At 42.5% G+C, this 144179-nt stretch overlaps 1 protein-coding gene across 1 annotated transcript; it reads right to left on the bottom strand.

The window, feature by feature from the left end:
• Nucleotides 1-36504: 36504 nt before the first annotated feature.
• LOC147684905 (17-beta-hydroxysteroid dehydrogenase type 6-like) lies at nucleotides 36505-128842 on the bottom strand. The gene is made up of 5 exons (XM_086940795.1): nucleotides 128657-128842; nucleotides 108180-108512; nucleotides 89779-90037; nucleotides 63254-63417; nucleotides 36505-37208 (listed from the first exon to the last, which is right to left on the bottom strand). Exons 2-5 carry the CDS (start codon nucleotides 108490-108492, stop codon nucleotides 37015-37017), a joined length of 930 nt encoding a protein of 309 aa, XP_086796921.1. The 5' UTR covers nucleotides 108493-108512; nucleotides 128657-128842; the 3' UTR covers nucleotides 36505-37014.
• Between the last annotated feature and the right edge of the window lie 15337 nt (nucleotides 128843-144179).

Below are 144179 nucleotides of genomic sequence, written 5' to 3'. Positions count from 1 at the left end.
TACCTTGACGACCTGCTACCGCAGGCCGTCCCTGATGAGACCAGAACCACCCTAGAAGCCCCGCTTACGGCTGAGGAACTCGGGGAAGCCCTTGGTCAATTAAATACTGGTAAGGCGCCCGGCCCGAGTGGCTACCCAAGTGAATTCTATAAAAAGTTTCACGTCCAGCTGGGACCCCACTATCGCCGCGCTCTGGAGGCGGCACGGGCTCAGGGAGAGCTGCCACCAGACTGGCGTCATGCCGAAATCGTGGTCTTCTTGAAGCCGGGCAGGGCGCCGGACAGGCACGACTCTTACAGGTCGATTTCCCTTCTCAACATCGAGGCCAAGATTCTGGCTAAGGCCTTAGCGAACCGCCTCTTGCCTCACATTGCTGACCTGGTCCACCCCGACCAGGCCGGATTCATGCCTCACAGGGCCACCCGGCATAATATCCGACGGGCGCAGGCAGCGGTAGATGCCATGGGTGCTAGAGATGAGCAGGCGGCACTCCTCCTGGCGGACATGGACCGAGCCTTTGATTCGGTGAGTTGGGCATATCTGTTCACCCTGTTAGCCCGCCTCAACCTAGGGCCGGTTTTCTTGTCGTACATTCGTCTCCTCTACACTAACGTTACAGCCTCGGTCCGTGTGGCCGGTGCTACCTCTGGGCGCTTCCGCATAGGTCGCGGTACTCGGCAGGGTTGCCCGTTGTCCCCGTACCTGTTTGCCCTTGCCATGGAACCCCTGGCGTCGCGGATACGAATAGATGCCCGGTTGCGTGGCTTCGTCTGGAATGAGGACCTGGTGGATAGGATTGCATTATATGCGGATGACGTCCTCCTATTCCTCACTGATCTACGGCAATCGGGTCCCCGAGTTCTGGAGATCATGCAGGCGTTTGGCGAGGACTCGGGTCTTCATCTTAACCTGAACAAATCGACCCTGTGGGTGCTGGGTGGCGGAGTGGTTGCCGACCCCTGGGCCGCCGAGTTGTGAGTGGCGACTGATGGCCTAAAATATCTGGGCGTTTTCCTTTCGGAATCACGGGCCGTGGCCTGGGCGCATGGAGTCTTGCCGGTGTGGGAACGGGTCCAGGCTGATGTTAAGACTTGGTCCAGAATGCCACTCACTATCTTTGGGAGATCGGCCATCTTCAAGATGGTGGCGCTTCCGAGGCTCCTATACCAAATTCAGAATTTCCCGCACCCCATTGGCCTGGAGTGGTTCCGTCAGGTTAATTCTGTGCTGGGCCGCTTCTTGTGGGATGGCGGTGCGGCCAGGGTGGCCTTGAGGACGTGCTTTCTGTCCACGTACTGTGGTGGCCTGGCCACCTCGGACCTCCTCTCCTACTACCAAGCTTCCCAACTACTTGTCCTCAATGAATGGTGGTATAGTGACAGGGGTGATCCGGCTTATGCCCTGGAACGATTGCTCATGGGGGATCGCACGCTCCACACCATCCTTTATTCGGCTCGCCTACGCCGTGGGTTGCCATCGGTCACCAGAGTGGTTTTTGCGGTGTGGCTGCAGTCCCTACGCCGCATGGGATGGTGGGGCAAATTGACGGCTGAGACGCCGCTCTGGCATAATGGTCTGCTCCCGGAACTGGCGGCCCTGACCGGGTTTGAGGGCTGGGAGGCCATTGGGGTTACACAACTGGGCCAGGTCATGTCCGGCACCACCCTCAAATCCTTCGAGGAGCTCCGCACAGAGTTCCAGATGCCTCAGTCCCAGTTCTTCCGCTACCTCCAGCTGCGGCATGCCCTCGCCCCGAGCATCGCCTGCCTCGACTCCCTGCCGGAGTTTAGCCCGGTTGAGGCCAAAGTGTTTATGGGGGACCTGGGGGACAGGAAGGTCTCTAGGATCTATCAGACACTTGTTATCCATTGCTCCTCCACCCTACACTCCCTTCGGGAGGCGTGGGAGGTGGACATGGGCCCCCTCGATGAGGACGATTGGAGGGAGGCGCTAGAATCCCCACGCGGAACCGCCATTGCAGTCCGGCTCCGGCTGATTCAATTTAAATACTTGCACCGCGCTTATTATACGCGTGAACGTTTGTGGAAGGCTGGTTTGATTGCATCCCCGGAATGCCTGCGTTGTGGGGTGGTGCCTGGCTCCCTGATGCACACGGTGTGGTCGTGTGGCCGACAGACTGGGTTCTGGAGGGGTGTGTGGAGTTGCCTGGCTGAGGTCCTGGGTTGGGACCTTCCTCGTACCCACCGGCTGGGCCTACTGCATATTATGGAAGGGGTTGGGGGCAACATATATAAGCGTCACCTGTTGCTCATGGGGCTGGTGGTGGCTAAGCGGGACCTGGCCCGGGCATGGAAGTCAGTGAGGGCCCCCCCCCTGTCTGCATGGAAGGCTGGGCTGGATTATTTTATGGGTCTGGAGAGGCCGATCTTTGAGGCGAGGGGTTGCCCGCGCAAACACTACAAGATCTGGAAGCGTTGGGCCGACTACCGTGGCCTGTCCTTGGACCCCCCGGCGGAGCAGGAGGAGGACATCTGATCACAGTGACAATTTTGGCCTGAAACGGCAAAGCCCTGGTGGCATTACACCTGCTTATTCTTTTTACATTTCCTTTTCTGTTGCTTCTATACACGTGTGGTAGGGGGGGTTGGGGGGGTGTTTGGAGCGGGGGGGCAGAGTTGTGGGTTAGGGTTGGTTGCTGGGGAGTTTTTATACTGAGCCTATTTCGAGTCTACTCCATCCTTTGCTGCCTATGTAATTGCTACATTGATATTGTTGTGGTGATCTTGGTGTGTGGAGATACCACATTCTTGATGCTCATTTGCTCAATAAAATTGGTTGTGAAAAAAAAAAAGAGGTTCTTTGCTGAATTGAGGGTCCAGTTCTTTCAGTAAATGCCAATTTTGATGGATGGTCTTTTTTAGCCAGTTTGATGAGGGACAGTAGGTGGAAACACAGACAATTCTAGACTGTTTTTCACGTTCTCTCTTTTTCAGCAATTCTTCCCGTGGTGTCCACCAGGCCCTTTTCTGTGCTTGTTTCAAAAGTTTAGAAGGGTATCCTCTTTGAAGTAGTCTTTCTCTCAGTATGTTGGCGTGCTCTATATATTCTTCTTTGAATGTACAATTTCTCCTTATCCGGAGGAATTGACCCACCGGTAGATTTTGTTTAAGGCTTCTCGGGTGGTTACTTGAGAAGTGGAGCGCTTTATTTCTATCAGATTTTTTCCGGTATAAAGTTGTCACCAGTTCGCCATTTGTACAGTAAACTTCTACATCCAGGAAGGTAAGTCTGGTTTTTGAGGACTGAATGCTGAATTGAATGTCTCTAGTTCTATTATTTAACCATCCGTGGAAGTTTCCGAGTTGCTCGTCATTTCCTGTCCAGGTCAAAAAGATGTCATCTATGAACCGGATCCATCCTCCGATCCATTCTTTGTAAGGGTTGTTGTTGTATACGAAAGTCTCTTCGTACTGGCTCATAAATAGTACGGCTAACTCAGGGGCGAAAGGGCAGCCCATCGCCACTCCCTTGATTTGGAAGAAGAAATCTTCTTTGAACTTGAAGTAATTCCTAGTGAGTGCCATTTTTGCAAGCTCTAAGATGAATTGAGTTGGGATCTTAGTTGGTCTGTCCCTCTGATCTAGGTATACTTCCAAGACCTCTAAGGCCTGATCTTGAGGGATTTGTGTGTATAGCGACACAATGTCCATGCTGACAAGTAGGTCATGATTTTCAGTGAATGGTAAGCTGCTCAATTTATAGATAAAGTCTGTTGTGTCTCGTAAATATGATTTGACTTGTGGCATGAATGGTTTTAAGAAAAAATCTATGAATTTAGAAACTGGTTCGAAGAGTGACTCACAGCCGGAAATGATCGGTCTCCCTGGTGGCGATCTTTCATCTTTATGTACTTTGGGTAGTACATAGAACAATGGTATACGAGGGTGTCTATTTTGTAGATATTCAAATTCATTTTTACCAAGAAACCCCTCTGCAAACCCTTTATTTAAAATAGAGAATAATTCTTTTTGAAGTTCTTGAGTTGGATCATAGTCAATTTTGCGATAGCATTCCTGGTCTGTCAATTGGCGGGTTGCCTCCGCTATGTATTCATTCGTCCCCCAAACGACAATAGATCCGCCTTTATCGGCTTGTTTTATTATAATATTGTCGTCGTTTTTTAAGTTGCATAGCGCCTCTTTTTGAGCTTTTGAGAGGTTGGGTTTGTTGTAATTCCGCTTCTTTTTTTCTTCGAATGAAATGGCAGAGAGTACTGTTTTTTCAAAGATAGTTACTTCTTTTGGAACCTTGTATGCAGGTGGACAGAAATTAGATTTTTTCCTTAATCCTGTTGTTTCTGAACTTGAAGTTAAGTCCTTTCCAGAAAAGAAGGTGGTTAGTCTAATTTTCCTGCAGAATTCGATGAATTCTGTTTTTAATCTAACAAAGTCCATGGTTTTTGTGGGCACGAATGTTAATCCTTTTTCCAGTACGCTTCTTTCAGTGTCTGTAAGAGACCTAGAGGAAAGGTTATAAATTGAGGATTCTTTTAGTTTTTGTAGTTTTGTCTCCTCGTCGACATTTCCCATGGCTGTTGATATCTTGTTTTGCCTCTGGGCTTTGTTTGGCCCCGTGATAAAAAAAGGCTGTTGTTGTTGATGTTGTTGTTGGGGAATGTTCTGTTGATAATTTGGTTGAAAGTTCTGTGGGTAATTTGATTGATAACCACCACGTCGTGAAAAAGGTTGTCGGTAATTGCCACTATCAGATTCACTGCCACCTGAAGAAGATGTATCTGAGAAAGTTAAGTATTTGTTCCGCGATCTGCCTTGGTTATCCGAGAGAAATTTTTTGGCTTCCGGTCGCGAATAGAAATCCGGTTGGAGGTATGGGTATGCTTTATCTATTGCAAAATTTTTCTTGTCTCTCTCAAAATTGTTTTCTTTTTGAGTCACAGTGTAGTCTTTGAAGTCCAATATTTCCTTATCTATTTTTTCTAGCAAGGATTTTGAATCAGTAATTAGTTGGTTATTATTTATAGCTGCTTCCAATAATTCAATCTCTTTCAGTTGTTCTTTGGAAAGTCGTTGGGCAGTTTTAATGGTTAAAACCATGAGATCGCGGCTACATTTGGTTTCTATAAAGCTGTAGCCCTTTTTGTAAATTGCGTCCTCTGTAAAAATGACTGGTATGTTTTTAACTATTAAACCATTTGGGATGGTGCCTGCCCTTAGGTGCTGAATCAAATAATGGCCATGAAGATCAGTCTGTATTTGTTTTCTTTAGACAAGTTAATTTGTCTGCTTCGTTGTTGGTTTGTGCGGTACTACTGAGTGTGGCTGAGCCAAATAAAGGAGGGTCGCTTAGTAATTTCTTTATATGATCTTCGCTATATGCGAAGGTTTATTCTTCACTCATCCTACACACAACAAAAATGTAAGACTATTATACACCCCGCAATTACTCATCCAATATCTAGGTCAAAAGGCAATTGCTCCCATTCATACAAACTGAAAATAAACACATGTGAAGAGTAGAGAAGAAATAGAAGAAAAAGATTTTAAGGAGAAAGACTCACAGGCAATGTATTCAATACCGTGAGCAACCAAAGTCTTGGTCTGCCCACTACCAGGTGAATCCACGCACTTAAGCGTGTGGTACAAACCTCGCAAACCACTGTCCGCTATCTAAAGCCGGAGAACAAAGACGGGTTTGGCTTAAGCGCAGTAAGGCTACGCCACATCTATATGAAACAAAACAGTTGCCAGTACTGCTCTAACAATTTAATCATAGACTCAAGAGGTTGAGTTAATAATTCTCAACTTAGAATGACCACTCTTTCAGTCAAATGTATCACAAAAGGAATTTTTTGTATAAATTTATTTTCATTTCTACTCGCAATTTTTTTATTTTTGGAGTTGTTTTCTTATTTCTATGTGTCAATTAATCGGAGATTGGGCGTCTCCGTATATGCCACTGAGTAGTTTGCCGGAGATATTCACAATTTCTTCCTAAGTTTCATTCCTTTTTTAGTGCAACTTTAAACCTCAATTGTGAATGTCTTTTGTTGACACACAGAAATAAGAAAACAACTCCAAAAATAAAAAAGTGCGAGTAGAAATGAAAATAAATTTATACAAAAAATTCCAAACACTTTTCCAAGCCCTCCCCCCAACACTTGTACGTGTTTGTTACTGTCTAGAATACTTGTGGGATGAGTGAAGTGCAGTGAGTTTGAAGAGAGAGCGCTTGAAATATATGTACCATATTTTCCGGCGTATAAGACGACTTTTTAACCCCTTAAAATGTTCTTGAAAGTCGGGGGTCGTCTTATATGCCGGGTGCCAAATTTGACGGTAGGTTTTCATGCGTTTTTTACATAGCACGGACTACACCCAAATGTGTCAGACTGCTTCTGCATTATAAAACACTGCGCGAGCACGCAATCAGAGCACGTGTTTTTTTGGCAATAGGTATAAAATATGAATTTTGTATGCAATCTCCAGACTTGAACTTTGTATGCAATCTCCAGACTTGAAAAAGCAAAAGCACAGGTTACGTTACCACGTGAATCGAAGCTAATTTGGCTGATGTGGTTGTTTTTCAACAGAAATCCTCCTGTAACATAAATTGCTCAAGCAGTGAAAATACTAAGGCGTATTGGCCGCACTGGCTGGCGAGGGGCTGGCGAGGGGCTGATCTTGTGTTGTTTGAGTTCCCTAAGCTGCACCATTTCCCGCCAACGCTTCGGACCCAGCCAGGGGCTCTAATCCGCCGTCCGTGCCCAGTGCCGGAGCTTCCCCTCCCCTCACACCGCGGGGGCTGTGGGGGATATTGGTACGTCACTAGCGCAGGCGTCAATCATGCACTAAAAGGTTTATTTTATATAGCGCAGACTTTACCCGAAGGTGTCAGAGCGCTTTACTGTAGGAACAGTATTGATACAAGAGGAACAATTACAAATGAACAAATTACAAAAGCAAACGTTAAGTTACATGGATCAAAAGTGGCAATAGTGAGAAACCAAAATACATGAGGTAGCAATCGGTACATTCCTGGAGAAAAAAGTGATAAGTGTGCAGGTTACAAAAGCGTACAAAGTACGAGCCAAAATAAAATAAAATACATTCTCAAAATGGCTATGCAGGGCTGCGTTGGACTGCGCTGGAAGTGGGGGTAGTCTTATACGGCGAGTATAGCACAAAACCTACATTTTATCACGCAAAGTAGGGTGTCGTCTTATACGCCGGGTCGTCTTATACGCCGGAAAATACGGTAGTTGGTCTTCCCTGTTTTGCCTACACAACCCCCTGACACACCTAATTGTACATATTCACAATTTCTTCCTAAGTTTCATTCCTTTTTTAGTGCAACTTTAAACCTCAATTGTGAATGTCTTTTGTTGACACATAGAAATAAGAAAACAACTCCAAAAATAAAAAAATTGCGAGTAGAAATGAAAATAAATGTATACAAAAAATTCCTTTTGTGATACATTTGACTGAAAGAGTGGTCATTCTAAGTTGAGAATTATTAACTCAACCTCTTGAGTCTATGAATAAATTGTTAGAGCAGTACTGGCAACTGTTTTGTTTCATATATATGTTCTACATGTAAGGCACCCTTAAGGTAGACCCGAGGTAGCCCCATGGGCAGAGTATCTATAAGGTAGGACATGCACTGGTGTGTTTAACATGTGCTGATAGTGAAATACTGCCCATTTAAATTTTCACAATTGCAAGGACTATCTGTCCCATGTGTTATCATTGCCTTGTAACATCTTACAAGTGTAACTTTCAATTGGGAAGAGATAGAGATTTGGAGTTTGGGTTACCGGAACTCCAAATTTAAAAATAAATCTTTTAGTGAAGTTGGTTTTTAAATTGTGTGTTAAAAATCCCACTTTTAGAAAGTGAAAGAGAAAACTAGGACAAGTGTCCTAGACACATGATGCACTGCTGGTATTCACTAAGGTAGTGTAAACCATTTAAATTGGATTGGTGACCATCGACTGAATCCAGAGGCAACAATCACAATGCAAAAAATTCCATCATACTATCATCACTGCAGTGCTGAAAGTTGCTCAATAGTTTTTATTGTGCGAATACAAGCCCATCAATGAATGAAATCAAGAATGAGAATAAGCTGTTCTGCATGGACTGAATGATGTTTTAACACTTCCCACGATGGTTAAACAATTCCCAGTGCATTTCGAGCATTTACATTTGCCCTTCGTCAGGGGCATCCCCGAAGGGCACGAGCGGATGACAACTGGTCTGCTATCAGTAGAAGAGGTCTCCAAAAACGTGAAATCGTAACAATCTGTCCAAACTGGCAGAAAAACAAGGTAGTCAGAGCCTCCTGCACAGCCACGGTTGTGATCGGAAACAAGAGCCCTTGTGTTACTGAGCTCCAACGTTGATTGGGGTTTGGGGCTTTGCATGCTTGAGTGAGCAGGACAGTGCTCGTGAGCCCTAGCACCAACAAGAACAAAACTTAACGAAACAAAAGAACATTGAGCCCTGTTGCCGCTTGGAGCTCTGTTCTGTAGTGCAAGTGCTGAGATGTGATTTGGAACACAAGTGAATGGAGACAGCGCAGAGGAGTGGAGGAGCATGCAAGTGAGTGAGCCCCCCCACACCCGGGCTTCTACATCTCAGAGATGGACAGAGAGACCACTGATTCGACCCCTACGTGTTACGAACCTTTGAGAGCAGAGGTTTTAGGAAGTGCAGCCACCATTAGCACGTGGCCCCTAAGAGTGTGACCCTGCAGCCTGCGGAGGCGGTCCGACTAGGATCGGGTGTGGCCTATAGGTGTACAGCGTTGTCTCCGTTTGCCTACCTGCTACCCCCCCACTTGGAGAGATCATCGAGGCTCATATTTTATAACTTTTGTCTACAGCTTCTGCCTACCAGCAGAAAGTACAAGCATGGAGGGGGGCTGAATGGGAGCTGTAAAAGCAAGGTCAAGAGAGAAATGGCGGAGATACCAGTGGGTGCAACACTCTGTATATCACCCCCGCCTTTCCAGACCTTTTTAGACCACCACTGCATCATTGTACAGCTTACCAATTTTCCTTCATTTTCCCTGGGGGTTACGAAAGTGCCTGCATGGGGCTTTTACTGCAAGTGCGGCTACCATCAAGGTTTGACTAAGAAATGACCGCAAAGAAATTACGCTCTGAAAGATTGATATATATATATATAAGAGCGTGCAAAGAAACTAAAGCTAATCCTTTAAGGAATATTTCAGTAGAAATAAGCTCTTTGAAAAGTTTTAACGCTATCTCCCCCTTCTTCCCTAAAAAAAGAGATAAGCTCAAAAACAACGATGCTGGAGTCTAAATCTAAAGCTCCTGGAGAGGTTAAAGTGGACCCTTTCTCCTAAAATTGTAGCTGGATATGTATGGCCCTAAATCTAGGATGGTAGACTCTTTGTGGCAAATCTCACCATCCACTCCCTTCTTAATGGTGTTACCCAACCTCAAGGTGGACTTCGTCGAAACACAAAAGAGGGAGACCATATACTGGAAGACTTTACGCTCCCAGACCTTAATATTAATATAAATTTGACTCCAACATTTTGCCAAGCACCTATTTTGGAGTCATTCAGGATTCTCAAACGTGACAGCTCGCTTTCCTCAAATTCACGGGATTTCCCTTGGGATCTCCCTATTAAGATGCAGTTGTTTAGTAGCACACCCAGTGGAACTAGTACATTAAATGTAAGAGGGTCAGGTGCTCCTAATTAATCTTCAAGTTGTCATCCTTTAATTAATAATCCAGAGTCAAAAATGTTGATGTCTGAATCCTTACTCTGTCTGGAAAGAGTTATGTCTTCTATCTTATTCTTAATGGAGAAATGAGTAAGTAATTTTAATTACCAATTCTAATTCTGATTATATCCTGGATTCACTTCTGGCTTTGACTAAGTTCATAGCCTTGGAACGAAGACCCTCGCATGGTAAAGCAGACCTACTTCCTTCTCGTGAGCCCAATCCCGGTAAGGGGACCCATTCTCCCCTATCCTTGGAGGATAATTCCAATAAAATCAAACCTACTCAAACATGTTCTCTCTATTACGCTAAAGGGCGAGATATGGGTGGTCAGGCTGGTAAGCCCTCTCTTAGTAGAGAAAATAAAAATACATTGAAAGATAAAGAAAATGTAGATATATTCAACGAATTACAGCTTTCTTCCCTACATCAGCTTTTCGAATCGGAGGACTCCGTTCCAGTAACTGATCTTCACCCTGTCAGCAACCAAAGAAGGAACTATCAAATTCAATACAAAAAGTCTTTCCTATTTTCCTAAAAACTGGTGTAAAAATTACTGAGCATCCCATAGTGGGGGAATTATAAACTGGCTGCTCCCCCTCTAAAGAAAAATGAATTAAGAACAAAAATAACATTGTTGGCAAGAAGGAGAGGAAAATAAAAAGAGGGCAAAATGGCTACGCTTTGACCCTATTTAATTTCAAATTTATCATTGAACTCTGATTCAAACACTACAAAAAAGGAAGACTGAATAGCAGAAATTAATTTATTGTTACCTCATTCACCTTTATTGAATCCTTGGGCCCCACTTCAATCCGCTCACAATGTAACCATATCAGATCCAAGTGTTCCTTCTATAGTACAGAGCAACCTGAATCCCAATGCTACGTTATTTGCTTCCTCCTTAGGTACTAATGTTATTTATAATTCTAATGAAATTGTTCCTGAGGTAATTTGTCAAGTTCATTACTTACCTTTTGTACCTTATATTTTAGATTTTCTTTCATTTTTGATCATGAGCCATATAAGAACAGGTCTTTTTTTTGTTGCTTTGCCGAAGTTCCTGACCTCCAAATGATTCAGTGTAATGACCTTGCCCTGGTTCAGGTTTCAAAAATATAATAATCCTAGGGGAACAAGAGTAACGTTTGCATCTAAAGTTGCGTCTCATCTGATAATGTTAAACAGTCATCAATTACGATGCTTTGGCATTGATGTTCTGGTACCTGAAGAGGAATCAGCCTTTAAAAAAGTGTTTCATAATCAGCAGTTTAATACCCTTCCAGATATCCCCATAAGGCATTTGCCCCACCTGGAGAGAGAGAGAGTGCATTACAGGTTTCCTTTGGCAAAGGGGGAAGGAGAGTTTCGCTTCTCACAAAATAAAAGAACCACTATGTCCCATCTCAAGATGAGGAAGATAAGAAGTGCAGTTGGGCAGCAGGGGTCCTAAATACAAATTGATCCTCAGGCTTAAAATATGGGAACTCTTCCTAGCAAGAGTCACAAATTGATTTCTTGGACGCAGCCAACTTAAGCACCAATAAAATAAACTCTTATTTTTTGAAAAAGCAGAGTGCTGACATAATATGTCTACAAGAGGCTTGAGAGCATATTATCAAGAACAGCTTTAAAATTGTCACAGGTTTAGTGGCAGAAAACTGCATCTAAAGCGGTGACAATGGGCTTGATAATATGCCCTGGAGAATTGCAATAGAAGCCCATGTTCACACTAGAACATGAACTTCTATTGGAATTCTTAAGGGCATAATATCAATCCCATTATCGCCATTTTAGCGGTGGTTTTCTGCCACTAAACCGGCGATAATTTTTAACGCTGTTCTTCATAATATGCCCCTTGTATCTCAAAGAACTGGTCAATTGAAGACTATGTATTGCGGAGCCGTCCTGCGCTCTCAGTGAATAGAGGACATGCTAAAGGAGGTATTGCTATATTACTAAGTACAAGTCTTAGATGGTCATATAAAGTATTCTTTCGTGCCTCTAATTTAATTCAGCCAATTAAGCGAGTTTTTAAGGGTGATTAAGACCATCCAGATACTCTACTGATTGTAAATGCATATTTACCTCCTGATGCATCTTACTCTTACTTATTAAAAGATCTGTTTGTTTTTATTTCCATTACTTTGGAAAGTGAAGATTGCAGGTTTTTAATGTTGTTTGGAGATTTGAATTCTAAAGTTTCCTCCCATAGCATAAGGCTATTTGCTAACGCCTCAAAAAAGAAAGCCTTAAACATTCCCCCTGCTCATTTCCCGAACAATAGCCGGACCGAGAAAAAAGGAGCTATATTACGGGAAAGTCTGAGAAGTTTGGATTTTATAATTGTCAATGGGAGGCTAAAAAACGATATACCAGCAAAATATGCACATAAGGCGCCTACTGGGAGAACGATTATAGATCATCTTATTGTTTCTGCATATTTCTTTTGTAAGCTTATAAGTATGGAAGTTTTAGGAAATTATTTTAGCAATCATATGTTGATTTGTTCTAAATTTGAGTCTACTTGTGCTAAGGTAGATTCCTGGAATTTTAAAGATAGCACAGTAGCCTTTAATGCAACAAATGGTAAAATCCATTGAAATATCTTAGCTACCTCTAAATGAAAGGAGAATTTAACAAACCTGATAGAAGATCAGGTGCATTTAATAATTACTAAATGTTATTCTCCTCAATTCAATTTATGTGAAGCCTTTTGTCGCAATATAAGTACTTTGGCTACAACATGTAACTCCTTGTACGTTCCAGCTCAACGAAGACCACATTCTAACCTAATAGTGTCTTTAAATAGGGATATAAATACATTACTGAGGGCTCAGTTTCTGAATTTCTCTCTCGCATGTAGTAAATAATAAATCTTCTAAAGAGGAAAATACAGAGGAAAAAAACGTTACTTAAAGCAAATAAAGGAAGATTGCGATTGGGTACAGTTAAAAGAAGCGGCCTCAAAAAATAACTCTAAAAGCTTTTGGGAAATAATTGCTGATAGCTGCGTTACAAGAGTAAAATCACTCCCTATTCCTATTAATGAAGAGGAATGGAAATCCCATCTGGTAGAACTTTACTCTGCGAATCCTAATCATATCAGCCTTGCCTCTGCCGTACCGTATTCATTTAATATTCCTGAGTAAAGTGGAAGGATTTATTTAAAACATTAGAGCCTTAGGAGCAACGTGTCCTGATGAAATTCCCATGACAGTAATTAAAAAAGCAACCTATGTTGTGGGCTACTTATCTAACTCCACTGTTTGATTTTTGCTACTTGCAGGGGAAGACGCCTCCATCTAGGTCTGGAAGTATTCTAATCCCTCTGTACAGAAAGGGCCATAGACATCATCCGGTAAACCACAAGAAAATAGCTCTTACAGATGCGGTGGGAAAAATATTTGCTTGTAGTATTCTTGATCACCTCACTGAATGGGTGGTGAAAAAGAAGGTCCTCCCTATATTTCGAAAAAATCACTCCACCCTGGATACCATCTCCATGTTGAAGTTAATTGAAGAGAAATACACAATTTTTCATAGGTCAAATGTATATACGGCCTTTATAAACTTTTCAACAGCCTTTGATAAGGTAGAACGGCCACTATTTTGGAGAAAATTATATAAAATGGGAGTGCCTACTCCTTTGTTATCTTTAATTATTGCCCTACACTTTAAAACATGGTGCCAGGTATTAATGGGGAGGAAATCAAGGCTTATCATCTGTAATATGTACAGAAAATGGTCTGAAACAAGGCTGTCTATTAGCTCCGCTGCTTTTTTCCTTGTATGTAGCAGACCTTCCTGAATGCTTTTCTCATTTAGAGGGAGATGCACCGAAGATAGGCAGCCGTTCCTGTGCATGCTTCTTCTATGCAGATGACATAGCAGTGATGGATCTAACCCCTAATGGGCTGAATAAAAAGCTGATGTTATTACAGAAATATACGATGGCACACTTCTTGAAGATTAATGTTTCTAAAAGTAAAGTTTTAATTATGAAATGCAGCAGAAGCATAAAATTATGTAATTTTAAGTGGAAAATTGGCCCTGAACAGCTGGAGGGGGTAGATTCCTTCCTCTATTTAGGGAAAGTAATGGCGGGCAATATGAAGAATAAAGCCCATATCGAACACAGTTTTTGTAAAGCGGCATCTCATGCAAATGTCCTGTGTATTTTCTATAGTGCAAAGGGTCGAAGACACTTTTTACATCTGCTTACTGTCTATAATGCGAAAATTCCTCTGACTTTGCTTTATGGTATTGAATCCATTCCAGTGAAGGACTGGAGTTTTTTAGATAAGACTGAAGGCCAGATCCTACAGAAGTTATGTAATTTTAACACTCTTGTCCCAATAGCAGCTATTAGACTGGAATTTTGACAAGCTCCTTAATTTAAGGGTTAGCCAAGATTCTCCATTGGGGATATCAGTTAAAAAATAGTGAGTTACGCACACTAAGAGGTTTCACCTGTCAAGAAATTTTTGGAGGTATTATAGGTAAATTTTCTTTTTCTCGCGACTTCTCTCTGGCACTAAAAGTTATTGGTGCACAGGAAGAGTCAGTGATTACCCTCCCGCCTCTGGATTTTAAATCCTTTTTAAAAACTACAAGTTGTAAGATTAGTTATGATAAAGATTTTAAATTTTGCAATTCAAAAGAAAGGCTAAAGATAATAGCCACGTCAAATACACCAAGAATTCCTCAGAAATACCTATCTTGAAACCTAGAAGATAGCATTCCCTATGTTGCATGAACCTTTTACCGCTAAATGGCAAAACAGCAAATTGGCATCACTGCATAAAAAATGGAAACATTTGTAATTTATGTAATTCGGGCATTCAGAACCTAAATCATGTTTGGTTTGTTTTTCCAGCATTGGTTATGTGTCTTTGTTGTTGGCTTCGCCCGATGTTTCTAGAAACCTATATCAGAATTGTAACATCAGCCTGTGAATTTCTCTTTTGTCCAAAGAATGAAGCAGCTTGTGTAAAATTATTTAACTTTTTTAAGGAGTTTATGAATATATTTTAACCTGCATTTTATTCTTTTAATAGATTTTCCTTTAAGATACACGGCTCTTCCTCCAATTATGTTGTTAATTGTAAGGCACTGGTGTCTTTAAGGTTCCCATGAGGCACAGGGTCAAGGCTGATTTGCATATGGCCATGTTTGAACTGGGATGGTGTGGAGCGCAAAAAAACGATGGATTTAGGCCCAGATCTCTGTACTGGGGTGAATGTATGACATTGTTCTGCATTCTGTCCATCAATTGTTGTTTTTGCATTTGTCACCCCGAGTGGGATGGGTATGCTCAGACATGAGTCCCATGCTCTCCACACCACTGGAGTCAAGCTATCCTGGCTGAAGACCGCTGATAGCCAGAAACCGGTCCTAGGATGATTGATTCCAGTCCAGGGAAAGACAAGGCTTGGCAGTACGGGCTGGACTGTTCCCATGAGGCACAGGGTCAAGGCTGATTTGCATATGGCCATGTCTGAACTGGGGTGGTGTGGAGTGCAAAGAAACGATGGATTTAGGCCCAGATCTCTGTACTGGGGTGAATGTATGACATTGTTCTGCATTCTGTCCATCAATTGTTGTTTTTACTATTATTTTTATGCCTGGGCTTATTTTCTGTCCCAGTCCGACTCTGTATTTATATAGTGCACATCACACACTAAGTGAGTGGAAGTGTGTCTTGGCTTGCTCATGGCAACATTGCGAAACAGTATGAGACTAGAGGGGGATTCAATATTTTTTTTTATTGCAATTTTTATTTTGACGTGATGAATCGAAACATTTATAAAAGTTAAAGAATTAAACGAACCGAAGTTTAAAGAATCGTCAAAGGTGAACTGGATTCAGTCGCGGGGAGGGGGGTCTGTATGTGTTTGTATATATATATATTCCTTGCTCATGGGGTGGAGATCCTTTGGTCTTCTGAGTATGGATGAGTTGAAATATCTTAAGAATAATCATCCAGTCATGCCAGTCCTTTACCTAATCCCAAAAATCCACAAAAATCCTAACAAGCCCCCGGGAAGACCAATAATTGCAGCATGTGGGGGCTTGTTAGAGAAGACCACTATCTATGTGGATTCTTTCTTACAGGAATTTGTACAGGAGTTACCATCATATGTACAGGATTCCAATGACTTTGTAAGAAAGATACAGGGAATAGAGTGGGGTAGGAACATGTGGCTCATCACACTAGACGTCACGTCTTTGTATACCAGCATCAATCACCAAGACGGACTTAGAGCCATAGAATTCTACCTAGGGAGACCCATCATCATGGCTGATCACAACCGCATGTTACTGTCTATGATTTCATTTTGTCTACACCACAATTTTTTCTTGTTTAACAATAGATATTACCAACAGGTCAGGGGCGTAGCTATGGGGGCCTGCTTCTCTCCCAGTTATGCCTGTCTTCACATGGGCTACTGGGAGAGGCAGGTTCTCCATGGCACGCACGCCGACATTTCCAGTCAATCTATTGTTAGGTGGTATCGTTATATTGACGACGTGTTCCTTGTCTGGAAGGGCACTCGTCAGGAGGCTGAACACTTTGTTGACACCATCAATGAGAATGACTATAATCTGCATTTTACCTCTAATATCAGCAGGGATCAGGTGCACTTTTTGGACATGACAATCACACCAGGAGCTACTAGTCTTGAAACTAGGCTATACCGTAAGGAAACGGCAGGAAACACGATCCTCCATGCCAGCAGCCATCATCCTGCTCATCTTATACGTAGTATACCGTATGGAGAAATGCTGCGTATAAGACGCTTAAGTAGTACAGAAGTCCAGTGCCAACGGGCACAACAAGCCAGCAGGTCCAGATTCTTGGCCAGGGGATACCAGGCAGCAACGGTGGATAAAGCCATAGCTAGAGCGAACTCCATCCCACGTAGTCAGGCCCTGGAGCCTAAGGTCCATACCAAACCAACCACCTCCAATGATCAACCAGTTAGATTGATTTGGGCCTTCAATAGGCAACAGGCCGCGCTGGGGAAGATAATTTCTAAACACTGGAGCCTTGTAAAATGTGACCCAGTGATAGGGGACAAAATACCCAGGACCCCTTCCATCACATATAGGCGAGCGTACTCCATGCAGAATGCCCTAGTCAAGTCTAGCCCGGAAATGTTAACCAGTAAAAATTGGCTAGGCAAAAGCAGGGGCTTTAGAAAGTGTTCATCCTGCAAGGCTTGCCAGCATGGATTGAACAAAACAGAGTACACTATCCCATTCACTCCTGAGCCACGGAAGATCAAACAACAGCTTACCTGTAAGAGTGAATATGTGGTGTATGTGCTGGAGTGTCCGTGTGCCCTGCGTTACGTTGGTAGTACCAAACTGCAGGTGCACAAGAGGATACTCCAGCACATCAGGGCCATCAACACCAGTGACCCGGCATACCCGGTGGCCCGTCATTTCAAGGAACATCATAACAACAACAGTTCCCTTTTGCGCTATTATGCGATCGACTGTGTTAGTCCCAATAGGAGAGGAGGTGATAGGGACGGTGCCCTTAGAAAACTGGAAACCAGGTATATCCTGGATATGGACTGTCGAGCTCCGGGGGGACTGAACTCGACAGAAGATTTTTACACATGTTTATGACAATCCCATACTGTCATACACGGTCTTCTGTCTCCCCTGTTGAGCAGTAGCTGCTTCGGTATTGCTTCTATATTGTGGTTTATTTGTCTGTCCTCCTACTGAGATTAGTGTCGTCAACACTGTATAGAGCAGAGGGTTGGATGGTTCCAAACAGTGGGGTGCAGCCTAGGCTTAGGCTGCACTAAGATGTACCAAGAACTTTGCTCACTGGTTAAGAACTTATCAGCCCGATCTATTGTATATGAATAGGAGAAAACAATATCACAAAGTCACAGAAAAAAGTTTTGAAAAAAACATCACACAAAAAAAGTGCACTTGATTATTTTTCTTGTTATTCACTATTCACTGTGGTACATCTATCTCTGAGTTGTGGTTGCACTGGGAAATTCATGAGTATAGTGGATGGGAGTGGGGCAGAGGCTGCGAGGGTTTCCCCTCTCTCTATTGGGAGGGGTCAACTTCTCCTCTGCCCGTCATCTATCCAGCCCAGTGCACGTGTAGACAATATTGTGCATTTTTATATGGGATGCTGCGATCTGAGTATTTATACATTTATATTACTAGACTGATCTTCTAGACTATAGATCTCATCCCAAATTAAAGGTGTCGTGCTTATCTGCATTTTTACTCATAGTTGCATTGAAAGGTCATGGTTTTAAATATATTTATATATTTATGATATATATTTTTGTATTTACTAACTTATTATGATGTTTGACATGACCTTGTGTACAGAACACATATTGTATATAGTATACATCTGTGAAGTATGATCTTCTTGTAGCACCTTGCACTTTTTACAACGTCTGGCTATTTGCTATGTTGTATATAGTATACATCTGTGAAGTAGGATCTTCATGCAGCACTTTGCACTTTGTACACCGTTTGCCATTTGCACAAGTGGATTTATCCAGTAATTTTTGTTTACATTGCGTGTCTTCATGAATTTGCATGTTTTCACCTTACTGACACAATTTCCATCAGCGCAACATGATTTAAGCCAAGGGATTATCCTGAGATGTGGTTATGATTATAAAGTCTGTTGTCAGTATCCATGCTCATGTACATCATGTGACCATAGACTCACCAATAGGAATGTATCCCCACTTAACACTAGCACTTTAAATATTGCCTTTCCCCAGCGTGCGTCATGTGATCAAGGCCTCTGTGTAGGCCGAAACGTCATGCTGTGTGCCGCTTCCTCGAGGGTACAATAAATATGATAATTGCTCACTGCACCTGAGGTCTCCGTCTTCCTTCCTGCGCAGCGGTTTCCTGCATTGGGCTCCGGGCGAGAGGTTGCTGAGGATTGTTCTATATATATATATATATATATTCCTCACGAAGTGATCCTTTGTCAGCCAGTACAGCACTCCACAGCGGGTGCTCCACATTATGGCCGGATCCTGGCCATTAACTTTAATTATTCCACAAACGTCGCAGCGCTCCAGATTAGGTTACTTATGGTATTATTTATTCATACCACACACCAACTCAAGTTGAGGTGGTGTGTGGTATGAATAAATAATACCATAAGTAACCTAATCTGGAGTGCCGCGTCGTTTGTGGAATAATATATATATATATATATATATATATATATATATATATATATATTCACAGAAAAAACATAGGTTTTAGGGGTGTTATAGTTAGCTGGACATTTCACTTGTACAAAACCATTTAAATCCCTCCGTTATAGTTAGTTATACTAACTATAACTCACGCGCCCACAATCCACTGCTGATGATGTCACATATTACATCATTCATGACATGGTCAGATGACATCACTGATGACATCTCAAATGACATCACTGATGACATCATCCACGTGACAATCTGATACATCTCATCATACACTAGTATAACCTTTTAACACTCATTATAAAATATGGAGTACCATATTTGAAACCATTGACACACCAAAATAAGTTTCTAAAAATCCACTCAGTGATTCCTACAGCACACAAACATCTAAACACTTACCTATAGATTCACTCATAAATGCTAACAAAGATCAATAGAACACTATTAAATATACTTATACACCTACATCGACATTACACACCAGCATACATCCTATTCACTTATGCAGTCATCCTATTCACTTATGCCAACAATTGATCATACTTACATTTACTAAGCTACACACTCATACAAACACCACTTTATTTATTCATATAGATAGTAACTCATACGTAGTGTGTTATAAAATCACTATTACAAGTATACCGTTTTTGATACAGTCACTCATACAATCACTGAGGCTTATGTATACTTATTTAGATACAAGAACTGTCACATACACTGCCTTTTATGTTTTTACTTTGTTGGACATGTATCATTGAGAATTATATTTACTCATCACCACACCCATAAAGAGATTCACTCACCCAAACAACTTTTTCCACATGTAGTCTTAACCTCATATACCTACTAACTCAACTATTTACACATCTTTGGACAGTCACACACCCCGCACCCAACCACACACACATTCACTATCCCATCCAAATACTCATTTAACGAATTAATAACTAATATAGACTTTCTCATAGCTAGTAACCAACTTATGTAGTAATTTACACAACAAGAGACAGAGTGATACATCAATTCACAAAGTTTAATCACTGTCCCATATAGTTAATGAAACACTTTAAATTAGTCACTTAGACAGTCAATCACAGTGCTGCTAAATCCTCCATCCAGACACTTATAGATCCACTCAGTCTTCAATACAGATTGCTATATATATAATACTTACTTAAATATCGAACTAAACCACATTCATTGGATGATGTCATCAGTGATGTCACTGACCATGTCATGAATGATGTAATATGTGACATCATCATCAGTGGATTGTGGGCGCGCAAGTTATAGTCAGTACAACTAACTATAACGGAGGAATTTCAATGGCTTTGTACGAATGAAATGTCCAGCTAACTATAACACCCCTAAAACCTACGTTTTTTCAGTGAATTTCTAAGGTTTTTAAATGCTAATTCCTAACTATAACACCCCCGAAACCTATGTTTTTTTCAGTGAATTTCGAAGGTTTTCTAAATGCTAATTCCTAACTATAACATGTCTGAAACCTATGGTTTTTTCAGTGAATTTTAAAGGTTTTGTAAATGACAATTTTAAATGTATTAATTGTTATATTTATTTTTTGATAGTGATTTACTACATTTTTTTAAACTATTTATTTTTAGAATTTTTTTATTTTTATTACATTATAATTACCTTATACATTACGTTACAAAATATACTTTCTCAGAATGAATTACTTTAGTTTAAATACTTTGCTAATAGGCAATAGACTTAAGTAAAGTAGTTACAGTTGTTGCAATGGGCAACACAATTTCAAACACAATCCTAGATTCAGTCCTGGGACATCTCCTGTAAACAGTTGAGTAAAAGCGTTTTGGTTACAGTAGTGATTTTTAAGGAATATTATTGTATTTTAAAAGCTGACACTTGGAAACTTTTTCACATAGAATCACCAATGTTATCCTACGGGAGGAAATTCACTTAGCAGGTAAGTAGTGTTATCGTTACTTTTTCTTACTCACTGGTGCATCTCCTGTAAACAGTTGAAAGAATGTATTTAAGTCATATAGGCGATTTTTAAGGAATATTTGTAGTTTGTGAAAATCGACACTTAGAAACTTTTCGGTGAAAACCAGACAATGGATTCCTATGGAAGGAAATACAAGTTACTGGTAAGTAGGGTTAGAATTACTTTTCAGGGTCAGTGCTGGGCTAAAAGATACAGCAGTGATAACACATGAGTAAATCGGAATGCGTTGTTCGGCTGGCTTTAGGTGAATATTTTAAAGTTCCACAACTCCACACTTAAAAGAATTTCCACGTGAAACCAGTCAATCTTAGCCTATGGAAGGAAATTCAAGTTACTGGTAAGTATGGTTAGAATTACTTTTCAGGATCAGTACTGGGGTCAAATATGCAGTACTGAGGTCTCGCCTGATAACAGGTGAGTACATTGTAATTCGTAGTTCAGATGATTTTAGAAGAATATTTGTAAGTTTCAAAAATCAACACAAAAACTTTTTCAGCAAAAAGCAGGCAATAATATCCTATGGAAGGAAATTCAAGTTACTGGTAAGTACGGTTAGAATTACTTTTCAGGATCAGTACTGGGCTCAAAGATGCAGCACTGAGGTCTCTCCTGATAACACGTGAGTAAATCGGAATTCGTAGTTCGGCTGATTTTACTTTGGTCCAGTATATATAGAGCCACTTTCCTACACCATCCCCTCCCTTCACCACTGTGCAAACACGCCCTGTGGCGTGTTGTAAGTTGGGGAAATAATTCCCCTTCAATCCTGAGGGTCCCTAAGGTCCAACTAGCCCACTAGATACATCCAGTAAGCGCCACAGAGCTGTGTAGCAGAGCGATGTAAAAAGGGGCACAGCCTAGACCACCTCTCCGCAACGCAGCGCAGTGGCGCTTACTGGAAGCACCTGGTGGGCAAGTTAACCCCCTGGGGCTCTCAGGATTGAAGGGGAATGATTTTCCCAACTTAAAACGTGCCATAGGGCGTGTTTGCACACGTCACCTCAGGCCCCATCCCCTCCCTTCCCCTTGAATCCTGAGGGTCCTTAGGGCCAAATTATCCCAGTAGGTATCTCCAGTAAGCACCATTGCAGAGTGGTGTAAAAAGGGGCATGGCCTGCACCACCTCTCTGCAAAGCAGTGCAATGGCGCTTCCTGTAAGCACCTGGTGGGCTAGTTAGTCCCCAGGGTCCCTCAGAATTGAAGGAGAATTATTTCCCCAACTTAAAACGCGCCAAAGGGCATGTTTGCATACATCACCTCAGGTCCTGCCCCCTCCCTTCCACACTGTGTAAACAAACCCTGTTGCTGTTCTAAGTTGATACATTAAGTCCCCTTGAATCCTAAGGGTCCCTAGGGTCAAACTAGCCCACTAGGTACCTCCAGTAAGTGCCACAGAGCTACGTTTAAAGACCTGTGAAGCACTCGGGTGCTGCTGTGTGCGTTTGGAGGCTGGTTGCAGGATCGCAATGTAACGCTTACTAAAAATAGGGTGCTAAATATATGAAATTACAAGTTTTCTTATTATCCTTAGTGGCACGCCACAGATAATTTTTGGTGGGCGCATCTTGCTCCTGGGCCCAAGAAAGTCCTCTTCCCAGACATTTACCATTTGTGAGTCCGACGTTGATTTATTCATTAGGTTGTTGACACTTATATGTCAACCACTTTCGAGTAAGTGTGCCCTGACCTCGCAAATTGTGCAGTGGGTTTGGGCTGGCGCGGGTGGACACTTACAAGTGCATGGCCACGCACATCTGCCAGTAGGGCTGCCACTTTTCCAAGAGAAAAGCGCTGACCATGGTACATTGCTTATTTTATAATGGGAGTGACAATCTCTTATATGCAATAATATTTTTTTTTGTATTTATCTGCAAAGAGCATAAATAAAGTACTGCCTCCGAAAGACACGTTTATTGCTTAATATCATGGTTACACAATTGTTTTACATTACAATGAACAAACCTAGTGCCCTTCCATTTCAACTCCTTTGCCGCATTTTCAAGATCTTAGTTTCTTGTAACTCAAATGGGTGTAACTTTTAATATTTAACGGTTTCCAAGGACTTCATTGCTTGATTTTGCTCACTGGAAAGTGTCACTCATAGACGTTGAATGTCACTCCCAAGTAAACTGGAACTATGAAAATGTCACCCATAAGCAATCTGAAACATTGGAAGATATGAACGCTTTTTATGGGGTGGCAGTGAAGGCTAGTTGTAAAAACTATTTTAAGAAAACACAGAAACAATGATCATTTAAATACTACTATGCTTATTATTCTCTGCTTACCACAATTTCCAGAAACAAACCTTTAAATACACCTTCATGCATGTATTTTGAATACAGTGACAAACAACAACACACACAAGGCATCAAGCAGACCATAAAACTCTGGTCTATTTAAGAAGAGATTGTATAATCCCAGAGGTCATCAGCGGGGTGTCCTGCCTCTGACATATCACCACGCCCCAAAGGAACTGCCTGCATTGGTGAGTTGGAAAGGCAGCAGCACCAGCCGCGGCCGGCAGTGGGACTACCTACAGGGTGGTGACGTGGGGAGGGGGAAGGACAGGATGGGGGTAGTAATGTATGGATTACGGAGCTTCCCAGGTAAGTAAACATTTAAATAAATAAGACTAATTTCGTTGAGTGCACTGCATCCCCGAATGCGATGCAGTGTGCGCAACAAAATTCGTTTTATTTATTTAAATGTTTACTTACCTGTAAAATTCCGTAATCCATACATTACTACCCCCCACCCTGCCCCTCCCCCTCCCCAGGTCAACGCCCTGCAGGTACTCCCACTGCCGGAGGTGGCTGAGCAGCACACAGACACTCCAGTACATCAATCGTTGGATACTGCATTTCAGAATACAGGTGTGCAAGAATTTTCCTAAGGTACTCAGTAGACAGTTTTGAGACTATCAGTGGGAATAGTATCTAGAGTGTGGTTTCTGGTGCTGAAAATTATTCCACTCAATCAAGCTTTACTGAACTGCAGAACTCTTAAAAGGAGTGGCAACGCTCCTAACGATGGCACCCGCTATCTTCCACATCCATATAATACATCCCCTGTGAAGGAAATAAAGTCCTGTTAGCCTGCCACAAAGTACGCACTATGGGGCAATTAAGATCAAGGTTGAACATAACACATTTAGTATTTGAGGAAGTACAAGTGGTAACGTTGGCCTTTTACGGAGGGGAGATGCATGTGAACTTTACACACACCATCGAACCATTGACACATTACCCTTTCTACTGTGGCTCTAAGAGATTTTTGATTTACGCAGCACATATATTGACGATGGTTTTGTCTTTAGGACAAACAGCGGTACATTATAAGCACTATAAAGAAACAGCCTGTTGTATGGTACTTTTATATGTATAAGTAAGAACTAGAGCTCAAACTGTACCTCATGTGTGTGAAACGATACACAGGATCAGGAAACAAGTACAGACTAATCCTCAAAATAGAAAGAAAAGCAAGACTTCGAAACAACAAAGCCTCGTTAACATATAAATGGTCTTTTAAAGACCTGTGAAGTACTCGGGCACAGGGCCTTTTCTAGGTGTTTTGCTGCCCTAGGCGAGAATTGAAAAATGCCGCCCCCACCCTTTTACTACGATCACTCTCGCCCCTGTCATCCAGGATAGAAGAATCAATGCATCAGATATAAAACAACTTGTATTCAACATTAATCAATACAACACATCAACCATTAAATATTAGAAAACGCAGACTTTGATACCAATTAAGCATAATAGATGTACTACCATGCTTCTCCTTGTTGCCAATTTCTTTATGGCAGGGTTTTAAAAAAATTTTTTAAATTAGTTGAGGCCCACATTTTGCTTTGGGAGTGTGCCACTTTTTCAGGACAACCGTAAAGCAAAATTTGTTGGACCAAATAATGTGCTTATTGCTTAATGCACTCATAATATATACCTAATAAAAACCAATGAGTGGGATCTTAACTAATCTGATGTTACTTCTTGTAATGTCACATTGTGACATCATAGGCTATGTTGCAAAAAAAAACAGTTGATGGACAGAATATAGAACAATGTCATACATTCACCTCAGTACAAGGATCTGGGCCTAAATCCATCATTTTTTTGCACTCCACACCACCCTGGGTTAGACACTGGCTATATGCAAATCAGCTCTGACCCTGTGCCTCATGGGAACAGTCCAGTCCGAACTACCAAGCCATGACTTTCCCAGACCGGAAACAAGCATCCAAGGACCGGTTTCTGGCTATCAGCCTTCATCAGCCTGGATAGCTTGACTCCAGTGGTGTGGAGAGCCTGGGACTCACGTCTGAGTATACCCAGCACACTCAGGTGAAAATTGCAAAAAAAACAGTTGATGCTTGATTCCGGTCTGGGAAAGACATGGCTTGGTAGTTCGGACTGGACTGTTCCCATGAGGCACAGGGTCAGAGCTGATTTGCATATAGACAGTGTCTAACCCAGGGTGGTGTGGAGTGCAAAAAAACGATGGATTTAGGCCCAGATCTTTGTACTGGGAGTGAATGTATGACATTGTTCTACATTCTGTCCATCAACTGTGTTTTTTGCAATCATAGGCTATGTGGCCCAATAAGCACCAATTGTGGCTAGATTTTAGTACTCAACTGTAGGGGCAACAGGGCATTTTTTCGTTCAAGCAATTGGACCCAAGCCACCTTTAATCATGATAAACAGCCTCCAATTGAGGTCTATCCATAGTCCGAATTATCCTACATAATCCTCCTAAATCTTTTAATTTGTACCACAGAAGGGCTGGCAGTGGTGAAATGCTGTGGCACTGGCGCTCCGCGCTCATGACACCAGGCCCAGACAGTTCCATGCATTGCTGGAATGTGCGCAGCTCAAGGAAAGGGGAGCCGCAGACTTTAAACTACTAGTGGAATGCACACGCTCTTCACGGGCTTCCGTTTATGTTATTTATTTTATGCATTTTTATATAGCGCAGACTTTACCCGAAGGTGTCAGAGTGCTTCACAATGGGAACAGTAATGATACATGAGGAGAAAATTACAAGTGAACAGATTACAAAGGCATGCGCTAAGTTACATGAGGCAGAAGTGACAATTGTGAGCAAACAAAATACAAGAGGTAGCAAATGGTACATTACAGGAGGAAAAAGTGACATGTGTGCAAGTTACAAAAGCGTACAAAGTAGAAGTAGAGGTATAATACTGCAAAAAAAATGGCAGACCTCCACTCAGCCTGGCACTGGCGCTCCACACTCTTGACACCAGGACCAGGCCCAGACAGGTAAACACATTGCTGGAATGCGCGCAGCTTAAGGAAAGGGGGGTCTCAGACTTTAAACTAGTGGAAGGCACATGCTCTTCACGGCCTTCCTTGACCCCCTCTCCCGTGTCCTGACCTCCACCCAGTCTTGCCCACATGCACAGGTGTGGAGGGATTCTATCACCTCACTGACTGGAGCCGAGGCCTGCCGTCTGGACATGGGGTGGCGGACGCCAATCACAATTCCTGCTATTTTACGACTTTTGAATTAGAGCCTGCTTCTGCAACAAACAAACAATTAACAAAACCCACGCAGAATTATCTCTCACAGTTGTTCCCCCGTCTCAGGAGCCGTGAGGACCGGGACGAGCTCAGAGACTGACTCAGGCTCACAGGCCTCTTTTCAAATTAAGAGCAAGTACTGTACATATTTTGCACATTCGCAGCAGGCCTGCATGATGTTCGTAATGGTCGCTTCACTGTAGCTGCGCGGTAACTTACACACCTATGCTCGGGTGAAAGAAAGTCACGTCCATGCGCAAGTCCGTGCAGTTTGCAGGCTCCGAGGCTCATGCACTGCTGACCTCAGTCAGATGCACTGCGCTACCACCAGCACTACTACTGTGAGACTATGGGGTCTCAAGCCAGGCCAGCGGGAGCCGAGGACTTGGATTAGCCGGCCGCCGGACGGGACAGGTCTGTGTTGTTGTTGTGGGGCACTGGCAGCAGTCAACAGGTCGGGCCTGGCAGTCAATTTTTCTTTAGCCAGCACTGCTACACACACAGTCCGGCCATCCCCCGCGCACCGACAGCTAGAGGATGGTGCACGTCATGCTGTCACAGGCTGCTGAAGCACCACTCAGGCATTGGCCAAAATTATGATGCCTAGGGCCGTCATTGGTAGCGCTATCCCGCGCTACTAGGTTGACAGCCGTGGGGAGGGACCCGCACATGATACAATACTAGTGTGTACCGCCCGCCCACTCCTCTCCAAATGCACCACAAACCACCACTAAACTAGGATGAGCGCTGCGCAGCAACAATGTACTAGTACAAGCATAAAGAATGGTGCGCTTGCACTCCACTTACAGGTGCTGCTGCCCGCATGTTTTTTGCCGCCCTCCACCTTTTGCCGCCCTAGACGACCGCCTAGTCCTGCCTAATGGCAGAAACGGCCCTGCACACACGAGGGAGGAGGGAAGGCTGAAGCTCTTTCATTCCAATGGGCGTTGGGCGCCTGATCCATAGCCTGCACAAAGGTCTGTGGCTTCAGGATCCAGCCTGACAATTCCAGCTAGAGCAAAATAAGTTTGGTGCAAGGAAAAAAAATAGAAAACAGACTACCTCTGCGAGGCCCGAAAATAGAGCCCGATAGAGACTCGTTTCAAGGCCCCGTGAAAATAACTGACAGACCCGGCCCACTTAAAGCCCTGTTTGTATATATATATATATATATATCAGTGTGCGTGTGTCCCGTCTGCCCCCCTCCCTGCCATAAGTTCCGGTCACCACTGGCGGCTGGTCATCTTAAAGGAGCGCCAGTGGCGCCCACCTGCAACAACCGGCTTAACTAAAGCATTGAAACGCCAGTCGCACTTGTCTAACTTAAATTAGGAAGCCGCCAGGGCCGGACTGGCCGTAGCGGGCTCCGGGCAATCCCCCGGTGCGCCGCACAGGTGGGGGCTGGTTTTGGGCCACTGGGGGCCGTTTTTGTTACAGGGCCATAAATCGGCCCTGTAACAAAATCGGCCGAAAACCGGCCCTGGCAAAGAGCTCAGCGGCACCCCCAACCCCCGTGGGGGAGGTGGGGAGGCGGCCGAGCACTTTGCCAGGGCCGGTTTTGGTTCCCAGTCCATCCCTGGAAGCCATGGAGAGGAGTTGCCTGTTGATTCCAATCCTGCGTGTTCCATGAAGTTTACCCAGTTATTCCTTATTTGGCATTTTATATGAGAACTCTCCTCGTGCTGTTCTGTTGTCCTATTATCCTAAATCCATAGAAAGATACCTGTAGGAAGAAATGCAGCAGTTATGATGCCCCAGGGTCAGCATCTGCCTTCTCAAACAATCACCTCTCATCTCACGGTGACGCTGCTCATTCAAGTGATACTTTCAATAATATTAATTAACCTCCTTAGAATTATTGCTTTCCACAACAATCTTTTTAGCATCTTGACAGTTAACAAAAGGTGGTTACTATTATCAAGCTCAATGTCCTCAGAATGACAACCGAATGAGTCAGCCCCATCATGTTTACCCACCTGTTACTGAAGCAGGTGCATGAACCCACTGAGCTACAAGGATCCAGACCTAGTGGTCGATTAGGATGGCAAACGGACCCCCGAGGTGGAGGGACCGACCGCAGGTGCAGTGGCGGTCCCTCCGTAGCAATTAGGATGTGGCCGCCACCCTGGCGGTCACATCCCGTATATTTTACATTGCGGCGGGTGCTGCTTTGACCAGCACCCGCCGCAATGTAAAATATGCATGTTTAACTTTGGCATGCATAACTTTGCAGGCACAGCGTGGTGCCTGCCACCTTGTGCATTCCAAAGCAGGGGTGTACCATAGGTACCCCCATGTGCACCCCCCACCCCCCAACACCCTGGGGACTCGCAACGGGCTCCCAAACACAAAAGACCACATGCTTTTCCACGGCAGAAAAGCCGCCGTGGAAAAGCATGTTTCCGCCTGCATCATAATATGGCTGGCGGTATCTTGCAAACACCGCCACCATATTTGGGTACACACACCGCGGATCAGCGGCGGACGGACTTGCCGTCCGCCGCTGATCCCACCGCCATCCTAATGTGGCTGGTGGTGTTGTCGTAGTCCAAGGCGGTGAATCTGCTTCCTCCAGGCCGGCGGTGGCTTCCGCCAGCCCGGAGGATGCAGATTCACCGCCATCCTAATCAGCCCCCTACTGTCTTTTATGAAGAAACCGATCAGCCCCAGCATAGGTGTGCGCGCTTACCTCTTTGCAGAGCGTCGTTTCACCGACAGGACCGATTTTACCGCAAATGAGCCCTGTGCGCTCAGCAGGCTCGTTTCTTTAGTATTCTTACTTGATGGGGCATATTGTCACCTCTCGGCTCGCCACGCCCTATTGCACATTCCATACATACATATCAAATCAGGTTCAGCTATGTGGAAAACAAAGGCTGATTGGTGTTGAAAAAAACTGAGTATGGATGATGTAGCGCCCATCCAATACACCTCACTTGAATAGGGATGCCTGCATAGCTACTAGGTAGCCACAAGTCCTTGTGCGGGCCCTTCACCCTATCCTGGTTTTTAGCCAGCAGTACTATGCCTGGTAAAATATTCGAGCCTATGCTCACATAGATGAAGTGCGACTACAAGCCCCAGAATGCAACTGGCTGTTGATGTCATGCAGGTCATAGATCACGTGGCAGCCAGGAACCCATAAAACATAGCAACATAAAACACTGCTAAATATGTGCATATAAAACTCCAATATGATCGTATAAAGTCAAACCACCTATCCTTCCCACATACATTGAACCCATTTGACAAATGAAACAATAAACGTTTGTCCCAAAGTTCTCTGCTTGTTGTAAAAGACTGCAGCGTGGGAACTGTGCACCCTGGGTGGAAGGGAGATCAACACTCTTATAAAACCAGACATAGGAAATGTACTGTTTGTGATCTGCAGCTGATGTGCAGACTGTGGTACTGCAATTCATAGGGAAAACGTCCAAACTAGAGCCAATTGTTTCAAAGTAGACATATCTTTACTAGGCCCTGGCGAAATTTCTGTTAAACCGATGTAATCTCATATAATTTAGCAATTTTCATGTTACACATATCACATGAAATTATTACGCCGCGTTCACACAAAAAACTGTTTGCCACAGAAGCATGGGAACAATGCAAACGACCAGAACTTGGGCAGCTGATGTTTGCTGCGCTTGTGCTTTTTTTTAAAGCCTGCTGTGCATCCAAAACAGAGGCGAGGACGCAAATAAACTACAATATAGCGCTAAAAGCTGGGTTCCCATTTTACGTTGCTTCGTGTAACATTGCACAAAAAAAATCACACAAATTGCACATATTCCCATCTTTTCTAACGAACAAGATGTACACTAATGTAACTGGTGCTTGCATACCTGCCAATGTGAAGAACAATCTCAATGTGAGGATGGAGTTTTTATTCACCCCCCCTTCCTCATGAATTGATGACTTTAGTGTCCGTCTCATTTCTCTACTCCTGATTTGTTGGCTCTTCTCCCTATTGTTGTATCTGTCCTGGAGTATTTCCTCTTTACATTTCTTCTCACTGGGTGCGTTGTATCCTTCCACTACTGCCTTGAGGAACATTTTTAGGTCGAATCTATAATGGCAGCGCATATGCCCTGCTCGCTCTGCGAGGAATGTAGTAATGGAGTATGCAGTGGAAGCTCCTCCCACTCTCCACTCATGTTTTTAATTGGCTCATGTCATTGTCTATTATAAATGCTGTTTTCTGATTGGTTATGAGGCTTGTTAGTCTCTCCTTATTATTATGGCAATGTCGTCATTTGTACCCTCCCATGGCTACTTGCGTCTTTACTTTGAGTTTTACACGTTACTGTAGACGTTATTTAGACTGTGAGCACTACTTTGTCTGTGCCTTCTCGCCCCTTCTCCCCCCTCCCCACGCCCGCACTCCCGTTGTCCGTGCTTCCCCCCTCCCGTTGTCTGTAATACAATGCAATAGGTCTCACATAAAAGCGAGTCCTATTGTATTGCAAATGCTTGTTGGATCTGAGCACTGTGTTCTGACAGTATGTAATATTCTGGCAAACGTGAGCGTGTGCTTTACTGTACCATTTTGTGCGTGATGTTTTTACTGCTGCTGTATGTGCTAAAACGGTGTGCCTCTGTAGTGGAGAATTGCGGGTACTCCAAGCTATAAGGAGGAAAACCCTGTTGGCCCTGTCAGTGCTTGTCGTGTTGTCTTAAGCACATATCAAGGTGGCCAGGTCCTGTGTTGTTTGCCGTGTTTGTTATATACAAGGGAACCCCATACAGTTGAACCTGGGGTAGAAAGATAATTTTGTAGAACAATGGTTCGGAGTAGGCCTTATGTGGTCCTTAAAGCAAAACAGGGTATTAGCGAGTATTTAATAAGTCGCTAGGGAGCATTGGTAGTAGGAAAAAATGGAGTTTTTTATTTTTACTCTTTTCTTATATCAAGACACAAAATATTAAAAATATATATACACTATTTCAGGTGCTCAGGTGAATAGTACGGTGCAGGACGTGACATAAGTGATCAAAGTGAACGAACTGTCACACACAACAAGGATAAACACACTCAACAATTATATACAATGGTACACGTGAAATTCCTTGGGTAGGTCGACGGCGTTTCGATCTATATTATTTTAGATCTTCATCAGGACAGTTGAGCCTCCTGAAACTTGCCAGTGGAGAGGGCAAGGATGGTCATTCGTGCAGTACAGCTGGGCGCATGTCGCAGCTTTTCAAGGAATATTAAATTAAGTTAGATTCCAAGCTCTAATTGGGGATTCTGGTGGTGGCTGTTTTCTCCAGTGCGTGGGAAATACATGAGAGGAAAATTAGGTTTAAAACATAATCAATACCGCTGCCAAGGCGCGTTCGTCGCTATGGTAGGGAAAGTTGTCTGAAAGCAATTAATCGGGGTTCTGACACAGCGCATTCGTCGCTTTTGTTGAAGAAGCCTGAAAATTAATTTTTTCAAGACGGTGCAGCAGGCGGGGGGTCCGAGTACCTCTTCCTGAGCTGCTAGGAAGAGGTACTCGGACCCCCCGACAATAAAGTCAGAGAAACAAATACGCAATAAAATAGATGGTTCATTGGTCAAATACAGGCCTGCTCTATGGATGAGAAGGCAGTTTGAACAATGAGAATATTAGTGTAGCAAATCTAGGTTGGACGTATCAACCACATTAAGGCCTGTATACTAAAATGTATAATGGTTGAACAAAGAAAAAGTCTAGTTGAAAAAGAGAAGACTGATTGAGGAAATAGATTGAGGAAATAGAAGAATGTGTGGGCAAATAGAATAAGTAGTTGAATAAAAGAGTGTGTGTGTGATTATAGAGAAAACTAGTTAAAATGATAGAAGATTGGTCAATGAAAGAGAAGAATGTTTGATGAAGAATACAACTGGTTTAACAAGGAAACTGCTGAGGTAACCAAACTACAAAATGTTACCCACCAAGGAGAGAGATTGTCAAAAGGAAGAGTGAGATTAGGTACAAAGGGTTAAAGTCACCACCACAATAATAACAATAATGTGTTTTCATATAGCAGTCCATACCAGACTTCTGGAGTTTCAAAGCCTGTAAAGAACTTGGTCACTCAGGGTACTCACTTTACTGACCTTCAGGAGGATTTCAGGTGAAGTCAACCTCACTGGGATTCTAGGGTCACCTTAGCTAAAGTGTGTTGGCTCAGTTGGTAGTCATAGAAAATATTAAAATCACATTTTTTAAGTGGTAAATACCATGAAAGGACTTAACAAAAGGTATGAATGCAAACTGAAGCAATAAGATCTTTTTCTGAAATTAAGTGGCTTGTATGTCGGTGACCGAAAGAAAATACATGCGAACTATGTTTTGTTTATCCAAAGACTGGATATCCTAAAATAAAAGTCTGTAAGGAAAGAAACAAAATAGTTCTTTCCATTATGGGGAGACGGATTGTACTAGAATTCTCATAAAAGGCTAAGGGCCTGACTATGAGTCTGGCAGTCCATGGACCGCCAGACTCTCGGTTGCGGTGGTCCGTCTGCCAGATTATGTTACGGTAGTGGACCACCGGTGGAACCAGGGAGCTGTTGTTCCCTGGCAGTGGCCCGGTAGGGGGACCCTGCAATATGCTCAGCGGGACTGGTGGAGTCTCGTTGTGCATATTACAAGTTCCTCCACCGCTAACCTTTTCATGGCAGTGAGCCCGCCACAAAAATGCTGGCAATGAGGGAACGGACCCCCAGTACCACCCGCCATGAGGATGCACTCAGATTTGATTTGATTTGATTTGTCAATTTCTAAAGCGCACGAATGCCCGAAGGTGTCTTGGCGCTATGAATTGTCCAGTTTCCGGAGCAGGTCTGGAGTTAGTAGAATTTATGCGGTGAATAGCCAGGTCTTGATTCTCTTTCTGAAAATCTCCAGAGTTGGGCTGTTTTTTATGTCAAGTGGTAGTGAGTTCCATGTCCGTGCTGCATGCCCGAGGAAGCTTCTTCCTCCCCAGTTTGATCGTTTGAACTTGGGTATCGCTATCAGTTTTTTTTCACCTGATCTGAGAAGCCTTGATGGTTCGTAGTGCTTCAGGTGAGTTTTCAGGAAGTGAGGGCCTTTGCCCTGCAGTGCCTTGTAGGTCAAGCATAGTGATTTAAACTTGACTCTTTTGGCTACAGGTAGCCAGTTGAGTGTCTCTAGTTTATGACTGATAGGCTGAAATTTTGGGATTTCCAGTATCAGTCGTGCCGCTGCATTCTGGAGTCGCTGCATTTTTTCCATGATTTTTACTCTGGCTCCGGCATACAATGCGTTACCGTAGTCCAGTCGAGACAGTGCCAGGGCTGTCACTACCATTCTGCGTGTGTCTTGAGGCAGGTATGGGAGTATTTTTCTAATCATTTTTAGTATCAGCCAGAAAGACGATGCCAGTTTGTTTACTTGGGCTTCGTATGTTAGTTTGGTGTCTATCATGACTCCCAAGTTTTTAGCTTTCTCTGAGGGTTCTGGTCTTGTTCCCAGTTCAGGGGACCACCAGTCTGGGGACCAGATATCGGCGTTACCTCCTAGAATCATTACCTCACTCTTTTCTCCGTTGAGTTTGAGGCAATTTTGTTGCATCCATTGACTAACTTTTAGCATGCATAGTTGAAAATTCTTGGCTGTTACTTTGCTGTTTTTGCCTATAGAAATGACGATTTGGGTATCGTCAGCGTAGGATATTGGTGTAAATCCATTTTCTCTTATTAATTCGGCAAGGGGGGCCACATATAAATTAAAAAGTGTTGGGCTTAATGACGAGCCCTGTGGGACGCCGCATGGTACTTTAAAGGAGTCTGACTTTGCTTCTCCTATTTCAACTGTGAAATTTCTCTCATGGAGGTAGGATGCGATGAGGTTGCACACGTGGTCACTGGATCCGGTTTCCCTAATGCGTTTTATTAGTATCTCGTGGCTGACCGTATCAAAGGCCGCCGAGAGATCCAATAGCACCAAGGCGGCCTTTTCTCCTCTGTCCAGTATACTTCTAAGTTCCTCGGTGGCCGTGAGGAGGGCTGATTCCGTTCCGTGTCCTTCCCAGAATCCAAATTGAGAGTGATCAAGCCAATTGTTGTCCAGTAGGTACCGTGAGAACTGTTTGTTTAGTAGTTTCTCCAGCACTTTTGCGGCAAAAGGAATCCTGGCTATGGGCCTGTAATTGCTGGGGACTTCGTTGTCTAGATGGGGTTTTTTCAGTAGTGGCCTGATTGAAATGGTTTTCCAGTCGTTTGGAAATATGCTGGTGTTTAAAATTACTTCAAACAATTTTTGAAGTACTTGTCCTATTTGTTCAGGACATATTTGAAATATTTTCGGTGGACATGGGTCTAAGGGACTGCCTGAGTTGGTTGTCATTACTTCCTTAGTAATTTGTTCCACTGTGGGTAAAGACCAGTTAAAGGATGGGGTGCCGCTGGGTTGGTTGTCTAGTTTTGTATTATTTATGGGGTTTTGGATTGTATGGTCACTCTGATTGTTTTTAAATAGTTCATACACTGATGATACTTTATTTACGAAGAAGTGGCCTAAAATGTTACAGAAGTCAGATGATATATCTACTGGATTATTGTTTTCAATTTTGGCAAGTTTTTTGACTACTGTGAACAGGTCTTTGCTCGAGTTCTTGGAATCATTTATTTTGTGTACAAAGAATTTGCTTTTTTCTGCGATTATCAGATTTTTATATGTGGCCAGTTCGTTTTTATAGTCTATCTTTAATTTGGGATCATATTGCGATCTCCACTTTTTCTCAGCTCTTCTGCAGGTCTGTTTTTGTGCTTTTAAGGCTTCCGAGTACCAGGGTTGTGAAGGTGACTTCCTTTTAAAGGTAGCTCTTTTTTGTGGTACGGAACTCTGAGTGGCTGTTTTTAGCCAGTCATTGAATTGCGTACATGCTATATTGCTGTCCCCTTCTAGCATTGGAGATGAGGAATTCATTACCTCTACTAACATTTGAGTGTCTATTTTTGACCAATCCACAACATGTGCCCTCTGTCTGCCTGCATCCCCAGTTCCAGAAAGGCATGAACTTCGCAGTCCATGCCATGCTGGAACATTTTTTTTCATTCCCATTGTGGTCCACGGGAAAGGCAAAAGGTCCGCCCGCCTGCACGAGTTGAACTCGTAATCAGGATGGTGGTACTTGCATGTTTTTTGAGGTGCTGTGCCAGTGGAAAGTCGATGCAGCACAGTCAAAGGCATAATCGGATCCTTGAGTGATCCATGAATAGCTTGGGAGAGACACTGAAATCTTCATGAGAGTATTTCAATTTAAGGAATAAATAGAGAGAATATTATTTTTGATGGCAGAGGAGCGAGAGAGAGAGACTTACTAGGGACGGATTAGGTCACCTTGGGACAGAAAGAAATAACAGACTAGGTTCAGTAATAGATTCTTGTGATTATCAGAGTTTGGGAAATGGCCATCACTCAAACATTTAACGAAAATGTGATTCATGTAACCATAAACATTGCTTCCTTTAACCGCATCGCTGTGGCGGTTATTTTTCCCCTACGCGGCTTTTTTCTAGAAGCCGCGTAAGATGACGAGCTCAGCTCGTCATCCGCACACGCCCCCGTGGCTGATGACGAGCTGAGCTCGTCATCAGCATCGAAGGGGTTAAAGAAAAAGTATGTTTGTAACTAGTTACCTGGCAACAGAAGTAAGGTATACGAGGGATAAGGGGGTAAAGCGTGACAAGGGGGTAAAGCGTGACTTGTAAATAAGTCTTCGATAGTTTGAAACTCACCTTTTCACTAGGGATGGATATTTCTTTGATCTCACAATCCACTGTTAAACAAAGGCTTTGATAGGTTAGGTTTTGGGGACTGTGGCGTGGAGGGTTATGGAATAACTGTGATCACATTGTATAACATGAAGTCCTGAATAAAGAGAAGATTGGCATTATATAGCAAGATCGACATATGTGAAGCATTCTACACAGCATCAACAGCAGTAAACTACCCGTAAATTATCTACACACATAATTAAACATATATTAGCGATTAGGAAAGCACAAATGAAGCACATTATTAGGATAAAATCAAACCAACACACTTTATTTGCTGATGCACAAATGACACATATTTGCTGAAACCCAATTTTCATGCATTTTCGTTTGTGCGCTGTATAGTTTTTTCCAGTAAAATTCTATGTAAATGTAATGGCCTTTTCAAAAGAAAATGTGCGTTTCTGTGAATGACAGTACTCTACCTCACCCGTGCTCCAAAAGCACGACCAGCTGCATACAGTGCCCTTACCACTCTCTAGCTGCATGGTGTGGCACATTTGCTACACTCGTTTTTATTGTGTGATACTTCGAGTTTTTACAATCCCTATGACTTCAGTGATATAACATTAATGGCAGCACCCACCACATTGTCAAAATTGTTCTAGCACCACTGTGTACATAGTGAAAGAGAGAGAAAGGAATGACCCGCACCTTAGCCAGTCCCATGAAAGAGTGAGGTCTGGCACTGAAATACTAACTTTCTCCTGCTGACCCTCTAAAATGTCAATCTATTTAAGTTTGGCGAAAATGGTATCCACCAATATAGTGGGAAAGTAAGAGAGTGGCACGTAGAAAAGTTTGGCGTCCCAGCCAGCTGTGTAGCGGGTTCGTGGGTAGACAGCTGTCAACCCGTGCTCCATGCAGTCTGTGACCAGTGAGAGGTTGGTACTCGCCTTTTCTATGGCATCAAATCTATTGTAAACTGCAAGAATAAAAAATAAACATATGCATCAAATTAGATTAAGGACATTCTTTTGGTTTCTATTTTACACTTCACATTTCCCCCATTGTAACACACTGTGTGGAAATTGTTGGTCTTTGGAAGACCACTTCGGCATATTAGGAATGAGAGACTGGATCTATTACTTTCCATTAATTTACATGTTGTGCTTCAATCTGGCTTGAAGATGGGGAGAGGATGCAAGTGGTTGCCTGGGAAAGAGGCTGCACAGTGAAGCCCAGCACAACCTCAGATTGGCAGAGCTAGGAAATGAAATGTTACACTTAAGTCATTGAAGGTGAGGAGAGTTCTTTCCATCATGTGTGAATGTTTCCCTGAATTACTCTTACAGTATTTCACAACCATCCTTACAGTAATAATAATTCCTGCCAACTAGCAATACAGTCTAGCTACCTATATACTGTCCTGCTGAGGGTATGTTTAGATGCACAGCATGGTATAGCCAATAGATAAGTCTACGTGGTCATTGACATCATGAGAATTGTTGGAGACCTAGTCCAGACAGATGTTTAGGCCCCAACTCTAGAACAACTTTTAATTGTATTGCCTTTTGTCTGCTAATTTAAGCCTGCATCTATATAAAAAAATATAACACAGACACACAGACAGACAGACAGACAGACAGATAGACAGATCATCTTGTTATCATAGGACCAAATCACAGCAATTTCCTGGTTATCTTTATTGCACCTGCTCTGACCCTACACGATGGAGGATCAAACCTTTTGGGTCACTCATCTATTGTTATGGGCTTGACCACTTTTCATGATCACTGTCTCTGGTTTTGCAAATCTTTCTCACCCGATTGACAATGTTCTGTATCAGTAGGTGCAACGAAGGCTCCATGTGGAACAGTAGCAATTCAATCAGTTATGGAAAAACATACATTAGGCAATGATCAATACACATTCAATAGTATTAACAGAAAAACCGGGCCCCCAACTAGGTCTTCATAAAATATCAGATTTGCAGCTTAGAAAGCAGTTTTGTTTTTAGTGCTCAGAGTACCTACCTTTGGGGCTGCAAGAAGTCAGTACACAATGAAAACACCCATGCCAATCAGTGTCCCACACGCTAAAGTGGCCAGGTGTATGCACATGCATAGCTTAGTCAGTAAGATTGGGAGGGTGTGAATGTCAGATTTTCCAACTATCATGCTAGCCTATCATATGAGAAGCAGGGAATGAGGGCGGCTTAAGAGGCAGAGAAGAGGGACAGGAGTATGGTATTTAAAACACAATATTATGAAAAATAAGCAATATTTTAAGACCTTCAAAACGGAGACCAGAGAGAGTGTGCATGTCTGTGTTTTTGTCTGTGTGTTTATGTAAAAATCCCAGTTGAATTCTGACAGATACCTCACAATACCGGACTAAAAACACCTGCACCCAACTGCTTCTTAGATAATACATTTATTCGGGGGTAACTACGCCCCTGAGTGTACGCCCACACATGGGTCCTATGCCTACTGTTCCACTGAAATCACATTGCACCTGACTGCTGAGCCCCAAATAGGGTGAAACCAGTATTTGGTTGCTTATGTTCTGGTACAGGGAAGACCTGGCCTACAGCTCAGACTGGGCTGGTCCTATTTAAGGAGGGTTAGGACTGAATTGTATATGGCTGGGATAAAACTGAGGGAACATAGTGGGCAAAAGGAAGATGGGTTGGCATGCTACCCAGAGCGATTGCCATTGGTTAGACCAGGGGTCTCCAACCTCTTCTAGAGTGAGAACTACTTCTGACAGCTGAAAACCTTCTTGAGCTACTGCCCAACATTTGTAAAGGGTACACATCTGTAATAAGTAGGAATGTCCACAGTTCCTTGTTATAGAAGAATAGGTTTATTCTGAAATAAGTTCACCCACAAGTATCGTGTGCTCTCAGCCCGAAGTCCTCCCAGCAACTGCAGTCACTGGAAGACCCACGAGCCCAGAACACACACATGCATTCAAAGCAATACAATACCACGAGTACAATATGGCTCGACACGATCCAGTACTAAACACAAGCTCACACGAGCTCCCGAGCTCAACTAAACAATACATCTACTACATCACCTTCCCCCTTATCAGAAAAAAAACAAAAAGGAAGAAAAAAAAACAAAATACCCCCCCTTAATATCTAACAAAATTATCAAATCTAACAGGAACTTTTAGAACTCTACCACTTCTACTCAAAAGAGTAGAAGTAGAAGGTTGAATGGAAGAAGCAGAAAGCGGGGTGGAAAAATTTGAGACATCTGAGACAGAAGAGTTCCCATTGCGTCCACCAGAATTAGGTAACCAGTGGGACCAACCACAGTTATGTTTGACCCCACTGACCTTATGCCTATTAACCACCAACGCTTGACTTTCAGACATCTTTACCAGTTGTCTGACGTTCCACCAACCCTTCTCACCCAAGAACACAGCCCCTTTGCCTTTTTTAATCACTTGGACTGGTTTAGAAAAAACAGAGTTCCCGTTCGAGACCCTAAATGGTTTTTTAATCATCACCCAATCCCCAACCACCAAACCTTGAGTCATCGGGGACTTTTTCCCAGCAAACTTATTTTTCATAACTTCTTGTTTACGTTTAACCGTTTACGTTACTTTTCCAACATCACTCTTCACCTCTTTCTCTGAACATTTATTGTCCAACCACGAAGAAAAAAGAGAAGAATGAACATTCCTGCCCCTAAGCAACTCGAATGGAGTAACACCAGTAGTGCAATGTGGAGACGTGTTAGAATTCCAAACTTTCTCCTCAACAAAAGTACCTACCTCCAAACCTGAAGCCACTGCTGTTTGGATACCCTCCTTCATTATCTTATTACCTCGCTCCACCAAACCATTCGAAGCCGGGGAATAAAGCGCCACCCTAGGATGTTTAACATCCTGAGACCTTAAAAACGAACACATTTTCTCTGAAACACAATGAGTTCCATTATCTGTCACCAAAAACTTTGGAGACCCCTCCAACCTGAAAAGTTTCTTCAAAAACAAGATTGTGTTATCCGAATTGGGAGCATCCACAAATTTAAAATACATCCATTTAGAGAAATAGTCTACCGCCAAAATGAGGAATTTCATACTATCTGGCAAAATACTGTAAGGCCCAGAAAAATCCAAACCAACTTTCTCCCAAGCCGCATCAGGGAACACAGTGGGATGCAACGGCACACTAGGCAAACATCCACCCAGGTCACACATTCCACATCATCATCCAACAAATCATCCAATTCATCCTTTTCTAAAGACATCTGAGATAGGCAATCCGCCCTGAAATCTTTTCCTCCAGGAATAGGTCTCATCTCAAAATTGTACTCCTGGAGTTTTGACACAAGTCTAGTCGACCTAGGAGACAAATTATTACTCCCAGACACTTTACTAAAAATGAAAGAAAGAGGTTTATGATCTGACAACATAATAAACCTCCTGCCCCAGACATACATTTTAAATGTCTGTGCTGCCCACACACAAGCCAAGGCCTCCCTCTCTATAGTGCTATAACATTTCTCATAATCCTTCAAGGACCTTGAAGCAAAAGCCACTGTCTTTTTGACTCCATGCACCTCCTGACTTAACACCGCACCTAAACCACTCATGCTGGCATCCACCGCAATTGTAGAGACACAATCATCACGGAAAGCATGTAAAGGGTGAGCAGCCACAATTCACTCCTTTCACTTTTTCAAAAACTCCTTCTAAATCTTTAGACCATACAAATCTTTGACCCCTTTTTAGCAACAACCTGAGAGGTTCCACCACTTGTGCATAATTATTTACAAATCTGGCATAATATTCCGCCAGCCCCAAAAATGAACGCAGGGAATCTTTATCCACGGGGGCTTTTGCATCTTTCAAAGCTTTGATCACGGAAAATTTTGGTTTAATTCCGACCTGAGAAACAGTGTGTCCAAGATATTCAATTTCCTGAACTCCAAATTTACACTTATCCTCCCTGATTGTCATTCCCCGCTCCCTCAACAAGGAAAGAACTTTTCTCAATAACACATTGTGTTCATCAAGACTATCAGCAAAAATTAGAATATCGTCCAGATAAGCTTGGACCCCCTTTAAATCTTTAAAGATAGTGTCCATCAGTCTCTGGAACACGCTGGCCACTGATACCAAACCAAAAGGGAGTCTCAAAAATTTGAACGCCCCAAATGGAGTGGCAAAAGTGGTCAATTCTTGAGAATCCTTGTTCAACGGGACCTGATGGTATGCAGATTTTAGGTCTATCAAAGAGAACCATTTTGCACCCCCAGGTTTGCCAATAATTCCTGAATTCTAGGCAGAGGATGACAATCTACCTTGATGTTCTTGTTTAAACCCCTGAGGTCCGCACACAACCTAATCTCGTTATTTTTTTTTTCGTGCGACGACATTCGGGGCGGCCCATTGAGATGATTTTGTAGGCTGAATAATTTTTTGCTCACATAAATCATCCAACATTTTTTTTAATTCAGATCTAACACTTAGAGGAACGTTACGAACCTTGTGAACTATGGGTGAAGCATTTGGAAGAAGTCTGATTTTATGTTCTACTCCTTTCACCAAACCCACCTTATTGCTAAAAACTTCTTTAAATTCTTTAATTAGATCCCCCCGATCTAACATCATTTCCTCAACATTACAAACAGGAACATCTCTGACTCGAATTGTATTTTTATCCCCTGGAACTAAATATAGACCCATTCTGGCAAGATCCTTCCACCCAACAATGTTTTTACCCTTTATCGTCACATAAATCTTTGTACATATGGATCTTTCCAAAACTTCCACAGAACCCACAAAGAACCCCAACATATCAATATCCTTTTCCCCAAAGGCTTTAGGGTTTACATCCGATTCAGAAAGTTTGACATAATTTCCCCATTTTTCAAATAAAGTAGAGTCTCTAAGAATCGTGATGGGTGATCCTGAATCTGCCATCACCTGTAATTCCACACCATGAATAATTGCAGCACATAAAGGACCTTTGATTTCCTCTGCATCCAAGTCAAGGGATAAAAGGAGATTGTCCATAGATTCAGAACAATCGTTCCAATCAACGTTGCTAATTTTAACACTCTTCTTTTGAAATCTACATACTTTTTGAAAATGGCCTACTCTTTTACAAACAGAGCAATGGAAAAATGAAAACAGAAAAAAAAAGAAAATAACAGAAGAGGAGAAAGAATAAAAATAGAATATACAAAAATAGAAAAAGAAAGAATGAGAAAGGAAGTAAAAAAGGAGAAAAAAACAAAACAGCAGATAAAGAAACCGACAGCAAGAAAAAAGAAAGAAAGGAAAAGAGAATTAATTAAAAGTAGAGAAAGTCGGAAAGAAAGAGAAAGATACGTGAAAGGAGAGAAGGCATGAATGAGGACAGAAAAAATAAATTACGATGGAGGGCAGACAATAGTTAGTGCTGCTTAACAAATGGCAGCTGCATATTATCAATTCATGTGACAGACAGTTATTGCTAACTACTCAAAGGTATGCTGCAAGCTACTGATACCTCGCAATTGAGCTGCTGGATACACCTGGGTAGATGTATTTCAAGAATTCCTCCAATCAATTGTGTTTTATTGAATTACAAACTACATATTGTTGGAAATGGGTTCCACCTATTTAGTCTGCAGAAATTGTTTGCTTTCGATTACCCAGTCAGTTTTTAGACCTTTACTATGGGCGAGCCTCACTTAGTGAGTCTCCCTCAAAGTAATTGCATGGTTATTGGACAGGGCAGGTTTACAGTCTGCCTTTTAAGATAAGGCTGCTACAGCACTGCTAGACACACGGCTGGTTATACATGTGCACGCCGGTGCGCACTGGTGCAGGCTGCACACAAAAGGCTACCGTTATGCACACCCTGGGAGCTACACACAGGTAACATGCCAAAATAACCCCTTTTGACAGGCCGAAATCTACCTTTTTCCTATTAATGTCGCCCCTAAGAAGGTTTGATTGTCCTTAAAGTCAGGGTGCATTGTATTTAAAAGTAGGACATGTAAACGTTAATGTTGAACATGTCCTCGCAGTTAAATTTCCCCAAAAGCTATGCTCACTGTAGCAAGGCTTCAGAAAAGGGGGTGGTGATGAACAGTGAGCAAGGGACTCATGTCTGAGTATACCCTGCCACACCTATAGTGGCCAAAAACGATTCAGAAAAGGGGGTGGTGATGAGCAGAGTGTCTGAATTAAGCAGACCACTCTTACCCAGTCCAAAGATAAGGGCTTGATCCATCACCGTTATTTAGCTCACTGCACCATCCCAGCTCAGAACCTGGCTATATGCAAATTAGTCTGTCCCTGGCCCAATGCATCATGGGAACAGGGCAGACCAAACTGCCCAGCCAATTATTCACCAGAAAGGAGACAAGCTTCCGGGGACCGGTTTCTGGCATTTCAGCCGTCGTCGGCCCGGCTTGCTTGAATCCTGATGGTGCAGTGAGCAAGGGACTCATGTCTGAGTATACCCTGCCACACCTATAGTGGCCAAAAACGATTCAGAAAAGGGGGTGGTGATGAACAGAGTGTCTGAATTAAGCAGACCACTCTTACCCAGTCCAAAGATCAAGGCTTGATCCATCACCGTTATTTAGCTCACTGCACCATCCCAGCTCAGAACCTGGCTATATGCAAATTAGTCTGTCCCTGGCCCAGTGCATCATGGGAACAGGGCAGACCAAACTACCAAGCCAATTCTTCACCAGAAAGGAGACAAGCTTCCGGGGACCGGATTCTGGCATTTCAGCCGTCGTCGGCCCGGCTTGCTTGAATCCTGATGGTGCAGTGAGCAAGGGACTCATGTCGGAGTATACCCTGCCACACCTATAGTGGCCAAAAACGATTCAGAAAAGGGGGTGGTGATGAACAGAGTGTCTGAATTAAGCAGACCACTCTTACCCAGTCCAAAGATCAGGGCTTGATCCATCACCGTTATTTAGCTCACTGCACCATCCCAGCTCAGAACCTGGCTATATGCAAATTAGTCTGTCCCTGGCCCAGTGCATCATGGGAAAAGGGCAGACCAAACTACCAAGCCAATTCTTCACCAGAAAGGAGACAAGCTTCCGGGCACCGGTTTCTGGCATTTCAGCCGTCGTCGGCCCGGCTTGCTTGAATCCTGATGGTGCAGTGAGCAAGGGACTCATGTCTGAGTATACCCTGCCACACCTATAGTGGCCAAAAACGATTCAGAAAAGGGGGTGGTGATGAACAGAGTATCTGAATTAAGCAGACCACTCTTACCCAGTCCAAAGATCAGGGCTTGATCCATCACCGTTATTTAGCTCACTGCACCATCCCAGCTCAGAACCTGGCTATATGCAAATTAGTCTGTCCCTGGCCCAGTGCATCATGGGAACAGGGCAGACCAAACTACCAAGCCAATTCTTCACCAGAAAGGAGACAAGCTTCCGGGGACCGGTTTCTGGCATTTCAGCCGTCGTCGGCCCGGCTTGCTTGAATCCTGATGGAGCAGTGAGAAAGGGACTCATGTCTGAGTGTACCCTGCCACACCTATAGTGGCCAAAAACGATTCAGAAAAGGGGGTGGTGATGAACAGAGTGTCTGAATTAAGCAGACCACTCTTACCCAGTCCAAAGATCAGGGTTTGATCCATCACCGTTATTTAGCTCACTGCACCATCCCAGCTCAGAACCTGGCTATATGCAAATTAGTCTGTCCCTGGCCCAGTGCATCATGGGAACAGGGCAGACCAAACTACCAAGCCAATTTTTCACCAGAAAGGAGACAAGCTTCCGGGGACCGTTTCTGGCATTTCAGCCGTCGTTGGCCCGGCTTGCTTGAATCCTGATGGTGCAGTGAGCAAGGGACTCATGTCTGAGTATACCCTGCCACACCTATAGTGGCCAAAAACGATTCAGAAATGGGGGTGGTGATGAGCAGAGTGTTTGAATTAAGCAGACCACTCTTACCCAGTCCAAAGATCAGGGCTTGATCCATCACCGCTATTTAGCTCACTGCACCATCCCAGCTCAGAACCTGGCTATATGCAAATTAGTCTGTCCCTGGCCCAGTGCATCATGGGAACAGGGCAGACCAAACTACCAAGCCAATTCTTCACCAGAAAGGAGACAAGCTTCCGGGGACCGGTTTCTGGCATTTCAGCCGTCGTCAGCCCGGCTTGCTTGAATCCTGATGGTGCAGTGAGCAAGGGACTCATGTCGGAGTATACCCTGCCACACCTATAGTGGCCAAAAACGATTCAGAAAAGGGGGTGGTGATGAACAGAGTGTCTGAATTAAGCAGACCACTCTTACCCAGTCCAAAGATCAGGGCTTGATCCATCACCGTTATTTAGCTCACTGCACCATCCCAGCTCAGAACATGGCTATATGCATATTATTAGTCTGTCCCTGGCCCAGTGCATCATGGGAACAGGGCAGACCAAACTACCAAGCCAATTCTTCACCAGAAAGGAGACAAGCTTCCGGGGACCGGTTTCGGGCATTTCAGCCATCGTCGGCCCGGCTTGCTTGAATCCTGATGGTGCAGTGAGCAAGGGACTCATGTCCGAGTATACCCTGCCGCACCTATAGTGGCCAGAAACGATTCAGAAAAGGGGGTGGTGATGAACAGAGTGTCTGAATTAAGCAGACCACTCTTACCCAGTCCAAAGATCAGGGCTTGATCCATCACCGTTATTTCGCTCACTGCACCATCCCAGCGCAGAACCTGGCTATATGCAAATTAGTCTGTCCCTGGCCCAGTGCATCATGGGAACAGGGCAGACCAAACTACCAAGCCAATTCTTCACCAGAAAGGAGACAAGCTTCCGGGGACCGGTTTCTGGCATTTCAGCCGTCGTCGGCCCGGCTTGCTTGAATCCTGATGGTGCAGTGAGCAAGGGACTCATGTCGGAGTATACCCTGCCACACCTATAGTGGCCAAAAACGATTCAGAAAAGGGGCTGGTGATGAACAGATTGTCTGAATTAAGCAGACCACTCTTACCCAGTCCAAAGATCAGGGCTTGATCCATCACCGTTATTTAGCTCACTGCACCATCCCAGCTCAGAACCTGGCTATATGCAAATTAGTCTGTCCCTGACCCAGTGCATCATGGGAACAGGGCAGACCACACTACCAAGCCAATTCTTCACCAGAAAGGAGACAAGCTTCCGGGGACCGGTTTCTGGCATTTCAGCCGTCGTCGGCCCGGCTTGCTTGAATCCTGATGGTGCAGTGAGCAAGGGACTCATGTCTGAGTATACCCTGCCACACCTATAGTGGCCAAAAACAATTCAGAAATGGGGGTGGTGATGAGCAGAGTGTTTGAATTAAGCAGACCACTCCTACCCAGTACATAGATCAGGGCTTGATCCATCACCGTTATTTAGCTCACTGCACCATCCCAGCTCAGAACCTGGCTATATGCGAATTAGTCTGTCCCTGTCCCAGTGCATCATGGGAACAGGGTAGACCAAACTACCAAGCCAATTCTTCACCAGAAAGGAGACAAGCTTGTTTCCTTCCCAGTATTAGAATTGGCTTGGTAGTCTGGTCTGCCCTGTTCCCATGATGCACTGGGCCAGGGACAGACTAATTTGCATGTAGCCAGGTTCTGAACTGGGATGGTGCAGTGAGCTAAAAAACGGTGATGGATCAAGCCCTGATCTTTGGACTGGGTAAGAGTGGTATGCTTAATTCAGACACTCTGTTCATCACCACCCCCTTTTCTGAACCATTTTGTCCACCATAAGCGTGGAAGGGTATTCTCAGATGTGAGTCCCTTGCTCATTGCACCATCAGGATTCAATCAAGCCGGGCCGAAGACGGCTGAAATGCCAGAAACCGGTCCCCGGAAGCTTGTCTCCTTCCCAGTATAAGAATTGGCTTGGTAGTCTGGTCTGCCCTGTTCCCATGATGCACTGGGCCAGGGACAGACTAATTCGCATGTAGCCAGGTTCTGAGCTGGGATGGATCAAGCCCTGATCTTTGGACTGGGTAAGAGTGGTCTGCTTAATTCAGACACTCTGTTCATCACCACCCCCTTTTCTGAATCATTTTGTCCACCATAAGCGTGGAAGGGTATACTCAGATGTGAGTCCCTTGCTCATTGCACCAACAGGATTCAAGCAAGCCGGGCCGAAGACGGCTGAAATGCCAGAAACCGGTCCCCGGAAGCGTGTTTCCTTCCCAGTATAAGAATTGGCTTGGTAGTCTGGTCTGCCCTGTTCCCATGATGCACTGGCCAGGGACAGACTAATTTGCATGTAGCCAGGTTCTGAGCTGGGATGGTGCAGTGAGCTAAAAAAACGGTGATGGATCAAGCCCTGATCTTTGGACTGGGTAAGAGTGGTCTGCTTAATTCAGACACTCTGTTCATCACCACCCCCTTTTCTGAATCATTTTGTCCCCCATAAGCGTGGAAGGGTATACTCAGATGTGAGCCCCTTGCTTATTGCGCCATCAGGATTCAAGCAAGCCGGGCCAAAGACGGCTGAAATGCCAGAAACCGGTCCCCGGAAGCTTGTTTCCTTCCCAGTATAAGAATTGGCTTGGTAGTCTGGTCTGCCCTGTTCCCATGATGCACTGGGCCAGGGACAGACTAATTTGCATGTAGCCAGGTTCTGAGCTGGGATGGTGCAGTGAGCTAAAAAACGGTGATGGATCAAGCCCTGATCTTTGGACTGGGTAAGAGTGGTCTGCTTAATTCAGACACTCTGTTCATCACCACCCCCTTTTCTGAATCATTTTGTCCACCATAAGCGTGGAAGGGTATACTCAGATGTGAGTCCCTTGCTCGTTGCACCATCAGGATTCAAGCAAGCCGGGCGGAAGACGGCTAAAATGCCAGAAATCGGTCCCCGGAAGCTTGTTTCCTTCCCAGTTTAAGAATTGGCTTGGTAGTCTTGTCTGCCCTGTTCCCATGATGCACTGGGCCAGGGACAGACTAATTTGCATGTAGCCAGGTTCTGAGCTGGGATGCTGCAGTGAGCTAAAAAACGGTGATGGATCAAGCCCTGATCTTTGGACTGGGTAAGAGTGGTCTGCTTAATTCAGACACTCTGTTCACCACCCCCTTTATTGAATCATTTTGTCCACCATAAGCGTGGAAGGGTATACTCAGATGTGAGTCCCTTGCTCATTGCACCATCAGGATTCAAGCAAGCCGGGCCGAAGACGGCTGAAATGCCAGAAACCGGTCCCCGGAAGCTTGTTTCCTTCCCAGTATAAGAATTGGCTTGGTAGTCTGGTCTGCCCTGTTCCCATGATGCACTGGGCCAGGGACAGACTAATTTGCATGTAGCCAGGTTCTGAGCTGGGATGGGTCAGTGAGCTAAAAAACGGTGATGGATCAAGCCCTGATCTTTGGACTGGGTAAGAGTGGTCTGCTTAATTCAGACACTCGGTTCATCACCACCCCCTTTTCTGAATCACTGTAGCAAGGCTGGCTGCTTCTATAGGGAAACACCGGACTACGCTGTTACATTTAATCAATGCTAAATGTGGGTTGGTAGCACCTAGTGAAATTCAAGGACTAATTTTTATAGTTATTCATAATCAAATTTAATGGTAAAATCACATTTTGTCTAACTATTAATCAACAACAACTTTTCAAAAGTCACAATTTTCCTGTCTAAAGCCACTGGAGGACTTTCTGTAAGCAATCAACCGTCACCTGGCAGGTAAATGGATCCCTGTACTGAGGTGTGAATTGGGCCTTTTGTGTGTAAGTGGAGTTGCCATTTCCTTAACAGGATGGCCTGGGAATCTATGCAGTAACTTGATTAAGTTCAAAGGGGTCTTCTCTGTCATAGGCCGAGGTAGCGAACACCTAAGCCTGACCCCTCTATTGTCCTTCTAGTTAGGCTCACTCCATTCCCAGCGAGAGATGAAGCTGTCCCAGAAATGGTTTATAGTGACCACAGAGGAGGGCTTCTCATTTAAATGGCCATACCTTAGGGTGAGAACAGGCATTCTGCACAGGGTATTAAGGGGTCTGCCATAGTAGATTCTCCCAGAATGCAATGCTGGCGAGTTGGGACAGGGTTGGAGGGATGATGTGGCATCCTAGGATTGGCGAGGGATACCTGGCATCTAGAACTTTCCAACGATACTTAAAAAACCCTGCACAAGGGAGTGACAGAGAACAAGACTCTGGAAGAGAGCAACAGCAAAATCATGGACAACTGGATGTAGAAGCCACTGGATGCCCTTTATGGACTGAGGACTCTGTCTGCAGCTTACCTCATGACTACATGGGTCTCTCCGGGGCAAGTCGCACTGTCCCCCTTATGACCTTTGGGACCAGTTGGAGGAAGATCTAGACACCATTGCCACTACAAGTGCCTTGCAAGATAGCCAGGAGGCTCTGGGGCATGGGGTGTGAGCAGGAGGGTGCTCAGTGGGCTAATAGGAGAAGGATTGCACAAGGTTCTCCCACCAGCAGAAGAGGAGTATCAGGAACAAGGAGAGCAAAAGAAAGGGATGGCACAGGGAGTCAATAAAACCACCTCCTGCAAAGTTCACCCTTTAGATGCCTGTTGGAAATGCTTCAGGTGACTGGAGCTGGCCAACAGGAGCAAACCAAGCCCAAGATCATCCAAATCGTTCCATTGGGGCCCAAGATATGTTGATTTGAATATTTTGACCATTGATCTTCAGGAAACCAAGCATTTGGTGCTCCAACGAGGTTCTTAATAAACAAAGGGGTGGGTCAGAGTCTCAGAGTTGGCATAGAATTCATATATTGTTTCCCTGGGGAAGCGGGCATGTGCGTAGGGCTCCCCTACCTAATGATATGGTTTCTGGTGTGGCGGGGAGGTAGTTGTATTAGTTATCTTTAAACATTTATTTTTAGGTAGTTTGCAGAGGTTGAGGGTTTTTAATTATTACATTTAACTTTATTGGTGGTTCTGTCGGCCATATGTTGTGTTGCACTTTTTCCATAGCATCTAACATTTGGTAGATATATAGCAGTTTGGCTATGTAGGAGATTGAGTTACCTATTGAGGGAGGGGAACCCCTATGCAAACAGCAGACACAATCTCTATCAGGGTTAAACCAAAGCAAGCCCCTAATTAACCCATGTTTAACTCTCTGGTAGCTTGGCACAAAGCAGTCAGGCTTAACTTGGAGACAATGTGCGAAGCATTTTTTAGCGCACTTCAAACACTAATAACATGAAAACACAGCACAAGAAAAATCCCATACAAATTTAGAAAAATAGGAGTGAAATGTAATAAATTATGCGAAACAAACTATTTCTGGAGAGAAGTAATTTTAGAGATTTAGGTGAAAATAGTGCCTAGAAGCACAAAGCACCAACTTTTGTTATCTGGTTGCACTTATACCTGGACAAAGTCACAAGCTCATGCCCACTATGATGGAGTACAGGCTGCAAACAGGGATGAAGGATGTTTGGACAAAATATTGAATTAAAAATATTGAGAGATGGGGCGTGGCTTGCACGCCAAGGTGTAACGGCGGACTGATGTGAGCTCCGAATCGACTCGGGACTCTTTTGCGCGGTTTGAGCCTCATTTGCCCATTTTCCCAGGTGTGGGTGACGGTTCAGGTTTGCTGAAGATGCGGTGAGTCTCTACGCTGCCTTTTCCACGATATTTATCTATTTTTGAGCCCGTATTCTGCTGTGACAGTTTTTACCTCATAAGACGCGAGCGGCTACCATTTTGAATCGCGACGCTCGCTTTTTTTTTTTTTGCCGTTTTATATTTACGGCGGGGCTAAAATAATGCATGCCAACAACTCCTTCACATACAGACTCCTCTGGGCACTTAATTTTTCATAAAATTGCAATTTTTTGCCCATACATGTTATTCGATTGTGACAAGGAATCAGTCCTTTCTCCGGTAAAGAACTCCAGTGCTCAATTCATATAAATTCTCCTCTGGGCACTGAACTTTTCATAACAATGCCATTTTTTGCCCATACAGGTTATTCCATTGAGACACGGAATCAGTCTTTTATTCTCAAGTGACTTTATACATGCATATCTGATGAACTCAAGTGGGTGGTCGTCTGTTGCTCCTGCTCACTGGGGGAACTATAACTATTTGTCACGTGTTGAATGGATATGAGACTATGTTCTCTTCATCAATATAACGAATAATTTGTTTTTCATGGAATTCTTTCGGAAACTCTTCAATTAAACTCTCCTCTGGGCTCTGAATATTCCTAAATATACCGCTTTTTGCCCATTCATGTTATCCTTTTGTGGCAATGTAACTATTTCTTCTCCTCAAGTGACTCTATGCTTACATATTTGATAAGTTCTAGTTGATGGACATCTGTTACTTTCGCTCAACGGTGGTACTTTAAGTATCTGTCACTTTTTGAAGGATATAATGCTATGCTCGTTTCATCAACATAAATATTAATTTATTTTTCACTGCATTTTTTCAGAAATTCTTGACTTTTATTACAGCTTTCAAGTTGTTCTCCTAGTTAATTAACAATGGCTAACGATCTCCATATTGCTAGATCTTCCTCATCTGGTACAAAACCGAAAAGGCATAAAAAATGTTCCACCTTCTCCTATTCTTTCTTCGTAGAGTCCAGTACTGGACTCTATATTAGATGAAGTTCGTGGTCTTCAACCTTTTATGTCCACTACAAATGAAAAACTAAAACAGATTGAGGAGAGATGGATTATTATGGAGGGAAAAGTACTGGAGTTTGAACAACGGGTTAGCGACATACAGGATGTTTCTGCAAGGATTCCATTACCAGAACAAGAGATTCACAAGTTAAAAATCCACACTGAGGATCTTGAAAATCAAAATCGTAGAAATAATCTGCGCCTTTATGGACTTTCGGAGAATTTTGAAGGTCCTGACATGGTAGCATTTCTACAGAAATTCCTTCCAGAACTCTTGGAATTTCAGTCATTGTCAACTCCCCTCAATATACAAAGAGCACATCGTCTGAGTCGTTTACATCCTACCGCAAATAAACCACATGGAATTATAAAGCTTTTCTTGGAATTCACCAAACTTCTGCAAGTCTTGAAAGCTGTAAGACTTAAAGGTCGTCGTATCTGGTCAGGCCATAATATCTTCATATCTCAAGATGTTTCCACTGCAACAAATGCCCACCGCAAAGAATTTCTTGCTCTTCGTCCTCAGATGAGACATATCCACATCCAATATGGAATTCTGCATCCTTGCCTCTGTGAAATTACACAGGATGGTCGGTCACGTTCCTTTGATGATCCCGATAAACTTAAACTTTTTCTTCATAGCCTTTCTCCTCGTAGCATGGATACCAATACTTGACTTCTTAAATTTCAGGATTGTCAATTCGATTCTAAAAGTTGACTTATTTAATATTATCTGATTATTTGTTCTCTTATTTGTGAAGCTCTCACTTCCTCTATTACTGTGGTACGTATCCTTTAAGGTCACTATGCTCCTCTCTTTTTGAAATCCTTCTCTTTTCAGATCTGGATTTTCTGACTATTTGTTCTCCTTTTTTTTTCTTCATGAGGTTCTCATTTTTTCTATTTCTTTGTATCTATTACTGTGGTCTGTGTCCTTTGGTGTCACTATGCTCCTCTTTTTTCGATCATCCTTCTCTTTACAGATCTGGATGTTACTCCTTGATCTGTTTACTTATCTCTTCCTTCTGTTTCTTTTCTTTCTCTTCTCCTTTTCTTCTTTCCACTCTTAATTTTTTCTCACTTTCAGTTATGTTTTATGGTAATTGTTTTATTTCTAACAATGCCCTTTCTTCATCACATATCAAACAATGTCTTTCTTTCTCTCTTCTTTTTGTTGATTATGCAGTTTGGTGTACCTCTTTCCTCATGTTCCCCCTAATCCAACAACATGGTTAATGTGGTCTTGTGGAATGTGTGTGGTCTAGGTCATCCTGTCAGACGTCAAAAGGTATTGTCTCATTTAGCTAAACTTAACGCCCAAGTTGCTTTTTTACAGGAAACCCATTGCAATGAAGTAGAATCTCTTAAGCACAAACGCCAACGGGTCAATCAAATCGTTTTTTCTCCTGCTTCTGAACGTCGTGTTGGTGTTGCTATATTGTTTCACAGGTCTACTAATGCCCAAATATTATCATCAGAATGTGAGTCAAATGGTCGTTGGGTGCTGGTTGACACTATCATCAACAAAATGCAAACTACCTTTTTCAATATTTATGGTCCTGTTAAACCAGATCCGGAATTTTGGCATTCTATAAAAATGAAACTACCTATATCTAATCTAAAGTAGTGGTTGGTGGTGATTTTGATAATGGGTTGGATCCTTTTTCAGACAGAAAATCCAAATGTAAATTTAAACCAGATAAAACCCGCAAATCATTCCAATCTGCCATTTCATCTCGTCCTTTATTTGATAAATGGAAAAATGTAATCCAGATGCCTCAGAGTTTACTTTGTTTTCTCCTGTACACCATACAAGGTCTCGTATTGATTATATTTCAATTTTCAAATCAATATTACCCTATCTCCACTCATCTGAAATGGGTTCTATTTTCATTTCTGACCGTGCTCTTGTTTTTACCTCTAATGATATATCAATCACTACATGCAAACAATGTTGCTGGCGTTTTAACAATCACCTTTTATCAGATCACACTTTTATTTCAGAAGCGACCTCTTTTATTAATGATTTTTTTTAATTTAACAATTCTTTAGATTTCTCGATTCACAATAATTGGGATGCACTCAAAGCATCGTTTAGAGCCTTCATATTGCTTATTCCTCCAAGAAAAAAAGCTAATGAATGCTAAATATAAAGAAACCCTAACACTAATTAAAACTTTGGAACATAAATATTTTTCATCCAAATCCTCCTCATCACTACAGGAGTTAATTAAAGCTAAATCCACCCTAAATAAAATTGCCACTGTGGACGCCTGTGACATCCTTCTTAACCCCTTCCATGCTCATGACAAGGTCAGCTCTTCATGAGTGTTACCTGCGCTGTGCGTTTGACGAGTTGACCTTGTCATGAAACTATAGTATTCAAGCATTTTCAGCACAGGAGGGGAAAACCCCCTAGCAGCCAAGGTGTTAAGGTTAAATCAAAATATCACAGAGGCCAAAACAAAGCAGGAAAAATATTAGCAAATTATTTAAAAATTAAAATCAGAACGTACAAATATTGGCCCTATCCACTCAGAAACAAACAAACTTTTTTCATCTGATTCCGATATCATTGATATGTTTCAATCTTATTATAATCTCTTTTACACAGAAACTACTAATCCCTCTGAAGAAGATTTTGTATCTTTCTTCCAAGATATTCCCAAACCTAAAGCTCTTCCACATATCTTCTCACCACTGGGGGAGGATATCGCGCTTCAAGAAATATCAGATGCTCTCAAATCCCTGAAAAAACCAAGGCTCCTGGCCCGGATGGCTTTTCAGTTGAATTATTTTTAGACTTTTCTTCAATTTTTGCCCCTAAATTATTAGAACTTTCTAACTCCTTCCTGTCCAATTCTAAGGCCTGTGGCTCTTTTTTAAAAGCCCTTATTATTGTCATCCCTAAACCAGACAAAGACCCATCCTTTTGTAAAAATTTTCATCCCATATCACTAATTAATTATGATTGTAACATTTTTGCAAAGATTTTGGCTTCCTGCTTGCAGAAAAGTATTCTTTTCCTTATTAACCCTGATCAGGCTGGTTTAGCTTCTGATAATGCCAGAAGGTTTTCCAATATTCTCACGCTTAGGCGAAAATATCCCTCTCCCTTAGCTGCATTATCTTTAGATGCGGAAAAAGCTTTTGATCTAATAAATTGGTAATTCATGATTCACACTTTACAATGGTTTGGATTTGGTCCAAAGTTTATTTTATAAGTCAAACTATTATATACAGATCCAAAAGCATGTGTTTTTGTTAATGGTCTTTTTTCCCCATATTTTTGCATGCAAAGAGGTACACGTCAGGGGTGCCCCCTGTCCACATTACGTTTTTGTTATGTTTGGACCCCTTCCTTGAACGACTTAGAAATAACCCCCTTATTACTGGTTTTACACTGAAATCCCACCAAATTAAACTTTCTGCATATGCAGATGATATTCTTATTTATATGGTCAACCCTGTTACTTCCCTACCCCCCTTTTTACATGAAATCTCATTATTCTCTGCTGTATCTGGCTATAAACTAAATATCTCCAAGACTGAGATTTTATCTTTACATTCTTCATGTTATCAACATATGTTTGATTCCACCAGGTTTACATGGTGCCCTCAACAAATTTAATATTTAGGAACATGGTTATCCTCTAATATTCGTGATACATTATCCCACAACTTTACTGCTCTAAAACTTAAAATTACCAATTTGTTGACCTCTTGGTCTCCTCTATTTCTATCTTGGTGGGGCAGAGTAGATATGATTAAAATGATGATTGTTCCCCAGGTATTATTCACATTGTCAATGTTACGATTCAAAATTCCCAATTTTTATTTTACACAGATTAATTCTATATGTACTAAGTTTTTATGGCATAATAAGCATGCCCGTATTGCCCTATCAAATTAATTCACCCCAAAACCGAGGGGGTGTTCGATTTCCTGACTTGAAACTATATCAGCTTTTTTGATTCATCAATTTTATGCTATGTCCAAAGGTTATCAAGATTTACCTAAACCTTCTTGGGTCACTGTTGCATGCTCATTGTTAAATGGTTTCTCATTACAGGATGTTGTATTTGTGACCAATTGTACTTTTAGTTTTAAGTATCCAATTTTGAAATATTCTCAATACCTTTTACATACATTTTTCTTTAAGCATTTTGACAAATATCAATCTTTCCTAGCTTCCTCACTATGGTATAACAAATACATCAGATTTCGTCACAAATCATTTTATTACAAACATTGGAAAGAAAAGGGCATTTTTTATGTCAATCAAATGATTGTTAATAATTAGATTTTGCCTTTCCATCAATTGCAAGAGAACTTTAATCTACCTGATTCATGTATTCAACAATAACATGTTAGTTTCAGTACTTCAGAGTTGTATACAGAATTTCATTTCTCAGCCAGTTCCAATTTCATTCACACTAGATACACCATTGTACCAAGTTTCTCCTGATATTATTCCAAATGCACCGTTCATATATAAAATGTTATCTACAGTTAATTGCTCACGGAATAAATCAAATATTGAGCTAGAATGGGAACACGATTTATACCAAACATTGTCGATCTCTCACTGGGACAACTTATGGCAAAAACTCTTCAAGACATCTAATGCTGCAAATATCACACAATCCCTATATTTTATTTATAATAGAGTTGTTATCACTCCCCTCCTTTTGCATAAATTTAACCAATCAGTATCACCAGCGTGTTGGTCATGTCTCACTGCTGAAGGCTCTTTCATACACTTTCTTTACTATTGTCATAAGGTTCATGCTTTTTGGAAAGCTGTTTGGTCAAAACGTCTATTGATTTTTTCCTTTAGAATTCAATTAAACATCCATAATGTATTTTTAGGTACTCTGTCTCCTGACTTTGACCAAATTACCTCCAAATCAATTTTATTTTATTTATTTATTGCTGTTGCTTTTAAGGTTATATTAACATGCTGGAATTACAATGCTAAGTTATCTTTTTTACTCTGGTGGAATTTAATATGTGATGAACATAGAATTGCTTTGGTATCTCATGCTTCCATTCATCTATAGATTAAATCTGATCTACAATGGCTACCGTTCACTACTTATTTGTCCTCAAACTCACCTTCTCCATAACTTTCTCTTTTATAATCACTACTTTCTCTTTCTTTTCTTTTTCTTTTTCTTTTCCTTTTCTTCGTCTATCTTCCTCTCTTCTATCCCTATCTTTTTCATACTCTTTCCCCTCTTTCTTTTTTTATAATAAAATCTTCTAATAAACTATACCTTCCCATATTTACACAGGTACACAGTATTTTAGTTCTAAGTTCAGTCTTATAATTATTATGTACTATGTATTAGATGTTTCCTAAGAGTGTCAGTACAAGTTCATGCAATCTCTGTTCTCATATCTTTAGTTCACTCACTTTCAGATGTTGCTACTGTATAATTGTATACTCATATCCTCATCTGAACGAAATAGTATATTTGTATTTCTGTGTTTTTTATCTCCAATAAAAATTATGTAAAAAAAAATAATATTGAGAGACAGAAATAACGGAAATTAAATATTGTGACACACAAATATTGTTGACAAGAATATAGTTTTTTGAGGTAAAAGATTAAGGGGGTCATTCTGATGGCTGTCGGACTGCATCCGATGGCTCATCAGAAGTGGTTTGACTGCCATCTGCTGCTGCGGTCGGACCGACGCATTACAATGCATGCGGTCGGAGACAGCAGGGGGAGGGACAGTCCGCTGCTGCCCGTCAGACCATCGTCAACAATCCCTAAAATAAGGGAGTTGCCTTCTCAGGCTCCGCTGTATGGATTACAATTACCCTTTCTGCCTGCCCTTTCATGGCGGTTTGTCAACCATGAAAAGGCAGGCAAAAAGTGACTTTGGGGGTCCCTAGCAGCCCCCCACCCTTGGCCCTCCGCTATGGGGCCTGGTGTGCACCTATGTTGCCCCTTAAACATCCCTGCACCGTGTGGCAGGCACAGCATGGTGCCTGCCACACGGTGCAGGGATGCTTTTAAACGGTATATTTTATATTGTGGCTTGTCCTGCAGCCCACCGCAAAGGCGGTCGTATTGTAATGAGGGCAGTGGGACCGCCGACTACCTGTCAAGCCGTCCCTCTACTGCTACCGTGCTGGTCGAACGAGAGTTCGATAGGCATCGTAATGATAACCCGTTGTTTTACATAACATTGATGATTTTAATATCGCTTTCACTAATATAGTGGTGAAAATATTGTTTTTTAAATTATTTGAATGTGTTACAATTGATATATTTATGTTATGTGTTGCTATTGTTTGTATAACTGATTTTTTTTAAATATTGCTTTTACTTTTAAGCGATTGAGAAGTGTTTATTCAATTTTTAATAGCAATTCACAGTGTCATAGTGGGTTTTTGGGCTTGTAGGGGGATAGTGTGGGAAATTAATTTGGAAAAAATTGGGAATTATGTAATACATTTTATTCAATTATTTGATTGATATTTATTATGTAAATTATACAATACTGATTTCTTTTCATGAAATGTTATATGCTGGCCCCCCATGCACCATCTGTCTGGGGAGCTGACACAAGAAGAACTGCAGAGGAGGAGCAAAATTTGATGCGCCACTGGACCCCATCCTAGGGAAAAGAATGGAGCGATGATTTGTGCCACCCAGTGCCCATGTCTGGGGGAGACAGCAGGCTTACCACAGTCAACAACCAGCCCATGCTCCACATGACAGAAAGAGGAGCGGTTGGTTTCACGCTGGCTAGAGGGATTGGCCAGGAACAAGGGAGCTGGCTAAGGACACAGAAAACTTGGGTTTACCCCCACCCGCTCTTCCCATGCAGTGTCTGGGTGTCCCAGGAAGGACCTGGCCCCCAAATCATAAAAATAAAACACTGTATGATGGTGCATGAACACAGCAGGAGAGCCGCTACTTACCTATTCATTTTCCCTGCATGGGAGCATGGCAAAATGCTCTGTAGGCCTCCATTTTCATATGTTTTTCTTTTCATGGTGCCCTGAGAAAAGGCAGGGGTGCCACCATTATACTGGCAAAGTGGTGTGGGGTGCCGTAGGGAATGCAGCAGCCCGCCAGGTATGTTATTTAAACAGCAACCCAAAGTCTCTTTAGTCATTAAATTCATGACCCCAGGTGAAGTTTCATTGAATTTTAAGTACTCCTGGAGCTGGAGCTATTATTCTGCAGCTCAGGAGAGCAGGGACCACATGTGGTTGGTCCTATGGCTGCACACGTGGCCTGAGTACAGTAAAAGAAAGATGCTGACACACGTCAATTTGATTTGTAATGCTTTATTTAGTATATGTTATTGAGTAGGATTATTGAGAAATGTAATAATGATTGCATCGAATTGTGGTTATTGATTCTATTGATATGATAGTGATTTTTAACCTGCGATTATTGCCATTATAATATGGTGACCCATTCGCAAAGTCAAAAGGCTTGCCGTATATTATGATTTGGTGACCCCTCGACAAAGCCAACATGCTGGTCTTATATACTGATATGCGGACCCCCTTGACAAAGCCAATAGGTCAGATTTATATTGTGATGTTGTATCTGGTATAGGTGGAGGGGGGGGGGGGTATTGTGATTAGGGTGAGCACCCACCAGGGATGACATTATATAAAGGTGTTACCAAACATATTTTCATCTAACTACTATATATATTTATAAATTAATACATAGAATTTCACTGCGTGTGTGAGCACGTGTTTATGTAATAAGTGTATATTTTCGTTTTTAAAGAAAACACACTGACTGGACATTAATTTATTGAGTGTTGTTATTGCGTACCAGCAGATGGAGATTACTAGCCCACATCCCCTTCACTGAGTATGCCTTGTAATGCTCTGCTTTGTTACCCCAAAAAATCAAGTGCTGCAATGTGGCACTGGATTTCTAGTTAGGAGACAATTGTGGACCTTTTACTTGTGCAGGACTCACATTCAATAGAACTAATATCAATCAATCAATCAAAGACATTTGTAGAGCGCACTACTTACCCGGAGGGTCTCAAGGCGCTTGGGGGGGGGGTGCTGCTACTGCTCGAACAGCCAGGTCTTGAGCTTCTTCCTGAAGGAGAGGTGGTCTTGGGTCAGGCGCAGGTCGGTCGGGCGGGAGTTCCAGGTCTTGGCGGCCAGGTAGGAGAAGGACCTTCCTCCTGTTGTCGCTCTTCGGATGCGGGGGACGGCGGCGAGGGCGTGGTTGGTCGATCTGAGGTGGCGTTTGGGAGCGTAGAAGTTGAGGCGGTTGTTGAGGTAGCTCGGGCCTTGGTCGTGTAGGGCTTTGTGTGCGTGGGTGAGGAGACAGAAGGTGATTCTCTTGTTGACGGGGAGCCAGTGTAGGTCTCTCAGATGTCCGGAGATGTGGCTGCGTCGGGGGATGTCGAGGATGAGTCTGGCTGAGGCGTTCTGGATCCGCTGGAGTCTCTTCTGGAGCTTGGCGGTGGTTCCAGCGTAGAGGACGTTGCCGTAGTCCAGTCGGCTGGTGACGAGGGCCTGGGTGACCGTCTTCCTGGTCTCGGTGGGGATCTACCGGAAGATCTTCCGTAGCATGCGCAGGATGTTAAAACAGGACGCGGAGACGGCGTTGACTTGTCTGGTCATGGAGAGGAGGGAGGAGTCCAGGATGACGCCCAGGTTGCGTGCGTGGGCTGTCGGTTTGGGTGCGGTGCCCAGGGCGGGGGCCACCAGGAGTCGTCCCAGGCGGAGGGCGAGGAGTCCAGGATGAGGACTTCCGTCTTGTCTGAGTTCAGTTTCAGGCGGCTGGTTGTCATCCACTCGGCTACGTCTTTCATCCCTTCGTGAAGGTCGGCTCTGGCGGCGGCGGGGTCGTTGGTCAGGGAGAGGATCAGCTGGGTGTCGTCAGCGTGGGAGATGATGTTGAGGTTGTGTTGGCGTGCGATGGCCGCGAGGGGGCTCATGTAGACGTTGAAGAGGGTGGGGCTCAGCGAGGATCCTTGAGGGACGCCGCAGATGACTTCAGTGGCCTCTGACTTGTACGGTGGTAGACGGACTCTCTGTGTTCTTCCGTCGAGGAAGGAGATGATCCATTCCAGTGCCTTCTCCTGGATTCCGACGTTGCTGAGGCGCTGCACTAGGGTGCAGTGGCAGACAGTGTCGAATGCCGCGGAGAGGTCTAGGAGGATGAGGGCCGCTGTTTCTCCGTTGTCCATCAGGGCTCGGATGTCATCGGTGGCAGCGATGAGGGCGGTCTCGGTGCTGTGGTTGGCTCGGAAGCCAGACTGTGAGGGGTCGAGGGATCCATTCGTCTCGAGGAAGGCGGCCAGCTGTTTGTTGACGGTCTTCTCGATGACTTTGGCTGGAAACGGGAGGAGCGAGATGGGGCGGTAATTCTTGAGCTCGGTGGGGTCCGCTGTAAGTTTCTTGAGTAGGGCGCTGAGTTCGGCGTGCTTCCAGCTCTCCGGGAAGGTGGCGGTGTCGAAGGAGGTGTTGATGATGTCTCGCAGGTGGGGTGCGATGACAGCGTCGGCCTTGTTGAAGAGGTGGTGAGGGCAGGGGTCGGTTGGAGATCCGGAGTGGATGGAGTTCATCATGCAGACGGTGTCTTCGGTGCTGATCGGAGTCCAGGCACGGAGGGTGGTGGTGGGGGGCGGTGGTTCGGTCGTGGCGTGCGTCGGTTGAGTGCTGAAGCTGTTGTGTATGTCCGCGATCTTGTTGTGGAAGTAGGAGGCGAGGGAGTTGCAGAGGTCTTGCGATGGGGTGATGTCGTTGTTTCCGGCGTTGGGGTTGGAGAGCTCTTTCACGATGTTGAAGAGTTCCTTGCAGTTGTGTGCGTTGTTATCCAGCCGGTCCTTGAATGCAGTTTTCTTGGTGGCGCAGATCAGTTGGTGGTGCTTCCGGGTGGCAAGCTTGAGGGAGGTCATGTTGTCCGGTGTTGGTTCCTTTCTCCAGGCTCTCGAGGGCTCGGCAGTTCTTCTTGGAGCTCTTGAGTTCGTCTGTGAACCATGGGGCCTTCTTGCTGCTGGGTCTGCTGGGCGGGGCTCTCAGTGGGGCGAGTTCGTCCGCGCAGTTGCTGATCCACTTCGTGAGGTTGCCGGCGGCCTGGCTGGGGTTCGCTGAGCTGGCGGAAGGGTGCTGGCTCAGAGGAGCTGGCGGAAGGGTGCTGGCTCAGAAAAGCGGCGAGCTGGTCGGCTGTGATCTTGTTCCAGCTTCTTCGAGCAACCTGTTGCTGGTGGTGGTGGATCGTCGTTCTTTTGAAGGTGAAGTGGACGCAGCTATGGTCCGTCCAGTGGAGTCCGGTGGTGTGGCTGAAGGCGATGTCTTTGCTGGATGAGAAGACGGCGTTGAGTGTGTGTCCGGCGAGGTGGGTGGGGGTGGACACCAGCTGCTTGAGACCGAGGTTGGCGAGGTTGTCGAGCAGGGTGATGGTGTTGCGGTTGTTGTTGTTCTCCAGGTGGAATATGATGTCCCCCAGGAGGATGTAGTCAGCGGAGGGGAGGGCATGCGGGCTGATAGCCCAATTTAATTATGCTGCCTCTGAAGTCTTGCATAAGTCTTGCATAAGGACTACTTGAATACAATCACCGATTGGAAAACAAATGGGGCAATGTAGCCATCCTCAAAATGCCATGGCCTTTATTGACAATCCAGCCAAACAATTGCAAACTATGACAAATGAATGAAAACCAATGGCAGGCATTGGCTGACCTAGTGTTCCCTCTCTGAGCTACTTCTTACTGGTGCTTTTTTTTAAAGTGTTGGTAAAATGAAGTCCCCCCTTTCAGAAGTGCAACCTAAAAACGAAAGACAGGATTAGTCAAAGAAATAGGACATAATTAGAGAAACAAGGGGATGTGATAGCAGGACACTGGTAAAAAAGAGATGGGTTGACAGAGCAGGGAGCTGAGAGAGAAGAGGGATAACAGCAGTGTCGGACTGGGGACAAAAAAAATCGGTCTGGGTCCGAAATAAAACTGGCTCCTGATAGGGATTTAAATATCTATAAAATTGACCGACAATTGCAAATCAGGCCAGTTTAGAACTTGTAAAAGTACACTGTATAGGTATTTTGCAAGGTATTGGAGACTACATGCTCTTGTGTTTGTTGCAAACAATGTTTGAAGTAACATCAGGGGAATCAACTGTAAACCTGGCCCACCTGGAAATAAGACAGGCCCACAGTTTGCTAAACAAAAACAGCCAACAGACTTACCTCTCATACCCGCCCATGGGGCACTGCCTGATTGTACTATATACCAGTATGCCCCTAGATGATAGAACAAGAAGCTGAAATAGAATCTTGGCACTGCTGTTTGGATGCAGATAATATTAGATACATCACCACAAGTAATTGCTCACACTAGTCTAGCAAACACTGGTCTGCTCCCAGGAAACCTAAAAAAACTAATGCTGGCAGAACAAGTTGCATGAAAGAGTCAAGAACTCACGCTTCTGGTAGCAGTCCTCGCCGTAGCTCTCCTTCACCTCAGATGGAAGACAGCTCCAAATATTTTCTAGCTCCTTTTTGACGACCTCTACATTTAAAATTTCAGTTTTGAAGGCCCCAGGTTCGATGATGGACACTTTCACTCCAAACGAAGACAGTTCACGCCTGTATCAACACAATTAGTATCAGCATCAACCTCTTTTCTCCCAAGGAATGGCACAGCTGGTAATGTAACATTGAGGATGCTTTACCTCCAGGGGCCATCAAACATTCTTTTAAATATTTAAAGAGCTGTTGAAAATTATATTTTAGCATGTGTCGACCATCCTGTGGGGTCTGGAGACTCTGGCACAGATCATCGAAGTGCCTTGGAACATGTATCTAAACTTTTTAATTGATGTGACCCTAGTTTTTATGATAACCAGTCTGCTAATGGAGAGATCCCACTATTCAAATTTACAACAATTTGAAGTTAATTGGTACGATGTATAATACATTTATTGACTGACCTGGCCCCACCAAAAAGTCCCATGATAGACTTACCCAGAAGGATGTCACTCTACATATTTAGGAAACTCTAGTGTAGATTGCAGGGCTCTAATTTCACTGCTCTATAGACGTCTTATACAGATCATACAAATAACTCTAGTGAGAAACTGATGTTAATGAAGGGAAGGTGTAGTGCTTTCATTAACTTAAGACACTGTCAAGTTTGTTTTTAGGTGTTACAAAACTGTGCAGCAGGGAGTGGCTGATCCATGCAATGCTGGTAACTTTGCCAGAGTCTGCTTTACTGTGGATCACAAATTGGTACTGCTCGTAGAAACCTTGTGTGATGCTTTCATATGACAGAGAGAATACACAATGATACATCAAATCGATTAATCATCAGTGTAAAAAGAGATCAATTAGCAAATATACATACAAAAGTGGATACAAATACAATAATCATATAGGATCAATTCAGTTCATCAAAAAGCACAAAGAACATGACAAATAACAGTTTACAAACATTCAAATATGCCCAAGGTTAAACATTTCTTATCATTCTAATTTCCCCATGAATCTGGCAATAGAAACACAGATGATCTCAGTTTGGATTAATTGTAAATACCTAAGAGCTAGAAAACATTGTAAAAAGTTCAAACCTTTTATCAAAGGTAAAATAAAACGCTTCACAGGAATAGCATACTACCTACAAAAAAAATACTACATGTAAGGTGCTTAAATTTGGAGACAAGATCACAAAGGAAGAAGGGGTAAAGATACTGACCAGTTTGTTTCAAAGGAAAAGAAACAAGAAAATGAAAAATGTTGACAGTACATCGTGGTAAGAGAAACCTATGCTGCTGGTTTGTTATCAAGTTGAGAAAAGGCTGACTGCCACAGCCGGTTAACAGTCCAGTGTGGCTGAGGACAGTCGACTTTTTCTCCTCACAGGTACTTTTTGTATTACTTTTATATTGGGTAAAAAGAGCTTTAAAAGTATGCCTGCTAATTGAATGGAGGGGACTGGGTCATCAAAACGCTTGCTCACACCCATCTCTCTGCAAACCTTCTTGATGTACTCCAGCAATTGGATATCTCTTGCTGAATCTAGGCCTATTTATTATTCATTTATTTAATAAGCTTATAGAGTATGCAGCTACCCAAAAGGATCTCCCGGCGCTAGAGGCAGACAGTAAGCAGAGATGCTAAATCAAGCAAGAGACACAGCAACATAACCGGGGGACAAAATGGCTCAGTCAGTGCAGTTGAAGAACATGGTTTTTATGTTCTTACGGAAGGTAAGCAATGAGTTACAGTTCCTAAGAACTACCACAAGAGAATTCCAAAGTTTTTAACCCAAAAAAGGAAAAGTAGAGTCCCTTAATACGAGCTCTACGAAACCTAGGCGTGATAAATAGTGCAAGGTTAGCTGAGCTCAGAGATCGGGAAGGGACATCCAGAGACACCAGATCTTGAATATAAGAATGGGCATGACCGTGTCTAGCTCAAAACATGTAACATAAGGCCTTGAATATAATCAGTTCATCAACCTTCAGCCAATGTAGTTTGTGGAGCAAGGGAGAGATGGAAGCATATCTCGGCAGCCGAAAAAGAAGGCTGGCGGCCATGGTCTGGATGATCTACAAGCAATAAATCAAGACTTTATCAGCACCCAGATACAGTACATCCCCGTATTCCAATCTGGACGTTACCAAGGCCTATAGCACTGTTCTCTGGGTACTTAGAGGAATCGTCCAAAGGATTTTCTTGAGCCATTTCAGAATGGAAAAGCAAGAGGCGGTACTCTTGGAGACCTGTGGCTTAAGGAAGAGATTCCTTTACCATTTCCCTATTTGAAGCCTCATTCAGCTTTGTCCAAATAGTGTGCCCCAGAAGAAGTGGTGCTATCAGTAGACCATCTTCAAGAAAGGGCAACCCCAGCTCCTCATGGCAAATATAAGAGGAGCTACTGACATGAACAGCCAAAAGAGTTTTAATAAATTTCTTCTCCGCCCTCTGTAGATAAGTTGCATTAACATAGCAGCAGACATGGGGGCATAACTTGCTGCTGATATAGGAGGGTTGCCGTTCCGTGAGTTCAGTGATGGCCACGGTGGGGAGACGGGTCGCATTCTTGATGGAACACATTCCTTTACTGGCTTGCTGGGGAACCTTACATCACGGCAGGTTCATTGCGTCTTTAATGCCTAATTTTAACAGAATTCGGTGGTCGTGCTGACGAGAAAGTTGAGTCTGCCATTTTGTTTTTCCTTTTATGCCTCACAACACCATGCTCATTTTCTGCTGCCTCAGAATACCGCTGCTTTTCATATAAATACAATGGGGCATCTGCAGTAATAATTCCCCATATAATTCTTCTGGTATCTTCAATAATACTTCTCAATTTTGGCAGAGACTCTGACAATATTTTTCCGCTATATCTGCCTGCCACCTTTTATTTGCTACTGTGCCCCTTTCGTTGACTGACTATTTGAACCACATAAGTGTAGGACAAGGAACCTTCATCTCAGCACCAGTAAACCCCCTACTACCAAGAATAGCACCAAAGGTACTACTCTTAATCCTTTCTCTGTTCTGGAGGATATGGAAGACACTGGAAGTGCTTATCAAGAATCTTCCTCATAGTCCTATAGCTTGATGGGCTCTCACTCCACCTCTATGACCAAAATGTCCTCTAAACTGCGTACAACTTCTAATATCTCAATGCATAAAAGGGTTAAAAAGGACACTCCCTCACCCATAATACACCCAATTATAATTAAGCACGGGCGAATTTTGCGAATTGGCAATTCTCGAATTTGCGGATTTGCGAATTGGCAATCCGCAAAATTCGCAAATTCGCGCGTATTTGCGGAATTTTTTTATTTTTGCGTGTTCGCGGGTGTTCGCAAGGCGCTTTGCAATTTCGCTGGTTTTTTTTTTGCCTGCTTAATAACGGCCACCCTCTTGTTTTTTATGCCCATCTGCCCTCTGTACCACTTGTTTCTGTGCCCTTCTGCCCTCTGCCCCACTCATTTTTTGTCCCCTTCTGCCCTCTGTCCCACTTTTGTGCCCTTCTGCCCTCAGCCCCACTTAGAATGGCGCCTGCAAGCTGCCAGCGCCATTCTAAAATAGCTAGAAATAGCTTCAACAGGAAGCACTAATAGATAAAGTAAAGCAGGTGCTCCAGTTAAAGGTCAAATTAAGTTACACAATCATTAATCACCCCAAGTTTGGGAGTGATTAATGATTGTGTAACTGAATTTGAGCAGCACCTGCTTTACTTTATCTATTAGAGCTTCCTGTTGAAGCTGACTTTTGTAACTATTTTAGAATGGCTCTGGCAGCTTGCTGGCGCCATTCTAAAAGAGTTACAAAAGTCAGCTTGAACTTTTGACCCAATCCCCGTTTGCGGATTTCCGTTCGCGGATTTTGGGGGAAATTCGCGAATCTCGCGGATTGCGAATTTACCGAAAATCTGCAAAATCCGTGAGCGGAACGGATTTTCCGCCCAGGCTTAATTATAATCTCAATGGAGCTTCTGCTTGAAGAAATCTGGGATCTCAAACCTTATGATGGAGCAAGGATTCGCACGTAAAGCGACTTGCTCACATTCATGAACCTCGTTAATTTGTAATAGTATTAACCAATCCTGTTTGTCATTAATTTCGCACCTTTACAGTACACGCGGGTGTCCAAGAGACGCTTGCCTATGTGTCTATTAATCCTAACAACGCTTGCATACTACAGAATGGCCGCTTCGCAGAAATCCAGTCTGCGCATGTGTCGGTCATACCCATGTGGTGTGACGCACTCGCAGTTTTGGAGGGATATTTTGCTAATGCGGATTGTTGCTAAAAATGGCCGCTTGTCTTTAATCACGCTCTCTGCTTGCCCATGCCGCTTTGCACTTCTATCTATTTCTGCATAACTCCTAACTGCTATAGTTATTATAAAGTAAGGGGTGAAGTGTAGCTTATCATGGTGTACAGTGTATTCATTTTTTCTGTGTTTCTAATTTGTTTTCGCTTACTTTTCATGTACCGCGTATCTGTGGGCCTGGGAGTGGGGAGCTGCTCCATCTTTGAAACCCAGTACAACCCTGTCATGTGATGAGGGAAAAATTCAAACTGCGCAGAAGCAACACCAAGCCAGCTGGCTTCTGAAGTTGAGATGCGCCTGGGAACGACTTTTGTGCACCGAGAGAAGATTTCGGCTGTACCTAAAACTGCAACAAATGTATTTTTCTTATGTGTGTCCTATTGTTTTACACCTTTCTCAACCATGGGAACTGGAATGTAAGGGGTGGGTACAATAATTAAATATTCATCATGGGAACACAGAATTTTAGGTGGTGACAATGACCTAACCACCTCTCCTGACCTTAATAAGTTGGGGATCCTATCACTTGCAACATTTGTGGGTGGTCTAGGGACCCGAAAAGGGTATAACTAGCCTAGTTTTAGTTAGAGAAATTGTCCGACTTGTCCGAATAGCTGACCTGTCACCGACCCTACGAACTCTATAGGTGATTGATACAGAGAGCTGCGGAGCACTCTGTCCGAAATTTTCCACAAACTCCAAGGGGTGGAAATAGTCTTAAGTCCTGGCGAAGCACTTTGCTGGGAGATTCGAGAACCCAATCGGGGTTACTGGCGGATTCCGTGCAGAGAGGGGGTAGCGCAGACGTTGCATCCGAAGCTGCAGGTGTTGGTCGTGCCCTTTGGTGAGCCCAGTCCTGACCCAAATCCTGAGGGGTATCCTGTCCTGAGTGTCTGTGAGCTGTACCTGCTCACCTACTGGCATCCTAAATCCTTGAGGGTCCTTGTCCTCGCCTTTTCCCGAAGCTGACCCGTGGCCAGGGTTAGTCCTCATTCCTGTCTTTGGTAAATATTATATGGGTGTTTGTCCATCTATCCTCTCTTCTACTCTTTTAATAAAGCCTCTATGCCCATGATAATCTCTCTATTATCCCAAATGTCATATATGCAAACTGTTTATTAGTTGTGTTCCATTCTTCCCCCACCTTTAGAACATTATTGATACTGTTTTACTCAAATTCGGGTGATCTAATTTACTGATGTTTAGAAGTTAGGCCTGAATTAGTAGTTAGACTAAGATCAGTTTTCACTCATAGGTTTTAGAAATTCACTGACTAATGTGTTTTGAACTTACCTACCCTAGTATAAGCCTGAAACTGAATAGCATGTTCCCTGTTACCCTTACCCAATAGAACCCCTTGTGCACTCAATGGTGCTTGCCCTCATCCATAGCTATATGATTGTTGTAATTTTGATCATTGACGTTTTGATTTGCATCAGTTTTATTCTCTTGTCACTTTGAATTTTACTTACTATATAAAAATCCTTAAAACCCCCCAGGTGTCTGTGGTCATTAAAGAATCTCAAAGTGTTATTGGCGGAATAGAGTATTTAGGGTTATCTTGTCTCTTGTCTACAACTAACTCCTGATTCATCGGGAGAATATGTACCTGTGGTAAGTCAGGTACCATGGTAATAGTGTTAAAGAAAACACACACAAAGTACTGATAGTGGTGTGTAAACTCGCCCGACTCACAAAATTAGTGTCATAATCACGTCATGGGCCCAAGTGCGTGAAATCTGGTAAAATTCCGAGTCGGGTGACCTGCGCGCTCTATCAGTATTTTTCTGGTAGCAAGATGATGGTTAGGATTAGTTAAGATAGGTAGATAGGATAGTTTCTGATGAACTGAGAAAAATAAAATGTGCTGCTAAATATTTTTGCTGCTAAAATAAGGATTGTTATTGCATTTAAATGTTATAAAATAAGTTTATTTTATCTCATAAAAAGTTGCTACATTACTGCATATAACTAACAAATTGTGAGTGATTGTTTTTGTGTTGTGGGGATCCCCGGGGAAAGAAAATAGCAGGTGGTGAGTAGAATCCACTTGGCTGTGAGGTCACTGGCTAGGAGGGAGATTAGTGCATGGTTAGGCAGAACTGGAAGCGCTAATTAGGATTTTTCGAATTAATTGATGTGTAAATCTTAGCTACGAGTACCCTGATGAAACTCCCGTTGTGATATCACCTAGTAACGGTCACGTACGGCAGGAGTAATAGGTTCTTTGGAGCTTGAGTGACAGTAAAGGAGCTCACTGGTGAAAATTTGACTTGGTATATATCCCGGAAAGAAGTGGATTAGTCAAAGGAGTAGCAGGTTCTCCATTTGCTTGTGTGAGAGGATAGGCAGAAGAGATCTATCCGTAGTGAATGAAAAGTAGACAAAAGTTGTTTACTTGCAGTAAAAGAAAAACCCTCTTTCTTTTTAAAACCCTCAAGCACAGTGGTGAACGTTATACGTTGTTAACAAAAATAGGCACTTGCACTTTAAGGAAAATTCAAAGTTTCCGTTACCTTGTGAAGGAGGGAGTCAGTCGCAAGGCTGCACTGACGTCACTCCGTGCCGCGCTGGTATTGGTTGAGCCAGCGGGAGTGTAGCGAAGCCAGAATTGTAAGGGAGGGGTGAGCACCCAAGAGTGAGACCGCGTCTCACGAAGGGGCCGCGCATCCATTGGTCAACAGATCTTGCAATCTCAGTGCTGATTGGTTGCCGTGAGTTGAAAGATGCGCTAGCATTGGAAGCACATAAGTAAACAAAATTAATCAATCCGAGCTTGAGGATAGTTTGGAGAGGTGTATGTGGTATCCCGAATTCTTACCTAATCCGCAAAACCTAGGTTTTCATAAGGAGCAGATGCTAAGAGGTAAACCTTACAATATGTACGGAGGAAAGAGAAAATTGACTCTTGCCGAAAAGATCAAGAATTATTTCAAGAAAGACAAACCCATTCGAACTAGGGAGGATGTGATCATTCCACCACCTAATACTCCCGCTTCTTTTATGATGTTTGACAAAGGGTATCATACCTGTGTGTGGTTGGAAAATTGGGTAAAGTACACTGAAGACGATGGAGTCTTAGCATTTCCCCTCGATGGTACCTTTAATGGTAGAATCTTGTTTAATTTAAGGACCCGAATGTATGAATTACACCCCCGATCCAGATTAACGCAGTATGAAGTGTTAGAGGAATGGGAGATTGAGGCCCTAGAACGAGACAGACCCCGGATGGATAAGGGAGTGAGCAAATGGTATCCAAAATTGCAGCGAGAAACAAAAGAGCAGAAGATGAAGCAGTGGAGACAGAATATGATGGTTGAGGGATTATTTCCGATGTTTGGGGTAACCGAACAAGGAGAAGGGAAAAAGACAGAGAAAACTCGACATCTAATGGCAATGGGGGATTCAGAGGATGAATATCTGGAGGATTTGTTAATGAAAAATCCACCTCCTTATGCTGAAGCGTCTGGGACCCTAAATTCGAAAAATCCTTTTTTCCGACATCCCAGAAGTAGAAGGGCCAGCAAGACAGATGTAACTGGTGCGGGTAGCAAACCTAGTAATAGTGATGACTTTTGCAGACCTAGTACGGCAGTCCCAAATTACCGACCTTTTGGTGAAGACAGACCAGGGTTAGCCATCCCCACTGCCCCAAGTATATACCCTCCTTTAGTGCCCCAAATAATGCATGACAACTCGTTGGAAAGGGTTTTGCATGAACGAGAAAGAGATGCCCTGATTAAACAGCGAAATGACTTAATTCAGACTATAGCTCAGATACATCCCAGTCCTGACGCCCTGACAATCCCAGTAACTATTGGTCCTGCTATACTTCTTTACGGGGATAGGCAGGCTAGTCCAAGAACTCCAGTCATTACTCCAATCACTGCACATCCAAGAAAAGAGCCGCTCATAGTTGATGATCAGGCAAGTGATCTCCCTAATGGATTTGCCCATAAGAGAGCCTGGAACCAGTGAACCACGGGCAGGAAATCAGGCTAGGGCAAAGGAAGTCCTAATTGAAACAACGTCAGGGATCAGGAGTGCCACCGTGGTGACACCAGAGGAACTAGATAGATGGACTAAAGAGATAGACAGAGAAACTCCCCCGCCCAAACCTTTGGATATTTACAGGCTAAGGATAGAAATGGAGGAACTAATGGCTGGAAATGTGGGATTAGACAGATTGAATACCCTTAACGAAGAAGAGTTGTTGTTTATCAGCAAAAGCCTTACTCGAAATACCAGAGTGCTCCACGAAAAATTAATGGACACGGCTGCCGAGATGGGAATTGATGTAAGTCGATCCAAAGTCTTGCAGAAACCCTATAGAGCAGAGTTCTCCGATAAGGATTTGGAGAACACGAATGTGTCAGGAAAGAAAATACAGATAAAGGAATTGCTGAATATACTGCAAAAATGGGGAGATTTAGATAAATGGAAAACCAGATGGGCAAAGAAAAAGGAAGATAGTAAAATTAAACCCAAAACTTCAGAATACGTGCTAAAAGAAGTAGGCCAAGCAGACAAACTGTATCCCATGAGAGAAGTGCCAGGTGGGAAATATGTACATGTTCCGTGGTCCCGACAAGACATTGTGTCTTTTACCAATGACTTCCCAAAATTAAGAGAGAAGCCAGTGGAATGGTATAGGCAGGTGGAGCGATTTGTGAAAGTCCAAAAGTGTCTCCTGAAGGACCTGGATGGGTTCTTTGACATTGTAGTTCCTGTAGATTTATGGACTGAGTGCAAGGTTGCAGTTGATTGGCCCAGTGACGAATATGCGAGAGACTCCCGAACCGGAGCTCCTTCTCCAGATGTAATGAGAAAGTATGACCAAGTCATACAATACCTAAAAGGAAAGGTGCCAGCAAAAGAAACTGATTGGACCCGAATAGATCGAACTACCCAGGATCATAACAAAACTGTACATTCCTATTATGAAAGATTACTACAGGTGTTCAAAACCTACAGTGGAATCGATCACATCGAAATGAAGGATATGACCCATTTCATTTATCGATTCGTATTGGGTTTGAGACCGGAAATATCCCAGTGGATTAGAGATAATAAAATCTGTTGGCAGGGAAAGCCCATAGATGAGGTTCTCAAGTACGCTAAGTACTGTGAGGATGAGATGGAGAACAAAAAGAAGGCCCTCAAGGAGAAGGTTATGTGGGCACAAGTAAAATTGGCTGAGCAACAAGAGAAACAGTTAAGTAAATTGAATAGTAATACTCCAAATACTAACTCTGGGGGAGGAGGGAAACCCCGAGTAAAGGTGAGTAAAGAAGAGGCCAAAAATAAGTTCCCTTGTCACGGGTGTGGTCAGATAGGGCACTGGAGAGACGAGTGTCCACATTTGCAGGCTGGTAATGCCCCCATAAATGGTTTAAATCCACAGGTGCAGAAAGAGGGGCCACAAAAGAATCAGCAGCAGGTAAACCAGCATCCATTGCCGCGAGCTCCTAGACCTAATTATAAGAATCAGACTCAGCAGAATGAGGGGGTCGAGGTATGGGAAGGAGGGACTGAAAGAAATGCAGCAACTTCACAGTTCCTGTTAAATGATACATTCCTCTGCGATGAACCATACTGACGGGGCCTGAGGGGGGAAGAAGGGGAGTGCGTGCTTGGCGCCTCCTTAACGGTAGACCAGAGAGGGCCATACATTGAAGGAAAGGTTGAAGGAAATGATGTCACCTTTCTGTTGGACACTGGTGCTACCCGTTCGACTGCCAGAACAGCGGACGTTCCAAACCTACCCCTCTCGGGAGAAGCAATCCAAGTAGTGGGCGTATCAAATCAGATAATTAGCACTCCTGTAACCGAACCAATGGAGATTTCTATAGGGAATTTCAAAGAAATGCACAGATTTGTTGTCTGTGACTCCAGTCCAGTGAACCTACTAGGACGAGATTTGTTGTGCAAAATGAACTGTACCATCTTTTGTACACCAAAAGGTGTCAAAATTCAGACCCCAGACGAAGCTGGCCTGTACAAACTAATGTTGCTGAGGTCCGATGCAGCAGTTAAAGCTCTGACAATTCATGATTTACCTGAAGAACTCCAACAGAAGGTGATACCGGAGGTGTGGGATTTCACCGGGAGAGATGTGGGGTTAATGAAGAATGTGGACCCAGTTAAAATAGCCATTAAAACAAATGCTATCTACCCAAAAACCAGACCGTATAAAATGAGTGCAGAAGTGAAAGCTGGAGTTGCAATCGAAGTAAACAGATTACTAGAGGCAAACATAATACAGAAAGTAATGAGAAGTCCTTGTAATTCACCCATAATTGGAATTAAAAAGCCTAGCGGAAAGTACAGGGTAGTGCAGGACCTGCGAAAGGTAAACCAAATTGTTGTACCTTGCTGCCCCATAGTGCCAAACCCTGCAGTGATCCTGTACCAGATCCCATGGAATGCGGAATGGTTCACTGTCATTGATTTATGCCATGCATTCTTTTCCATCCCATTGCATCCAGACAGCAAATTTCTTTTCTCATTTGAGGTTGACAGTCATGTCTACGTCTGGAATCGTGTCCCCCAGGGGTACACAGAAAGCCCTTAGATTTTTAATCAGATTCTAAAAAGATGCCTTGAATCCTTAGTCCTGCCAAAAGAGTCTGTTTTGGTCCAGTACATAGACAACCTTTTAGTGGCGTCTAAAAGTCAAAGCGACTGTGTTACTGATACCATTGCCTTATTAAATCATTTGGGCAAGGGAGGACATAAAGTATCACCTGACAAATTGCAGTTCTGTAAAAATTCGGTGAAATATCTGGGGCACCAGATAGAAAAGGGTGTCAGAAAGGTTACTTCAGAAAGAATTAGAATAATTCGAGACATGGAATTACCTAGAACCCAGAAGGAAGTCAGAATGTTCCTAGGGGTTGTGGGATACTGTAGACAGTGGATTGTGGGATTTGCTGTTTTAGCTAAACCTTTGATAAAAATGACCAAGAAAGGAGTAGATGATCCAGTTAGCTGGGATGACGAAAGCATGACAGCCTGCATAAAATTACGAAATTGTCTGTGCTCAGCTCCTGCATTAGGAATGCCCGATTATTCCAAGAACTTTGAATTGTTCTGTGATACACGAGACAATTGTGCACTCCCAGTCCTAACACAAGAACATGGTCTGACTAGACGTCCAGTGGCCTATTTTTCAGCCACTCTGGACCCAGTGGCTGCTGGGCTACCCGGGTGTCTGAAAGCAGTGGCTGCTACTTGCACAAGTCTGGAACAGAGTGAGAACATTGTCATGGGACATCCTGTAACGGTTTATGTTCCACATTCAGTTGTGATTCTCTTGACCCGAACCAAAACCCAGTATCTCACACCTAGTCGGCTGACTAAATATGAGAGAATTCTTATTGGTGCAGAGAATGTGATAATTTCCCGATGCAATATTCTGAACCCTGCAACCTTGTTGCCCCTCACCCAAAATGCAGAAGTGGAGGGCGAAATTGAACATAACTGCATTGATTTAACTGAGTTTAGCACGAAACCACAACCTGATATAAAGGAAATGGCCCTTCCTATAGAGGACCTTGTGATGTTTGTGGATGGCTCCTGTTTGAGACATGAGACATGAGGATGGTGGGTTGAGTGCTGCCTATGCCGTAGTCACTCTGGAAATGACCCTGGAAGCGTCCTACGTGAGCCCAAGTTGCCGAGTTAATTGCATTGTCAAGAGCTTGTAAGCAAGGGAAAAATAAGAGAGTAACCATATACACTGACAGTCAATATGGTTACGGGGTTGTTCATGACTTCGGCCAGCTATGGTTGCAAAGAGAATTCATGACTTCCTCAGGTACCCCTATCAGAAATGGAAAAGTGGTACAAAACCTACTGGAAGCAATCCAGTTACCCAAAGAATTGGCGGTGGTCAAATGTGCTGCTCACAAATCTGGTAATGACGATGTGACAGCCGGGAATAGATATGCTGACCAAATTGCCCAATATTGTGCCCGATACAAAATGTCCCTAAAAATCAAATTATGGGGAGGCGGAAACAGCTGCCAACTTATGGGGTTTGAGAATGTATCTTCTTGGGGGAACTGAAAGAGTTGCAGCAAGCAGCAGAGGAGGAGGAAAAGCAAAGATGGGAGACTGAGGAATGTCAGCCCAGGGATAAGGATGGTGTTATGATTGACAAGACAGGTGTGCCTGTGTTACCAGATAGCATGGTTGCCCCAATGGCCCGGATGATCCATGGAGACATGCATATTGGGAGGGATGCAATGTGCCGTATGTTCCATAAAGTGTTCTATAACTCAAAGTTCAGAAACATCGCGGAGATGCTTTGCCAGAGGTGTTTAGTGTGCCAGCAGTTCAACCCAGGGAAGAGGACTGTAGTAGAGCAAAGTACAATTGGAAAGGCAGAAGGTCCCTTTGTCAGACTACAGGCAGACTTTATTTAGTTACCCCTGTGTAAAGGAGATAGATATGTCCTGGTAATAGTTTGCCTATTCTCAAGGTGGGTGGAAGCCTACCCAGCAAAGAAAAATGATGCCATTACTGTTGCCAAATTGTTACTCAGGGAGCTAAGACCTAGGTATGGATTTCCAGAAACAATTGAAACAGACAGAGGTGGGCATTTTGCCAACGAAGTCTTAACAGAGCTCTATAAAGCATTCAAGATTGAGCCTAAGCTACACTGCATATCATCCAGAGGCTTCTGGAATAGTCGAACAAGTGAATGGCACTATAAAATCAAGATTGGCAAAAATGTGTAAGTCTACAAAATTGAACTGGATAGAAGCATTACCTCTTGTCTTGATGGGATTGAGAAGCATTCCAAACCGAAGGACAGGCCTGAGCCCCCATGAGATACTACTGGGAAGAGTGATGCGACAGGCATGGGTACCTGGACACAAACTGCTAAGTATTTCTGATGATTTGGTACTAGAATACTGCAGGCAGCTGGGTGACCAAGTGCATTCTCTCTCTCACCAGATTGGGGAGACTGCTGTCGAATGGCCAACAACTCCAGCCCATAAACTGAAACCTGGAGATTGGGTTGTGTTGAAGAAACATACCCGGAAGAGTTGCCTTGCACCAAAGTGGGGAAAACCGAGGCAAGTGATCCTTGTCACTACCACTGCTGTGAAGTGTGCCGGCGTGCCAAAGTGGATTCATGCCAGCCATACAAAAAAGGTAACTGAAGAAGAGGTGGCTGAAGCTGAAGGTGGTGCAGCTGAGGAGACTCCAGATGAGGGTCCGGATCTAGCTGATGTAATACTACCGAGCACCAGTCAAAACGAATGGTTCCCAGCAGACGATCTGATTCTTGATCCAATAAGAACCAGAAAGTATTCCTATCTAGATAGAGAGTGGGATAGTGAGGATGAGACAGGACTAGAAGGAGAAGGTCAGGTTATCGAGATTCACGTCAGACCTGATCAGGAAATAGATCGAGCAGGGACAGACCAAGTCATCGACACACCTCCAAAGACTCCAGAAACCGAAAAGGGACAGATAGTAATAAGGGCTGAAGTTCATGCAGAAGAAAATCAAGGGTTCGAAATGCATGAACAGGAACAGATAGGTATAGACAAACGTTTTCAGGAAGCAGAGACAGAAACAGTTGAAAAACAAAGACGAAACCAAAATACACCTGAACAAGGCCAGCTTAGAAACCAGGCAGAAGAAACTGAAGAAAGCCCTGGGACTAGTCAGACAGGAAAAGAAGACAATATCATCGAAACAATAGTGCCACAGCAGAACGAAAATAAAAGAGCTTGTGAAGAGGGCCAAACTACAGTAATAGCTAAAAGGCTCAATAAGAAAAGTGAACCCAGATACATAAAAAGACTGAAACTCAGATTAAAAACAGTAGAAGAAAAGATAGAAGACCGGAAAAGAGCTGCTAGTGAAAAACAGAGAGCAGGAACCCAGCAAAACAGACGCAATACCAGAATAAAAAGACAAAACAAAATCTATCGGAGCCCTGAATGGACTTACTTGGTGTTGGAAGAAATTGATGATCCTGAAATAAGCGACAAAAGCGACCAAGATTCGATTGAGGATCTGAGTCCTGAGGAAGAAGACCCAACTTGAAAGTGAAACTGCGTAAACCTCTTGTGTTGAGAAACAAAGAGGGGTTGGAAAGCCAACTGTAAGCTAAAATGTCTGATTCAAATGTGAATGGAAGACCTAGAGGGAATTGTTGTAAAACTTGCTGTAAAATATGCTTATGTAGTGTAGCGATAGTGATAGTAATATGGATAGGACTAACAGTCTTTATACCTTTTATGATAAGTAAAGATACTAACTTGTACCCTACTAAATCGATGACACCAGACACAGAAGTTGTGCAAACTGAAGAAACACCACAAAGTGTAGAAAGACGTGAGAATTCAGTTAGCCTGAAACAAACCCGACCTGACTTAGAAGCACCAGATGAGGAAGGACTACACTTTCACATGATGAGAAACAGATCACATTTAAATGTCTTTGCAAATCTTTTAGTGCATTATGTAGAAGCTATGGAAATAGAAGATTGTTATGTTTGCATGAAGCTACCCACTTCAGTAGCTGAAGGTGTGACCTATCACCATTTACCCCTGACCTATGGAATTTCCTGTAGTATATTAGCAAGCTTATTTTACAGAAGCACGTTACAGTACTACTATTCAAACACCGACGTAATCTTTTCTGACCTGATTATTCGGGGAAACCTGAACATTGTACATGTTAGAAGTGAGGTGACTCGTTACATGGGAGAATACTTTCTGACTATAGGTGACATAGATTTAAATGAAGCTCGCAGAGATAATCTGACTTGTTCATTACATGAGCAAGAGAAAATGTTCTTGAAAATGGCAGAAAAGAGAAGGGAGAGTTTCCAAAGAAAGGCAAATGATAAGAGACAGAAAACTCCTAAATGGGCAGAAAACATGGAAAGCACCTCAAATGGCGAAGCTAATCCTGCACTGTTGCTGGACTTTGAACGGAAAGGGAAACTCTGTCTTCATAGAGAAAAGACTAGATATTATAACAATGTATTCATTGGTTCCAGTGAATGCAAACATAATTACAAGGTTATTGAAGGTTGGAGTTTCAAAAATGGGTCAGAACCTGTGTTTCCCGGAATTTATTATATATGTGGAAACAAGGCTTATTTTAAATTGCCGGATCATTGGTATGGAAGCTGCTATTTTGGCATTGTCTTCCCGAAAATATACCATGTGAACAACGCCGCTGGGAGCAATGAAAATACTAATGGTTTAGTACGTAGAAAACGTGAAAGTGTAGGAGAAATTATAGGTGATATATTTAGTGCACTGATACCTGGAGTGGGAGTGGTTCTGAATACTCACCGTATTTGCAAATTATCTACAGTAGTGGATCGGTTATCTACTGACACTGCTGCTGGATTCCTGTTGGTCAACACTGAAATGGTTGCGATCAGATCAATGGTTTTACAGAATCGCCTTGCTCTTGATACCTTATTGGCGAAAGAGGGCGGAGTCTGCAGGATGCTGAAGGCGCAACATTGTTGCACTTACATTCCTGATAAGAGCGTAGAAATTAAGAAATATGTACGAAACATAACCAATTTGGAAAAAGAACTCAAACCACTGGAGGTTGATAGTGCCTCGAAGAGACTGACTGATGGTCTCTCCTCTGTAGGTAGTTGGTTTTCTAACATAGGTCGCAGTCTCGTTGGGAAAATACTGATGCCAATAGCTGGAATAAGTCTGATTGTGTTTATTATAATTATGTGCTGCAAATGTCCAAAGTGCCGAAAGAAGTACACAGTAAACAAGAGAGGAATAAAGAGAAATATTGACGAACTTGAATTAGAAGAGTTGAGAAACCAAATCTATAAAAAGGCCAAGAGTTTCCATCCTAATAAGGATGCTGAGAAGAGGCTCAACAACAAATTTATTGAAATAGAGAGGAGTGAGATGTAAGAAAGAAAGTTGCCATCTGTTTCCATTAATAGTGGTGATAGTAAATATCATCAAAGAGGGGATTGATGGAGCAAGGATTCGCACGTAAAGCGACTTGCTCACATTCATGAACCTCGTTAATTTGTAATAGTATTAACCAATCCTGTTTGTCATTAATTTCACACCTTTACAGTACACGTGGGTGTCCCAGAGACGCTTGCCTATGTGTCTATTAATCCTAACAACGCTTGCATACTACAGAATGGCCGCTTCGCAGAAATCCAGTCTGCGCATGCGTCGGTCATACCCATGTGGTGTGACGCACTCGCAGTTTTGGAGGGATATTTCGCTCAGGCGCATTGTTGCTAAAAATGGCCGCTTGTCTTTAATCACGCTCTCTGCTTGCCCATGCCGCTTTGCACTTCCATCTATTTCTGCATAACTCCTAACTGCTATAGTTATTATAAAGTAAGGGGTGAAGTGTAGCTTATCATGGTGTACAGTGTATTCATTTTTTCTGTGTTTCTAATTTGTTTTTGCTTACTTTTCATGTACAGCGTATCTGCGGGCCTGGGAGTGGGGAGCCGCTCCATCTTTGAAACCCAGTACAACCCCGTCATGTGATGAGGGAAAAATTCAAACTGCGCAGAAGCAACACCAAGCCAGCTGGCTTCTGAAGTTGAGATGCGCCTGGGAACGACTTTTGTGCACCGAGAGAAGATTTCGGCTGTACCTAAAACTGCAACAAATGTATTTTTCTTATGTGTGTCCTATTGTTTTACACCTTTCTCAACCATGGGAACTGGAATGTAAGGGGTGGGTACGAAAATTAAATATTCATCATGGGAACACAGAATTTTTGGTGGTGACAATGACCTAACCACCTCTCCTGACCAATCATAAGTTGGGGATCCTATCACTTGCAACATTTGTGGGTGGTCTAGGGACCCGAAAAGGGTATAACTAGCCTAGTTTTAGTTAGAGAAATTGTCCGACTTGTCCGAATAGCTGACCTGTCACCGACCCTACGAACTCTATAGGTGATTGATACAGAGAGCTGCGGAGCACTCTGTCCGAAATTTTCCACAAACTCCAAGCGGTGGAAATAGTCTTAAGTGCTGGCGAAGCACTTTGCTGGGAGATTCGAGAACCCAATCGGGGTTACTGGCGGATTCCGTGCAGAGAGGGGGTAGCGCAGGCGTTGCATCCAAAGCTGCAGGTGTTGGTCGTGCCCTTTGGTGAGCCCAGTCCTGACCCAAATCCTGAGGGAGATCCTGTCCTGAGTGTCTGTGAGCTGTACCTGCTCACCTACTGGCATCCTAAATCCTTGAGGGTCCTTGTCCTCGCCTTTTCCCGAAGCTGACCCGTGGCCAGGGTTAGTCCTCATTCCTGTCTTAGGTAAATATTATATGGGTGTTTGTCCATCTATCCTCTCTTCTACTCTTTTAATAAAGCCTCTATGCCCATGATAATCTCTCTGTTATCCGAAATGTCATATATGCAAACTGTTTATTAGTTGTGTTCCATTCTTCCCCCACCTTTAGAACATTATTGATACTGTTTTACTCAAATTCGGGTGATCTAATTTACTGATGTTTAGAAGTTTGGTCTGAATTAGTAGTTAGACTAAGAATAGTTTTCACTCATAGGTTTTAGAAATTCACTGACTAATGTGTTTTGAACTTACCTACCCTAGTATAAGCCTGATTCTGAATAGCATGTTTCCTGTTACCCTTACCCAATAGAACCCCTTGTGCACTCAATGGTGCTTGCCCTCATCCATAGCTATATGATTGTTGTAATTTTGATCATTGACGTTTTGATTTGCATCAGTTTTATTCTCTTGTCACTTTGAATTTTACTTACTATATAAAAATCCTTAAAACCCCCCAGGTGTCTGTGGTCATTAAAGAATCTCAAAGTGTTATTGGAGGAATAGAGTATTTAGGTTTATCTTGTCTCTTGTCTACAACTAACTCCTGATTCATCGGGAGAATATGTACCTGTGGTAAGTCAGGTACCATGGTAATAGTGTTAAAGAAAACACACACAAAGTACTGATAGTGGTGTGTAAACTCGCCCGACTCACAAAATTACTGTCATAATCACGTCATGGGCCCAAGTGCGTGAAATCTGTTAAAATTCCGAGTCGGGTGACCTGCGCGCTCTATCACTTACATGTAGAAAACTAACATGCAACTTTAAGCACTGCATGAAAAATGGAATTACGTGGAGGGCAGAGTTAATCAGATGGAATGAAGGGTTAAGGTACACTAGGATACTGTGCTCATTGAAAAGATGTTGCAATAATAAGTCTAGTCCTTAAAACGCATGCTGAAGACATAGGAAATCGAAACAGGAAAATTAATCTATGCATTCATTGTTTGGCTGAAGGAGTGGAGGGCTTTGATTCCACATCTTTCCTGTAATCCTTTGTTCTCAAAGTCTTAGACCTGCCTACCTCCCCTCTTTTGAATACACAAAGGGCACACAGACTTGGGCATTCTCCTCACACTGCCTCAACTACACAGAAACCTAGAGGAGTAATCATTTATTTTTTATATCAAAAGAGCCAAAGGTCGTATTTCATTTTCTAGATCCAACCGTTTTTTGGCACAGGACTTTACCAAATCTATAACAGACAGACAGAAGACATTTCTTAATATCAGATCAGCTCTCCATTCTCTCAATGTCAAATTTGTTTAATTCCACCCTTATTTATTCAAAGTTATATACAATAGCAAAACTATCACTCATAAAAAAAACCCTTTCTTCTACAAAAAAGAATTGCTAGCTGCAGGGGAGAGGCGATGGATATTCCAAAATCTACTGTTACCTGATTTTATGGAATTTGAAATATTCTAATACCCTCCTTGCAATCAGACTTTTAAATGGCAGTTATGTATTATGCTCAATGTTTCTTGTATCATATATGTTCTTGTTTGTTGTTACTTTCATTCCTTCTTTTAATTATGTTCCATATCTCTTCAAAATTACACGAATGTTGTTTTGTGTGGTTTGGTCTCCCCTCCTTTTCCAGCCATTCAGTTTGGTTGTGTAACCCACATTTGCATGGCCCTACAATCCTTAAATATTTGTATGTTTGCTGTCTACTTTCTTTTCTTCCTAATTCTTCTTTTTCTATTCATTCTTTCTCTTCTCATGATCACATTAAGCTTTTCTTATATTATCCTTTTATGCTGTTGTTTCATTGCTTATTTTTGAATTATTTATGTATATCTCATTGCTTTTTCACTGTTATCGTTATATATCAAATGTTACAAGATTCTTGATATTTCCTAAATGGCCTTAAGCATTGTTTCATAGATTATTATAGCCTTAAAGGCCCGCTGCAGCGTTGAAGGCCCGAGCCGAAGGCAACGGACTTTAACAAAGAAGAGGGACTTTAAAAGCCGGTATAGCCCTGCTACGATGGGCTATAAGGCTATTAGAACATTCTGCCACTAGAGGGCAGAATGTTCTAACAAATAGAACACAGCCTTCAGGGAAGGCAAGGGGATAGAAATCCCCTTAGGCTCCCTGAAGCTTTTGTTCACAGCCAGAGCTGTGAACAAAGAAACATTGGAATGTTGGAGCTCTGGGCTCATACCAGCCATTATAAGCCCCGAGCACTCCATTGTTTTCAATAGAGCTTCCAACGTTCCAATGTTCTAATATGAAATAAATCCTTAAATATTCAAGTTATCTCCCAGGACTTAGATTCCATGGACAGGTGGGTTATTGCATCCATAACTATAAATCACACACCTATAACCATTCTCAATGTCTATGCCTTCACATATTTAGATAGCTATTTCTGCCCTGATGTTTTATCTAAATTTAGGTCTTTAAATGCCAACTATTTAATTTTTGATGGTGATTGCAACTTGGTTATGGACTCCTTCACTGATCGTCACTCAAATTCCAAATTTATCCAATCATCCATGGATTCACAATTTACATCTACTATAAGCAAGAGATCACTCTAATCAATGCTTGGATACTCTGTAACCTATCCCTACAAGAATACACTTTTTGTCCCCTGCCCATTTCTCACAATCAAGAATGGACTATCTATTTGTCTCAAAGTCTCTTGCACAACATATTATGCACTCAGAAATTGGTTCCATATTAATTTCTGATTATGCCCCTTTCACACTAGATTTAGATCTTATCCCGATACTCCTGGCACTAAACAATGGAGATTTAACAATTCTCTTCTCCGGGATTCTAATTTTACACAAAACTTTGAGAGTTTTACAAAATACTTTTTTATTGACAATTAGATACTGGATATTCCCCTCAGACTATCTTGGATACCTTTAAAGCTGCCTCTAGAGATTTCATCTTTACTTTTGTAGCCCACACAAAGAAATCTTCTTCCAAGAAGGTAATTCAAATTCTGAATCATATTGAACAATTAGAACACACTTATTACCTTTCTAAATCTAAAACCTGTCTGGAGGAATGGAGTCAAACTACATTTGCCTTTAATATTTTTTCCACAGAGAATGCACTTCATATCTCCCAAAAATCCGGCACCAAGTATTTTGGAGGATTGAATAAAGCTGGGAAACTTCTTGCTAATTATCTCAAAATTAAAAAAGATTGGACTAAAGTAGACTCCAATTTGTCCACCACTAACCACACTGTTCATAAAAATGAAGATATACTATCTGAACTTACTAACTTCTGCCTGAATTTATATACTCCAGAATATCATGTTAATCCGAAAGATGTTCTTCAAGGTTTATCATCCATCTAACCACCCTCAGATCCTGATATATATGTTTCCTCACTAGATGAAGACATTCTTATTGCTGCCATTCTTATTGCTATCAGTCTATCAAAAAGGGAAAAGCCCAAGGACCTGATGGATTCACTACAGAATTGTGTCTGTGTTCCTCCAAACCTCTCATTTCTAAATTATATCAGCATTCTGCTCACTTTATATCCTCTAACTCTGCTGGAGGTTCCTTTAAAGAAAACAAAGATCTAAACACTAAGTCTTCACTTTTTACTGCTTAAATTAATAGGAAGGTAACAGTCTGGTTTATTAAAGGTTGACATATTTCCGTTAACACTAGATTATTTTTTTATGTTTTTATTAAGTCCAAATCATATAGATATTCTTTAGCAGCTATTTTTCTGGATGCCAAAGGGTGTTTGACCGAGTTAGTTAGCCTTTTATTTTTGGCTACTCTCTTGGTTTGACTTTAGCCCTAAATGTATTAATCTTATCAACTTGCTAAATTCTTCTACCAAAGGCCTCCATCATTGTCAATTGTCTTACTTCTCTGTTCTTTTCACTTCATTGTGGTTTTCACCAAGGATGCCCTCTCTCCTCCCTATTATTTACTCTTTCCCTAGAGCCCTTTTTGCTAACAATTTGTATGAAGTCAGGCATTAAGGGTTTTTAATACGGGGAAAACAGCTAAACTTTTCATTATATGCAGACAATATTCTGTACTTCATTTCACATCCACAAACTTCTCTACCAGTATTTTTGAATGAAGTTACAAACTTTGCTTCTCTTGCAGGATATAAACTCAATGCTGACAAACGTGAAATTATCCTTTTAAATAAACTATGTTTTCATGCCGATTTAGCTTCTTCTCACTGTCTTTGCTATCACGATAAAATCAAATACCTTGGCCTAAGGTTTAATGTTTCTTTAAAAGAGACAGTTTGTCTGAATCTGAAAGGGGTTTTCACAACCCTAACATCTCTTACATTTAGATGGAATTCTCTATTCTCATCTTGGTGGGGACGTTAGGATAATATAAAGATGATACTACTACCTATAATGCTTTTCTGTCTTTCTACTTTTCCTTTAATTATTCCCTGCCTTAATTTTAAAAGAATGTACTCAATTTCTTTCCAAATTTTTATGGAACAACAAAAAAATCTTGCATGTCTCTTCAAAAACTTAAATGCTCCAAACATATGGAAGGAGTTAATTTTCCCAATTTTCATTCTTACCACACAGCATTTTTTCTTAAACAATCCCCTTTTTCACTTATCGAAGAGGAATCTATTATTCCTCCCACCTGGGACGATATTGAAGAAAACATTCTTCATCCTTTTTCTGTTCGAGAAGGTTTATCTTTTAACCAGAAATGTCAATCCTTATCTTTCTCTATTCTAAAAAATGCATGTAAAATTCTCTGCCTTATTTTTGTCTCCCATCAGAATATCAGAGAACAATTTCTTCAAACCTCAATTTGGAATTAAACATGTTAAAATAAATAATAAAACTAATTTTTGCAAGTCTTGGCATGAAAAAGGTCTAAGATGATTCATCAACTCTTTGATATTGATTCTTGCCTTCTTTTTGCACTAGCTCAATCATACTTTCCTTGCCATCCTCATAGTATACTAAATATACATAACATTAAGATCTGTTGTATTTGATCATCTCCCAGATAATATCCCTTTTATTTCTCCTGTCCCTCATCTAGCCCCCTCCTACTGTTAAACTCTCCCTCAGCATCCCAAATATTTAATAAACTAACTACTTTTCCAGAAGATCCGAGATGAAGCAGATGTGGAACTGCAATGGAAAACTGACCTATATCCCTATTTTTCAATTCCTATAGGGCAGCTAATGCCATCTAAACGTTATTTTCTATTTACAATACACTCTTTATCACTGCAGCAGCTCTACATAGAATATATCCTACCTCCTCCTGTTGGTCCTGCAATACCACCCTCTGTGACCTTAAACATGTGCTATTCGAATGTCTTCAAATTTCTTTCCACATATCAATTTTGGTTAAAAGTCTGGAAGCAGATAAATTATACTTTTCACGCACACATCCCTTTTACTTTCACTAACATTTTTCTTGGAAGCATTTTAGAGGACTGCTCTTCTCATTCAGACAATGTTGGTGTACTGGATTTACTTCCTGCAGTTGCGTTTCAGCAATTCACCAAAGCATGGAAAGACTCTTCTAATACGTCATTTCAAGCCTGGTGGGATGGTGTCTGCAATATCCACAGGCTTGACACAGCATATGTGAATCCAATATCTCTTGCCATCAAAAAAGACCTTCTTTTGTTACCCATGATGACATTCCTGGACTTTTCTGCAAAGGCTGCCAGCTGCATAATCCTCAGATTAAAGAGGTACCCAAACCTCCATGACTCTTTATTACCAGTATAGATAATTGATCTAAAATTCTGTTAGCAATATGCATTTGTTGCTTATCTTTTAGCAATGTTATTATACCTTTGTCATTTCTTATTAGGATATTTATATTATTTACGTTCTTTTATTCTATTTTTTCCTTTAACTTCTTCTTCACTGTAACTATTTTCTATCGCTTATTATGTTCTCTCATTCTCCTTTCATCATAATGTGCTTACATGCTTGCATATTTATCTATTGTGTTATTCCATTTGCTAAATAAACTTCATATTTCAAACTTAAACATAGCAGCAGACGCCTGCTCCCTAGCTAACAACAGAAATACATTTAGTCATATACACCTCCACAGCTCTTTTACTGGTTTGTGCACCTGTCAAGATTTAGACGTACTAAAGTTCCTTCAAATTTAAGATTTGAGCAGGTCATAACCTATATGTCATCTGAGTGTGGATACATAGTGATTTGTAAGGCTATTAGCAATGCCAATGTACACATATTAGTATCCTATCCTTTCCTAAGAAAGGTACTGTCCGGTACTGAGTAACAGCACTTTTTGTTTTGAGCGGGAGAGTACCGGCACTTCGACAGAAATGTAATACTTTTAATTGGAGAGTACCGACACTTCTCAGAAACAAGCAGGTACTCCGTTACGGAGTCCCTGGACTTCTATTTTTCCATTTAAAGCACCAGCAAGGCCACGCAAACTAAGCATCCTATGATTCTGATGGCAAAATACTCCCCAGCTGATGGGTGGAATTTTGTGCGTAACTCCTTTCGTCCGATTTGTTTAAGTGGAGAAGCGTAGGACTGAGGCAATGGTGGTTAGAGTGTTTGAAGTGGTCTGGTCTGCTTCGTTCACAGGAGACACGCCCTACTCTTAGCTGTTTTCAAGGGGTGTTTTGAATTTGAAGCACAAGCTGCAGTAATATAGGACAGCTTTGGCTATTTGGCAGCTTCCAGAGGCTGCATTTGTGTCCTTTACTCCACCCAGCCCCCCCCCCCCCCCGGAAATAGCAGATGGCGCTGGGAGCTCTTTGAACTTTTGTAGCTTTAGCACAATGGACGAATGGCTGCTCTCTTTGAGGTGGGGGTCAGAGACGCACAAGCGTGCTAGCTCCACAACTTTAGAGTCTATATTCAGCACCTAGGAGGATGCTGTTTATATTTCAGCTTGTTTTCTCCAGTACTTTGCCTGCAAGTTTTTGAGAGTTATAAAATTCTGCTTGGTGATATTTCCTGGATTCTCATGGAATACTGACTTTGTTGCTTTTCTTGTAGATTAACCTTGGAATATAGCTTGGAATCAAGTACATGACATATGTTTTGTTTACTCATTTACAATGGATTGCCTTGCTCCAAGAAAACATTGTGTCTTATTATATGGCACCTCTTCAAAGGCATTGACATCTATACATATAAAAACGAAAGTATGTCTGTTTGTTCTTTATGCATTACTACACCATTCATCCGATCGGCATGAAACTTTGGGAAGTTGTTGAGTACACTCCCGCGAATGTTTCTAGCAAAAAAACTAAATGGTTAAATATCGGCCCCCAGGGCCCTCATAATCTTTCCAATACTGAACGTTTAGTTCCCGGTGCGACTTGCTTTTGCAATGACCATCTACAAAGCACAAGGACAATCGCTGCAAGTGTGTGGACTAGATTTGGAGAATCCGTGCTTCTCACATGGACAACTGTATGTGGCCAGCTCACGCGTCAGAACACCTTCTGATTTATTTGTGTACGCACCAGACGGAAAAACAAAAAAAATGTGTATCCACAAGCACTCTAATAAATTAATAAACAGAATTAAAACAACACTTTAAAAATTTTTCCATATTAAAATGAATAAGTTTCAATAAAAATGACACAATGTAAATTGAATGTTATCATAACAAGTTTCCTTACATTTCCTTTCTTCGGAGATCGCAGCAACGCACGACGGGTAAGCTAGTTTGTCTATAAATAATCAAGATCCTTTCTCAGCATTGATGCTGTACATTTTCTCTCACAGTGTTCTGAGAATCATCAGATACTGGACTAATGGTTCTTGAAAAAAGTATTTATTTAGGCACCTACTATACTAGTTTTGTGGTATGTATGAGAGTTTCTGTGCATATAGTCAAGAAAGCATATCTGCACCAAGGAAGAAAGTGTGGATGGTAATATTTTCTCTTTGCTTTTTTATCTTATAAGATTCATGCACTGTCAAAGAACCTTTAGCACAGACATGGGTAGTGGGTCATTTACGACTCTTAAAAAGAGTACTGCGTGATATTAGGTACATTAGGTGATAATTTTTTCAGTTGTTTTCTTACTGGCCTCGCTCCTTGCTGTTCTCTTCCGGTTACCTTTTCTCTTGCTTGATCACCCTAAAACACTGGACCTTTATAGTAAGCAGAATTCATCAAAACTACCTTCTTGTAGTTAGATGGGATTGCTCTTTCACTGCAATCCATATTTGGGGTGTAAGTGGGTAGTGCCAGAGACAAAGCAGGGGGAGCTAGTGGTAGATTTTAGTGACAGCTGTTTAATAAAAAGAATTAGGCATCTATACTAATTTTGTTTTAACAAATTAAGCACTGAATATTATTATTTGTCATCAATTTATTTACTTTTAAAACAACCCATTATCTCACTGAATGAACTAGTGTCTTCATCACACACTGCTAATTCAGTAAATGTAAACTACCCATGACTACAGCAACAAGCACACCACAAGTTTATTGATGGTTTATAGTTGCTACAGTCTTTTACTTTAAATGAAAATTACGCACCCACAAGAAAACGTAAAACGAAAGTGCAGACGGATGCTGTTTTTACGTCCTTAATGGGCAATCTAAGCTCAGATGGGAGTATCAAAAGCAGAATAATCTAAAGATACGCATGTTTTCATTTTGCGTACATCTGGAAAATTTACACTCCCACTTTCAAATTTCACCAGCCGCCACAGATGCCATCCTCTTTATTAGACGTTGCGGTCCACTCTCGATGCTTACATTCTGGAGAACCACATTTTTAATCTAGATATAGGCCATAGTTGATAGTCCAAAGCAATAATTAGCAAAAGATAAATTGCACTTTTTAAGACACTCACCTCAGGCTGTCAGAGAAAGCTTCCACTCCAAATTTGGAAATGCTGTATCCTCCTCCCAAAAGAGACAGCCTGCCTGCTATACTGGACATATTGACGATCCTTCCGCAAGCCTTCCTCACATAAGGAAGTAAGGCAAGTGTCACGTCGATCATACCGATCAAATTCACATTTATCACCCGCCTGAAGTCGTCCACCGACAGCCACTCATTGAGAGCTACTGGGTACGCAACCCCAGCATTGTTTACCAGGCCCCAAAGATCTGCACAGAAAAGAAGAAAAAAGGACAACATGTAAGACCTCTAGTGGTCTGAGAGTTCATAAATAATGCACTGGACCTCCCCAGAACTACAAGAGACAACACTCACAATGCAATGCTTAGTTTGTAAAAAAAAAAAAGAAAAAAAGTGCTAGGGCCCTCATTAGGAGGCCATTGCAGTTTCCACCACCCATTGCCGCTGCCAATGACAGTACCAACATAACTAATAACCATCACACTCACACAAGTATGACAATTCAGACTATTCCAGGCCCCCAAAGCTAAAGGAATGGCTTGGGAGGCAGACATTGGATCACTGACACAATATCGATATACAAAAATATTGAATCAAAAATATCGATGTAAAAAATATAGATAGTCAAAATATCAACTTTTTTAAATAGCTAAAAGTAATTTAAAATTAATAAAATAATAAATATAACTACCTTAAAAATACTTAAATAGCATTAAAACTAATAGATAATTAATTAAAAAAATACATATATATACAAATATAGTGACCAAGGGCGTGCTCCGCCCGAAACGCGTCTGGCATTCTATTTGTGTGCTGAGCCAGGCTGATGGAAATCCTTGAAATAAATGGCTTTGCACGCTGTGAGCAGGCTTCGTCTTTTGGAGGCAACTTTGTGTATTTAAGATGTAATGGCATGCCCTGCCGTGACGGAGCCCCACTGCACATCATGCGGGTTTGTAGTGCGGAGGACTAAGAGGCACTACAGAAACAGCGTGTTCACTTCGAGGTTTTACAATGTCCTGAACCTGACTGTGCTACACGTACCCACTGGAGTAATACTAACATTTTGCAGGACCAAATGGCGCCCACTGTGGTTTTATTGTGAGCGGACTACACAGACCAGAATACTTTTAAGCACACGCCCACTGAGGCGGGATATTTCAGTGCACAGGTGGTCTGCTCTTGCTGTTTGTGTCTATGCGGCAGTGACCAAGGGCGTGCTCCGCCCAAAACGGGTCTGGCATTCTATTTGTGTGCTGAGCCAGGCTGATGGAAATCCTTGAAATAAATGGCTTTGCGCGCTGTGAGCAGGGTTCGTCTTTTGGAGGCAAATTTGTGTATTTAAGATGTAACGGCATGCCCTGCCGTGACGGAGCCCCACTGCACATCATGCGGGTTTGTAGTGCGGAGGACTAAGAGGCACTATAGAAACAGCGTGTTCACTTCGAAGTTTTACAATGTCCTGAACCTGACTGTGCTACACATACACACTGGGGTAATACTAACATTTTGCAGGACCAAATGGCGTCCACTGTGGTTTTATTGTGAGCGGACTACACAGACCAGAATACTTTTAAGCACACGCCCACTGAGGCGGGATATTTCAGTGCACAGGTGGTCTGCTCTTGCTGTTTCCATCAGCCTGGCTCAGCACACAAATAGAATGCCAGACGCGTTTCGGGCGGAGCACGCCCTTGGTCACTGGCGCATAGACACAAACAGCAAGAGCTCACAATAAAAACACAGTGGGCGCCATTTGGTCCTGCAAAATGAAACAGCGTGTCCACTTTGAGGTTTTACAATGTCCTGAACCTGACTGTGCTACACATACCCACTGGGGTAATACTAACATTTTGCAGGACCAAATGGCACCCACTGTGGTTTTATTGTGAGCGGACTACACAGACCAGAATACTTTAAGCACACGCCCACTGAGGCGGGATATTTCAGTGCACAGGTGGTCTGCTCTTGCTGTTTGTGTCTATGCGCCAGTGACCAAGGGCGTGCTCCGCCCGAAACGCGTCTGGCATTCTATTTGTGTGCTGAGCCAGGCTGATGGAAATCCTTGAAATAAATGGCTTTGCACGCTGTGAGCAGGCTTCGTCTTCTGAAGGCAACTTTGTGTATTTAAAATATATATATATATATATATATATATATATATATATATATATATATATATATATATATATATATATATTACCTACTGGCAATAGCCAGTAGGTATAGTTAGGATTTTTTCTCTATGGAACTTTTGAAAATTCTATGCCTAATAACTTTGGCGTTTGTGGACGGAATTGGCTGAAATTTTCAGGAAAATGGCACATTTGGTTTCTGAGCAGCTCCTGTAAATTTGGGGGGGGTTCGTCAAGGGGGGGCCGAGAAAAAAGGGGGGTCCCAAAACGTGTTTTGCCCATGTTAATTTCCATAGGGCGGTTGGCCTCACTTTTAGCCCGAACGGCTGAATGGATTTCCACGAAACTTGGCAAAATTGTAGGGACTGTTAGCCCGATGTGCCTTTTCTAGGTCTCAATATATGTGCTTCAGCGAATTTTGAGAAATTAACGTTTAAAACAAGATATATATCTGTAACAGCGCTCCGGGCAGCGCTCCGGTTCGCGAACTTTTCGCGTATCGGAACTTTGCGAAGCGAAGCTGATTGGCTCTCCGGAGCGGCCGCCATCTTGTCTCTCGGTAGGATCGAGAGACAAGAGGAGGCCAAAACAAAGGGGGAAATTAAGGAAAGGGGGCAAGGTAGACCCCTTCTGACCCCCTAGGATTGATGAGGGGGATATTATAGAGCCACGCCGGGCCCCAAAAAAAAAATCCGATTTTTTCGCCGTAGAGACGCGTCTTGGTACGCGAACCGGGCAGCTAACCGGGCAGCTAACCGGGAAGCTAACCGGGAAGCTAACCGGCAGTGTAACGGGAGTCTGAGGAGTAGCTGATTGGCTGTCAACATTGTAAACAGTCCGGAGCGGCCGCCATCTTGTCTCTCGGTAGGATCGAGAGACAAGAGGAGGCCAAAACAAAGGGGGAAATGAAGGAAAGAGGGCAAGGTACACCCCTTCTGACCCCCTAGGATTGATGAGGGGGATATTATAAAGCCACGCGGGCCAAAAAAAAAAAAAAATCCGATTTTTTCGCCGTAGAGACGCGTCTTGGTACGCGAACCGGGCAGCTAACCGGGAAGCTAACCGGCAGTGTAACGGGAGTCTGAGGAGAAGCTGATTGGCTGTTATCATTGTAAACAGTCTGGAGCGGCCGCCATCTTGTCTCTCTGTGGGTTCGAGAGACAAGAGGTGGAAAAAAAAAAGGTGTAAATGAATGAAAGGGGTAAGGCAGACCCCTCCTGAACCCCTAGGATTGATGAGGGGGCTATTAAAGTTCCCTGGGGGGTGAAAAAAAAAATTGCGATTTTTCGCGGTAAAGGTGCTTCCTGGTACGTTAACCGGGCAGCTAACCGGCAGCGTAACGGGAGTCCGACATATTGTGTTTTTTGAACGTTTGTGATATGTGCACGTGTGGATTTTGTCTAATTAAGGTTAAAAAAATATATATATATCTTTAAGCGTGTTCTGGCGCGCTTACGTTTTGGGTTTGGTTTGCGCTGCAGAGACGATACGTCACGGTTATGCGATGCATCATGAGGCGTCTCACGGGCTACGTGATACGTCACTTAATAAAGAACATATTTTACAGCTATAGATATTAGCTTTTAAAAAACCAATGAAATTCACAGAAAAAACCATAGGTTATAGACCATATATAGTTAGGAATTTGCATTTACAAAACCTTGAAAATTCACTGAAAAAAACATAGGTTATAGACCATATATAGTTAGGGATTAGCATTTAAAAAACCTTATTTTATTTGCACAAAACCATTGAAATTCCATATATAGTTAGTTGCACTAACTATATATCGCGGACCCGCAATCCACTGCTAATGATGTCACATATTACATCATTCATGACATGGTCAGTGACATCACTGATGACATCACTGATGACATCTCAAATGACATCACTGATGACATCACTGATGACATCTCAAATGACATCACTGATGACATCACTGACATCTCATTTGACATTACTGATTACATCACTGATGATATCATTTATGTGATAATACATCTTCAGACTCTAATATAACCTTAGATACACTCAGTGTAAACAGGCACTCACAGACTGTCACACATCCATGGAGTTACTCACACACCTAGTCAGTCATGCAAAGAATCAATCACACCTCCATTTCCTCAACTATACAGTTATACACACCTTACTTATTCAAACATATACTAACACATATTTACTCTTATACAATCCTTGATATAAGTTCACAATGATTCATACAGCCACTCTCACATTCACTGGCTCTTATGTTCAGTTATTTATATATGTCAACTCTCACATGGAGTGTGTTTTACATATGTACTTACTTTGACATGTAGAACTGAGATATCCATTCACTCACCAATATACTCATGCACACAGTCAACTGTCCATACAGCTGTTTCTACATGCACTTTTGAACCCATACACCTAGGGAATCAACTGCTCACACATCTATGCACAGAGTTATACACCTCCCAGCCACCCACACACATACTCAGTCTCCCATACAAATACTTGGGCAACCATTCAATAACCCATATAGTTTCTGATATAGCTACTGATTTAAACATGCAGCAGTTTACAGAAGAACATAAATAATGATTGCCAAATTAAGACACTTTAATCACTAACCCATGCACTCAGTGAGACACATTTAATCATTCTCTCATACAGTCAGTCATGCACCTACTAAATCCTTCGTCCAGACATTTATACATCCACTCATTCTTCAATATGTAAGACATATTTTAACTTTACAGAAACATACAGTCACTGGGTGTTGTCATCAGTGATGTCATCAGTGATGTCATTTGAGATGTCATCAGTGATGTCATCAGTGATGTCACTGACCATGTCATGAATGATGTAATATGTGACATCATTAGCAGTGGATTGCGGGTCCGCGATATATAGTTAGTGCAACTAACTATATATGGAATTTCAATGGTTTTGTGCAAATAAAATAAGGTTTTTTAAATGCTAATCCCTAACTATATATGGTCTATAACCTATGGTTTTTTCAGTGAATTTTCAAGGTTTTGTAAATGCAAATTCCTAACTATATATGGTCTATAACCTATGTTTTTTTCTGTGAATATATATATATATACACATATATACATACATAGTATTAATAATAAAATATACAATATATTTACCATAGGATAGCGAGAGGGTTAAATTTACTATTACCACTCCAGTGAGTGCAACAGTAGAAAAAACATTGGATAGCGTAGCAGTAAACTTTACTATTCCCACTCCAGTGAGTGCAACAGTAGGGAAAGCATTGGATAGCGTAGGGGTAACAATTACTATTCCAACTCCACAGAGTGCAACAGTAGGGAAAACGTTGATAGCGTAGTGGTAAAAATTACTATTCCCACTCCAGAGAGTGCAACAGTAGGGAAAACCTTGGATACCGTAGGGGTGAAAATTACTATTCCCACTCCAGTGAGTGCAACAGTAGGGAAAGCATTGGATAGCGTAGGAATAAAAATTACTGTTCCCACTCCAGTGATTGCAGCAGTAGGGAAAGCGTTGGATAGCGTAGGGGTTAAAATTACTATTCCCACTCCAAAGAGTGCAACAGTAGGGAACGTAAATACTTCATATATGAATGAAAATTAATTCAATATTAATACCAATTAAAAAAAAGTAAAATAATTATTAGTTTTTTATAATAAATTAATTTCAACAAAAATAACCAATAAATAAATTAAAAGGTTTAATTATTTATAATTAAATTACTTCCCCCCTATTCCCCTATAAACCCACAACCCACTACTGAAAAGAAATTAATACAATTAACAAGATTAACATTTAATCAATTGATTAAAATTAATTACCAATTATATTTTAATTACTTACCAATTATTAATTAATTAACAATGAATTACCAATTAATCAATTAATTAAAATGAATTACCAATTACATTTTATTTAATTACCAATTAATATTTAATTAATAATTAATTCAAAATAAATAATAAATAAACATATTTAATTAATTAATATTACATTACTTCCCACCCTATTCCCCTATAAACCCACAACCCGCTACTGATTTATATTACGCAAAAATAAAATACCATAAAATTAATTAAAATAAATTATAAAATAAATATACACTTTTCAAACATATAGTAACATAAAAAACACTTAAAAAAATTGATATTAACTTACTTACCTCTAATTCGAGATTTTTGTTGTCTATATTCTGTCCATTCAATATTTTGTCCATTCTATATTTTGGAATCAATATTAATGCTATTCTAGTCGATATTTTTGTAGTCTGTATTCTGTCCAGTGAATATTGTGTCCATTCTATATTTTTGAATCGATATTAATGTAATTAGAAATAAAAAACTCGATATTTTTACTGTATACCGCAGATATTAGTAATTTTAAATGCATGTTAATTAATAAACACCTGTTGTTGTGCCCAACACTAAATTAGATAAACAGCGTCTCCATGTGGCAGATTGTTATAAATGCCAGGGGGGCCAATTAAGTGCCATTGGTCGGCATCAGAAATCACCAGCTCCAATTAACCACTGCCACAGTGGAACTAATAGCTTTATTTTACTGTAGGAGACTTCAACGCAAAAACTATTGTCTCAGATCAAGACCTGGGGGAGTCGGTAATGGTTCAAGAGCAGTTTCTCTTAAGGTGGGTATTTATGGATGAAATTAAACAAATAGTTCAAAATATGAATCCAGCTATGTAATTTGGAGCCCAATTACTAAGTATTGTTACATCCTGCAACTGTCTCCTGCCTTGCACTTTTTGTTAATGAGTCATTTCAAACAAGTGATGTATAAAAAGAACTTAAAAGATCTTGGATCACACATCTTCGATCACACATCTTTGAACAAAAACCTAGGCTCAGATTTACTAAACTTTCAGGCAATGAAGCACAGCAAGGGAACTTATTGCGCTGTGTCGCATAAAAGGGGGAGAGCAGAAATACACAATATTTACTAAGATAAGGCAAACGTCTGCCTGTGCGCTGGTGCTCTTCTATTAGCCTGGCACTAATGCAGGCACCCTTGCGCCATGCCGCAAGGTACCAGTGTTTTTTTTGGGTTTTTCTTTTAGTCCTCATTACGCAACAGTTTAAAGTAAGGAGTTTTCAGGGGCCCTTCTCAGCTTCGCGGCATCTCTGGGAGAAGGAACCCCTTACATCCGTATACTTGTAAGGAGGAGGTTTCTTGTTTCGTATTGGGCTGAGCTAGCCATTATGGCTACTCTTGCAAGCCTTCCTCAATATTGTTGCGATAGCGTAATCATTGGACATTACAGTGGAGTACAATGGGAAATCCAGGTATATTACTACCACGGTATATTTACGTTATATGTACCCCACCATTTAATTCACCTTCTATGGAATTCTTCCCAAATATCCCAAGATTTATATTTTTTAGAGCCAAACTTCTTATTTTTATCAAGGTTAAACACTTTCAAAACTGACACCAGCCGTTCGTTATGGGTCGGAGGGACAGGGTATATCCATTTTACACAAATCTCTCTCCTTGCCAAAAGAATCAGTATGAAAATTAAGTTCTGTTGGGCTTTCGAAAAGGGTCTTTCTGCATTCATACTTGTGACCCCAAAAATAACTAAGTCCATACTTAAAGAAAGTTGTCTTCCAAATACCCCATCTAAGGTAATACCCACATCTTTCCAGAAGCCATCAAGACTGGGACATCGCCAGAACATATGTAGGTCGTCAGCCATCTGTAAACCACATTTTGGGCAGCTCTTCACTGTGGCCCCGTTCAGTTTGGATAATCTTTTCGGTGTCCAATAGGCTCTATGTATAGTGAGCAAATTATTTCTTTTGAGAGCAGCAGATGTTACAATCGACCAGCATATGCTCATAGATACTTGCCATGAATTGCTTGTATCCAGCGTCGGCAGGTCTTTTCCCCATATACTCGCTGGAATTCGGAAGTCGTCCTCCCCTGCCGAAATTAGGGCCCAGTACCAGAAGGATATTTCTTTCAAAAATGGTTTAGTCGACTGCATCTTTATTTCCAGGGAGTTATTACCTTTCCTAGTTTCTTTGAGGGACTTACTCCAACTCAATAGTTGGTAGTATTTGAATCTCGAAAGAGTGGAGTTCGTACATTGCGACAATATTTCCCATTCCAGAAGTTTATTTTGAAACATGAGCTGTCCCCATTCTGTTATTCCAGCAGATTTTAGAGGGATCGCTAAACTGTCCCTAAGGCAGTCTGGTGTGGTCTGAGAATCCCAAATCGGGGCCTTATCTCTATAGAAGGGGATATCTACTGTAGACCTGACACAGTACCATATTCTAGCGGCTGATTTCAGGACCTTCAATTTAATTTTTTTAAAGAACTTCGGATGACCGAATTTATACAAGAAGTGGCTGGTGTTATTTGTTAAATTTTGTAGGAAAAATGGGTAGTTTTCGTAAGGGCCCAACAACACTCTACTACTTTTAAATTGAAAGGCCCTGCAGTATTCTAGGAGGTCTGGACTAGCTATACCTCCCTGCTCTTTAGTTCTCCTTAGTTTATGCCATGCAATTCTTGGTTTTTTAGAAGACCATATAAAACTAGATAAATCTCCCTGCATCTTTTTCATCTTTTCTCTATTAAACTCGAGCGGGATAGCGTTAAAAATAAAGATGAATATTGGTAAAAAATTGCCATTTTCATTATGTTAGATTTGCCCAGGAATGTTAAAGGCAGACCCTTCCATACTTTCAATAGCTTTTTTACCTCAGTCTCTACCCTATGGAAGTTTATTTGGGTTATTCTATCAATATCCTTTACCAGATCGATACCCAGATATCTTATTTTTTCTTTACAGAAGGGGGATACAAAATTTTCATTCAGGCTTATAATTTCAGTTTTAGTTTGATTTATCTGGTAACCAGATATCCTCCCAAAGCTTATTAAGGTCTCTTCTGCTGTTTTAAGTGCCTCTTCTAGGACTGAAGTAAAGATCATGAGATCGTCTGCATAAAGAGCTACTTTCTTATGCCACCCTTGATAACAAAATGGGGAGATTGAAGGGAGATTTCTAAGGCATTCTGCGATCGGCTCAATATAGAAATTAAAAAGCAAGGGGGAGAGGGGACAACCTTGGCGTGTTCCTCTACCTATCAAGATATTATTAGTTAGGTTTATAATATCGCTAATAGAAGAACACTTTCCATGGAGTAAAACCCTAGATCTGGAAAACGACATTCAGCGGGTACATCATGATCCTTTTGGGAAACCCAAAGAAAGAAAGAATCCAAGGAAGATCCTGGTGAACTTTAGATCATACAATCTTAAGGAGAGGATCCTGAGCGAAGCTCTAAAAAGTGGGTCATATAACAGGGATGACTGGTCCGTTAGGATCCGATCTGACATTGCGAAAGTAACTCAAGACAGGCAATGGGAGCTGGGTCAAAAAATGCCCGAACTAAAATCACTTGGAGCTACAGTCCAAATGAAGTTTCCTGCCTCACTCAGGATAATGTGGAGAAATAAGATGTATAACATCAAAGACACTCTAGAAGTTGATTCTCTCTTAGTACAGATGTGGGATCAAATTCAAATACAATCCCATTCCTAGTCTGAATACACTTGTTCTGCACTGTATATACTCAAAAATGTAACAGTAGAATTTTGTAATAAGCTATACTTATAGCAGTAGCATCCTCAAATAGCTTTTTTTTTCATGAATGCAGGCACGGGGCTCAAAGTGGGCTATAATTAGGGCCCAAAGGAAAGGGAGGCTTTCACAGGGAGGGAGTGTGTCTCCCCATGCCTTCTTCTTTCTTTTTCTTTTGTTTATTCTATATAATCACAACCACAATTGGTTTTCAGCACACTTAATAAGGGAGGATGGAGGGGAGCACACGGGGAATGGGAGCAAAGTAGGGAAAAATAAAAAAATAAAGTCCTAATCTTAAACGAAAGGAGACAATCAGGACCCAAATGGTTAATAATGGATTTCAGTCACTTAACAGATGGAGATGGGAAGGAACCTAAAGAATATAAATATAACTTCTTGTAATGTTAACGGGTTAAGAACTAAGAGCAGGAGACGGAAAATCTTTGAATATCTAAAAACTATTGATAGCGAAATTTTAATTTTACAAGAGACACACCTACTTAAAAAAGAATGGGAGGAGATAATTAAAACTCTCCACTGGGTCGATGATTATGTATGTACTGACCAACAGTGTGTTATAAAAGGGGTTGCTATCCTCATAAAAAAATCTTTGAAGGCAAGAATCTTATCATCTGAAACAGACCCTAAGGGGAGATGGGCGTTAGCGAAGATTAGCATACTCAATAACACTTTTATTTTAGCTGGGTACTATGGACCTAACACAGATGATCCTACCCCACTACAATCACTATACTCCCAATTGATTTCGGAAAATTTTCCTGTGATTTTGGGTGGAGACTTTAATATCATTTTAGATCCTAAAGCAGATCGAAACCCTATAGGAAAACAGGATAGCCTGCCAAAAATGAGAGAATGGTTGGGAATATACAAAAGAGATTTAAGCCTAACTGATGTATGGAAAGAGAAGGGCATCAAACAGGACAGGTTTACCTTCAACAACAAAAAGCTTGGTATACAATCGAGAATCGATTATTTCTTAATAGATCAGGGGTTAATAGAAAACACTCATAATGTGACTCACCTTCCCGCTCACCTTTCAGATCATTCGGCTGTCCAAATGACGTTAAAAATAAATAGCGATAGAACGATACCGAGATGGACACTGGATCGCTCAGTTCTCCTAGACACTGTAATAATTGACCAACTTATACAGGAGACGGAACTATATTTCCAGGACAACAACGGGAGTGCCTCACCTCAAATGGTCTGGGAGGCATACAAGGCAGTAATAAGAGGCAAGATCTGTGGCCTAACTATATACAAAACAAGGGAGGCAAAAAAAGAGATCGAGAGAATAGAAGAGAATATAAAAACACTGGACCATCAGATCTTGATAGAAACATCATCTCTGAGATGCCAAGACATAATTAAGGAAAGGCTTAAACTAAAAGAAAACTTATCAATATTACTGGAAGGTAAAATCAGGAAAAGATGGGAAAGCAGTAAACTTGCCCACTATGAATATGGAGAGGGTTGTGGGAAAATGCTTGCGTGGAAGCTTAAAACAGACCAAGCTAGAAACAAAATAAGCAGTATAGATCCAACAGACAGCTCTCAAAACGGGTCTGAAGAACAAGTAATAAAGGAAGAGTTTTCAGCCTTCTTTGCCAACCTCTATACGGAGGACTGTAACCCAAGAATCGAGGAAATAACCAAATTCCTAGAAGCACAGAACATCCCAGCCCTAACCCCTGAGGAAAAAGAAATTTTAAATAGCGAAATAAAAACAGAGGAGGAAGACCAAGCGATAAAAAGACTAAAGAGAGGCAAAGCATCAGGTCCTGACGCCCTCCCAAATGAATTCTACATGAGGCTAAAAGACACTCTGGCTCCCCAATTAACAGCGCTATTTAATAAGATTTTCATAAATAATGTTAAAATCCCGGAGTCTTGGAATGATGCTACCATCTCTATCATTTTGAAACCAGGTAAAAACCCGAAAAGGTGCGAATCCTATCGTCCAATATCCATCCTAAATTGTGATTACAAGATCTTCACCCAAATCCTGGCAAAAAGACTAGGGAAAATCGCGGGGTCACTAATAAATTCTAATCAGAAGGGCTTCGTGGCAGGAAGGCACCTTCAGGACCTCACACACGAGTTGATCAGGGCAATCGACATCGCTATCGTAGAGAAAATTCCACTATCAATAATTGCGATCGACGCTGCCAAAGCGTTTGATAGAGTTAACTGGTGCTACTTAAGTGAGGTATTAAAGAAGTTTAAGTTGGGGGATAACATCGTAAAGGTTGTAGAAAATATCTACAACTCTCCTAGAGCCAAAATAGCAAGGTACCAGTGTTGTGATCAAGGTGGTTTTTGTACAGGAAGGTCGTCCTGCACAAAAACTACTACTTGGAGGTATATTCCTTTGTGTATGTGTTCTACAGAATGATACAGATCGCAGCACACATGCAAGAAAGCAACAAGAAGTTATACAGATGTGTCTCTCGTTACAGAAAGGTCACTAAGGAGCTCCTGTTTGACACAAACCCAGATTTACTGACTTTACTGAATCTGAATTTACCTCAAAATATATGGGTAAATGCACAGGAAGGCCCATGCTCCACCTATATAACTCCTTCTCAGCGCAGGGTTACGCAAGGCTGTACAAGGCACTATATTGCATTCATTTGTGGGTTGAAAGTAAAGCAATGCTGCACAAATATCAATTTGCATAGCTTTATTAATCTCACTTAAGCACTTGTGTTGCCTTGTGTCAACTTGCGTGACGCACGGAAAACACAAGTTCTTGGTAAATCTGTCCCTAGTTTCGATCTACATGGTGATAAAACTACTAATTCGAGGAACATACACAACCTTATTAGTTGTACAAAACACCGTTCTTGAGGTAATAGACAATGGATGTGAGGCCTGCTAATGTTATTAGATACAGTTATGGCCTACATAACCCTTGACCACATCACCTTATTGCACAGGCTGCGTTAGGTGTCAAAAGCATATGAGTTGGCTACAAAACCTTTTTCCTCCTTGTCCTATCGGATAATTATACTCAGGTGCAAACGGGAGGGAAGTCAATGGTTTGCCTAAGTCATTATGGATTCCACCAGGGCCATGTACTTCTTCATCATTAATTATTATATATATTCAGCCCTCTTAATGAGATTCTCTGTGAAATTGGTGTGTCACTTCATAATTATACTGATGAAACACTGGGGCCTTGATTATGAGTCTGGCATTCCATGGGTCGCTAAACTCGCAGGGGTGAGACTATGGAGGTCTCCAGGCCGCCCTATTACATTAGGGCGGTCAGACGGCCATTGCCATGCCAGAGCCGCCAGGGAACCGACAATTCCACCAAGAATATTTCATGTTTCCTCTCCACCGTAGTTTTCATGGCAGTTCCACCACTGTGAAAACCATGGCACAGAAGGAACAGGGACCCCTTATGCCTCTGCGCCCGGGCATACATAAAGGAACTGTTTTTGGCATTCCCATTGCGGTGCCCATTTCCAGGGCATTGCCCTTGTAATGTCAAAAACAAAGCTCTCCAGACAGGAGGAAACGCCTAATCTGGCAAGCTGGTGCCCCGACTACAGCTTTGGCAGAGCTGAAGTGGGGAGGACCCGGTGCCGCACCGCCAAAGTAGTAATCAGCCCTAATTCTTCACCAGCACACACGCGAAATGTTATGCCTGAGCAACATAATCTGATCTTTGAGGGCATAAACTAGCTAAGCTTGAACAAGGAGAATATTATCTAGTAGAAGTATCTTAATAATTGTAACAACAAAAACAAAAATGTAAAGCTCCACATGGGAGTAATTTTCACCGCAAGAAAAATCTCTCCTTTATGGTACAGTCTCTGAATTGGTGACCAGGAAGTGATCCAATTAAAAGTTTAAACCTCAATATATAAGGCAATTTCTGGTGATTTGCCATATAAGAAAGAGCATCCCTCTACACCACTCATGTAGGGTTTTGTGTTCACCTGGGAAAGAGCTCCTTGTTCTAACTAAGGGGGACTAAAGCAGGAGGTCTGGCTTTTTCATCCCTAACCAAAGGCTTTGGCGCAACTTGCCAGAACACAGGATACTAAATATATTAGTTAAATAAAATGCAGACTAGGTCCATTTGCAATGTGGCCTGGTCCACTAGGGCATGGCATTAGTGTCAGCCTTGATGCTTTTCAAGGGCACATGAATGCAGCACCTTAGGAATAAATGAGTTCAAAAGGAGTATGCGCCTGCATTTGCCACATAACTAGGTATATGAGGCTATACTTTGCACATGATGACAGCCCGAGCAACTAAGGCTGCATTTTGCTATGTGAAGATACTGCTTGTGCGCATGTGGTGTACCAGGGGCTGTACATTTGCATATTAGGATTTGCTGGGGTTATGATGGCTACACCTAGGCTTGTGTGTTTGCCATTGCCATAAGACGGAATTAGGTTTGTATGATAGACTGTACTGGGTTATAGTAGGCTTGGTTTGGGCATGTAAGGTTGTACTTACTATATCATACTCAGGGCCGTACTGGGAACAGAAACCGACCCTGGCAAAGAGCTCGGCCGACCACGGGGGTGGCGGGGTGAAAGAAAATATTTGTGTCGCTTTTGTTGCTGGGGGCTGATATTGCACCTATGTTGCAAAGCTGGCCCCCAGTAACAAAAACGGCCCCCGGGGTCTATAACTGGCCCCCAGTAACATAAACGGCCCCCAGGGGTCTAAAACTGGCCCTCACCTTGGCAGCCTACCAGGTAAATGCTGGGGGCCCGCTACAGCCAATCCAGACCTGATCATGCTAGTACCTAGGCATGTGATCCAGATCCTTGGGAAATGAAGCTGGTTTCTGATCTATGAGCTAGAACTTACACATGTGAGACTGAATTTGGACAGAACGTACCTGATATTGTGTGCCAGTATGTGGTGAAAAGAAGCTGCACCAGTCTTATTGTGGCTGATTCAGAACCTATGGTGAGTATACATGGGAAAATGAGGCTATAACAGTGCATGTAATGGTTGCACTGGCCTTATATTACCTGTATCTGGATGTATCATGGCTATGCATGGGCACTTGAATCTACACCGGGGCATGTAATGGCTGTACCTGTCTAACGGACTTGTGATGGCTACACATGGGCACATGAGGCTATACCATGGCATGTTTTGATTCCACCTGCCATAGGATGTATGTGCCTGAGAATATGATCCGTTACTTGGGCATGTGAGGCATTCCTTGAGCATGAAGAGACCACTCTGGGCATATGAAGTTGTGCCTGGGCACATAGTAGCTGCACTAGGAGGTTCACTGCCAAAATATCAAAACCCTAAATATCGTGGAATTTCAACTATTGAGCACAAAAATATTGTTTTCCTATACTTATAAAGTAAATGACAAAAATGTGGAAACAAATATCATAGCGCACTAATATCAGTTATATATATGTTAAAAAACAATATTTTTGTATTTAAATATAGTAAATATATAAACATGTAACAGTCATATAATGCAAATTGAATATATTTGAATGATATATATAAATGTTACACTTATTTAAAAAAAAACATAAATGCATGTATGTATGTGCCTTTAGACATATATAATTTAAAACTATTATATATATTAATTTTAATTTATATTACAAGTTACTAATATTTTGCAAACTTTATTAATATAACAAACAAATATACATGCACACACATTTATACATGATAAATTAAAATCTGTAACAAATAAACTAGAATTTTTTTCAAACAGATCAATTTAATTACACATAACAAGTGAACAATATAAATACATTTAATTTTACTAAAAACATATTACATTTTACAAATTTAACTAATTAAAAATGATATCATTTTAAATACACAGAAACGTCATAGTAATAGACATTTAAATAAAATAAATAAAACAATACAATTGTAGGAATAGTACATACACTTTTCCCACTCCAGTCTGTGCAACCATAGGGAAAGTGTTGGACTCAGGAAGGGTAAAGTGTACTATTCCCACTCAAGTCTGTGCAACAGTAGGTGAAGCATTGGACTCAGGAGTGGTCAAATGTACTATTCCCACTTCAGTCAGGGCAACAGTAGGGAGAGTGTTGGATTGCGGAGGGGTAAAATGTACTATTTTCCACTCTAGTATGTGCAACACTAGAGAGAGAGAAGGTCATTTCAAACAAATAAAACATTTTAACAACTATATGAAATAATAAGAAATATAAATATCTAAATATCAAACTGATATATACATTCCAGTCGGTAAAGCATTAAACTCAGGAGGGGTAAAAATTACTGCTCCCATGCCAGTCACTGCAACAGTAAGGAAAGTGTTGGATTGCAGAGGGGTATATTTTACTATTGCCACTCCAGTCTGTGCAACAGTAGGGAAAGCGTTGGACTTAGGAGGGCTAAAATTTACTATTCCCACTCCAGTCTGTGCAACATTAAGGCAAACACTGGACTCGGAAGCAGTAAACTGTATTATTCCCACTTCAGTCAGGACAACAGTAGGAAAGTTTTGGATTGCGGAGGGGTAAAATGTACTATTTTCCACTCTAGTATGTGCAACAGTAGTGAGAGAGTAGTTCACTTCAAACAAATAAAACATTTTAACATCTATAATAAATAATACGAAATATAAATATTTAAATATAAAAATGATATGTACATTTTAAAAAAGGTAAACAAATAACATTACAATATTTAATATTTTTTTTTAAATTATAACAAATAATAATACAATTAAAATACCACACTATATTCACAATCATAACAACCAACCAACATAATGTTATTTACAATTAAAAAACATAACACAGTTAATACATAACAAATAAATAACACCATTTTAATGAATGAATTACTAGTTTTACATGTATTACTTCAATAACTGACCAACCGATACTGCTACAAAATAAATGACACATACTTGAGACATATCTTTAAAAATATATTATTTACATATGTTAGATAGTTATCAAATAAACAATGAATAATAATTAACTAATAATAAATTCGTTATATTTAACTTACCAACCTTTACCCATACAAACCTAATAACCCACACCTAATACACAACTTAATAAATATCTTAATTACATAATTTCCATAACTACTTATTCTAAGAATTAAAAATACATTAATTCTATTTAATATCCTAGCCTATACCTCCTACAAACCCAACAACCCACACCTATTATACAACTTAAAAATATCTTAATTATAATATTTAAGTAATTAATTGCCAATTAAACAACTAATAATTATCTGATAATATATTAAATATATTTAACATTCCACCCTTCACCCCTACAAATCCAATAAACTGCACCTGATATGTAAATTGTGTAACTAAGATGTTTTTAAGTTATATAACTAATTATCAAATAACTAATAGTTAGCATTAATTAATGATTACAATTAATTTCCTTCCCACCCATAACCCCTACAAAAACCACAACACGCACCAAATATAAAAATTAAAAATTCAATTAAATATTCAATTTACATAATGAATTATCATTTAGATAATTAATATTTAAAAGTTAATCATGAATTAATTAATTATACATAAATTAGTCCCCATCCTATACCCCTACAAACCCCACAACCCGTACCTAAAACTTACTTTAAAAAAAATGAATTACATATTTTTTCATAATTATCAATTAAATTATTAATATTAATTTACTTCCCACCTTGCACCCCTATAAATCCTACAACCCCCACAGCACTAAAAATTACTATAAACTATTAAATTACATATAAAAAAAACAAATTTACAAACTATATTAAAAAACATTAACAATAGTTATACAAATAATGTATAACATAAACAAATAAAATAATTAAAAAATGATATTATTAACGATAGTTTTGCCAAAAAAAACAACATAGGTATTTTTAACATCAATATTAACAACATAGATATTTTTGTAAATGATATTAACATAGATATTTTTAAGATCAATATTACTTACCTTAGAAAATGGATATTCGGGTCAACAATATTTTTGCACATGATATTTATGCCTCACATTATTTACAACTCAATATTTCTGCATCTCGATATTTCATTCTTAATATTCTGTCCGAACATCGCACTACGATATAGGATGATTTGATGGCTGTACCCGGACACATGAAAGCAGTTCCTGGCTTTTGATGGCAGTGTATTGTCATCTCATGGTTGCACAATTCACATCTCAGGGCTGCACTATTTGTTAATAAATAGATGGTAACTAAAAGATAAATTGGCCTATTTTATTGAGTGTCATTTATTAATTTGACAGGTATGTATATACTTTTCCATATCAGTCATGACATTGGGTTCTGATACCTGGTGACATTACTTTCTGTGATGTTTTCATGGACAGAAGTTATGTGATGTCTCTTCCTGTGATGTAATTCAGGGATATGGTCGAATGTCAAGTGATGCCGTTTGTCTTAGCCCTATATTATTGGTGAATTACTGCCATTATCATCAACTCTTCTCTGGGATTACCAATGAAACTGTTAATTGCAAAATATTCTCATAGCATGTTAACAACTCTGGCTAAAACAATATTGCTAACTTTGTGATTTCAAAAAGGTACAAAGACTCTTTAATAATGAAAGAGTAATTTAATTTTCTGTCCTTACTTCGGTCTCCCACTTGCTCCTTGACCCATTGTGCCATGGCAGCCACACTTGTCTTGTTGGTGACATCCAATAGCACTGTTTGCAACCGCTGGGAGGTGGCTTCCTTAAGCTGCTCCGCCCCCTTCTGCGTCAGGCACGCTGCCAGCACCCGCAGTCCTCGCTCGTCGAGCTGCCGCGCCAGCTTGTTCCCAAAGCCAGAGTCGCAGCCAGTGATCAGCACATACTTATCAGGGAGATTTGAGACCCTTTGCCTCTCTCTGTACCAGCGAAAGAGAAAGTACAGCCCCAGTAGTGCAGTCAGGTACAGCAGCATCTTGGAGTCTCAGACTGAGCCTGCAGATGGTGAAGAAGAGATGAAAACAGTCTGATGACTGCATGATTGAAGCATTTCAGCAAAACTAGAAGGCCCCGAGTTCAGCAGATCTGACTAAACAATATTGAGAACTGCCTCACAAAATGAGCCTTCTACAGCTGTTCAACAAAACTTGCTAAAAATGATGATTAAGGCCAAAGTGAAAATGTGCAATGCAACATCGTCAAGGAAGGAAGTGGTACCAGAATATTGTAGCGATATTATTGTCCAGTTAACCATAGAAAATCTACACCCATTAGAACATTATTTTTGAAAACAATATTTAGAAAATGTGTTAAGAAGGTGTTCAACATGCTGGAGGTGAGCTCCAGCTTATATGTTCTAGACCTGTTTATTAGGCAATATCATTGCCAATGCAGGTCAGTGCATCCTCTGTAGTACAGAACTTTAAACAACGAGCTGAGGGCAGAGTTTTCCTTTTCAGAGGGCCATCTGGGAAGAGCATGTATTGCACTCTTCCCAGAATGCACTGTGTTGGTCCTCTGCTTAAATCCAATTTCCTATGAATATAATCACCATGGCCTTGCTCTGACAAGAAACTTTGTTTTTTTCACACAAATGGGTCCTCAAGACAAAAGAGAAGGAGTGGACCGTTTCCATTCTTCATCTTGAGACCAACTTCCAGACACAACAAATGGGCCAATTCCGTTGCGGGCAGGAGGGCTCTGACAGACGGTCAGAGCCCTCCTGCTCGCAATGGAATGTGCTGGTCAGATTCCTTTCTGACCGAGCCATGGTAGCCTAGGGGGCACCTATGGTTTCCCCTTGTTAATCCCTGCACCCGGTAGCAGGCACCTTGAGCCTGCCTGCCACGGAGTGCGGGGATGAATTGCACCCCTGCTCTTTCAATGAGAGCATGCATTCCGTTTGGAATGCATGCGTTCATTGATAGGTATAGGCATGCAACCGGACAGGGTTTGGTGGCATCCTACTTGCAGGTCTGTAACCGATGACAGGAGGTCGTTCCTTTACAGTTCCTGACCGATGTCATATGGACTTCGGTCAGTCATAAATCGGAATCAGGCTCAAAGATGTTTGTGATCAGCAAAGGGTAAACCTCATGACAGGCACACCACTAGTGATGGCAACCTATCGGCTGTGCACACAAGTTCCAATATTTGTAATCAATATTGAACATTCTATTCTCATGTTTGAGAGCATTTATATCCATAAATCAATAAAGGTTTTCCATCTGCTTAGGACCACTACACTTAATTTAAAAGGGGGCTAATGCACCTTAAAACGAATAAAACCAGAACCATCTAGGTTCTGTAGAAAGGGCATGGGCTAACCCCCTTCAGACTAGAAATTGGAACTACCCAATTGAAGGCATCGGTCATATCCTAGGCACACCAACAGCTTCTCTGAGCAGCAGAACAGCAGTTTGAGGGGTCACTCATGATCAGGAATCCCACAATTTGTTACCAAAATGTTATAAATGCAAGGGAGCTTTAGAAACAAATGTAAGAATAGCTGGGAGGTTACAACTGCACACATTATTGGGAATTTTCATACTTATAGGGACTGTGCCCTGCTCACAGGTGCCCCACTATCATGCTGCAGGCAGACTATAGCTACACATGGGCATACCTCCTACAGATGTGCACTAGCCTTTGCCAGTGCCAAACTCCACCACTGGATCATATAATTGGAAGAGGATATGCAACACTGCCATGAAAACAACCACCTTCTTCCTGGAAGTGAACTGTCACGGATCCTTCAGAAAACTGGGAATGAAGGTGGATATTTAGACAGAAGAGTAGTGATGAGGAGACTATTACCTACTGGGCCTCGCCATGCTAAGTTTACTTCTGCGGTTCACCAAACAAAGTGGGCAGTCACTGTCCTGGGCTCAGTACAACCAATGTTTACTGGATAAAGATTTACAACTTTGTAGTGGTGGTACCCGTGGTATACTTGGCTCACATTAGTCTGTTTTTTCCATCGTTCTCAATGAGGAGGAATTACTGGAAGTATCTCACGTATTTCTCCACCTCATTTCTATCTCCCTTCTCCCTCAACTTCACTTCTCTTGCTATTTCATTCTTTTGACTTCTCTGTCCTCCTGCTGTCTTTGCCCCCTCCAATTTGTTTTCCTTGGCATACTTGGAGGTCACTGTCTAGCCAAAAAGTGTACGCATAGAAAGAAGCAAGGGAAGACGAGGCTGCGGATGAGTACCAAGGAGATAACTCTGGCACAGCCGAAGGTAATGCACAGCAGAGGTTGTCTGTCCAGAGGTTGAAATCTCAAAGGAGCAGGTTGTGAAAAACACAAACATTGTCTGAAAAAAAACTGTTGAAGTGAAGCTATGAGTATAATTGGTTATAGGCCTGTAATGTATTTTTTTTAAACTCTGAAATTCTCCTAAAACACACAGTTAAAAGTACATTTATGGTTACCAATTAGAACGAAAAAGCGCTGAATAGTTATGGGTGGTTCCAACATAGGACTGAATTACTTGTGGGCAAAGGATTAAGGTCTTAGACTCTCACTCTGAATATTAAAGGTTTGTTTGTTGGTATCTCAGTGGTCATGTGTCTTCACTAAGGTCTGATCAACTACAGAGAGTTCCAATGTTCAACAAATATAAAGAAAGATGATTTATTTCCTACTGAAATATTTTTCACTTTGTCTGAAAATACTTCTTTGAAGTATATCTGTTGAAAAGTTCACACGAAAAGAGACAAATGAGGCAAGTGCCTTACAGAACTTTATTGGCAATGCCTGCACCAACCGATAGATAGATGCCACACTCCTTCAGTCCACAGCTCCAACTGTCATACTGAAATCCTCTCGATCCATCATTCCAGGATGACAGGTACCCTTAGGAAACAGATTACATATTTGCATTCCAAGCTCAAAACATATCCATTCCCACAATAACATAGGAAACCATTTACAGCAATACAAATATTAAATGCAAAACAATACAACCTGGGATGCAAATGAGTACACAAAGTAAAATCACAAGTACCTCAAAAATATATATCTGCAACTGCAGAAATCACAAAATAATTAATAGACAAACTTTACATAACAAGGAAAAACAATATATCCTGAAACTAAAAGCTCAAAGTATCATGTGACTACAACACCTTAGCAGCAAATATACTGCTGCTACCACATTGAAGCATAAATAAGATACCACATAATCTTTCCACCATTTGGGTCTGGCAGAAGATCTCTCGGTATGTCTGGGAATCAATTAAAAAGCATAACCACCACAGTGATTATCCTGTGGAACACTTCGCTCACAAGAACCCATGGCTGGCTTTAGAGCTGGTAGTGTCCAGTGCAACAATCTTTTTGGTACCCCTCCCTCACCCCCCATGATCTTCTCCATGGATTCCCCCCTACCCCCCAGCAAAAGTGCCCTTCATCTCTCCATAACCCCTCTCTCACATACATTTCATTTGTTTTAAAGTGCTGGTAAATGCTGGCTTTACTAATCCACTTCGCTATCCACATAAAAAACAGATGTGATCTTGGCAGCAGGAATATTAGCCCCTGCGCTACTTTATGGTAAGTTAAAGCTTCCACTAAACAAAACTCCAGTTTCTCTCTGTAGTAGGAACATTAATCACGAGTTATCTTGACATTTTTATTGCTGCCTGAAAGCTGGACGCACAAGGAACTCTTCAGCCAGTGCTTTTCAATCGTAGGTTATTGCTAAACACAGTGCCCCCACTTCAGGTCAGCGCCCAGTGAGGTCACAACACATCGGTCGTGTCGCCTTAAAGCCGGCCCTTCAAGTACCAGACCTAACATTTACCTTCGAACTAGATTTGGCATTGCTGCTGTCGGGCTTTGTTTCATTCCATTTCACTAGCCTAGACATACTCCACACATCACCATTAGCCAGCTTGACAACATTCCTCATGACTGTCTTAATTTTGAAAGGACCCATGTAACCCTGGTTCACCCTTACTCACAAATCCTAGCCTCTTCACTAGTATGTTTTTACCCACTAACCGCAGTAGAGACTTGGTGCAGTTTCTCTAGTCATATTTTTTCTTGTTTATCTTCTGATACATACCTCTCAGCCACTGGTACTCACTTTTGGGTTCACTCATATCCACTTGTTCATTCAACCGCATTAACCCTTGCACTTCTCCACTTATCCATGCCAAATTCAATTAAGTGTTTCCAACTCTACCCCTCATACAGAAAAAAGATGAGTTGGACGTTACTGGACTAGGAGTGCTGCAATGAGCCTGCACACTTCATTCAACATCTCGGGCAAAAGGCTTCTCATTTCTACTGCTTTTTATACACACTATTTCACCACTTGATTCATGCACTCAGTAAGACTGTTCACTTGTGGAGAATACAGCCCCATCTTAAGATGAACTATAGACAGGTCTCCTAAAAATTCCTGCATTTTGTGAGATGTCAACTGGACACCAATTTCATAGGGCAGAGCTTCACGAACAAACTCCTCTTTCAAGAAGCTAATCACAACCCAAGTATCAACTGAGCTCACACACTCAGTCACTACCCACCTGGACATGTAATCTATCAATAATATTACATATCTTTCACTTGGAGACAGAAAATGGAAAGGACCAGCAAAATCCAGTGTAACTTCTTTCATGGTTCTTCCAGAATCTCTAAAGGAGACAACAGAGCTTTAGATACTGCTTTACTCATATCTCTCTTGGTACACAAAACACATTCCTTAACTGTACTCGCAATGTGCCGATTTGATCGTGGCCACCAGTACAACTCCCTCACTCATGCTTTAGTGAGATTCCTCTCCAAGTGGCCCAAATGCCTCAAGTTCGCAGCTTTTTCTCTAGAGACGTCTCATGGAATGAACAGTGGGAGTCTGAACAGTTCCCTTCGATTCTAACTCAACTCTTCACTTCCATTCCAAAACCCATTCATCTCCTCTGAGAGGATCCTAATCTCTGGCCAACCCTTAACTATGAACTCTTGGAGTTCTTTAGTTTCATCATCCCTCTCTTGCCAACTGCCACCTGTCTTTAGGTAACGTACTCTCAAAGACCCCGCTGATGTGGTCAACATCCGTCAACATCACTTTCCTGCCAATGGCAACCAGGACAGACAATCCGCCACCATGTTCCTGAAACTGGTAACATAATCTACCTGAAAATTGAAATCACTCAACCCCTTCACCCACCTTTTAATCCTAGGCATAAGGTCGTCATCTTTCTTGGTGGAAAATACATGCAGTAACGGTCTATGATCAGACCTCAATAGAATTTAAAATGCACAGGCCAAAGCTTCCCACTCGATAACGGAATACATTTCTTCTGCATCTTTGAGTAAACGGGATGCAAATGCTACCACCCTCTCCTCTCCCTATCATTCTGTGAGAGCACTGCTCCTACCCCTTAAGGCTAGCATCTGTGGTTAGAATAGTCTTTTTGGAAACATCAAAGTGTCCCAGAGTAGGCATTCCACTAATGCCTCAAAAGCCTCTCCACACGCATCAGACCAATCAAATCTCAAGCATTTCTTCAACAAAGCCCAGATAGGCTAGTCCAACCCTGAAAAAAGTGGATAAATTTGGAGTCAAACTCCACCTGTCCAAGGAAAGATCACAAATGATCTTTGTCTCACTGTGCCGGTGCTTTAAGAATAGAATCAACCAAATCCAACTTGGGTTTAATCCCCTGTCTTGACGGGTTTTTTGGCTCTATTTCGAAGTGATGAAGACTTTAAGCTTGCTCACACCTATAGTCTGTATTCTTACCTTGTGTTGGCCCTTTTAAGCCCTTTTTCCAGACCTAGAAGAGGATAGCTGCTTTATATGATGATAGATCCCTTATTCTTGACTCTAAACCATCTATTGCCTATTGGCTTTGACATAATTATGTGTCCTTTCATTATCCTGCCTATAGTAGAGGGTGGATCCTGTGGTCCTGACTTTATATTACACATTGGTATGGTTTGTGTAGGTATTCTGACAGAGCTAAGGGTTATTTCATCCTTCTCAGGCCTACAAAGCCCAGAACTAGAGAGACTCCATTTTGCTTTCTGTCCCTGCAGAGCTGAGATGCTTGAAGGGGAAAGGTAATATTTTGGTTTTGAGCTGTTGTTCGTCCTAAGCGAACCGGAGAGAACCGGCCAGAGCTGGATCTAATCAAGAAGTGTCCCTGGGCTCAGGTCTCTAGACGAAACAAGCAGTTGATCACTGTGGGAGCGTCTGGAGCAAGGAGCCTGGTGCATGGACCTGGTGGGAGGAGGCTGATGGCTGGAACTTTCCATGAGGAAACAGCATCCCATATTAGTGAAGTGCAGAGGCGGAGTTAGTTAGTCGAGCTGGAGTTGCAGAAAGAGTTCGAGCTAGAAAGAGCTGAGCTGAAGTTGCAGAGAGTTGAGCTGGAAAGAGTTTATGCTGAATTGGAGCAGAGGAGAGGAGTGGAGTTGCAGGAGGAGAAGAGACAGAAGATGCTTGGAACAGAGAGAAGACAGACAGACAGTCAGTGAGCTGGAACTGAAGGAAGCAGTCAGAAGCAGTTACTTATCAGGAGGAGTTGTGAATAGCTGGAGTCTGAAGTAATGCCTTTTAGAAGAGACTGAAGTTATATCGTGGATTAATCTGTGGGAGCAGCTGGAGTGAATTGGACATTGGCATGGAGACAATCAGATAGAGTGAAAAAGCTAGTGGAGCGAATGATTATCAGAGCGGCAGAAACCATTAGACTGAAGTTGGAAGGTGGAGAGAGTTCGTGGGGGAGAGGAGTCCAGTGCAGAGTGATCAGCGCAGATGTGTGTCCAAGAGTGCAGGAGAGAATCTAAGACGAGCTAAGGCACAGACGAGAGAGGAGCTCAGATGACAGCTAGAGCAAGACCCCACACCCCCCAGGTGATATCCTTCTGTATTTCCAAACATTAACCTTGTCCTTATACTGTATGTCTAATCCCTTTTCTTTCAGCAGTGTGTTACAGTTCCTGTTAGTCACAGAGACCCCGCAGATAACATTGTCCCTGTTATAGGTCTAATCCCTTTTCTTTCAGCGGTGTGCAGTCTATTTATAGTTCCTGTTAGTTACAGAGACCCCACAGATCTGTGTATGAATCCTTTTCTATTGTTATTGTAATAAAGATACCCCAGTTCTTAGTGAACCAGTGTGCATGTGTTGTTCTTGCATACAGTGTGTGTCTCTTGTTCTTAAAGCACAGGTAACCTTTCCTTCTAGTCAGGTGTTACAGCCAGAACAGATACTGCCCCTGATCCGGTAAGTAGCCACTGAATAATTAGGGAGAGAGAGGAGCCCTTGGGCTAAAAGAATATTGACACTAAGTAATTCGGCCATCCCATAATATTATTGTAGTAGCGAACCTTTAGTGAATAGTGAGAGAGACTTCCCAACATAGAGAGAGAGAGAGCTGAAGGTATTCATAGGAAAGTGATTGTCATTGGTAAGCGGCGGTAATGAGAATACCAGGTGGGAGACTGGTGTGTAGGTCCGCCGGATTGTGGACCGGGCTGTGAGTTAGAGAACACTGGGGAGGACACCAGTGTCTAGGTCCGCCGGATTGTGGACCGGAATGTGAGGAAGAGAGCACCAGGTCTGCAGACCGGTGTGTATGGCACGCCGGATTGCGTGTCGAGTGAGCACTGATGGTGATCAGTGTGTAATGGTAAATAATCAGAACTGCCCCAGGGTAGATTAGTCTGGACCCGTGTGGTCGCGAGACTATGAGGTATGAGTGTGGTGTAGGGCATGGACGTCCTTAGTAATCAGTGAGTATTCCTAGTAATCCCTATAGATTTAGTGGTGTTTCTAATGATATGAGCTTGTATATTGCGAGTTCCCCATCCTCAGGTGCCTGGATAGATGGGTCCTGAGGAGGGAGGTGGTTACGTTTTGGCCAGGTTGGTGTTGCTCTGGTGAGCTGGTTCTATCTGTTCTGAGAATCTGGTCATAACATCCCCTCAACAGAGATAGTATGGTCCAAATATAAAGCAGCACCGACTCGAAATTTAAATGTTTCTATCTTAGGTGTGAAACCTGCTTCTACCAATATCTCCACCACCTTCACAAGCATATTGGCATATTCCTCCAGTTCTTTCCCATCAATCTGGAAGTCATCCTGAAAAGCCTGGTACCCCATCCAATACTTTCTTCATGATCCTCTGAAAACATGCCACTGCAGATGCCAACGCATCCTAATAAGGTGGTAAGCTCCCAAAGGTATAACGAATTATGTCGAGTATCTGGACTCATCATGCAATTTAACTTGATACGCAGATGAGAGGTCCATGACACTGAATATTTTGGCAACTTCCATCATGGTTAAAGCCTCGGAGATGTTAGGGAGAGGTTGACAATCAATTCAAATATGGTTATTTAAATCTCTATGGTCAATGCACATCATAATTTGTTTGCCCCTACCCTGCAATGCTAATACAATTGGGGCAAGCCATTCTGAGGATTCAGTCTACTCAAATACACTATCCTCAATTAACCGTTTGATCTCCCCCTTAAATGGTTTTAACATGCAGTTGGGAACTTTTCTGATTTTATGAATGCAGGAAACAGTATTTACCTTCAAAATAGTTTTCTGTTCGAGGGAGACCCAGTTCACCACGGAACACACTTGGAAATTCAAACAATATATCTCCATGTTCTTGTTCTGCTGACAAAGACTTAATCGGTTGCATAGCATGAACATAATTCCCATGTCACGTTGGAGACACCAACCTAACAAATTATCCCCTTTCTTTGCCACATACACTTTCCCAACCATCTCCTTGTCCATGTATGTAATCATCATAACAGCATAGCCCAAAACATCAATTTTGGAGGCTCCATAACTCACAGGATTTATATATGGGGAAACAGAGTAATATGTTCATCACCAAACTCTTTCTCCAAATTTACATCCCTTACCATCATATAAGTTGAGCTAAAACAACCACTTCCTTATTATCAAGTTCAATCAATCAAACAAACGTTATTCGGTTTTCACATATGAAACCATAAAAGTGCTCTAAAAACCATACATGGTGTTAAAATAAGAATAAAATATTTATATAAACGTCACATAAAAGACAAAGCTACCCTACAAATCTCATACAGTACATAAAATAAGATATAAAGTGCCTATACCCTAGATCATAAGGCATAAAAAGACAGTTAGAAGGATAATTTCAAGGACCTCCTCTAAACTAAATGTATCATCGAGATAACTAGAGTAAACAACATGCCCTTATAGCTACAGTCATTTAATCCAAGCAAGCTCTAAGCTTCGCTGCTGATTTTAGGAAATTAAGAACAACTAAAATAGAATCTCCATGCAACAGTTGTAAATAAATGAAGGCTGTACGCACCTGCTTGAATTCCAACCTCCTTAAAATAGGGATAATAAAGGTTTTCCGGGGATTGCATAATGCTTAAAAAAAAAATTTAAATGAAGCATATCCTGTGGAGACTCACTGTCTCAGCCACAGGATTCTAAAAACTGGCTTGTACTACTACCCTGTGGTGAGGCCAACAGGAGGTAAAACCGATCCAATTGGAACCTGGTCAATAAAAAATGTTCATAGGTGCCAAAAGCTCCCAGTAGACCGGACTCGGTCATTTGTGTTGTTTTCAATTGCAAACACTGGGTTTCCTCCGTTCCAGCTCTTCCCTTTTCAATTTCCTTAAACTGCAAAAAGACTCACTGACCCACCCCAGATCATTCTTGGTCGCCGATTCTGGGTTTGTAAATAGTTCATATCTTCCCAATCTTTCAAAGCTGCTATTGATATATCTAAGCCAGGGAAAGTGATGGGCGCAGTCAGGGGTCATGTGCTCCTTCAGGATCAGATGACTCAAAATCAATCCTTCATTCAGCCAGGTTTTTAGCCAAAATGTTAAGGGGCGTGGAGCTAATAAATCGCAGAGATAGGACAACCCCAATTCTTTGTGTACCAACATATTAGATATTCCCCGAGGCACACCTAACAAACTTTTCAAGAATGAGTTCTCAACTACTTGTAACTCATTCATGGAGACGTAACTCATTCATGAAGACGTAACCCGATGTTTCGCTACTGTAAGCGGCTTTAGCGACACACTTGGTCTGATATATCTTTAAAAGAGCCGAAATCTGTCTCCTGCCTATTTTAGAAGCAAAGTTTACAACTGCCGTATTTGCAAACACTAGGTCACCCCTTTTTCTCTGTTTAAGCGGGACCCATTTTATTTGCTCGTCCATTAGGACCCCCAAGTAGGAAAAGACATCTCTGCAGGGAACTTGAGTGGATCCAACCATAAATTGAAAAGGCTTTTTCAGACGGAGTCCCACCTGCATCACATAAGATTTATAATAGTTTATTGAAAGGTCCAGACTTGGCATAAAGGAGAAGGAATTAAGCAATGCTTGTAACCCCCTTGCGGTCCTAGATAAAAGGACTGCGCCATCTGCATATAATACAACAAGCAGACCGTGTCTATCTACCTGCGGATGGTCTACCCTTGTCTTCATTAAAACTTTATCCAAATTATTAATATACTAGCAGCCCGTCCCCACGTTGTCCGGGTAGGCTTTGCGAGGTGAAAAATACTCACCAGCATTGCGCACTCCGGACACGGGCAGCTCCTTCCTCTCTCTTACCAATTACCCCTTTTTACCCACTTCCCCTCAAACTACCTGGCCTTCTGTTCTGTTCTGAGAGCCTCAGCTTCACCTGTCCTGGCCATCCACCTGCGCACGTACCCCCCGCAAATCTCCTGAGCCCAGTCACCTCATCCTCACACTATCACTCTAGTACACTCACCTCAGACTTCCCTCATCTCAGCCCACTCCCATGTGTACCCCATCACCTCCTCAGCCTATTACATTAACCCCTTTTAATCTCTACACCCTCCCAACCCGTCAGTTACACTTTACACCTCAGTCAGACCCCCACCTCATCCCACCCATGTTCTTACTTTCAGTCTCACTTCTTCAACCTACCAAAAGCGTACCTTTCCTCACCCTACCAGGAACTCCCTTACCTCTCTTCAGTCCCCTTCACCCCTCTGTTCACTCCGTACCCTCTCACCATGATAGCCCGCGTCATCCTCGGGGTCCGTCTCAGCCCCACGGCCCCACTGTCGCCGCCGCTCTCTTTACCATGATGGTAGTGGACATTGCACTGAACTGGGTGTCGGTTCCGCGCTCCTCCCTGCGCTCCTGGTGTACGCCGAATGCCGCGTTACTTTTCCTCCCCACGGCTCCACTTTCGCCGCCGCTCTCTTCACCATGATAGTGGCGCACATTGCACTGAATCGGGTGTCGGTTCCGCGCTCCTCCATGCACCACGCCCACACGCCATCGTGTTGTATGCGCCCATGACGCCGAACGCCGCGTTATGCGCCTATGACGCCGAACGCAGCGTTCATATCATTTTTCCCCTAACGTTCTTCCCCCCCACTAATGTATATGGTGTGGTGCTGTATAGCCTATGTCCATCTCCTGGACCTCCCCTTTCCAACGCTGTATTGGGTGTTGTGATTGGTGGTGTACTTTTCGAGTTTACCCGCCTCAAAGGTTCCCAGTTCTCGCTTTATAATAGTAGTATAGATAAATTAAACAGCAAGGGGGCTAAAATACACCCTTGATGTACTCCTTTTCTTATTGCAAAATTACAGGAAACCCTTAAATCTTGGGAAAATCTAACTTGCACTTTGGTGAATTGGTGGAGGTCTTCCAGAAAATTAACGATGTTTCTATCTAACCCAATAGCCATCATGGCCTGCCAGAGTATAGCCCTATTCATGCGCTCAAACGTGGATGACAGATCCATGAAAGCTAGATAAATAGAACCGGGGCGGGCAACTGTATGTTTACTAAGAATCATAGATAGATTCAGACAATGTGCCACAGTAGAATAGCGTGTTCCTCTGCCCAGCTAGTCAAACTATCTAAGAGTACTTGACCTACCTCCTTTACTACCGAGTCCAGCAATTAGATAGGTCTTTAGCAGTGAGTGCTATTTTGGTTACCCTTTTCAAAGATAGGCAGTATAGTGGAAATGGCCGAGGACTCGGGGCAACCTGTTTTCACCAAAGCGTTCATAACCACAGTAAGGACCGGTGCCCAAAAGGTTGGGCTGCCATCAGGACCCAGGGCTTTATTGCATGACAACCCGACAATGCCATCCTTAACCTCATCCATGTTAAAAACCAGATCAATGGTGCCTGCCTCACGGCCAGAGAGGCAGTTTAAATCAGGGGGACACTGAAACATGGCTTCAAAATGAAGCACCCACTTCTCCTCAGCAATATGGGCACCCACCGCACTTTCTTCCTCATGATTCAAGAAGGGGCTATTAATTTTACTCCAAAACTTGGAGGTGTCCCTCAGAGTACTAGCCTCAGTTGACTACCTCCAGGCTTCCTCCTTTAGCATGGACTTACATCTTGCCAATTCCAGATTATACTCTCTTCAGCAGATTCTAACTAATGTGAAATCTCTTGGGCTCTTATTTAAAGTTTCCCTCAGCTTCCTGGCAGCCCGTGAGCAATGAGAATCAAACCATCTAGGTACCTGAGTAGCCGATCGCTGAGACTGGGCCCTTATCGAGTCACTTATTTTAGCAGAAATAGTTTTAAAGGCACGGATGACCTCTCCTGGGGCCAATGATGGTGTGGTGCACAGGGCTAACACGTTGGTACATGTGATGGTTATTGACTCATAGAACACATCTGGGGATATCTGGGTCCTTTTTAGCAACCTTCCAACATCTGTTGGTCTCACCGCCCCACTCTGCCCACCACCCCTCCATGTGTAAGTAATGGCCCGCTGAGATAAACATGCAATGGGTTGTGGTCACTGTATGCACTGGCTTGAATGATGAATCCCTTAAATAATTCAAGTAGAGGTGTAGATACCAATATGAAGTCAATGAATGACCCACCTCCCTGCCCATTAAAGGATGGTATAAGGGCCTTACTGTGGGGATCTATTAAGCACATAAGGGACAATAAATCAAATTCATGTAAAAAGCTGTTCAGCGTATCACCTGGTGTGGTGTGTTCAAAATGAATTCCCCTCACATGTGGGCAACCCCAATCTGCCAGCCTAGAAGTCCTAGCATCACCACATGGGTGAATATTATAATCCCCAGCAATCATAAACCTTTTAAAAGCCACATTAAGATGTCTCCTTAAAAAGGAGCCCAACAAGGAAATATTACACACACCCTTTGCACAGGACTTTGAGTTATAAGAGTTAATAAGACCCAATTTGTGACACCCCGTGCACAATACCAAAGACTGTAAACATCGATTTTCCGTCGGAAAGACCGATATCTTACACTCTACTGCTAAGGAGATATAAATAACAAGACCTCCACTAGATCTTCCTGCAGGTGAGGGGGAAGCCGGAACAAAGAATGACTTACAGCCCTCCAATGGTAAACTGCTTTTGGACCACCATGTTTCCTGTGGACAAATCACACTGAACTGTTTTATAAACAGAATCCACAAGGGGTCAAAAAGTTTATTAGCTAAGCCTGCAATGTTCCATGATATAAAAATTGCAATAAAATTTCACCCAGGGTTCCATTGTTTTACCATGAACATTCCTGTTGAGTAATAAGAGTCTCCAAGTCTGTAGGAACAGGCCCGCTAAGACAATCACACATGTCCATGGCATCCAGGGATGCAAAACAGTTTGATGACTCCATTAGAGGTAAAACTGGCTGGTGCCCACCTTGTGATGACCAATGTGTAGGATTTAAATTGGAGTTTAAATTTGTGTACCTGGGGGATGGCTACGCTGGATATGATGGTGTCTGCCTGTTCAGCGGGGCTCTGATGGTATTAGAAAGATGATTCTGCCTAATGTCTCAGGTTTGTAAAAGGATCCAAGGGGTAGAGCCATAATGGATGACTGAGGGTCGTGGGGAGCATTAGTCAAAGCTGTAGCCAGAATCCTTTCTGCTATAGGGGGTCTGTTAAAATTGATAATAACACAATCACCCTGGCTGAACTTGGAGGAGCTGTCTGCCCAAATACCCCTTCGCAACATATTGAACTTTTTCTCTACTCTTGTACCTAGAGCAGTGTAACAAGATAACCAGTGTAAGAAATTGTTTTTCAGTTGGGACTAGCCCTCCTTGGCGCCCTGAGAGAGAGCTGCCACATTCCCCAGTATCACAACATATGGCGTTGCCGGCGATGGAAGTTGTATAACAGTCAGATTCTGCATAAAGCCCTCCTCTTCCCCCAGAAATGGCTCTCTAATTTTGTTGCTCTCAGATGTTGATCGATCACGTGTAGCAGACCATTCCACAAGGCCCATATTCGTGCCAGGATTTAAAACTGTGTGATTCAGAGAGAACTGTACAGGGCCCCTTAATAGCTTTAAAGGAGAAGGTCGATACTCCCTAGTGTTTGAGAGTAGGGCTGTCAGAGTGGGTCCTTCCATTGCCACTGGGTCAATTGGGAACCTTGGTTCCAAGGTAACACCATTCCCCTTTCAGGCATGCAACATTTTAGATCAAAAAGTCCCTTTTCGATTAACGACAGAAGTTGAAATAAGGAATCCAGTTGGGAGTCCATCACAGATTTCAAGGAGACCTGGAAGGATTCTAGTATGCACATCATGTCTGCCTTTTTAATTCCTTGAGTGCTTGAAGGCTTCTGGGTTGTCAGCTCAGCTCTTGTCTTCTATCTTTTCCCCCAGGCAATTGGCCCTTTCTTTTTGTACCGGACCCTTGGCCAACCAGTTCTACTCCCCCCGGTCTCCCTCGCATGGCAAATCCAGTGGCTATCGGTTGTTTGACCTGATGCTTGATAGGTGTGCCCGCCACATGCCCCTGACTTGAAGGTACATCGACCTCCCCCCTAGAGTTATTGACCACAATAGTAGGTGTAAGTGGTAGCTGGTGGCCCATTATACAACTGTCCAAACCATCTGGTTCTTGCACCCTGCAGTTGTTCAATAAACCATCAGCACTGTCCATGGTGATAAGGGCCCTTGCTGGCATAGAGAGGGGACCATTCACAGGAGACCTGGAGAGGCGCCGGGTCACCAACTCCTTCTCCTTGTCAAGCACTCCTGCGGCCCGCTGGAGAAAAGAGTCCATAGCCACTACTGTGCTTGAATTGGCCCTCCCAGAATCCATGGTCACCTTGCATTTTCACATTGCGTACCCCGACCAATATGCCTTAAGCGCGTTTTTAGCACAAAGACAAATTCAGAGTCTACTTGAACGCGCAGGGTGTTAACCTCCCAAGCCCTGTGCAGTAAAACCTCATGCTTCCTAGCAGCTGGAAAAATGTTGCCTCCAATACCTACAAGGTATGAATCAAACAGATGTTTTCATCTTTTCCATAGTATAAGTGATTCACCCTTGTCACATAAAAACACAGAAGGAGAAGGTACATCAGCTGTTGCCATTTTGGTGCCGATTACACACCGTGTTGCTGCCAAGTTCTATCGGATGACACTGCTCCAAAGAGGAATGTTGCCCCGATTTCTGTAATGGGATATTACCAGGGCCGGACTGGCTGTGGTGGACACCAGGCATTTCCCCGGTGGGCCACCAAGGTGGGGGCCGGTTTTAGGCCCCTGGGCTGCCGTTTTTGTTACCAGTACCCGGCAATATCAGCCCCCTGTAACAAAATCGGCAGAAACCGATCCTAGCAAACAGCTTGGCCGCACCCCCCTCCACCCCCTCAGGGGGGCCGGCCGAGCAGTTTGCCAGGGCCGGTTTTGGTTCCCAGTCCGGCCCTGGATTTTACGATATTGTCAAAATAGATGGCCAATTTTTGGCGCTGCTCCAACGAAGTATGCTTCCTCCCCTTATTGCGGTAATGGGTTACTATGATACCCCCCAGTAAAATTAGCACTGCATTGCACGTTCTTGACATGATGACTCTGACACTACACAGTACGCACACCTAGGAGTGCATCATAAACACGCTGCTGAGCTGCTGAAATTAAGTTTATGCCACCAGTGCAATTAAAGGCGGATGCTAGATCGTGCTGGGTTCCGAAAGAGCCAATGTCACGCCCTGACAAGTATGAACTCAATAACGCACCGCCCCCTATTGGCTCTGAGCGGGGCATGTCCCAATAAAGTTAATAGCGCTTGCCAAAAACACGTGAATGCTATGCCGGCAGGGGTTCATTCAGCTTCACATGCCTCCAGAAAATGATTGTTTCCATGATTGTTGTGCAAGTTACGGGCTGAGGAGCTAATCAAAACTTGTGAATTTCAAAGACATGAACAACACTAATACCACACATCCACTGAGCACATGTATATTTAGTAAAGTAAATCACATTACAGATCTATAGGATCAAAGTAAATTAGGATGAATTGCAACCTGAAATTACCAATGTACAATGATAAAGTATTGTCGACGTGACCTCTCTCAACTCCCACTGATGTAAACTGTATTGACCCAGTTGGACTTTTGCCCCCTCTATAGCACAGAGCTGGCAGTGCTTCTAGCATCAGAGTCTTTCCGATAAGACATGGACAAGGGACATAGAGAAGCAGTGCTAATGTTAGACCCCAGTGCAGCTTTCGACACCTTGTCCTACAACCTTCTGCATGAACGATTCTGGAGATGCGGTGTTGGGGATACTACCTTGCAGTGGCAAGCTTCCTTTTTGCAAGATTTATTCTTTCAGGTGCCATTAAAACTTTTTCTATCCCCGGTTTTCCCATTGCAGTGGGGGGTGCCTCAGGGCTCCTACTTGAGCCCTACATTATTTAATCTGTATATGAGTGTCAGGAAGAGCCCGGATGGGAACAGAGTATTGTATACCCTGGTTCTTGTAATGACCTAGAGTCAGCGCTCTAGTGTTCAGCATGTTACCACACACTGAACACCCACCCACCACAGGCTTCGTCCGACCACATGGCCTCAACATCATATCCTACGCAGACGACACCCAGCTCATCCTCTCCCTCACCAAAGACCCCACCACCGCCAAACTCAACTTCCAGAAAGAAATGCAAGACATCGCAGTCTGGATGACCAACAGCCGTTTCAAGCTCAAAGCCGAGAAGACAGAAGTCCTGGTCCTCTGCACCACCCCTTCTGCATGGGACAGCACCTGGTGGCTGATCGCCCTCAAAAGCCAAACAACCCCCTCAGACCATGCCAAGAACCTTGGCATTGTACTCAACTCATCACTCACCATGAACCAACAGGTCAACGCCATCACCTCCAGCTGCTTCAACATCCTCTGCAAGACCTTCAAGTGGATTCCCCCTGAGTCAAAGAAGACAGTCACCCACGCACTGATCACCAGCAGACTGAACTATGGAAACGCACTCTACACCGGCATCAACAAGTCCGTACTCCGCAAACTTCAGACAATACAGAACACCGCCGCCAGACTCGTCCTCAGCATCCCCTGACACGAACACATCAGCCAACACCTTTGAAGCCTTCACAGGCTCCCAGTGGAGAAAAGAGTCACTTTCAAAATCCTCACTCACGCCTACAAATGCCTACGCAACAACGGACTCAAATACATCAACGACAGAGTCAACTTCCACATACCCAAAAGAAACCTCCGGTCTTCCTAACCTCGCACTGGCTTGGCCAAAACCCCGCACATCCACAGAGCCAGAGCAGGTGGAAGATCCTACTCTCACATTGCAGTCAAGACCTGGACATCAGACGCACCCCCTCCCTGAACACCTTAAGGAAGACACTCAAGACCTGGCTCTTCGGCTAAACAGATCTGCGGACAACCTCCCCCCCGCCCCCCCCGTTTCAGCGCCTTGAGACCCTCACGGGTTAGCTGAGCGCTTCCCTGATTGATTGATTGACTGCATGCAGCCTTCTGTTACAATTATAAATTACACACACCGCAGTGCTAAATTTGAGTAAGGTTTTCTGATGCTCTGTACAAGCACTTAAATGTCAATATCGGTACCTATGACAGTCCGCCTCATGGTGACGCTGTCTGTTTAATTTTCAGATGAGCACAAGAACAGTTGTTTCATAAATATAAAGACTAGTCTCTGTCGCCCAAGTCACTTTCGTAGTTATGGGTGGCCTGGAATAGACTTAACTGTCACACATGTAAGAGTGTGATGGTTAGTAGGTCTATTGGTACTGTCATTGGCAGCGCTGGCTGGGGCAATGGGTGGTGCAAGCTACAGTGGCCCCCTGAAAATGGCCATGGCACAATTTTTATTTTTTACAAATTAAGCACAGAGTACTAGAATGCAGATAAAAACACTTGAACTAGCTAAACCAGTGAGACATAATGTGGGGGCTTTGAGAGCTATGGCATATATTTGTACGTTGTCAAACTGGCCTTTAGGACAATCAAGCAGTTCCTGACCGACTGGTCTGACAGGTCGGTGTGTGGGCCAGTTTTTGGCTGTTTAAGGTCTGCTGGACTGGATTTGCTGCCGATTTTCCTGATATTAAAGAAAACGTCCCTGCAGCAAACTCAAATCCATACAGTCTTCCTTACCTTACAAAACAGAGTGTCTTTACAAATTCAAAACTGCCCCAATTTGCAAACATGACCACGTTTTTTGCCACTCTAACTCACTAATGGAGGCCACTTTTATTTTTATGCCCGGGCTTATTTTCTGTCTCATACTGACTTTGTATTTATTTAGTGCGCATCACACACTGAGCGAGTTGAGCTGTGTCTTGGCAACAATGCGAAAGCATTATGGGATTAGAGGTGGATTAAATATTTCTTCAATTAAAAGGTTTATTTTGAAAACGTTAATATCAGTCAATATTATCTAATGTAATAAATCGAAACATTTATAAAAGATAAAGAAATAGACCAAAAGAAATGTAAAGAGTCGTTAAAAGTGAACTTGATTGAGTTGCGGGGGAAGGGGGGGGTGTATAAATTCAGTTGGGAGCAGGGAAGTAAGGTGGAATGTTGTAAACTAATAAAGCTCCTCACCTCATCCAATGCGACACTTCAGTAATATATATATATATATATATATATATATATATATATATATATATATATATATATATATATATACACACACACACACACATATGCATAATACATACATGGGTGTGAGTCAGTGTGCACATGTGTCCCGTCCGCCCCCTCCCTGCCATAAATTCAGGCAACCACTGACGGCTGGTCTCCTAAAAGGAGCGCCAGTGGGCCCCACCTACAACCCATGGCTGAACTAAAGCATTGAAATGCCCGTCACAATTGCCTACCTTAAATTAGGAGGAGGCCCTGTTGATTCCAAGCCCGCGTGCTCCCGAGGTTTTACTAGTTATTCCTTATTTGGCATTTTATATGGGAACTCTCCTCGTGCTGTGCTGTTGTCCTATTATCTTGTATCCATAGGAAAATACCTGTAGGAGGAAATGCAGCAGTTATGATGCCCCAGGGTCAGCCGCTGCCTTCTCAACAGAGTGGGATTGGTAATGCGGGCACTCGAGCAATGGCCGAGGGGCCGGTGTCCAGTTCCAGCTGTAGGCTGCTTTTTTTTAGCAGTCTGGGGGGGGCGATTTGGGCGGTTTCTACGTTGTTCAATGCCGCCAGCAGCCTAGTGGGTGCCTGAATGGCCTTTCTGGAGGCAGATGGGGGTCCATGACCTCCCTTTTATCAACGGCCGAGGTGAGACTCCCTTTCATGCGCATTGTCGGCCAATTAATGTATGCATATTGAGTAGGGGTCCTGAGCCAAAGTAACCTCACATCTTTTCAGGTGTGTTTCACCAGTGTAAACTAATCTGTGCATTTTTTAACGCCCCCCTCCATTTTTTTAATAACATTTAGCAGAAACAGTGTTTTGCAGAAAGGCAATATGCAAATCTGGGCCACTGTCTTTTAGCTCGCCCCGGTGTCCGGGACGATTTTTAATCCCAATCCAACCCTCCTTCTCAAACAATCACCTCTTATCTGAAGGTGACATTGCTCGTTTCTATGATACTTTCAATAACATTGAACCGCCTTAGAATTATTGCTTCCCACCACAATCTTTTAGCATCCTCACAGTCAATAAAAGGGTGTTACTATTACCGAGCTCAGCGGCCTCGGAATGACAACCGAAGGAGTCAGTCCCTTCCAGATCACCCGCCTGTTGCTCAGAAGCATGGGCCTTAACCCACAGGGCTACAAGGATCCGGATTTACTGTCTTTAATGAACACATCGATCAGCCCCGGCAGTGACGCTTACCGCTTCGCCGAGCGTCGTTTCACCGACAGAACCACTTTTGCCGCAAATGAGGCGGTGTCCGCACAGCAGGCGCGCTCGCTTCTTCTAGTAGTCTTACTTGACTGGGCACATTGTGACCCCTCGGCTCGCCACGCCCTATTCGAAGCAGGTTCTGAACATTCCATACATACCTAGGTCTTATTGGTCGTCACTGGTTGACGGCCGGGGGAAACAAAGGCCAATTGGTGTTTTAAAAAAACGGAGTATAGACGGTGTCGTGGCACCCTTCCAATACACCTCACTAAAATAGACGGGCCCAAAGATGCCGGCATAGTGGCCAGGTACTCAGGTAGCCACAAGTCTTTGTGCGAAGCCTTCATCCTATCCTGGCTTTCAGCAAACAGTACTATGCCTGGTGGGATATTCGAGCCTATGCTCACATAGCTGCAGTGCGACTACAAGCCCCAGAATGCAACCTGCTGATGATGTCACGCATATCTTGGATTACGTGGAAACCAGACACTCATAAAACATAGCAGCCTAAAACACTGTAAATGATGTGCTTATATAACTCCAAAATGATATTATAAGTCGAAGCACTTAACCTTTCCACATACATTGAACCTAGTTGACAAATGCAACACAAAAAATGTTGTCCCAAAATGCTCTCCTCGTTATAAAGGACCGAGCAACTTTCTTGTAAAACTAGAGATAGGAGATATACTGTTTGTCATCTACAGCTGATGTGTAGACTGTGTTACTGCAAACCATAGGGAAAACTTTCAAACTAGAGTCAATTGTTTCAAACTCCACACATTTTACTAGGCCCTGGCGAAATTTCTGTTAAACCGATGTAATCTCATATAATTTAGCAAATTTCATGTTACAGTCTTCTCATGAAAGTCCCGAAATTACGCCATTAGGCCATGTGACATAATTACGCCGTGTGCCCGTTTGCCACAGGAGCATGGGAACAACGCAAATGACCAGATCCTGAGCATCTGATGTTAGCTGCACTTGTGTGTTTTTGTTGCTGTTTTTTTTTTAAAGCTTGCAGTGCATTCAAAACAGAGGCAAGGGCGCAATTAGACTACAATATATAGCGAGAAATGATAGTGTCCCATTCTGCATAGTTTGGTGTAATTTCACTTGATTGCAGAAAAACAAATTACACGAATTTCACGTAGTCCTATCTTTACTAACGAACGAGACTCACACTAGTGTAACTGGTGCTCGCATACCTGCCAACTTGAAGAATAATCTCACAGTGTGAGGAGGGGCGGGGCCTGGTGCCGAGAAGTACCCAGGAGGCACTTTTGAACTAAGTTGGCAGGCAATGCCCAGTCGTGGGTCGCTTGCTCACTTTGCCACTGGATTCAAGCTAGCCTAGCTGATGAAGGCCGTTAGCCCGAAACCGGTCCCAGGATGGCACTCGAAGATGGACAGGGTGAAACGGTCGGTCATGCACCGCATAGGGGGGAAGGCAGTCCCCAACATCCCTATGATCCTCAGGGCTTTCTTTGTGTGTGGCTGCGTCCGAATAACCCTGTTAAATGTGAAAAAGGACCACTCTGCCTACAAAATCTTCCGCCTTTTCCTTCCCGTTGTGGAGACAGGATGGGATAAGTGGGAAAATGCAGTGACTTTCAACTGGGACCTTCCCTGGTACTACATGGAGGTGGAAAAGTTTGTGGGTGAATTTGGGCTGAACTGTGTCACACCTTGCCTTTGGAAGCCCAAGACAATCCGCAAACTGATCAGGACCAGGGACACTACCGAACCAGTGAGCGACCTGCCACCAGCAACGGCAACGCACGTGTGGGGGAATGTATCCTCCCCAAGTCTGACAAACAGACACAAGGACATAGCATGGATGACTGTGAAGGGGGGCTTGCCAGTGAGGTCCTTCATGCACAGCAGAGGCCGGTGCCCACACAGGAACTGCCCAAGGGGATGCCCCGCAGAGGAATCTGCACACCATCTCTCTGGGCCTGCCCCTTTGCCCAGAGACTAAGGGCTCCCTTACGACAAGAACTGCTAGCCCTAACCCCCTACGAGAACATTACTGAACAGTCCATGCTGTACGGGCTGTTTCCAGGGACACACACAGAGGAAGCTATCCAGGGGTGCTGGAGGCTCCTCTGCTGTATTAAGGGCATTCTCCTGTTCACCAGGACCCGCCTGGTGACCAATGGAGAGGTGGTGAACAGAGAAGGGTGCCGCAGGATGGTGCTCAGCCTGCTTAGAGACTATGCAGCCATGGACAAGCAGGAACGTGAGGAAGGGGAAGAACTGTGACAAAACCCCCCTACCCCACTGGTCTCTTAAAATGGCGGCCCTGTTAAAAACTGCAAACGCTATCTGCAGACATTTCTGAACCCCAAACTGATGACTTGTAAATGTTTAAATGCATTGATTAAAAAGTTAAAGTGGACTGCCTTCCCTAAGGGGGAGGTACCACTTCCTTGAAAACTATGTATCGCAAACTTTTAAGCACTTAGGGGCAGATGTATCAAGCCTTTTGCGATTCGTTAAGGCTGAAATTCGCAGAATTTCGGCCTTAGCGAATCGCAAAAGGACTTTTTACCGATTTTGGAATGTATTAAAAATTAGCAAAATAAGGAATCGCAAAAAATTGCGATTCCTTATTTTGCTTAAGCATTTAAGGAATCGCAATTTTGCGATTCCTTAAATGCTATATATGAAGCATTACAAAATTGCAAATTCAGGTTTAGAAATCGCGGGGCGTGGCTTCGGAGCCTTCGGAGATGGCCGCTATTCTTGGGAGCTCCGCCGAGACGTGAGGGTTTGGAATGGCTCCAGGACTTATTTCTTCGGTCTGGACCGGAATTTTCTCCTTCCCGGACGTCGGAACCTGAGCTGCTTCTAATGCAGCGAAAATCTGCTCTCATGGTGAACTCAGCGACCTTATTTTCTTCACTTTGTTATTTCGCCTTAGCTTAACGTCGCGGCCACCATTTTGTTTTTGGCGTTCCCGCGGACTTTCGCTCCTCTCTGTGTGCGATGCTTATTTCACTCAGAATTTTTTTTCCTCTGCACTAAAAACTCTTTTCTTCTCATATTGGATACTTTTGATTCCTTTATATCACTCTCTGCTGACTGACTAATTTTTTCGTTGTTACTTCACAACTTCGAGATTCTCCTCATAACTTTCCTGACGGACTTCTTTTTGTACGTCTCAACATGGCTGCTGCTCGAAATCCTCGAGGCACGTCTCTTTCCTCTAAACAAGCTGGTTTGGAAGACTTTAATCCTTTCAATGTTCTTCAGGAGACTGTCAATGATTCCGTTACAGATTAGGTGGAGCTAATTTCCCAGATTTCTCGTCTTATCATACTTCCTTTTTTCTTTCTCATTCTGTTTACTTTATATTACCTTCTTCCGCTGATGTTTCCTCTTTTCCTTTGTGGGTTTCAGTTGAATCTTCTTTCTTTCATCCCTTTACCTTTAAAGAATTTGTTTCTCTACAACATATTCCACTGAAATTATCTCTTCCTATTTTTAAAAATTCTAGGAAAGTCTTTCTTCCTCTCTTTCTTAATGGTCTTGCTGTCTGTGATCGTTTTTTACAATCCTCCATTTGGTGTAACCCTTTCATTAAAATAAAAAATAGAAAAATCTTCTGGAGTGATTGGCATTCTCTTGGTCTCTTTTGGGTTCATCAATTCTTTCAGGATGGCACCTGTCTTCCTTTTTCCTCTCTCCAGTCTCGCTTTTCTCTTCCTGATTCTTTTCTCCCTAAATATAACCAATTATGTGTGGCTCTTCAATCTGGTTACGTCTCCGTCTCTGCTTCTCCTCCTTCTCTTCCAACGTCTTCTTCTCTTACTGTTCCCTTTCTCATATCTTCTTCTTCAGCTTCTCAGATATATACGAAATTACAGAGTGTTTCTCCTCTTCGTGATAAATCCACAACTGAGCTTGCTTGGGAAAATGATTTGAATGTTTCTTTTGATATTCCTTTATGGCATGCTATATGGAATAAATTACGGAAGTCCTCTAGAGAAGCCAATACCACTCAAACACTATTTTCTGTTTATAATAGACTTCTTATTACTCCCTCCAAATTACATGCAATTGATTCGTCTATCTCCTCCTCCTGTTGGTCCTGTCCTCATACATCTGCTGATCTTAAACATATGCTTATCACATGCCCTTTCATTCATATTTTTTGGTCTAAAGTTTGGCACCAAATCAATTCGATTTTTTCTACTCAATTTCCGTTTTCCCTCTCCCACATTTTTCTAGGTAGTTTAGCTGATATATGGTCCTCCCACACTTCCAATGTTTCCATCATTGATCTTCCTTTAGCAGTAGCTTTTCAACAGATCACCAAGTCATGGAAGAATGCTGCAAATGTCTCATTTCAGGCTTGGTGGTATGGTATTTGTTACAACCATAGACTTGACAGAGCTTATGTATATCCTGTTCAACTTGCCATCAAACGAGACTTATTATGGTTACCTGTTACTGACTTTTTGAATGTCTCTGCTAAATCTCATCCATTACATACCCCTTCTCGTGAAGAAGTTTTAAAACACCCTTGATATGTTTATATCTTCCAATTTCATATATTACATGGATATTTCTCTTTATTATGTAATAGCCTATGTTGACTTTCTACTTAATTTGTATTCTTACTGCATTTTTTTATTCGAATTCTGTTCTGTGATTTCCCCTTCTTTTACTCTTTCTTTTACTCCTTCCTCTTTCTTCTTTTTCCTACTTCCCCTCTTTCTTTCTCTCTTGCCTTTTTCCCTTTTTCTCTTCTTTCCTTTTTTCTCTTTATATTGTAATTTCATTCCTATTTTGCCAAGATTGCTTTTCTTTTGCGTTAAAAGTATTATGATTTTATGTATTGCAATCTATTTTTCAATAAACTTCTTTTTTTTGAAACTTAAAAAAAAGGTTTTGAAATCGCAAATTACCACCAACTTGTAGTTGGTGGTAATTTGCGATTTCTTGTAAATATGCACAATTGTGCATTTGTGAGGGTGGCATATGACGCACATACATGCCCATTGGGCATGTTTGTGCGCCATATGCACACACATGTAATTTACAGGGGTGCAGCAGGGTGTCCTTGAGACACCCCTGCACCCTTGAAATAATTCTCAAATTGCGATTAGCAAATTGCGAATTCGCAATTTGATAATTATTTCGCAATCATTCCTATGGGCCTCCTGGCCCCTAGGAATGCATTGGAAATAATTCCTTAATTGCGAATTCACAAAATGTGAATTCGCAAATAAGGAAGACTAAGAAATCGCGAAAATATAGCGATTTTCTACATACATTCCATTTTGCGATTTCTAAATAGTGATTCCTTAAAAATCGCTATTTAGAAATCGCAAATAGGAATCTTGATACATCTGCCCCTTAATAAAAGTCTTTGACCAAAACTAAAATAAAAAAAAAAAAGAAACAGTCCCAGGATGCTTGTTTCCAGTGTAGTGTACTTCCTATATTCCCAACAGGCTCCGCGCATTGGAATAATATATCCTGAAGTTTAGACGTAGGACTGAGGTCGACTAGGCCTCTACCGAATCTATTAGACTTAATTGTGAGTGCCAGCTAGCTCAGAGGCCACTAGAAACTTTCTCGAATTCACAAGAAGGGATTGGTTTCTGACAACCGCATAAACATGACAACTTTGTTTCCCAAGAATAAGAAATCAATCTCTAGAGTCGCGGAAACAATAGATGGCTATTTTACTCAGTCAATCGTGTATGCTTTGTTTCACCAGAGGTGCTGAGAAAATAGAGAGACGGGCGTTTTCAATAAAAAGTATTTATTGAACAGTCTTCTTTCTCAAGCATAAGAAATGTACTGCTACAATCGTAATACTGGTTATAAAGTACAATGCATATAATACGAAGAGTATTATAAAATAGTACTGTAAGAGCATGATATGGTTTCTAAGCCATAAAATACCTAAAATATATAAAATACATACAGTGATAAAATAATTGACTAAAAGTACTCAACCGGTGCTTCTAAAATACGCCTACCCCGGTGTACCTAACCTAAGTTTAGTACAAGGGAAGAAGTAAGTGAGGAGTAGCTTGAGGTTAGTATTTCTTCTGCCAAGAATCTATCAAAGAATTCTCTAAGGGTCTAATCAGCTCCATACATTGGTTCTAGAATGAAGGAGATCTTGTATCTCTCTCTCAGGACTCTATTTCCCAGCAACCCGCAAGGGTAGCCTGGAAACACTGGAGCTGGATTTCTCGTCAGGAGAAAAGACAGTGTCTCTCAGTGCGTCAGCTGGAGGGTCGGCTTCCTTCGGCACTTGCTGCAGCAGGACGCTTCAGGCAAGTAGATAGTCGATCTGCTCCAAACCACTGTGTGTTTGTCTGGGCAAATGTAGGCATATTTATACCTTGAAGGTGCAGAGTTTGACGTATGATCGGACATAATAACGTCATCAAAGACTCAGTTCTTTGAAAACTCCATGATTTCCTAGATAAATTAGTATTCAGGCAAGGGGAAGTTCCTAGCTGCTGAAGGCGGGTTTTTCCAAGAAATCGTTGTGGATTCTTGGAACTTAGTGGAAGTAGCCATGCCGTATTTGGGCTGCATAGGCTCAGTCTAAATATTGTTATGATTTCTATGCCTATATAAGGATTGGGTAATTTATACCTATATATGGGCATGAATCAGGAAAATTACACTAGAGTCCTAGATTCGTACATAACACCAGTCCAGGGAAGACATGGCTTGGCAGTTCGGGCTGGATTTTTATCACGAGGCGCAGGGTCAAGACTGATTTGCTTATAGCTGTGTCTGAACTGAGGTGGTAACGTGAGCTAAAGAAAGATGATGGATTCAACCCCGATCTGTGTCTGGGGGTGAGTGTCTGAAAGGTTTTAGCTCTCCATCCATCATCTCCTTGTGTTTGCTTTGTTTGCCCTAAGTTGGCAGGGTATGCCCAGATGTGGGTCCCTTGCTCACTTTGCCTCTGGGTTTAAGCTAGTCTGGCTGATGAGGGCTGTCAGCCCAAAACCGGTGCTCACTTTGCCTCTGGACTCAAGCTAGCCTGGCTGATGAGGGCTGTTAGCCCGAAACCAGTCCCAGGATGCTTGTTTCTGTTGCAGGGAATACATGGCTTGGCAGTTTGAGCTGGACTCTTTCCATGAGGCACAGGGTCTAGCCTGATTTGCATATAGCTGTGTCTGAACAGGGGTGGCGAAGTGAACAAAAAAACAATGATGAATTCAACCCAGATCTGTGACTGGGCGTGAGTGTCTGAAAAGTTTTATCTCCTTGTGTTTGCTTTGTTTGCCCTAAGTTGGCAGGGTATGCCCAGATGTGGGTCCCTTGCTTATTTTGCCACTGGATTCAAGGTAGCCTGGCTGATGAGGTCTGTTAGCCCAAAACCGGTCCCAGGATGCTTGTATGGAGTCCAGGGAAGACATGGCTAGGCAGTTTGGGCTGGACTATTCCCATGAGACTACAAAAACAAAATGGGGAGTGAAGAGTTAGTGTCCACAAAGGGGCACTGGAGGTGGATACGTCCTTCTCTTGAAACTTTTTAGAAACACAAAGATCCACCTTCAGACGATTCAAAATCATGTACTCACAGGTAGTGTGTGTGTGTCTCCTACAGTAGTTGGAAGCACACAGTGTTTGTTTAAATAGCCCCTACACACCAAAAGGGCCCTTAGTGTCATGCTTGATCATTGGGGTATTCCTGCCCCTCTGCGGGACGGTGCGTGCTACGACCTACAACTACGTGGAAGCACGGATTTTCAGAAAACTATGTGTCGTGTAAGAAAGTGAGTGGAAGGGTCAGGAGTGAGTGGAGTAGTGAACTAAAAACTACCTGGCTCTGATGGACTACAACATTTTACTATTCCTGGGAGCTGATACTGTTAAAAAGGTGGGTTGGAGGTATATTGCTTTAATGGGCAATCCCTCCTGTGTTCGTCAACATGTTTCGAAGTGCTCAGGCTTCTTCAGGACCAAGCCAGATCCTTTCTGTACTCACTCTAATATCGAGCAGATGTCGAATAGATATTCCAAAATGAATACATTTTTAAAAGTGATATATGTACAAGTATTGCTACTACGTGATAGGCACGCTAAATAGTCATGCACAAGATACAATGCCCACTAGGTATTTTATGCAGTAATCTGAAAAAGAAACCCAAAATAAAAAATTGCAAGACATATACTTCATTCAGCCTTTTTATCAGTGACCTGTAAGGAAGGTGATATATAGTGATAAATATTCTCCTTAGCTTTAATAATGTGGTAAACACTGGTGCTGTGTCCTGCAAGTGAAATGACCATAAAAGACACACAAAGACTGAACATAAAACACACACTCTATACTGTGAAATCCAGTTGTTGTAACATCTGAGTATAAATGGCTTCTGAACACTAGAAGTGTCCATGGTAGTCATAGACGAATATTTGCGCCTTGGGAATGTAAGAAACATAAGTGCATACTTGTTCTCAATGAAGATAATGCCTCATGAGCCTTAGAATGGGTGGGAAGGTTGCCTATAGTCACACTCAGTGGGTGGAAAACAGAGTTATGTTAGGGAAAGCTTGTACACCCAAAGGATAATCATGTCTGACCCATCCTCACATGTGCCTCGGCTATGCCGTACTTACTACATCAAGGCAACTGCCTCACCAGGATATCGCCACACCGCGGCTCCGTCAAACACTGAGACCGCGGTGTGTGGTCCTTAAATAGTGTTCTTAATTGGTTGGAATTGTGGCCAAAAAAGTCTTTGGAACCGAGCAGTACTGAGTTGCTCCATGCGCCCCGGATGTTGTTCACCCAAGTCGCTTCCTGTTAGGTGACCTCATCATAAAGAATAGAAAAAGTGATCCGTCAGGCTAGACCGTTAAACCAAAGTAGCCTAGCTTTTGTGATGTTATCAAGCACCACAGGGTACTAATGGATTATATTGGATGCAGCATTCTTATGGTCGAGGAATGTGTGATTTCATATAGCTCATATGATGAAAACACCCCATAGCTTTTGGCGATTGACAGCTTCTACAGCGACCCCAATCAGAGAGGGGCCTCACTGTATATTCAAGAGGGCATATAGTGGTCAATACTCTGATTTAACCTCAATAATGAGTAGCCCCTTGCTGTTCAAAAGAAACGGACCGTGCCTTACTCCAAAGGTATCAGGTGAATTGACCCCACAGTATGTCATCATTGAGACTCACCGGGTGCGTACCAACTCTGAACACCCATCGCTGTTCTTTCTCCAAAAGACCACTCTCGCCATTAAGTTGTTCTATGACCTCCTCCTCCTCAATCTCAGGATTCTTTAACAGGTCCACCAGCGCCATCCATGCTCTCGCTGCCTCTAGTGTTTTGTCACTGCCATTCTTTTTCGTGTGTTCTCTGATCACCACTTTGCATTCTGCCCATTTCAAGAATTCTTTCCTCCACCTGTGTATATTAGGGCCCGCTGCAATTTCCAGTGGCTAGTGATTTCCCTCTTTGCCAACATCAAGGCTTGGAATTTACTTGTCACTTTATTTTTAGAGGTGAGGGGGAACCAATGCAGCAAGCTGTGACCCTGTGTTGTTTCTACCTCCTTTTCTGTCATCCCCGCTAGTAGCGTAGTTACTCGTCTCCAGAACTCACTCAATTCTGGGCAAGACCACATGAATAAACTCTGCTTCCTCTGTATTACAGCGTGGGCATGCCGCCATTTCTATATGGAAATACCTATTAATACAGCTCGGCATGATGTATGCTCTATGTAAAACATAGAAGTCTACTAACTGAAATCTAGCATTTCTTGTACTCTTATTCGCTCTCTGCACTAGCTCTCCCCACGCTTTCTCTGGAATCGGCTCCCCCAAATCCTCTGCCCACTTCTGGTGTATTTTGTTCAGAGCAGGAAGATTCTCACATCGAAATCTTCCATGGAGGCAAGTAACCGCTTTGTGTGTTCCTGCCACTCTCACTACATACTGACAACTCTCTGACATGGTGGGTTCTACAAGCCCCCCTCTCCAGTGTTGCAGCTGTGAAGGCAGTGTGTAACAGGAAATCTACTCCAGGAATGTCATATCTTTCTTGAGTGATTAAGCCTCCCTCGTCGTATAAGTCTCCCACTGTGGCCTCTCCTACATCCTTCCAGTCTTCTAAACATCTTCAGTCCCCCCATGTGGAAGCATTTCTCATACGGTTAGCGGAATCTCAGGAGCATATGGGCGCCCAGTCCCTACCCTTTGTAGACCTCTATTTCAACACCCGCGAACCACTTTCAGTTCAATAGACAATTCGCGCTCCCGAATGGGAAGTCTTAACATTACTCGGGAGAGGAGTTCCATGCTGGGTGTCATATCTCCCTGTTGCACCGTTCCCTGTATCTGACTCACTACCCATTTCATGAGCCATTGTAACTGGGGTGCTATGTAATAATATTCGCAGTCCCAGACAGCCATACCCACCCATCGAACTAGGTCTCGTCAGCGTTGAGAGGGCCACTCTACGCCTACCCACTCCCCATAGGAATTCCGTTATTTGGCTCTGCAATGGCTTAAACATCCCCACTGGGATCCACACCAGGAGCACTCCAAAGAGATATAGGAGTCTCTGTAATGTCACCATCTTCAATAATGCTACTCTGCCTGCCACAGATAGAGGAAGGGTCTCCCAAAATTCGAAGCTGGGCTTCACCCCTCTTAGCGCTCTACCCACATTGCCCTCCAAGAAGTCCCCTTGACCATGATATATCTGTGTTCTCAAGTAAGATGAAGATCTATATTCCCATTGAATCCCTTCTACCTCGGGAGGCCCCTCTCTGCCCTCCTTAGCAGGGAAAAGGCATGATTTCATCCAGTTCACTTTAAGGCCTGCCACTTTTTCCAATGCTGCAAGCAAGTCTTTAGCTCCCTGCAATTCCTCACTCACATTACACAGAAACAAGAGCAGATCATCAGCATACAGTGCAATATGATGTGTGCAGCCAGCGACCTCAAATTCCTGATAGAAGTGCCCTTGTCTAGCTCTCGCCGCTAGCGGTTCCATAGCCAAAGGAAATAGCCGTGGCAACAGAGGGCATCCGTGGCGTGTCCCCCCCTCCACCCGATAACTATCCGATACAAGCTTGGCCGTTCTGACACTTGCTGTAAAGTCCGCATACAATAATGCCATCCAAGTCACAAAGTCAGATCCCAACCCAAAACGCCTCATCACTCGGAACAAGTAGGGCAATTCATGGCTGTCGTGACCTATGCCTCTGATGCTGCAGGCAGTGGGGTACATTCCTACATTTGTTATGGGAAAGCCCAACGCTCTGCTCATTCTGGAACGGAGCCTAGAAGATGCAACAGGAGAAGATATTGCTCTGAATGCCCTCCTTGCACTGTTTAGTATATAGATGGAATCTATTAAGTAGTTAGCTTACTACTAACCCTACAGAATGATACTAAACACTTACGTCAGGCTCTCCAACATTCACAAGAAGAAACATGACTGTTGACTCAAAGACCTTACACTTTCTGAAACCAACCTAGCAGTGCCTTTTATGGTTGTAGACAACAATTTCTTTGGGTGCAAAAACCTTAATTCTAAAACCACCAGCTTTCTTCACACAAACTGTGGGCTCCAATGCCAATCCTGGAGTAATGGGTGTGGCTAGAGGTGAATCTAACGCAAGAGCAGTAATTCATGTGGTAACTCCACCCACAATTCCTCTAGGACCCCTGAATGCTTTTATTGTGAGCCAGTGTACTTTGTAACCTTCTTAAACCAATGTCAGTTCAACTTTATGTGCAGACATACGTACTTCACAGATGATTAATATTGCGACAGTTTCATACTTTTATATTTAAGTGGAACAGCTTCTTCATGGTTTATATATTGGAGGGGAGGGACGAGCTACTCGTGTACAACTACCTAAATTTCAAAATAGAGATGCAAAATCTCTTTAATAAGCACACGTTGATGCATTTGTCGGACACACAATTGCTAAACTTGAAACAAGGGGGTAGAGACCCTCTTATTTATGCCTCAATCTTTTACTGGGGGTTATGCAATGGCCTTTAAGATTTGTTGGCTCAGGTGGTCAGCCCTCCCTCTCCCCCCGAAGATTGTGAAGGGTTAATAGACTTAGTTGTCAAGGCCATCTGTTAGCCATACGAAAATTGGACAGTGGAAAAGTTGCAGAAAAGGTTATGGTCATTAACGAAAAGAAGTCCAGCCCAAGGTAGCTAATGACAGTGATCCCATGCAAATTGGTGTCTTATGAGAGCCTTTGACCAAGGAAGAAAGACAGGCGCAGAGTGATCAGAAACACTGTTTGTATTGTGGTAAAGCTGCCCATTTCCTCAAAGACGGCCTCAACAAACCAAAAGAAAAACCAAAATTAGTCACGGTCACCAAGGAGTAGGAAAACTAAGGGGCCCAGTAGTTTTTGAGACCTCCCTTCAGTGTGAGCAGGTTCTGAGGGTCTCCCAGTATTAACCAAGAAGATTCTTTACAGCATTTCTATATCCCAGTAGAGTTGGGTGGTTACCTAATTAAAAGGTTGCTAATGTAATGTTATTGGAAAGGTTATTAGGCTCAGAGGCAACAAGAAACTTTATGGAGTCTTCTTTTGCCCAAGTTAGGTATTTATTTAATCCCAACGTGGACACAATTTGTATAATTGATGGACAGCACTTGTGCCAGGACCTCCTCTACCCACACTATCCAGGAAACTATGTGCATTTTTGGGAGTCATTTGGAAAAGATAACATTTGAATTAATCACAGCACCACAATTTAAAGCCATACTAGGGATCCCATGGCTGCTTCAACATAGCCCAAATATTGACTTCACTTGCAGACTCCATATGTTTCTATCCTCCAATTGTAAGAAACCGTGTTACAGAGCAACTTAGACCTACCAAGTTCAGGTTAAAGTATCCTAGAAGGAATAGATTCTTCTTTACCTAAGAAATACCAATATTCAGCTGACATTTTTGATAAAGGAAAGACCAGCGTCCTACCACCACACCCCATCTTTGATTGCAGGATAGACCTGCAACCAGAACCTCTGCTCCTTTGTAGTCTGTTCTACATGCTTACAGAGTATAAAAATCAACATCTCAGAGAATATCTGGGTAAACATTTGGAAATAGAATTCATTCGCCCGTCGCAATCCCCAGTTTCATCCCTTTGTAGTTTGTTCGCAGAAAGGGAGGGGAAGTTCGAAAAAGTATAGATTTCAGGGCCCTCAATCAGGTTAATATAACAAATGGGTACCCTCTGCCTTTTATTCTCTCTCTTCCAGAGTAAGTTAAAGGGGCCTCAATTTAAGTTACTTCTTCGACGGACATACCACATGTGCACGTCCATGAGGGTGATGAGGGAAGACCAATTTTAGAACAAGATTTGATATGTATGAATACCTCATCACACTGTTTGGGCTGTATAACGTCCTGACCGCCTCTTATACTTTATTAATGAAGTACTTTATGAATTCATTGATATGTGTGCAGTCCTTTACATCAATGACATACTCATCTGTTCAATCTTAGTTGCTGATCATATTGCTCATGTGAGTTCAATTCTACTGAAATTGCAAAAAAAAGTAAAACATATTCACAAAATTGGAAAAATGTGTCCTTCAGTATGGAGTTCCTATGGTGCATCCTTACCCCTACTGGCATACAAATGGATCCCAAGAAGGTGGAAGTAATTGAAGTTTGGAAGGCCCCGCTAAACATGAAGGAAGTGATATGTTAACTAGGCTTTGCTAATTTTACAGGTGCTTCATCGACCAGTTTTCTTCCACAGTAATTCCCATAACACGATTACATAAAAAGGGAACGCTGAGGCCAAAGAAGCCTTCCAAAACTTAAAGAGTAAATTCATCACAGCCCAGATAGATTATTAGGCACCCAAACCCTTCATGCCCCTTTACATTTCAAGCCAATGCTTCTCAAAATGATTTTAGATGTTTTTTTTCACAGCGGGATCCAACCACGGTGCAGTTGCACCGTGTAGCACATTTTTCATGCTAATTAAGTCCAGCTGAAGTCAACTAGGCAGTAGCTAACAGGAAGCTGTTGGTTACAAAGGTGGCTTTTGAGGAGTGGCTTCACTACCTCAAAGGCACTCAACACACAGTAACAATCCTGACAGACCACCAAAATCTACAATTATTTATTTTGGCTTGTGCCCTTTCTGCTGGACAACTATGTTGCACGCAATACTTTGGTGATTTCGATTTTATGATTATGAACCAACCAGGAAAGAAGCATGGCAAGACAGTTGGTTGTCACACTATGCATGCTCTCCAACAGAGCATCCCACTAATTGTTCCCCAGCTGACGGGTTGGTAGGACCTATGACAATTGCAGCATTCAAGATCCAGTTACAAAAAGAACAAGAATCTGACAAGGTAAAAAGACTCAGCATGGAAGGTTAAAAATAAGGATTTGTTCAGAAAGAGTTGTACTTCTCCACAAGTTTTCCCAAGCAAAACTGTGTACTGGTCCCATTCAAGCCCTTTAGCGGTCATCCAGGGGAAAACAAGGCATGTGATGCAAAAAACCTTATATGTGCCCAGGGAAAAGCTTCCCATCCAGCTTGAGCCAGATTGCTCTAAACCATTCTGGTCCCACCAAGACTGCAGCACACAGTATCACTGGACTTTATTGTGTGACAGAATACATTTGGTGATCCATACAAGCCATTTTCTGTCACGGGCACTAGACCTACCTTTTTTTTTGCAAAGTTTGAGGTTTGCAAGGGATTCTGGGTAAGAGAACCTGGTGAGAGCCACACAAGTCTCCCCATCCTGGATTCCCCTGGGTATCTAGTTTTCAAAAATGTATAGGCTGGCAGAGCTAGGGTTCAAAATCTATAGCTAGGCACTTTGCAAAAAAAAAAAGGATCAGTGTTCACTTTAAATATGTGGTGTGTCCATGTTGCGTTTTGTGCTGTTGCTTGTCGCAAACACTAGGCCTACCCACACAAGTGAGTTATAATGTTTATTGGTAGAATTTGGTAAATTCAGGGTAGGTGGAAATTTGTGTATCCACGCAGATTCCAGAACTTTCCAACACAGAAATGTGAGGAAAATGTGCTTTTTTACAAAGTTTGAGGTTTGCAAGGGGATTCTGGGTAACAGAACCAACTGAGAGCCACACAAGTCATCCCATCCTGGAGTCCCCTGGGTGTCTAGTTATCAAAAATGTATAGGTGTGCTATGTTTCCCTTGGTGCCGGCAGAGCTAGGTTTCAAAATCTACAGCTAGACACTTTGCAAAAAAGGGTCAATTTTCACTGTGAAAATGTGGTGTGTTAATGTTGCATTTTGCGCCGTTTCCTTTCGCGGGCACCAGGCCTACCCACACAAGCGAGGTATCATTTTTATCAGAATACTTTGGGGAATGCTGGGTGTATTGAATTTTGTGTATCCACACAGATTCCAGAGCTTTCCATCACAGAAATGTGAGGAATTTTTTATTTTTACAAAGTTTGAGGTTTGCAAGGGATTCTGGGTAAGAGAACCTGGTGAGAGCCACACAAGGCACCCCATCCTGG

The sequence above is a fragment of the Lissotriton vulgaris genome, chromosome 10 (genome assembly GCF_964263255.1).
Source record: "Lissotriton vulgaris chromosome 10, aLisVul1.2, whole genome shotgun sequence".
In the NCBI taxonomy this organism is placed as follows: domain Eukaryota; kingdom Metazoa; phylum Chordata; class Amphibia; order Caudata; family Salamandridae; genus Lissotriton; species Lissotriton vulgaris.
This window is presented reverse-complemented; position numbering and strand designations above follow the sequence as displayed.

Bases quoted from the DNA above. Each gene is read 5' to 3' on its own strand.
- LOC147684905 (XM_086940795.1), bottom strand. From the start codon at position 108,492: ATGCTGCTGTACCTGACTGCACTACTGGGGCTGTACTTTCTCTTTCGC. The intron at 63,418-89,778 runs GTGAGTGTCTTA...GTGTTGATACAG, and splicing joins GCTTTCTCTGACAGCCTGAG to GCGTGAACTGTCTTCGTTTG. The intron at 37,209-63,253 runs GTGAGTTCTTGA...TTATTCTTGCAG, and splicing joins CGAGGACTGCTACCAGAAGC to TTTACAATAGATTTGATGCC.